The sequence below is a fragment of the Diadema antillarum genome, unplaced genomic scaffold, assembly GCF_040938485.1.
Source record: "Diadema antillarum isolate AM-2024a unplaced genomic scaffold, OU_Dant_1.0 seq00000822_RagTag, whole genome shotgun sequence".
Classification (NCBI taxonomy): domain Eukaryota; kingdom Metazoa; phylum Echinodermata; class Echinoidea; order Diadematoida; family Diadematidae; genus Diadema; species Diadema antillarum.
Window position 1 is genome coordinate 205,377 of NW_027271699.1, and position 144,179 is coordinate 349,555.

Here is a 144,179-nt window from a genome sequence, read left to right on the forward strand (position 1 = left end):
TCCTCTCTTTGTTTGCAAAGTACTTGTACACTGCACTGTAATGCAACTGTCAAAGTGAAAACATGCTTGTTACAATTTATTCAAATGGAATAGGAATATTTGATACTCAATGTATTTATATTTGGCATTATTTTCAACTAGGCACTGAAGTGATACATTTGATAATCAAACACTTAGTAAGTTAGTATTTAAAAGATATTTCAAATTAGACCGCTATTTAAGACATTTAACGTTTCTTACCTTCTGGTTGTTCTGCACTTTGTTGCAGGTAGAAAGAGCTCAGTCTTTACAATTAGATTTTGGCAAGTCAGGATAGGCCTATGTCTCTATCTCTGGTGAAGTTTGAAGACAAGACTCAGTCTGTCCACTTAATGTTGGTATATCTAGCTGAAAACAGAAATCAACATGACTCAAATAATTTTTTTCATCTTTAAAGCAGAGCATTAAGCTAACTGTGAACAAAAAATAAAATCAATTTGAAATTTGATTGTTTTGAAAAGGCATCTTGACATTGACATAATTTTCTTTGTTCCCTATGCAAATCAATTATAACTAGAAATATATCTCTTTTATTGAGATGATTTTTTTTAAGCTTTTTAAAAAGTTAAAGAAGAAGAAGGAAGATATTTTGGTTTCAGTGAGTCGGCATAAATGATCCATTAAAAATGTAATATTTACATTTTTTTTTCAAATGAACCTTTATTCTTTGAGACATTAACATAAGAACTTGGTACTTATGAGTAAAGACATTTCTAAATAGTTCCTCTTTGACTAGATCTATTTGAAAAGTTTGTTTGCAAAAACCGATAAGTCCATATTTGCCAAATAGAGATATTTGCGATTAAAGGTCAAGAAAAATAAAGAGAATAATAAGACAATTTTTGCTTCTTTTGACCATAACTTCAAAAATGTACCTTTATATGTAGTGACCAATGCATCATTTTAGTGACCAATGCATCATTAGAAGAGTACATGTAAATGATTCACAGATTAGGAGAGGTTGGCAGTCAGGACTGAACACTTTCTCTCTCTCTCTCTCTCTTTTGGGCATATTCGAATGGCAAGATCACTTGGTTGTAGACTCGCTTTTATATAAAACACCTAGGCCTAAATCCTAGACTCTTTTTCTGAACCCACAGGTCTACAAATACCAGAAAGAGTGGAATCAACCTTAGACCTCTGCTCTAGAGACTAATATTAGTCTAGCTAATTCACGTTCGAGCTAATGTTAGGATCTTCTAATGTTAGATCTAACATGAACTTTTTGATCAAAGTTAGCCTACATATATAGTATGATTATTATGCATAGATTTTAGAACCTCTAGATGTCTAAACTTAGGTCTAGCTAGGCCTAGTAAGCTGGGTCTTTACAACAAAACTGCCTAGATATGAGTAGCAGGTTACTACATACTAGAAACCTCTAACGTTAGGTAGAATCAGTGGCCCAGATCTTGACTAAGGTTAGACCTAGATCCTAATTCCAGACGCCAGCTATTTATGCTTCAGACCCCCGGCCCTAGATTTTATATTGTAGGTCTAGTATATTAGACTCTAAACGTTGGTAGATCTACATCTACACCTTCTGTATAGACTACAGGGCCAAAACCATTAAAAATGTACAATTCAGGTTTTGAAATTTTGAAAAAATAATGTTTTCTCAAAAACATTCCGACAACGAAAAATTGCTAGAGGATACACTGAATTTCAACTTAAACAAAAATGAGCAACAAATGTTGCAAACTTTTTATGTTCTGAAATTTGAAGCTGAACATGAAAATTTCACCACTGTAACTTACGTTACTGCGCTTATTTTTCTTTGACCATATTCATTCTGTTTAGGGATGGACAATGCAACTATCCTTCTATTGGTGGATAGTTTCAAAGATATGACCATTCTTATTTCAATGTGCCTGCTATATTTTTCATTCATTTGATGAGTTACTGTAACCGTGAATTAAGATATTGATAGATATGATGGAGGTTGTTAACTATGTAAAGTTAGATTGTTTCCTATATTCTTTTTATTCGTACACATAGAACTTGCAGAAAACTGCCAAATGATTTTAGATGGATTTGTCCTACACATATTCTCAAATAATCTCAATAACCATATGACAAATAAAAATGTGACTGTTTAAACCTTGGTAACGTTTGTTACGCATATGAGTCACGTATGTTACATAAATATATTAAACACTAAAAAAGAAGATAAATTTTAAGAGTTCTAATAAATATCAAGAGTACCAGCGTTGCAAGACCTTCAGTACTTCTGGAAGCAGATTTATTTAATTGCCGTCTGATGTTATCGTCCTTATAGTATAATCTACCATACATTTGGCCTAATATGAAAAATTGGAATAAGATATTTAAATTTCAAGAGTTTATTTTGTCTGAATATTATGAGTTTCACTGCAAAATTACCTGTTGAAGTGCCCTGTTTAAAACCAAAGGAATGCATTTATATAAGAGTCACTAAAGACATTGTCAAGAACCCCTTAAATGTATCAGTGTGTACTTTAAACAATTATTGTAACGTATGTTTCAAATGTTTCCAGATTGAAATATTTATCACTCGAAAGTGGAGATGCATTGGAAAGTGCATTAAAAAAGAATGATGCATCGCCAAACAACATTGCACAGTGTGAGTGCACAAGCTGGTCAGCACTTAACTGTTTAGCATATCAAAGTTTACATCAATAAGGTATCAGGCATAAGAGTGAACAATGTGAAATAAATCACAGCGAGCCCATGAAGTTTAAAATGCAAACACCAGTACTGCTTTATGATTAATAATGCATGATTATCACGAGTTTCATTAATGAACAAACCATGCATTAGTGTTGCTTAAAACGTACAGATTTCTTGGCACATTATTCAATAATGTGCCATGGTAAGTTTTAAGCAACAATAATGCATGGTTTTGGTAATAGTCACAAAAATACAGAATTATGAACAATTTAAGAGTGGTCACGTAAATAGACAGCTTTCTCACGGTTTTAGATTGAGAGTATAACTGACCTATGACACACTAGTCTATAAAGACAACAATGATAAACACAAAAAGGCGCACCTTTCATAATTTGGATGCCCCCTTGTTTTGTTCTTTTTTTGGGGGGGGGGTGGAAGAGGCAATGGAAAACACATAGAAATGTCAGAAGAACAAATTGCAATTCTTCTATTTCCATTACATAGAATAAAAGTTCGGTGACATATAAAATGTCTTCAATGTATATTACATCATTGTAAAAGACAACTGTAAACTCACAATCTGGTATTTTTCTGCAAAAGGCAACTTTCAATAAAAGGTATAATGGGTAAGCCAGTGTAGGAGAGAATAATGCAAAAGTGGCGAGTTGTATGAAAGTGAAATTATATAAAATTTGGTATAAGAGCGTTAATATGACGCTTTCTTCTATTTTCTTGGTTAAACATCATATTTTCATTAATATCTCGGAAGAGTTTAGATTGGGTAGAAACTTTTATGAATGATTTTGGGTGCATAAACAAGGAAATTTACATACATTTCATCCTTTCAATTTGATGTCTACAAGCCAACACTTTTATCCAGTACCTTTCATTGTAAAGCATACATAAGTATACATCACTAGCAAATTTTTAAATTTGTGAATCAATTTCCTTGTCAATCCTTGTCAATCAAGTCGACATTATCACCTTCATTCACCCTTTGCTGAGATCGGTTTAAGTCTTCTTTTATTTTCTTGCCGAAGGCTCTGTGCTTTTTAACTCTTTCATTTTTTTATCTGCGCTCTTGTTTTCCCAACTCTTAAAATTTTCCACAGGAACGTAATACTTTTGTACACGTTGTTTCTCGGATTTACTTTCTAAAAAAAGTCAAGTGAAAGTATTCACTCTTAACGGGGTGAATAAAAAAAAGAGTGAATTTAGAGTGAAAATGTTCATTTTCACTCTTTTTAGAGTGACCTCAGGGACCACTCCTAAATCTTCGAGTGATCCCTGAGCTCACCCCAAAATGAGTGAAAATGAACTTTTTTCACTCAAAATTCATTCCAATTTTACTCTAAATTCACTCTTTTTTGTATTCACTCCATGAAGAGTGAATATTTTCACTCAATTTTTTAAGAGAGTAAGGAAGGCTTCTTCTCCAATCTTTTCCTTTTTCCTTCTTCAGTAATCGGCCTGAATCTTGGCTCTTGATTTTCCCATTTTGACCTCTTGGAACCCAAGGAGTAATGATAAGATTCCCTTCACAGAGAAATAAGAAAATCTATACTGCAAATCAGTAATAAGATATTCTTACATAATTACGTAACCTACGTTACATCTAATTTCAAGGAATGAAGTGTCACATAATGAATTTGGTAGACTACAATCACTATAACTTTGAAGTAAATGATATGATAATTAAAATGAAAACCATTATTTTCATCATTCATATATCATTAACATACATATTGGATTGATTTTGATAGAGTGATTGAAACCTACGTTACCAGGGTATTCAGGGCCTCATTGACAATGATTATCGCCAAAAAGAATGGTTAGTTCGAGCCTAAAAGTGAAATATGTTTTTCATCTGTTTATTTATGGATATTAGTCTTTTTTAGGATAAAGCTTTGGTGAAAAGTACGACAGTGTACATGCAGATGTAAAATTGAAACCTACGTTACCTTAAGTGAAACCTACGTTACAACATTGACCCTATGTTTAGGTACCTTAATGTTGTATAAATATCTGAGTGAGATGTAAACTTGTTATTCTCCTCGACAAAGCAAACACCAAAGTACTTGCTTATGGTAAAAAAGTACCAATATTTGAACGTAATTACGCTAAACATGACTTTGAAAATATATATACCGTTCGCTCAGATACTGAGAAAGATCTCGTGCAGTCCATTCCCTGTGAGTCGTCAACGTGATGCGCCATTTTGTCGAAAGGACTGTTTCTAAGCAACTATGGAGTAAGATGATTCTAGATAGCACTTGTTATCGATGAATGGTTGCAATGTTAGTGAATCTAATTAAGATTATTTTTTTCGGGGGTAACGTATGTTTCAGTAACGTAAGTTAAATCTGACCTTCGATGTGACTTTTTCAAGCGATTAGTAATGGCTCATAATTGAAAACTCAGTGGAGAGATTGGGGTACCGTATGCCTATGTTTGGTATCTTCCTTGTAACATTTTCATTTTTAATTTTCCATAGCGGTGGTAACGTATGTTTCATTTCTTAACCATACGGTCTGAAACATGTTAGTGCTTAAAGCTTTTTCTCTGCAGCAGATAACCAGGTGGCACAACTATTGTTTACAGCATTGGACGAGACATTTTCTAAGTTTTTAGGACAGATAATTCACAATTTCAACCACAGGGAATGTTTTAAAGGAAAACTTAAAATCATGGTAACGTATGTTTCACAGGCCTTTGCGACAATTTTGACTTGTAAAATAATTCAACTGAATAGTTTTCAATTATATTTCTTTTCATTCTAACGTGTTGGCAAATGACTTAATTTGCCTTAGAACAAGTTTTAATGAAAAAAGATCATGCTTTCATTTGCATAATAGTAACATATCGGCAAAACTATTAATTTGCGACATGCTGTTTTTGGCGGGTTTACCATCTTTATGAATGCATAACTTCCGAAAGAATCATAACTGGATGTTCAAATTCTCGGCAGTTCTAGTTAACAATGTACTAACGGTAATTATTACCCGAAACTTATGACAATCGGTCGTTGCTTTATTTTTTCTTTGGTAAAACTATTGCGACAGGTATTTCACTAAATTGTACATATTTAGTGGTTTTGAACCTACAGCCCCTTGCCCTGGACCGGGCTCTAGCCCTACAAATACATCTAACCAGCGCAGTAACGTTAGTAGTAGTGGGCCTGTACTGTCCACGTTATACAACTGCTACTGTGCTAACGTTAGGTGTTAAGTTCATTGTGATTACACTATCATAGGGCCTAGCCCGATTGAATTGTTTTGGCATAATAACAGGCGTAGCCGTACATTCTAACACTAACACTATTAAACGTTAGAGTAACACTACCCCTACTAGCTAGAATGTCTAACTCTAACGTTAGTATTAACAGTTTAGAGAGAGTGTAACCGTTAGATAGATTAGACCTAACAGTAGACGAGGATTCAGTCCAACTGCATGTGATGAGGCCATAGATTACAAACCTAGATCGAACGAACAAGACACCTAAATCTAGACGTAGACCTAATGTTTGTTAGGCCTCTTTTCGCACCGTGTCAAGACGTGCTTTACGGAATAATCGGTGTTCCACTAACAAGCACCGCCGGCACGGTCGGGTGGCGGCCCGGGGGTTGGTAGGCATGCCCGCGCCCACGGGATCGGTGCGAAATACATTAATTAAAGACATCGGCCTAACGTAGTACTAGCGCTTGAACCTTGATATTAACCAAGTCTCAGATCAAAGTTGTATATCTGACTGTTAGATCAAAACAGATTTTTAAGTTCCGTTATGCAGTGCAATAAAGAACTATGTATTTATTTACTAAGTTACTTACATTCGAAGGAAATAGTCCATTTTTCAGTCACCACGTTTCCAACTCAACGACCGAAACATGCAGCTCTCGCGCGAGAGATTTTACCTGTAGCTAGCTCGTAGGGGTAGACGTACGCACACGTATTAAGTATTCGCGCACACACAAGCTGCGCGGGGCTACTGGAAAATGCTCGAAAATGCATTTTCTGAGTCCTGCAAGTTCAGAGTTTTGATTAAAAGTAAAGATTTCTTCAAGAAAACTAGAAATAATATTGACACATTCAATTAAAGAAGCACTTTTAGTTTCATAAAACATTAAATTACTTTTGGAAGATCATCTAATTAGCTTGGAAAAACAAACTTTGCAGAACGTTAATTAATCTGTGAATATTATTTCGAGAAAACAACACCCAAACATTTGAGAGCCCCATATATGGCTGTACAAAATGACTTTTTATATTGCTAAGGAAACACATTTAAATTGCAATTTCATTAAAAGGGACAATTGAAACTCATGATCTTTCAAATATCAATTGAATGCAAGCAAAAAATAAAAATCGTGATTTTTGACATGCTTCTGAATTTTGTGCTAAAAAATGACATTTTTCGGCAAAAACGCGTGTGACATCCGGCCGTACGCTATTCCTTAGTATTTTTGCAAGACTTTCAGTATGAGAACGGAGCATTAACAAAAAATGCCGTCGAATCCTTATCTAGAGCCTTTTTTGAGGTTTGGCTGGTCTACTAGGAGGCGTTGATGTTATTCCTTAACGTGTCACTCATATGAAGAGATCAAACAGCTTCTATACAATACGCGAAATTGTATAAAGCAAAACCACAGATTCAATTCCTTTGAGAAAAATGCTATCTCTTAGACTCGATATTAACAATTTGTCGACTATCCCTCACTGTGTTAGTCGTTATTTACTTTCCTATATATTTATTTTGTGGTCATAAATATGATGTTGGTGACTTTGACCATTTTGTTTATCACAAAGCTTACAAACTTGCCGTATTTTACATAGTTATTTACATAATCCTCAGTTATGTTTCGTGACGAAGAGCGAAGTAAGTTATACTTGTATATTACACAAAATTCAAATTCTTCATCGTCTATTAGATATTTCGATTTTTCGAAAGACATAAGTTCTGTCACATGAATGCATGTTAATCAACTAGATGGCATTGAAATCTGGCTAAAATACGCAACTTTCTGTTCTGTAAAATAACTGTTTCAAGTTAGAGGTACACTGAAATTTCGCAAAAACAACCAGGGGCAACCTAGCTCATACATTTTAAGTGAGGCTGTATACTTTATGGTAATACCACGTAACTGGAGAAAGCGAACCGCCTTCGAATATGATTTTCCAAATACATCACTTTACTCATGTACTTTTTCCAGAAAAAAAAGTAACAACGCTAGTCATTTCAAGAACAACAATCTCAAGTTGCATAGTTTTGCCTGTAAAAATGGCGATACCTCCCCCCCCCAAAAAAAAAAACCCCAAACAAACAGAAAAGAGAGAAAATTTTGAGTTTTACTTTAGAGAAATAACAAGATTTATCCGTAATACATGATATTTCGGACCCACTAAACGTAATGCTTTCAGGACATATTGACCCCCTTAAAAAATCCAACAAAAAATCCAAAAATTATGAAAATCGAGGTATGCAGTTCTGGCAGATCATGGCGGACTATTTGAAACGTTGTCATCATGGTCATTATTTCAGAAGCGAGATAAGTGAATATTTAAAGCAATAGTGAACTTTATTCGACCTAATCGGTTAGTCACAGGGGCCGCGGAATTCGGGAGGGGAAAGGGCGAGGAGCTCAACCTTTTCTTTAAGAAAAATGAATCAAACCACCCTATTGTTTCTTGATCCCTCTGGCCCTTAACCCCACTAAAAAACAAAACAAAACAAAACAAAACAAAAACAAAACAAAAAACAAACAACCTGATTCATCGGGTTTACCTTTTATGCGCAGTCCTGAAATGCTACTGTATGTCTGTTGCAAGTAAATATAATCTCGAAATGAGAAACTTGTTCGAACACATGAACATATCTCCCGCATTTGGCAACCCGAGCAGAAAGTATAAAACATGATCTATCCAGGATATCCGTCATCGACCGCAGCGTACTCACCGCTTATGATCTCGTTGATGGGAGGGTCCTCTGTCGCCAAGGCGTCATACCATCTCCACACCAAGTCGGCACTCTCGTTGTTGTCGTATCCACAGAAATCGAGACCCTGTTCGAAGGTGCAGACGGCCTCGGACGGGAAACCCTCGCAGGGCTGGGGGAGGAACTTTATGTCGTCGATGGCAATGTCACTGAGAAAACCCATGCCAGTTTTGCCAACAAATTTGATCTATGATGCAAACAAGCAAAAAGCAAACAAATAAAAGACATCAAATAAAAATAGAAAGAAAAGAATCCAATTTCTGTCGAGTACAACTTTTTACTTTCCTTTTGTTTCATTTTCTTTTTCGTTTTGTCATTTCTTTTTAAGCAAGGTAAGGGGAAAAAGAGGACAGCTGAGTGTGACAGTGAAAATCATTTAAAAATCGAGTCAAACTCATATAGCGAAGAAAATGCAAATTACAAATTTTAATTATGATACTGCAGTGAACATTGCTTATGCGTTCTTAAATCTAAGCTTGAACTTGTCCATATATAAAATTAATCATTTATAGTACTTATGACGATTAATGATTATAACAATGATAATAACAATGGCAATTACGCTCACACTAATGGTAATGTAAACAGTTCAAAATACTTTGTGCTACTACTGCTATTACTACTTCTTATTCCACTGTTACTACTAATGATAGTAGCACGGTGCACTCCCATTATAACAGAGTCCTCGGGACCGGCACTTTTCTGTCGTTATATCGAAATTTCAGTATAACAAAACAAATGTAGTATAATTACAACGACAACATGCAAACCATGCGTGAATTTTTTGTTTATTGAATACTCATTATAAGATAAAAAGCAATGTTAAACGCTATGCTATTTCATTAATTTCGTTTTAATTTCATATTTAAGATAGAGCATAAAGTTGTCTGTTATACTTTTAATCTAAATTGTTAAAAAAAAAGAAGAAGAACATGAATGAAAAGTGATGGCTTGGGATCTAATTACTCTTCTTTATTCCAAAGGTTCGTTGTTGAAGTTTTTTTTTTTCCCCAAAGATTCACTGCTTTGAAAATTTTAAAAAGTTCATTATTCCGAGGTTTCGTTGATGTGAAAAGTGAAATAAAGTTGATTATTCCGAAGGTTAGGTAATCCATAATTGAAAAGCTTCGCTATGTAGGGATTTCAATGTTCCGAAAACGATATAAGGTTTGTAATTCCACAGGTTTGTTTGCATATCCACTTTTTTTTTCACCTTCAAACTATAAGAAACCTTAAAATTTCATTTTTCTAATTAGCAAACTTCTGACCAACGAAGATTCCTCCTATTCTTTTAATAACGAGCCTTCGCAATAACGAAACTTATTTCTTTTTGATTCCTGAACATTATTATTAACGCACCTTAGGCATACCGCTACTAATGTTAGTCATAACGAACTCTATTTCATTTTCGAATTAACGAACATCAATGTATATATATATATATATGTATGTATATATATATATATATATATATATATATATATACTCAGTATATTATATACGATATTAGTAGGCTTCCGAGTAACGAACCTCGAAATTACAAATCTCATTTCATTCCGGATTAAGATAAAATAATGCAAGTTTTCCTTGGAAACAGTGACTGACACAGGAAAAGGACGCAGAGCGATTTCTATTTAAACACACTGAATATGAAGCATTAGCCCACACAGAGACGTTCTGTAACTGATTTTTCTGCAATGATATGCAATTTTGTGAGCGATAGACACTTCGTTATAACGGAGCGCATACCTTTTTTGTTTTTATTCTATGTCAATGGCGCTTGGAAATGACTTCCCTATAACGAGAATTTTGTTATGACCGTGTTCATTGTAACGGCAGAGCACTGTCATACCTATTATGATGATGGTTATGTTAATGATTATTATAATAATAATGATAATAATCAAAGAAGACATTGACATAAGTTATATTTATAGGTTACAACGAAGAAAATAAATGCTTCTTTCTTATGCAGCGTATTTAGAGGCCTTGTAAATGACCACAAAATACACTCAATATGAATGAACGACACCATACAAGACTGACTTGTAGACAATTAACACTGTTGTCATGGATTTGCCAAGGGATTTTCAAAATGAGAGTGGGTTCGAGGGATGGAGTAAGGGTTCGGGAGGCTGTTATGGAGAAGACCAAGAAAAAAACTAAGAGAGCAAAGGAGTTTACCTGAAAGTCAGCTCCACCAGTTATCTCAGAAGGAATGTTGACGTTAGCAGGAATCCATTCATCACCACGGTTACCGCTGACGCTGAATAGCAAGATTTCGTCTTCTGTTATGAATGACTGAAGTTTCACTGACAGAGCACCCGTGTCGTCCCCATAGGCGTGATAATAGAATCGGATGCATAGGTCGTCAAATTGGCTATTCATCAACGGCGATACTAGGATTGCATCCTTATCAGGGCGTTGTGGGATGGATGACTCAATATACATATAGTGACCTGGAAAGGGCAAGACGTGGGTTACAGATTGAATTATTGCAGGATATTCACCTCCCCGGTACACCGTCATTCGTGCTTGGGCCGCTATATTCGCCCGATTTATGCCCATCGCCACTGGCAACATTCGAAAATCATGAATAACACCGATTAGCGAAATGCGCGTAGAAGCATTGCCAAGTCATGATTATTAGAGGGTAGGTGTATTTACATAGAGATAAAGTTGCACATATGTCATTACAGGGATTTTTTAAAAGAAAAAATGAATCCAAGCCATTCCAGCCTTACCACTCCATGGTATATCCACGCTGCAGGGGCTTCATAACGCTTGCACTCAGGCTTATTGTACACAACTATTATCAGGTGATCATAGTTTTTACCAAGCAGCATGTCGTCATATTGGCCTATATGTAGGCTGTTTTCGCCATCGGATATAGTTCTTGATAAGATAAAGATTACTGCAATGAACCTCGTCATACTAATTCATGCTTACCACTACACTTTTAATGTACTGTGTCCACCTGACTTTGTGTGCTATTATCACATTTTTTAACATTGCTGTCTTTAATGCAAAAAGTAGACTTGACATTAACTATGAAAACAATTTGTGTGTGTACGTGGCTTGGATATTGTAGAATATCACCTCGGTTTATCGTTGATCAAAGTCATAGTCCCCTTTAAATGATATCATTCCCTAGCTGAAATTAGAAATAGACACTACTGGTACAAAATTACCTTTCTTGTATAGATAAATACAAAGAAAAAAAATGGCATCACAACGTTGCCGGTTTTTCTTCGTTGTAATTCAACTGCAACGCGCTGACCATACTTATTTGAATGTCGTGGCATGTTGCTTTACTATTTTAACCTGATCAGAATTTTTGCTCTGCTATGCGTAGTCACAATAAAGGCACCTAATACTATCAAATGCAGACTCTGTCTAAATGCCTAAGCCAACCTAAAAATGCTAATCGCGAAATGTAATGAGAAATTGATACACTGTCAGAACACCTTCTTGAGTTACCACGAGTTGTTACAACAGGTTAAGTGCAGACGTCAGTTTCTTATCGATTACTGAGTAATAAGACAGGTGGAATTTGGGGACCGGTCTGGTAAGTTGCACAAAGTAAATATTGAACTACAGAATGCATTTATGCAGTTCATATCCATGTATCTTAAAGATCTGTGGAAAATATGCATGGACTGCTTTCCTCTTGTCCATTGCACAAAATTGGCCTTTATCTGTTGTGCCATATTGACCATGTTATCTACTTTTCTCATCGACACCCGCCAAAAATTCGAAACAATACGACACAGTGGCAACCATGCACCTAAATATTATATATATACAATAAAGGGGTGAGTGGATAAATTGTTTTAGATCCAGGGAAGAGAGGGAACCAGCTCCTCTGTTAGGTTACTTGGCAACATCATCATCACCTTGTGTTGTACCACGGGTGTGGTCGAACCTTGGTCCCGTGTGGTCCGACGGCGTGCTTCCGGAGTGTCTGACCCAGTCGAAATCATCAGACGGATAGTTGATGTACCCGCATAACGTACCGTCTTGCTCGAAATCACAGTCGACTCCCCACGGAATGGGTTTCTCAGTAGCTGGGAAAATAATGATGTCGACAGTGGTAACGATAGTGGTAGTAATAACAAGAATAATGATAATAATAAAAACTACAGAAGCACTCTGAGAGCGCAGACCTCCTCCAAGCATGCAGCTCATTTCCACCCCCCTGATCCTGTTCTTCCACAGAGATCAGTGATATCCACCCATACGTACTTGCAGCATTGTGTGCTGAAAGCCGCCCGATTTCCTAACATAGAAGCCTTTGTTACGTCATAGACACTCAGCTGCACGGCGCGCCTCGCCCTAGCAGAAACTAGAGCACGCACTTTAGTGCGCGCATGCAAACCTCAAATACGCGCAGCCTGAACTCCCAAGTTCATTGACCCTACCTGCCAAAATGTCAAAAATCCTTCATTATTTCCCTAACAATTCTCGGATCACTACCAAAAGTTAATCGTTTGTTACTTGTGTCATTCTCAACCTTTCCTGCAAGTTTCATCCCAATCCGTTGACTACTTTTTGAGTTATTTTGCACACGGACAAACTAACAAACACACAAACACACAAACCAACGGTAACGAAAACATAACCTCCTCCCTTGGCGGAGGTAATAACAACAATAATGTCGACGATGATTACAATAAACGCAATTGCGTGATAAGAATAACAGAGTCGTGTAAGGAAAGAACATCTGTTTTGTTTTGTTTTGTAATGAAAAATAGACATACGTACGAACATGTACGGGAATATCGAAGTTTCACCTGTATGGGTTTTGGAAACGACCACATAATATGCAAATAAAATGAAGTGACGGAGACATCACCCAACAGCACTTTTGCAGATTCGAGCACAAATGTTTGCTGACAAATCATGATTTCTTTGTTAGAAATGCAGCGTATACGAACCCTTTCCCAAAAATGGTCATTATTGATATGATGTGATATGATGTAGGGACAATGGGTATCTTCTTCAATTTAATTTATTTGTGTAATTTATTTATTCATTCATGTTTTCTAATATATAGGGTAGGCACATTTAGTTTGCTAACTGCTTTGCAACTGCGCCCGCAGTATAATACACCCCCAAATGACAAATGATAATATGATTCACAAAAATGCAAAAACAGAGAAATAAATAAGAGAAATACACTTAACCACATTCATTGCCTGTTACATGTACCTCACAAAATTGGAAAAGGGAGAGTAACACTATGAAGAATGTACGAATGTATGAAGAATGTGACAATAAGAAAATGAAAAATACCAATTGTTGGACTGAAAGAAGAAAAATCAAAGCATGCACATCAATGTTAAACAATTTGTTTGTGATATATTCAGAGACGGAAGTCAGTTGCACTGCAATGGGGAGTCCGAAATGATTGTTTAAAAAAGATAGTGTGCATGTCAATTATGGTGAGACGATTACATCCAGGCATAAAACGTATTATAATTTGTTTTAAAATAAAGAATGATGATAATAATGATATCAATAATGATGTGGTCTCATTTACCCAGTATGGTCCCCTCAGTTTTGGCATTGCTCTCCCAAACAACCCTCCCATTACTATTTTAGCGCTGTCGGTTACCCATTCATCCACCCTGGTCAAGAGGTACAATGTGGGTGAAACATTCTTCTTAAAAGAAGTAATAAAATTCTGTTTACAAATTGAGAACTTCACGCACAAAATGAAAACGCCCAACTATTTTCAATAATAAATCAATTCAAAATCGAAGATATGACTATAAAGTAGAAATACTGCTTGAAGTCACAGGTTTGGATATTAGCCTTTATGTGATTTTGTGATCACCAAGCTATCCATATCTTTCAGTCACATAGTTTGATTCATAGATTGTTAAAGATATCAATAGTAACTTCACAGAGTGTAACATGAGATTAAGAAAAGAATAAACAGGCAATTATTTAAATCAACAAATATAGTCAAGGGAGGAATTTGGCTGTGATCCATAGGGATTAGAACATATTGTACAACATGTACCCTCTCTCACCAGTGAATTTGAAAGGCAATTTTTATTCCATTTGAGCAAAAACTCTCTGAGAGGCCTATTCACGTACCTGTACCACAATTCCCAGATATAATTTTAATGTCGTCTACAGCGATCTCTGAAGAATACCTGGACCGTCCACATATTGCCTCGAACAAGATCTGGCCAAGGAAATCCACAAACATATTTTTTTTTTCAAAAGTGTTCAACTGCATCTGTTCAGAAAGAAAGTACTAGAAACACTCGTGTCTAAGAAATTTGAAGTTGGAATCAAATCGGAGTGAGAAATGTCGAAATTATTACTTTTATTCTTATTGTTATTATATATAATTTGTATTATTATTATAATCATTATCATTTATTGATTATTAATATAATTATCATCATTACTAGTATTACTGTTATCATCATCATTATTATTATCATTAATATTATTATAATCGTTAATGTTATTATCATTATTATCAATGTTATCGTAGTAACTTTTTTTTTTTCAAAACTTGCGTTCATGCGTAAATATTTGCGTGATAACATTGCACTTGGTTGGTAAGGACACTAAGAGTGACCTGGGATGCTGCTATTTTTTTTTACTTTGTACTCTTTTACACTATTAGATTATGAGTTATTGATGCGTTACCTACACTCAGATCATACAACGGACAACAGAAACTGCAGATTGCGATTGATTTTCTATTAAAAAAAACACAATGAATACCAGTGTAGTAGTACATTTACGGATTAAAAACTATTACATTTAGGGTGGATGTTGCACATAGGGTTAACATGGGACTGCATGACATCTAGGGTGGTTATTACATTGTATTTTAAGGTTGACATGTAAGCCTATTACATTTAGGCTTGCCTTTAGTTATTACATTTAGCATTAAAATGTATTACACTTAGGGTTGTCATATCATCTACGGGTAAGGTGTATGATATTTACGGTCGTTATCATATTCGGCACACAGCATTAAAATGTTTTACATTTAGGGCCGTTATCACATTTCAGGATTACGATGTATTACATTTAGGGTGTAAATAATATACGATGTATTACATTTAGTGTTGTCTCCGGTTATTGCATTTAGGGTTAAAATTTATTACATTTAGGATTGACTCAATTATTACATTAAGCTTTAAAATGTATTCTAATCATTTAGGTTACTTATTACATCTAGGGTTAAGGTGTATTACATTTAGAGTTACTATTACATTTAGGGGTGATTCCCCTGTTTGATTACCTCGAACGATTCTGAGGAAGGTGGTAGATCCATTTGAATTTCGAACCACATCTTTCCCTTGTCTCCGTACGCAAAAGTGATTGGATCCATCCTGCGGGTGCCGCCCCATGGACGAGTGTAGATGCTTAGGAAATCCACAGCGTAACCGTACATGTACGCATAGAACGACAGGCAGCGGGTTTGGCCTGATGCCGCGAGAAGCGGGGATATCATGATGGCGTTGTCGCCTAAAGTTGCTCCATTTATGGGCCTGGGATCAAAACTCAGGTAGTACCCTTCAGAATAGACAACATAAAGATTTAACAACAATAACCACAACAACAATAACAACAACAAGTTTCTTCCCTGATTGGTCGAGATATCTTGCTATGTTCCCTCAGGATGAAACAGTCTTTCATCATTTCGTTATGGCTGTAAAAAGTTCCGATCATCCTATTATTAAGAAAGGATTACTGAATCTGGGGTGTTACATTCAGTTATGCCATTCTCGCGTATAATAATGTATATCATCAAGAAGTTTAGGTTAACAGTTATACTCTCAGTATTCCCAGCCAATAGTTCCTTAGCCTTGGTTGTGCCCCTTTCCTTCTTCCCTTGCTATTGTCTCTTCTGTGCTGACTTCATTTGCTAGCCGTTCAAAAAAAAAAAAAAAAGGTTTCGTGTAGTTAAGGGGAGGAGAGTGAAAAGAAAGGAGAATGCAAGAACTAAAAGAAGGAAAATGGAGGGCTAGTTTTCTTGTGTCTGATTCCACGTACGAACTTATTCTTGCATTCTTTCCTCATGAGAGGAAGGCATGGCATGAAACATTGAAATTGTTAGCCCGAGAAACTGAGCCTTCTCGAAGAGTAAAACGACGTCCCAAACCTAACTAAATTGTATTGGTAATAATTATGCACTCTTTGCATTGTCACCCGCTATTACTGTAACTGTTAGCTGAACAGTTTTGTTCTCCCTTTGTACAATGCATCGTATCTTTTCTTCCTAACACGACCCAACTTGACTATACGTGCTGTAATAAATCAAGAGATAGCTCGTCTTGCCTGTAGCAGTCCCCAACGTGTGGTCGGTTCCAGGTCCCGTGTAGGTTGAGGTGCTCGACCCTCTACCCTTGGCTCTGGACCAGTCCATATCATCATTATCTTTCATGTTTATGTAGCCACAATAGTCCATCTCAAAGTCACAGGAAATGTCGTTGACTGCGGGAGGCTTGGTAGTCGGAGGGGGCGCTGTTGTAACAACTGCAAGGATGACAACGGTGAGTATGTTTAAACATCTTTCTGTGTTTAATGATAAATGGTTTGTGATTAAGAAGTGGAGATGGAAGCTTAAAAGTGTTTTATGCTCCCAAAATATCGATATATCATTGATTTACATATTCCTTAGTAATAATGCTAATAATGCATGTGACTGTAAGTGCAACTTGAATACAGAAATAATTTCATTCCACAAAAATCTCCAGTTGTATTTATACGCAATATCAAGAATATGCTTTGGTCAGTGCTCTGTAGGAATTACGGATTTCATTCTTTACAAAGTCATTTATCATTGCTTATTCGCACGTATATAATTCATCAGTTACAGTGGAAAGCATTATTTTCATGCTCATATTAAGTAGCAGAGGGAAATGAATATCATGTAGTTATATTCAAACCTGCGAGGGGAACCTCTTTGCTCGAGTTGTCACACTCCAAAATATGTTATTTGTTACGTTTTTCAAGCCTTCCTTCAAATCCCCTTTCAATGTACGTTATCTTTACAGATGCCTTAGGTCGTTATTCCGTGAAGGGAATACCAATACTTTTCCAGGGCTACAAGCCCATTGACATGGCAAGTTCAGAAGAGTTTGCGTCTAATTCTCTTCATTAACACCACTTCTACATCCCTTCAAAAGCAATTTATGCAGCTATATCTATACATAAACTGCGCATGAGTAGGAAAACCTGTAACCTTGTCAACTTACAGGGTGGGCAGTCTTGACCCTCATACAACATGACGTCATCGATTGCGATATCGTCTCTGTTTTTGTCTCCTGGTGACGCTTCGAAAACAATCTAAAACGGTGGGACGAAAACAAAAGAATGTTATGATTATCATGGTATCGTAAACGAGCGAATAAAGCTTATAGTAAGCATTTCGTTATCAAAGCATCCAGCTTTATTCTTTCACGAGTAATTTGAATGATAAGTAATTGAATAGATTAGAAAGTAATTTGATATATGATATTCATAACAATTACATCTATGAACAAATAGACAAATGAATATCTAAAAAAAATGTATATATATAATGTATATGTATATATATATATATATATATATACATATATATCAAGAGCTACAGGTTAAAAAAATAAAGATGAAGCTGGTATCTACGGTGCCTATTTACAGGATAAAGACAAAAATGGATAAATAGATAGTAAAGAGGTCATGAAACAAATATCTACACTTCTGATACATATACATACATACGTACATACGTAATATGATAAGTATAATGAACAGTGACAGTAATGGTTACCATTAACAGAAAAAAAAAATTATGATGAAATAATGATCATGCCGGCAGTCATGATGTCAAAGATATCAAAGACGATAATTCAGAGCAGAAAAAAGACAAAGTCAACTTCGTAAACGTAGGCCAGCCTGGCCTGAAACTTTGTGCTTACTAACTCCTGTCTTGTATACTGGTTCACAATAAAGACCTTTACTACATTGCATTTGGAGCAACCGTAAATAAGTCTCGTACTAGAGCCTGCTGCAGCCGTCATATTTGAGATTCACAGAGTCCATTAAGCAATACAACTGTGTGTGTATGTATGTATGTATGTATCTATCTATCTATCAATCTATCTATCTATGTATTGTTTCTTGTTATTTAACGGATATTGTCCATGCAGCAATATTGATATTGACAGCTTATCCTAAGCTCGTATATTTTTACCCTTTAAGTACTGTATTGTCTAAAAAGGATCGAGTGAAAATGTTCACGCTTGAAGCAGTGAATAACAGAAAACAGTGACTTTAGAGTGAAATTGGAGCGAATTCTGAGTGAAAATGTTCATTTTCACTCGTTTTCGAGTGACCTCAGGGATCACTCCAAAATCTTCGAGTGATCCCCTGAGGTCACTCCAAATGAGTGAAAATGAGCAGTTTCACTTAAAATTCACTCCAAGTTCACTCTAAATTCACTTTTTTTTTTGTATTCACTCTTTCAAGAGTGAATATTTTCACTCGATTTTTTAGAGAGTATGCTTCTATCACAACAGCTAACAAATGCTTTTATTCAATGTAGATACATTTTTGGTGGATACGCAATGTGATTGTTTAGCGAGGGATCCACGCTGTGCATTTTAGTTGATCACCCTCTTCCATCACTCAATTTACTTCTTCATGTCATTCCTGCAAAGTATTGTTTTATACTATTATGCGTTCTTTTGCACATACATTAAATACTATTCTTTATAGTGCGTATACTTCTTTACTTTTTGCTTGTATACTTTTTGTTATGTGTCGTCTTTTGTTTGATGGAAATTAAGAAATTGATATCAATTAAACTGAATTAAAAACACACTCTCGATGAGGGTACTTTAGGGGTAATTTGTTGGAGATTATACAACCCGGAATGCGTTGATTTCTTCTGGCATTTTCAAAACATCTATTGCAAATTACATGTATAACCGGGGGCGGGGGGGGGGGGGGGCAGGAATACAAACAATCCCAACCAGATACTTAATAATGCAATTTGCATGAGTACTCAGTAATAATTATCTCACAACAAAACTATTCACTTTGTGAATAGTGGTTATTTGGATCACACATACCATGTGGTGTATAAGAGTGAGTTTTATGGCAGGAAAAGCAGTGCCACAGCTACTTTGTTTTTCTCTACTGCAACTCTATAACTGTTTTTACTACAATTATAACAAAAGCTACCGGTATTTCTAACATACCAACTTCTACGCACAACTCAACGTCTGAAAGTACTACAGACTGCTACTTGCGAACATAGTCAAACAGTCGTTTTAGAAGTAGTGACCGAAGTATGTAGTCAATCAGTAATTCGATACCGACAATAAATTTCTTTTGTTGTGGTTTAATGAACACAAAGGAAACTGAAGTAAAGACGTACCCTTTACCACGCTTACTCAAATTCATGTCAATGTAGTTGACCATGTCTATTTCCCTCTAACTTTAGAGCTTTGGAATAATCCAGCCCTCTAAACTTTCGTACCCTGACGTTGCCACTGTTTGCCGGAATTTTGAAGTTGGTGTAATGCCAGTAGTTCCCCTGGTCCGACGACTTCGTCCAGACCCGGTTGTTCCCCGGCGGTGTCCCACCATCGGGCATGATGTAGACGTTCATTGTCTCGATATCGTCACCAAACATGTGGTACCAAAATACAACGCACGATGACCTTGCGTTTGATTTTGCCACCGGAGAAATCAGACGAGCCTTGTCGGCCGAGTTTAGGGAATACGTGCTGGTAATGAAGACGAAGAACCCTGGTAAGAGACACAAACGAAAATGGTAAATTTAAAGCAGTCATCGCAGCCTCTGTAGGCATGCACAATTGACTCTCTTCAAAATGATATTGATGTCATTAAAACATTTTGAAGACTTTGCAAACACATACACACACAGACACAGACACATGCACACATAATATAATATGTTTATTTATATATGTATATATATTCGTGTGTTCGCAAGGTTGATAAATGAACAACGATCAATTAAATCAATAAATGTATTTGTATACATTCATAACTTTCAAATTACTCCGTCTTATCCAGAATAAACGTTGTAAAAACTTTTGAATAAAAACTATACCACCCCTTGAAGTAATTTGTGTTATTCCCTTTGTTTTCATACCTCAATTATTGTCAGTAATATTACGAAGTTATACGTCAAATCGATTGAATTCAGATGTTCTCCTTTTGACAGGGTCTCTGTGGATTTCACTTGCTTATCTTGAGGTGGGTTGGCGACCTTTGCCTTACCCAACTCATCCCCCCTCGTATGGTCGACGGATGGACCGGTGAAACCATCCTTGGTTCCTCGATTCCTCCAAGACCAGTTGAAATCATCCGTTTTATCCTGCTCGTAGTGGCAGAGAGTTGCCTGCTCGAAGTCGCATGATACACTCGTGACGTCATCCACGATGTCTTGCAAAAGCGTTGAGAAAAACAAAATAACAACAACATGATAATGTGCATTCAATATGATGATTGACACACATTTTAGAGAACACACACAATCTGCAACGTGCACACGTTGACTAAGCGGTTTGACTAATAGGTTTAATAGCCAGGAACCATCCTTTATTAAGGGTATTAAGGAAGACGGACATTGACCTTAACATTTCTTTTCCCAAAGTACAAGAACTGGCAACTCATTCATGGATGCTTATGTATAGGACTAATAATAAAGTTAATATTGGAAGCATGATATCAAATTAGATCTGTCATTATCTCATTTCATAATCATATGTTTTTCAAAGGGAAAAGAACCAAAATTAACTCTGTGTTCAAAATTGGCTTCGCAAGTCTGAAACACCGTGGTAACAAAAATACATAGGGACTCTCATTGCTTACGATGTCCGGGGCAGCCGTAGCTGGTAATCACGATGTCATCCAACGCGATGTCACTGGTATAACTCCGTCCCCTAATCGCCTCGAAATACAGCTGTGAGTTTAAACACACACACACACACAGAGACACACAATTGAATATAAGAAATATAAAAATCACATGAACACAGCATTGAGTAATAGGTTTAAAGTGTATCCAGTACGATGTACTTGCTGCAGATAACATCATGGCTATAGTGAGTACCATTTTCTTCGATTGTGTTACGTGCTAGGCCTTGGTCTTTAAGCTTGCAGGTCAAACATGTTGTTGCGCTTTTCTTCTGGATGGGGAGGGGTGGGATTAGACGTAAAGGGAAAAGAAAAAAAAAACTTATCTAGGACAGGTTTCAAGACATATTTGAATGAAGATACACAGTAGTATCGGCAGGATTTTCTCCCGTCCCTTCCCCCTTTCTTTTCCATCAACTCGTCAGCCTATGTCAATTATCATAAGAATATTCACGTTAAAATCCCTCGGTGTCTTTATCTCTGCTTCGGCGCCCCTCCAGATATCCCCTCTGTTTCCGCTGATCCACCAAATGGGATCGCCCAGTTGCGTGGAGCTGTCGTTGCGCAGGTAGACGCTCAACTCGCCTACAGTCTCGCCGTACATGTGATAGTAGAAGACCACGCAGAAGGTTTCCTTGTCGTTGCCTTGGACACCGCGAAAGAGCGGAGTAATGATGCGCGCCTTTTTATTGGCTGTTAGCCCAGACGCTTCGATGTAAACGTAATAGCCTGCAACGATTCAATATTGTCTTTAGAATCTATCGTATCATTACAAAGGTGTTTATGCATTATGTCATTATGTTCATGGTAGTGAGCCGGTAAGTGTTAACCGATGGGATAAATTCATACAGAACTGCACACTGAAAAAAAGAGTGTCCACTCCAACGTTACTGGTATTATCCCATGTTACCAGACCGTAACTGTGATTAGGAAATACATTTGCAGGAAATATTGCGAAAGTAAATAATCTTCAAGTTCATTTACATCACATTTGTAAACAAGAATTATTATTATTATTATTATTATTATATTCCACATACTAAGAATCTTGCCATAGGATTTGCCAAGAGCTGATCATGTGATAACGCGTAGTTTTGCCCATCACATCACCTGACAAGAAAAGTTCGTTACACTCTATGATGATAGTCATTTTGTTTCGCTGGTCTCTTAGTCCACACAGTCCTAACGACATGTGGTATAACTTACAATTTTGAGTACGCGCGAAATGAAAGTGCGTTGCACTGTGGTCTATCATTTGACCTGGGTCAAGTGATAGACTACAGTGCATTCTATTTCGGTGCCATCCCGCACGCGCGGGGCGCGGAGCAAATTTGTTGTTTTGTCATCTACGCGCATACGTTACAAAGTAAACTACGTACCATAAGCCCTGACGATACCCTAAGACAAACGGTTTCAGATGTGGAATAAAATGGGAATATCTAGGACCCTGGATGTGGAATATAAAGCAAATAATCAACTTTTAGTTTCAGGCAATAAGACAAACTATCACTTCCTCGGCGATCTGAATGTGTACGCTATCTTTCCTCAGCTGCGCTTCGGAAAGATAGCTACATCCAGATCGCCTCGGAAGTGATAGTTTGTCCCATCACCTTCACCAACGTTGATTATTTGCTTATCATTATTATCAATCTTGATATTATTAATATTATTGTTGTTATTATCATTATTATTATTATTATTATTATTATCATTATTATTAGGCCTATTTTGCATTTAGAACCAATAGTGAGTCTACCTCGGAGACCATGTTTATGCCAACGTTTGCTTGTTTGTGTTAAAGCAAAACTACTTTCAAAGTCCATGAAGTTCCGTCAAGGTAAAAGCACCAGGACTGGATGATGATACAGACACAACCAACTTTTCATGACTTTAGAAGCAATATGAATGTGCAGGGGTTTTTATTTCATTATATGTATAATCATTGAAATAAATTACATAATATGTATATAAGATATAACATCCAGGCGATTGCTTTTGCCTTAGCATTCGTGCACATTTAAAAATTCTCAGAAATATTCACCTTTTCCGCTGGTGTGATCAGAGCTGGGACCAGTGTCCGTCGAGCTTGTCGAACCTTTCTTTCGGACGAAGTTAAAGTTGTCCGTGGTATCCTGTTTTATACCGCACCAGCCGCTGTCAAAGTCGCATTGGAAGGACTCTGAAACGAAAAGTTGTAGAAGACTGGGCGTTGTGATGTGAGATGTCGGTAATATGATAAAAGTGATGATGACAGCGTTGAACAATGACGATGATGATGATGATAGTAGTAGTAGTAGTGATATTGATAACAACAACAACAACAACAACAACAACAACAATAGTAATGATAATAATGATGATAATAATAATAGTAATAATAATAATAACAATAATGATAATAATAATAATAATAATAATAACAATAATGATAATAATAACAATAATAATAATAATAATAATAATAATAATGATAATAATAATACTATACTAATGATACTGGTAATAATAAAAATGATAATAACAATAATAAAGTCTTTGAAGTGACCGAGTAGAATACCCAAAGAGCTCATAGAGACATCAATCCATTCAAACGTTCCATTCAAACTAGTGTTTTCTGGCACATCCTGAAAGACGTACTGGAAATATGAATTAGTTTGGATTTTTTTGTTAGGAAAAGTTCATTCCAGACACACGCTTGTACCTCTCCGTGAGATATCCTTTCTCTATATTCAAATGTATAATGGCGAGGGTTTTTGCCATGCATTAGCGACGTTCGAGAGAGCGAAGCAACGAAGCGAAGGTGAATGTCGAAGAGGGATGCCCCCACCCCCTTCCACGGCAAGGAGCTGTATACCATTATATTTCCGTTCTGTAGATCGACAAAATGTAATATTTGGGCTAATTCTCCTAGAGAGATATGGTGACAAAATATCACCTTCTGTGGTTCGGAATTCGTGTTTTTTGTTTGTTTTCATTTTTAGGGGCAGAGGTTATTATGTTTGAGAACAAAAGTTTGAGAAGCATGTGAGCGTGGGAAAGATTTATGGAACTCTAGACTTGGTAGATCTGTCATTAATATTTTTACTAAAGTAATTATAATACGCTTTCCCCTGTTGGATTAGGGCAGCAAACTTCATCACTGAAGCAACATTATGCCATTGATTATACCACTGACGACATGATTATGTTACCAGCAAATATCAGCAATTGTTGCATTGCAACTGCCATGATTACGATCTCAGTCAAAGTCTATTATGCTGACGACGCCGTCAAAAGCTCAAACAATGGAAAAAACAGCCTTGAAAATGAAGGTAACAATGGTGTCATTATCCATGTCATCAGTAGTTTGCTGAATTATCACAGATTTTATATTCTAAATTGATGGAGTTATATCACAGTATTTGCAGCAGATGTTTAACAACCTACCAAGAGGACAATCGCCGTTTGCGTTAATGACCTCAATGTCATCAATGGCAATGTCGGATCGTACGCCCGATCCGATCTCCGCCTCGAAGACGACCTGTATGCACAGGAAAAAACAACAACATCAACAAGCAATAAGGTGATATTTGAGTCAAATATATTGACATTTTACAATAACACATATATCACTACTACTGCTACTAGTATACTACTACTACTACTACTACTACTACTATTACAATAACTACAACTACTACTACTATATACAATTATTGCCACCACTCGTAATCATTACCGTTATCATTTTTGTTACTTTAAGAAAATCATAATTGTTATCATTATATAGATTTCTTTAAATTATTGGTATTATTTCTATAATCCCTTTTATCATTATAATCATTATGACCACATCTCGTAGTTCTACTCCTATACAGCTATCAACGCTTACAAGAATACTCCTATACCTGTCATGCCTGTACACTCCACTTCAAATGGGGAGGTGGTGCCGCTTTAAAGACTTGCATACATATTCGCAAACATACATGTCCATAATCATCATTATCTCACAGACACATATACACGCACACGCATATACACACATCCACACATAAATTGTACACATACACACACACCCCCGCGCGCACTAGCGACAGGAACGAAACTAAACAGGTCGCCAGTTACAACGTTACTATTCACAGCCAAAGATCATCCACATTAAAACTCAAATGCTGTCTCCGTGATGAATTTATTACCTCGGCGAATTGATCAGAACTCATCTTCGGAACCGTAGCAACTCCTCGGTACCACTGTTTGCCCTGTTCCCCCGATCTCTCCCACAAGGGGCTACCGAGCGTTGACGATGTGTTTGCCCTGGCATACACTCTGTAGTTGACGAACAGGAACACGAACGAATATCCATGGAAAACATAAATGGTGTTGTCAAGGGTGGTAAAGGAAAGGCATTGGGCTTACTATATAACTTTCTCCTTCTCGCCATCAAGTCGTTTTGGGGGAATATACGACAAACACAGCTGCCAGCGTAAAGAAATCGTTTATAAGCTACAACAGAACTCTTCACCAAGTCTTATATTTTGTCAAGAGCGTAATGATCATTTTTGTTTTTGTATACTTTAACTTGACTTCGACTGAACGAGAAGTGTGTTATATCGTGATCAATTCAGGGGATGTTATAATCATTCATGATGTGAAATACGACTGCAAAGAGAAGAACACTAAAAGTACTAGTAGACAGGGTAAAATAGCATTATTGTACTCAGTATGATATACTCGAGGGGCTGTCTATTCTTGAGGTTCCTAGTTAAAGTCCTCTAGCTGCAACCTCTGGTTGTGCCCCTAAGCAAAGTGCTTAATATTCCATGCCTAGGCTTTCGGAAGGAAGTTTCAAGCGGTCTCGTCGGTCCCGTGGTCGACGCTTGCTGACAAGCATTCATGACTTCGTTTAACAGCAGCAGGACATACAAGTCAATTCAGTCAATCAAATGCAAATACAACAACGAACGACGTCGGACTATTGTTGACTGTAAGGAATTGTCGCTGGCTCTTTTCAAAATATATCAGTTTGTTGTTGCTGTTATCATTTTTTTCTTTCAGTGTTAAAACAAAAATCGTTAGATACAAATAGGCCAACACGTAAGATAAAATTTCATGCGAAAACAAATCACGTCAGGTAGACCATCACCGGAAGTGAAAATGCCTATTACTTCCGGGTCTTTTGTCAAAATAGATAGTGAAGTGGAAAGAAATTGAAATTGCAGCACATAGGTCTATACGACATTGTGATTACATTAAATTAGAAGAAAAAAAATGTCAGTATAGCTAGGCTAACAGCAATGGCAAATATAAATGAAGGGAGGCGTTAGGGTTCTGTTCAACTTATTCAAAGGGACCCCAAAAAGGGATAGCTGACGTAAATCATCAAATATGCCATTATGTGATGATGCAGCTCTGTATATATGGATTTAGAGATGATTGTAAAATGCCCTCCCCTTATGCTTATATATATATATATATATATATATATATATATATATGTATATATGTATATATATATACATATATATACATATATATATATGTATATATATATACATATACATATATGTATATACATATATATATATATATATACATATATATAATTATATATATACACATATATATTTATAGATAAATACATACATACATACATACATACATATAAGGCATATTTCCAGGGAGGGGGGACAGAAACCCCACTGGCATTGTTTTTTATTTGGTTTCCAAAGTTGTCATGCTTGAAGTCTGAACAGAAACTCAAGAAGTATTGTGAAAATAATTGGAAATGACTGCACTTATTTGTCCTAAATATTTACATTATATAACGTGAACACAAATAGAAAATAAAGTGACACACAAATTGATATCAGAAATAGTTGGAAAGTAAAAAGAAAAAAAAATCCGAACCTTGATTTGTAACTACATTTGACGAATTCCTTGATACTTTATAGATAATCACGATTAGCTTCCTAGAATCTGAGAGTGTAGATCATTGTAGATCGACATCATTAGCACATCTCGACTAGGATAGTGGCTACAATATTGTGATGAGTATTAAGTCTGATAAGAGTGCGCATTATATGGTGTAAATGTTTAAACATACACGCTTGTGTGTGTGCATGCAAGTGTGTAAACTTTTCAAGTTAACTAATAGAATTTAGTGGAATTCGAAATTGACTTTTTTTCGCCTATTTAATACCTTATAGATCCCATGTGTTCGCCCAACATGAAGTAGTAGAACTGAACACACTGCGCCTTGGAGGCGGACTCAGCTGGGCTAATCATTCGCGCCTTGTGGCCATTCTGCTGGGGAAGTGAAGCTTCGGCGTACATGTAGAATCCTGCAGTGGTCAAAGGAAAAACAGACTTTCTTTTTCAGTACAGTTATAGAGGATTTAAGTTTTGTTTGATCTTTGTTATCTTTAAGCATGAGTAGCACAAACATTTTTTTCATACATATGGGAAAATATTATCCCAAAACGCTTGCATGTCGAACATGTCAAGGAAAAAGTCTATGCGAATTTGATACACCATTACTCGCACAGTAATCGCCATCACTGTAGGTAATGCTTGATCTTGGTAGAAGTCTTCTAGAACAAAATAATATAGGCAATAGAGATACTAGAGATACTATCTAGGCGTCTTAACGCAATGTCTACACATAAATCTTGTACTTTGTACATCCGTGAAGTCTGTTTCTGATGGCACTTTCAGGCACATCTCTACAAGTGCATGACGTTGAGTTGAACGTGCCATTACGCACACACATGATAATATACATGTGAACATAATGTAAACACAAGTATAATCATGCATGTTTGTGTGTGTGCATGCTTGTGCGTGCGTGCGTGCGTGCGTGCTGCTTGTGTTTAAAGCGATTTGAACTTCTCATGTAGGCCCTAACGTCGTACAGAGTTACATGGCTAAAAATCCCTGATTACGGACACAAATCTAAAATGTCTTTTAAGTCTATTTATATTTTGAAAATGGCAGACGCAAAGGAGGATGACAGATCTTTTTGATTCCCATGAGTTTAAAAGCACATTCATAGCACATTCGAGAGCGTGCACTTTTTCAGATTCTAACCACATCCATCTTAACATCTCAAACCAATCTTCCTCTAGGGGCCTATGCTGTGATTCCGCAAGAGTGTGAATCCATAAATAGTGGAGGAAAGTCAAAAGAACCGTAGTAATTGAATGCATCGCTACTGTCCTGGGTTTATTAGATATCTAATTCTTGCTTGTGAAAAAAAAAATCCGAAAGACAAACAGTGTCTTACCGATTTTTTATAGAAAACTTCGGGCTGAGCCTTCCATATTTCTTGTTTTAATGAGGAAAAAATAACAACCGAGCAATATTATATCATCTCGCCCATGGCCTTACGAATGTATATACGTTAAAAGACTTTCATTCCATATGATCAAATCTATTACTATAGTTTCTTAAAATTTCAGTTGTTCATAACTTTTACGATTTCAAATCTTATATAACAAAAACAAAAATTTGCAAATAACCTAACTTCACGCAACGATAGACATATTTGACATTACAATACATCAGAGAGTTTTGAATATGGCTCTCCACTCATTTATTCCGCAAGCGTTATTGGAAATAAGATGACGTTTGAGTACAGAGACGATATGATTGTTAGAACGCCTAACGTAGAAAAAAGGAAGAAACTTATCAAAGGCGAGCTCTAACTATATACGAATATATAATATATACTTTTTCATCTACAAAATTACTTTAATATTGCACATGGTATTTTAAACTCAAAAGTTCATGAAATAAATCTTACAAGAATTTCACTTTCTGTTAACTTGAAACCACAACTAGCCGTTTATGTAGGACACAAGGTGACTAAAATGAAGAATAGACGGTGGCCACTAACTAGAATCATATTAGCGTCTGTTAGTAATACCAAATGAACTTCAGGTCATGTGCATACCCCGTTTGAAAGATCGTAACAAAATTAAATATGAAATTGATTAGCGGAAGAAATAGTAATCCCTGCGCGTAATATATTTGTTGCTTCCATTTTGCCAGTATTAGCCAGTCTCCTTGGCCATTCACATTACAAATACGCTGAAAATGGAAATATTTCACATTATTATCATTGCATTAGCATGTGATTGCTTACTAATGTCTATACGTGGTCCTGATTATAGGCATGTGGGCCCCATTATCTACAAAGGCGTTTGAATTAGGGCCATTGTTTTTCCTAAAGGATTAATCTTAATTGTATGACATGATACATGTTCTCACTGAAAGAAAAGAAAAAATACTCCAGACATTGAGAGTGTAATTTTCAAAAGTTTCGTGTTTTATGGACTAGATGTGAGACGGTTTAGGTTTTATGAGAGCAATTCGGGGTCAATACTTTGAATTTTCCATGCCATCAACGTTGTTATCTTGGGGTTGGTTTCATGTGCCTTTTTTAGCATTAAAAGGATTGAACAATGATCTGTCGACGGATTTCGTGTTTCAAGTTACAAAGTAACTGCCTTAGTTCGATTTCATAGAAACTTTGCCAAGTATTCAATGTTTTTCTATTTCTTTATGATGAATAATAATCATTATTTATGTTGGAGTGATAAGTAATAATGTGAGAAATAAATCGAGTGAGAATTGGCGAGAAATAATCAAGTAGTCAAGAGGACTGAGTTTGTATTGTTGCCTTACATATGTTTTCCTTAAGATGTTGACCGTGCAAACGCCTTTTATTTCTCTTTTCTTAGTGTAGTGATCTTTCAACAACAAAAAAAGAATGTATAAGTCATGAAATCAGCCACTTGTTTTACAATAAGAGTACGCTTATTACGATACCGTGCAACCCACAGAACTCGATGAGTGTGATAGCCTTTTGTCAAGGCCCTCTCGCTGTATACGGACGAGCGAAGCGAGTCCAGCCGAGCGCGCAGCCCCACTTGCGCGACCCCATTTGGCTGGGCTCTCTTCACCTTCCTCTTCACCATACAGCGAGAGGGCCTTGTCAAAAGCTATGAGTGTGACGACTTTATACATAGGTAACCGTACACAGCCCTATACACGCCGGCCGGTGGCCGGTGGGAGATCGTCCAGTTGCCAAAAGGGCATCGCTCGGTGACTGATCAGTCTCTGCGCGAAAAAGATATCCATATTTCGCCTTTTTTTTTAAACCTAAAATCGACCGGTGAAGAACGGGAAATCGACAGGCCATCCGCTCGGGCATCGCTTGGGTTTTATAGCCTGCTTGACATCCCTATAAAATGCTGGGTATTGGCAAAATTTCAGCGGCGACCGAGCAGGCTGCAAATCGGTCGGTCGCCGCTCTGAGTTGCGACCATAGCCTAATACATATTGACCGATTCTGTGACGCGCTATGTGTATTTTTGGCATGGGCAGCGCCATACTGGGTGTATCATCCGACCCCCCCCCCCCCCCTCCGCACTCCCCCACCCCTCTCCCTACATTAGCACGCGCGCAGAATGAAAAACTGCTTTAGCCAATGGGCGTCTCGTACTGAGTGTGCTTGCTAGTGCGCGAACCTTTGTTACAAGTGCGTGATAAACATGTTGCCCGGGGGTGGGGGAGAGCAGGGGGGTCGGCTGATACACACCGATACACCCACTATGGCTGCGCCCTGTGCCGTAAAATGTCTGCTGCCCTCAACGAACCCGAATCGGTCAATAGGGAGAGTTCATAGGATTTGATTGGCCCAGCGCTGGTCACCTGACTTTATATAGCGCACGTCACCTGACTTAGCGCTGGTCACATGACGCCTCCAGAGACAATTCACCCCGCGAGCGTCTTCACAGACACCTTCGCGGGGTAGCCTCCGGCGGTTCGCTGGAGGCTATCTCAGGGTCAGATTTCTCTGGAGGCTTTCCGGAGGCTGTCCACTGTGTTACTTCTTAACAGACACAACATACATAATCTTCGCCGGAGGCTACCCCGAGGATACCCTGCGTTTTGTGGCCTTTTAAGACGAGGGTATTGACAGTAGTTTCCCGCAGTATTAAAGCGTGCAAACCATGTAGAAACACTGCATGCATACTTAGCGTATTGCATGCCACTTGGATGCCAATATGTGCGCAAAAGATGCTAATTCTTGTAGCCTCTTTTTGCTGAGTATACCGTCAAGCTGTACCGTAGGCCCTATAAGTCATGCAATCATGAGACTCTTCCACAAGCCGCTATGCACCGCAAATAAACATTAATTTTAAGCCCCATAATGTCAAAAGAAGAAGGTAGTACCGTCACTGGGGAATGGATCAAGTTAAATGTCTTTCATTTTGATATAAAGGTGCATTATTATACAATACCTGATTCTTCCATCTCATATCTTAATACGGAAGACATTAGGATGAGAAGACCATGATGAATGTTGTTAACTATTGATATTATACTATTGATAGATAATCATATGGACTAAAAACCTCTCTCAGAACATATTTCGAATACATCAATTTTGCTTTCAATACCAAAGATAGTGTAATAGTAACTTGAAATATAATCGTAAGCGTTTATTGGAAACGATGACAAAAACAAAAGTGTGGAATGGATTTTTATGTTGAAGGCATATCGATTGTTCGGCAATAAACACATGGATCACGGAGCACTGGAAACCGTGCCTTTCGCGTTCGTTCCATGGACAAAGGCTATGGAACGAATACCGTACTGGGGCTTTCTGTAGCTCAGTTGGTATAGAGTACCGGTCTATCAATGCTAGAAGGACTTGGGGTTCGAATCCAGATGGAAACCCATTCTTTTTGCCCAAAGTTTTCATTGTTTATCATCAACTTTTGCTTCTAGTCAGTTTCCCCTTTGTTTTCATTGCGCTTTGAGTAGTTTGTAACTGGACATAGCGCTTTATAAGAAATTACTTATATATATATTATATGAACACACACACACACACACACACACACACACACACACACATATATATATATATATATATATATATATATATATATATATATATATATATATATATATATATATATATATATATATATATTGCAACAAGGAAGGAAAAACTGACCAGAAACAATTGTAATAATAAATAGCGAAAACTTTGCTTTGCTCAAAGTTTTCGCTATATATATATATATATATATATATATACATACATCCATCCATAAATATATATATATATATAATTTTACACATACATAATTATAGTATTAAATATGTGATTGAAGTAGAAATGACGTGGAATACTGCATGCAGTCACGCCTTTTCTGCAGAGGAAGTCAACTTTTGAAACAGTAGGCCTACCGGCGGCATAGAAACATGAACAACATGACATCTTCTTAATAATTCTTGTTTAGAAATAAATCGACTCATTCAACCTCTTAATTCGTCCCAACAGCGAAAAAAAAAATGAATGACAAGATATAAACGCATTGTTTTTGCTACTAAAACTAAGGAAAAACAACGTTTCTCGACACCAAAGAGATTTTTTCCCACATATTTAAATGCATAAGAAGGAGGTAATTGGAACCTTGTTTTGGAATGAGTAGAATTAAAAGAAAACATTTCTTGGTAGATTTATCCTGAAGATTGTGTCATCACACCACTATGAAGTTTAGAAACAAGATGAAAATAAGTTTTCCGATAAGAACGAAGAAGCAATGGGATGTGTACTAGGAGGAAACTTGGCACTATTTGTCAGAAATCATGCAAATAGCGGCTTTGGAACTGGAAGTAGCTTTATAGGCCTTTCTAACTTTTTCCACTGATGACGACGAAGTACCAAAGCATGAAGTCATAGCCAGTTTATTTCCCTCATGTAAACTGATTCTTAACAACCTCCCCTTCATTATTGTTAACCACGCTGGCACCATCATAGGTTTAAACCTAGAGTATAAAGAAAAAAGAAATTGTGACATCATCATTTCTTACTCTAAAACGACTCTGGTGTCGATATTTTCCCGCTCTCTTACCGAGTGAAGTGCCGGTCGTGTGGTCGACATCTGGTCCGGTGTCATCTGTGAGGGTGGTTCCATTTTGTCTGACCCAGTCAAAGTCGTCCGTGGTTTCCTGCAAGTAGCCGCAGTCATCGCTTTCAAAGTCACACGCATAGCCAGCGTGTGATGTACGGGCTGGTTTTCAACGTGCATGGCCGCGGGAAAGAAAGTGAGTTGCATTTTGACTTATCTCAATTCCGTCACGTCTCATATACATTTACTGAGAAATACAAAGACATTTAACAAGAAGAGCAAGAGAGCAAAGCGGTATACTCCCGATGCCTGCTTTATTCTAATACCCCCACCCCACAAAGATTTTGTCTCATCGGTCACTCATTGGAAGCAAAGTTTGTTGCTTCTGGCCACCCACGGAAATGTATCGGATCGCAGTCTGATGAATCCGACTCGGTTGGTCAGGTGAGTGTCAGGCATCTCGCGCGTGATCCTCATCGGACGATCTTGCCTCATCGGATCACCGCCCGAAACGTCTGACACTGACTCGACAGTCGACTAACACAAGTCGGATTCAAAGGAATGCGATCCGATACATTTCGGTGGGTGGCTGGAAGCGATAAACTTTTCTTCCGATGAGTGACCGATGAGAGAAAATCTCAGTGGAATAGGGGTATAATAGAGTGAGCTGATAGCCAACACGACTGCGGATTGCATTCTACCCATAGGCGTATTTCATGTCTTGATCAGGGGGCATTTCATGAAGCATTTTGGTCAGATATTTTTCTGACAAACTGTTACAAGCTTCTGAAATCCTTGCATCTGATTGGCTGAGAGAAATTTGTTCGACAACTTTGTCGGACAAAATGCTTCATGAAATGCCCCGCAGAAGACAAGAAAATTTGTGGGGGAATGCAAAAACTTTGCAGATCAAGCGTATCAGTGGAAGGGTAGCCATAGACATGTAAGTGAACGGAAAGCATGTAGCACAAGAGCTTTACCAGTATACTGAGGTTTCATTTTTCATGGTTTGAAAGCCAATTACAACATCTATAAAATGTAATCACTTGGAGCATAACTGAAAAAACAAAAATTTTGTTTCAAAATCCATTTCATTCACTATGTCATCTTATTTTTCAACATGTGTCTTCATAGAGAGAAGAGTAATCTATATCAATAATAATGTATATACTATATACATATATGTATGTATGTATATATATATATATATATATATATATATATATATATTATATATATATATATATATATATATATATATATATATCATACACATATCATTTCCCTTGTCCCCGGGCATGAGTAGAATCCAGATGATTATAATTTCGACGCTTCTGGAAAAAGAGAGCAATGTTTATAATGAAGAGGCTACCCTCCTTCGCTGAAACCATATAGTGTTGTAATGCTACTTTATCGATGCTGAGATAAGTTTGTTCTCATAATCTAGCTGTAGTCCATTCTTTTGAGCATTAACATACACAAAAAAACTCAGAACATCAAAAATTCTCCAAGTTCAATCTGGAGTACTCCCTATTTTGGAAACTATGTCGAAATATCTGAATCCTGTCATCCTGTTCGTTAACGGTACGAAATTCAATCCCAAAGTGTCGTAGAGAATTCAACCACTAGCTTGTAAAAGCAAAACAAAATTACATTTCAAACATACAAGCAAACTTCAAAACTCGATGGCGACTTCACACCTCTGTATGACATGTTTCCATCTTAAGATGCGTCATCATGGATAAAACGTTTGTAATTCTATTGATACATTTTTTTTTTTTTTGCTTATAAGATTGATTGAATTCAAAAAGTGATTTCGAAACATGATAAAACAAGGAGGTGTAAACTCACCGAGTGACATGCATAATGCCAGCATCAACGCACGAGCGAAAGACGCCATTTTTGCTTGCACGTCTTCAGAAAATTGAGATACGGCCGCGGCGCAAGCACCCCAACGCAAGAAATGAAATCTGGTCTTGCTATAGCCATTTCAGAAGTATTGTTTTCTTTTTTTTATCGTGTTTTCCCTCCAGCTCAGTAGCAAAGGAAACGCCCCTTATTACGTGAACAAATTTAAGCAGACATAAATATTATTCCATAAATCTACTACACTATCGGAATTTACACACACAACCCACAAAGGGCAAGGGGCAAACTCTTTTTAGTGTGTGAGCAAGTTGGCGAAACTCACAAAGCAAACAGAAAATAACAACGAAATAATTAATAAAGACAGGCGTTGAACCCATCGTACCAACACTGTTACTTTCATGTAACGAGGGTTGACCCGGGCGTCGGCAAACTGAATATTTCATAATTATGACCTGCACAACAATAAATAAAACCACAAAAATCGGCAAACAAGGATAAAAAAATGCTATATGCTCGTTTCATATCCGTAGTTTATCGCAGAGTGATTTTCCCTCAGATAAGCTTTAAAAAAAATCAGCTATCAATATAATTTCAGTAAGGTTAAGTCTGTAATGCCTCGAAATTTGCATTTGCCTTGAACCTAAAGTGTCTCTGCAGCGTCTCGCCTTTAATACTTGGATTCATCACTTTCAAAGTTAAAGTTTCTTTCTTCTGCTGAGTTATGAGCTAAGTGTTCATGCACAATGTACCAGCCTCGTGTTTGATTTTCGTTAGTCAATACACCCTTCTCTAAACAATGCTAACGTGACACAACTTCAAACTGCAATGCACATAATAAACAGACACGACAGCCATTATCTTGTGTAAGAAACAAAAAACAAAACAGATTAAAAAGCATGGTAGAACTACTGATTATATCATTCATTTTTATTGCATGCCATTATTTCGAGCTTGAAAGCCGACTACAGTTCAGAGATCTTGTTGATTTTGGCACGATTACTGATTTCTTAAAGGTAGTTAGGGAGATTTTTGTGCAATATCAAAAATAGCCAAAGTCTTCACAGCAAACAATCAAACTCAATAATCGATATAAGAAAGTTTGGTAACCATCTCCTTTACCAAAGCAAAATCATCTCAAACATATGTAAGGTAACAATACAAACTCAGTCCTCTTGACTACTTGATTATTTCTCACTAATTCTCACTCGATTTATTTCTCACATTATTACTTATTACTCCAACATGAATTATTATTATTCATAAAGAAACAGAAAAGCATTGAATACCAGGCAAAGTTTCTATGAAATCGAACTAAGACAGTTATTTTGTAACTTGAAACACGAAATCCGTCGACTGATCATTGTTCAATCCTTTTAATGCTAAAAAAAGGGCACATGAATCCAACCCCAAGATAACAACGTTGATGGCATGGACAATTCAAAGTATTGACCCGGAATTGCTCTCATAAAGCCTAAACCGTCTCACATCTAGTCTTTTGAAAATTACACTCTCAATGTCTGGAGTATTCTTTCTTTTCTTTCAGTGAGAACATGTATTATGTCATACAATTAAGATTAATCCTTTTCCAGATTTTCCTCTTATAGAAATATACCTGAAGGCATGCTCATAACACTTTATTGAATGGCAATTTGCTTCAAACAGTTAAGCGAAAGATATCGTTGGTTTATTTACAAACACTCAAGTCTGTGATAAACTTTTAAAGGTTCTCTGAGCAAACATACAAGTTATGCTCAGTCGAGGGGAAGGTGCATTCCAATGTCTTTTGTTAGATACAATTGTATATCAGATAGATAATGATCCTTTTGATATTGTAGCTATTAGTGAAACTCATTGTGATGCAACAATTTCAGATACGGATTTATTTATAGACAATTTTACTGTCATACGTAAAGATCGATCAAGATATGGGGGAGGAGTCGCACTCTATGTAAGAAAAAGCCTAAATTTCTGTGAAATAGATATTTGTGGAAATGATTTGGAGGTCATCTGGATTAAAGTTAGATTAAAACGAATAAATCCAGTGTTTGTATGTGTAATATACCGACCTCCTAACTCATCCAATGATTTTTTTGTAACATTATCAAACATGCTTCACTGTATAAGCGAAAACGAAGGAGAAATCATAATAGTTGGTGATCTAAACTGTGATCTTCTTCCAGATAATCACAACTCACAGTCTCGCAGTCTTCTGTCAGTCATGAATACTAATCTCCTACATCAGCTTATTGATGTACCAACTCGCGTAACGCCCAACTCTAAGTCATTGATCGATCACATGTACTCATCCAACCCCGAAGAACATCAGCAGGTGACTGGGGTCTTTCAGACACACATAAGTGACCATTATTTGATTTTTACTGTTTTTGGTACTGCGAAGGTGGAGACTAAACAGTTTGATAATGTAATTGAGTATAGATGTTACAGACAATTTTCACACGAGAATTTTATCAATATGTTACGAAACTTACCTTTTTTAGATATTGTAGATGATACCGATCCGAATCACGCTATAAAAAGGTGGTATAAATTGTATATGACAGCTGTCAATGAACACGCTCCCCTGAAGAGGAAGCGCCTTAGGTCAAAGTTATGTCCGTGGGTGACTGGTGACTTAATAGACACCATGAATAAGCGTGACTGGTACTACAAGATGTCTAAAAAAGCAAGCAGCCCACAAAACTCTCATTTCTGGCTCATGTATAAATCCCTGAGGAATGAAATTTCCACTAAAATCAAGGAAGCCAAAAATGATTACATAAATGCTTTATTACGGGAAAATGGTGGTACTCCGAACGCCATGTGGAAAACATTAAAGCTTATTTCATCATCGAAGAATGAAAATCAAATAAAGCTTGAGTTAAATGGTGAAGAAGTGTCTGATGCAGAAGAAATAGCTCAGCAATTCAATGATTACTTTGTAAATTCTGTTGATATGTTGTTTAATCCAACAAACTTTGATATCCGTGAAAATAGCGGTGGTATTAATGAGTTTTGTAATGAAAGGGCTGTTGGTTATGTTCCCCCTGACATCTCATTTGATCTCCCTGATGTGACAGATGATTTTATTGTTAATGAAATCAACCGTATTCCAGTTAAAAAAGCCGCTGGTCCTGACGATGTTTCTACAAAATTATTGAAATATGCTTGCAATGCCCCGAATGTAATTCAAAGCTTAACGCATATTCTTAATTTATCTTTGGACCAGGGTGAATTTTTGGAAGATTGGAAAATTGCACGAGTCCAACCCATACACAAAGCCGGAAGTAAATCAAGTGTTGAAAATTATCGACCTGTTTCATTATTATCAATATTGTCTAAGATACTAGAAAAAATTGTTAATGTATCATTTCAAGATTATTTGATCGGAAACAAGGTATTATCAGATAGACAGTTCGGTTTCCGACCTAATCATTCGTGCGAAACCGCCTCTCTTTGTATGGTTGATCAGTGGTCTCGGAATGTAGATCACGGATACGTAAATGGTGTTGCATTTATTGACATGCGAAAAGCTTTTGATGCAGTAAACCACGAAATATTGTTACTGAAATTGAAGTCTGTAGGTTGCACAAATAGAAGTGTACGATGGTTTACTTCATATTTGAAAGGTAGAAGTCAATTTGTATCTGTAAAAGGGAAAAATCATCCACTAGAGCAATACAACACGGAGTTCCACAGGGTTCAGTGTTAGCGCCAATACTTTTCTCCATATTCATTAATGATTTACCCATGAGTATCCACAATGGAGAAATGTTTCTTTTCGCAGACGACGCGACTTTATCTGTGCGAGGTAGAAGCGTGGATGAAATTCAGTCAAAACTGAACCATGCTCTTGAGGAGGTTTACATATGGACCCAAAAAAATAAACTGCTTCTGAATATTAATAAAACTAAAGTAATGGTAATTGGGTCTAGGCAAAAAGTTCAAACTTTAAATGTCAGCAGATTATATGTACAGATAAGATCAACCCCAGTTGAATGTGTTTCTCAGTATAAATGTCTTGGAATTGTGATTGACGATAATTTGCAGTTCAACAAGCATGTTGATAGAGTCGCCCTGCAAGTAAAGCAAAAATTAGGTATTCTTAGAAGGCTCAAGGGAGCGTTCAACACTCACTATCTCAGCCTGTTATACTGGGGTTATATCCTTCCACATGCCTTGTATTGTTGCAATGTATGGACCAACAGGTCACAACAAAACTACGAAACCATCAACAGGTTACACAAGCGAGCCGCTTACATTATAGCTGGCTGTTCATGGGAAACCCCATCCGCGCAAGTGCTCAATCAGCTTAATTGGCCAACGTTACAAACATTGTATTCAAAAGCAATGGCATGCATGACATTTAAATGTGTGCACCATCTTGCACCCTTTTTACTCGCAAATAAGTTTGTTATGCATGATGCAGTAGCCCAACGCGTTACACGCAACTCGGGGCAGTGCAAACTTGAGATTCCGAGATGTAATACCGAATTTTACAGGAGATCATTTGTGTGCACAGCGGTATCTCATTGGAATAATTCGCCATTAGAGACACGATGTTCCCCCAACTTAGGTTTGTTCAAAAGCAGATTATGATATGTGTGAATCTTAAAGACACGATGTTCCCCCAAGTTAGAATTGTTCAAAAGGAGCCTAAGATATGTGTGTTTTATTATCGAGATTTTTTTTTTTTAAATCAATGACTAACACGGTCTTTCACAGTTTTATCGGTTGTTTGAATTGTGCAATAAATGTTATTGTTGTAGTTTTTCCCAATTCATTTTTGTTCATTTAGAAACGTTGTAGTATTTACATGTCTTTGAAATTGTTTTATAAGCGTTATATGTTTGATTTTGATTGTATTGAATGTATATAATATTTTTTCTATGTCTGTTAGTAAATGTAATTCTGGAATGTTTTATGTGTTGTGTTTTTAAAGGGCCCCGATGAAAACCAGCAAGTGCTGACTTGGGCTACCCTTTTTAAATATGTGAAATAAATAAAAAAATAAAATAAAAATCAGTACTTTAGCAATGATTGACAGATGAGGTCAGAACAGGAATATTGGTTTGGAAGAATTTTTTTTTTTTTTTTTTTGGGGGGGGGGTGTACCCAAGTAATCTGAAGAAAAAAAAGAAGAAGAAAAAGTAGTCAGATGGTATATTTCTAGATATTCGTTTCACCACAAAAGTGGTGTTGAGGGTATCATAAATCAACACAAATCAACATGCATGTTTATTTTACGGAACCTTTAAAGCGACTGAACAGCACTGGTTGAGGTAAGGATTCAGGTTTATAACATTTTTGGTGAGATAATGAGAAACTTCTTCATGAAATATGAAAGTGCATGTCATTTTAAGAAGGATTCAATTTCTATTTGATGAAAGTTTCCCTTGAAATGGCTGAGATATCCGAAAAAAACTATCACGGGTCATTTATGAATGCAAGTTTATCAGTCTTATGTCCGTAGTATTTGACACAATTGTTAAAGGCTCATGGACACGCCAGTACGCAGTACTATTATGTAAAGAGTAGACAAACATTCCAGTGTTTATCGCTGCACGATGATAAAAATGTCCTACCCCTATTCATTACTGTTTGCTGGTTGTTGATTTGGATGTCTGTAACGCCTCATATCATATACTTGTATATAGTGATTATTTGTCAAAGTTACCAATTATGGCTATAGCTGTAGTGATTTTATTTGTATGTCCGACTTGGGTTACGGACCATCTATGATGCCAAGTTGCTTTTGCATTGCATTTTGTGGTTGTAACATGCATGTATTGCATTGTAAGATTAAGTATGGTAAGTTCTCATTTTAATAACGATATAAGATTCGATGTTATAATGAAAATCACTGAAATAAAAGTCTTTTAACTCCTTTGCTGTGTTTTTATTTTAATCGAGTAAAGCTCGTTTAATAAACCGGACATCAGGGGAAATCAGAACTATGTTTACATAACTTCAGTAATTCTGTAAATTGTATCAACTCTCATTGCTTATTGTCAAAATCAGCTGAGAAGGTCCTCATCTGAGCATGTTATGTAATTTGTTCGCTTGTGATTGTTGAACCATTTGTAAGTGTGTGTTTTGTTTTTGTTTTTTGTCAATTAAGAATAATTACAATCAGTCACTACGTGTGGAAAAAAATTATTCATTTTTGTTTGTAATTACACTGCACGTACAACATGCCGATCAACGTGCACACACACACACACACACACACACACACACAAACACACATTTTTGTACATGTATGTTTAAATTCATATTTGTACGTGCGATACTTCTTAAAGGTAAATAATGGAGCATGCCCGGTTGGTAGTTCAAATTTCCTGAACCATTTCAATTTTACTAGTAAATGCCTGTGAAAGACATCGGAGGAAGTGAATGTAATTGGATAATTATAGATGTCAGAATATCATTCCAGTCTTTCTATACTGTGGACGAAGGTGATCCAGTTAATGAATGCATAGTGATTACACAAAGTGTAACATAATTAGATCTGATTGAAGAGACCATTGTAATGACACATTAACGTTAATACAGTACTACAGAATATACTCATTATCTAAAGATTAAAGTGGCAAAATGGAGAAAGAAATACCCTTAAAAATCAAAAAGTCAAAGTGAATACAGGAATATGACAAAGGAGCAGGCTGAAGTGAGGATGGGGTAAAGAGATCTTACTTGCTTGTTGTCTTGGGAAAGGCAAATTACCAGGTTACAACTGGACAATTGAATATATTATGTGCACCGATAAGCAAAAGAGAAGAAAGGGGAAAGAGAGCGAAAGAGAAGCAAGCACAAATGTCTATCATTATATATATATATATATATGTATATATATATATATATATATATATATATATACTTATAAAAATATATATAATCTATATTATCATGGTTTGTGAAACATATAGATATACATGTATATGCATATGTATAAATAGAGAGGGGGAAGTAGGCGAAGAAATCTCTATGGTATACACAATCAATGAAAAAAAAAAACTCGAAAATGCCACAAAGGTTCAGGCAAATTAAACCCAAAGCTTTTGCTGGCCATATCCAATGAATCCTCATAATTTCAAACACCACGTGCCCGTATTCATGATAAGAAATTTAAAAATTAGGAAAGATTTCTTGTCACATATACACACAGACGATGATAATAACCAAGAAATTGAAAGCACTAAAAACGCAATGTGCATAGTGTATGTACGACTTCAAAGTGCAATACATCTTTTGTCGTTTACAAATACAGAATACCATTCATGAACAATTTGTATACCTAACCTTGTCGTTAACAATCAACACTTAACCTTCAAAAGGGGAGTCACTCTCATACTCCCGTGATATTGTGACTTGCATAATATGTGACCGTGCATCACAAAACGAACAAAAAGTCGCACACACTGATTTTGCGTGAGGACTTGAAATATGTGAAATGGGTCAACCTTGACTTTTTCATATTTTCTGAAATAGCAAGTCTTCTTCTACATTATGCTAAAATATGGGATCATAAAACGGGCAAGAAAGTGTGTTTTTTAGCAGTTTATCTCGAACATTTTTGGTAGAATAGTGTGATTAGATGTGTCTTTAGAGTCCAATTTTCATTTCTGAGAAACCTTGTACACACTCTTCACTTTCAACTCCAATAACTTTTGAAAAGATGACGTTACTGCTCTGAAAGTTGGCATTGATTATGGACAGAGTGTGTTAATAAGGCATGCTTAATTTCAGTTCAATCTAATAATCTCTTCATTGTTGTTACTCTGGTGGTTTACTTCCTGTTTTTGTCCCATTCATCGAAGATTCATTCATTAAAGATTAAGCGCTTGAATAGACACTGTAACTTCGAGAACCTCTTTTTTTCAGTTCACACTTTCCAGAGTGTGTGCTTTCTTTCCAGTATTTATATAGGTTGTAAGAATCCATTTGATTTGAGTTATACATCATTTTAAAGCTTAAAGTCTGCTCTATTAGAATCTGCCCTTACCTGAAAATCCATGTGTGGCGACTTTTTGTGTGTTTTGTGGTGCAGGGTTACATATGATTCCCCAATAATTTTGTGTTATTCAAATGGCAGGAACTTGGTTCTTTTGTAATTTTTACCTTTCCCCCACTGGTCTAAAGCATTTTGCTCTTATTTTGCTTCCATTCTAACTAATTCCTTTGTTTTTCCCAACCTCCCAAACTCCTCATCACTGTCCAGCAAGTCACGTTCATTAATTATAACCATACAGAAATTCCCGATTGTTGCATATATCACATATTCAAAATATCGGATCTAAAGATGCATTAAAGGATACTGATTTTGACAATTTCGAAAATGGTTCACCTATGAAAACGCTCGTTTCAAACCACGAAATCTTTTACGGGGGTGGTTGTTATTCTCATTTAACACAGCAGGAATGATATTTTCTTCTCTAAAATTCATGGATGAAATGCCCATATTCATGTGTTTATACATGTATTTATTTCTACCTCTGTCGTATCTATACCAATTTCTTGATCATCCATCGATACAATAGTATATATATATATATATATATATATATATATATATATATATGTATATATATATATATATCATTATTGTTATTATTATTATTATTATAATTATTATTATTATTAACAACTCTTCATTGTCTGTTTATTCATTAGTACATCTAATCAATAGGGTCGTTGATGAACCATGCCACCTAACTTTCTATCTATCGATCGATAGATAATTGAGTTCACAAAACCTTTAGTTTTCAATATTGAAGGTGTGTATGAGGTAGTGTTGCATAAAAAGAGCTAACCGCATGAAAAAAAAAGATTTGTGAGAAGAAAACTAATAAATCAGACTGAAATGACATATTGATAAAACAAACGATCAAGCACAATATTCTCAGATATGAGTTTTGCAAACATGATAACATGGGTGACGACACTCAATCGATTCCAATTGAAACAAGATGAAACTTTCAACCAGTTGTACCACGATTTTTCCAGCAGTGAAGCAATTTACATTCTTTTAGGGAAAGATATAGTGCTCGGTGCAAGAGATCTCTTCTCGAGCAATGAACAGAAAAAAAAATACAAAGAAGAGACAATAACATACAGCTCCGGAATATTGTTTGTGCCAGTCTCAAAGAGAGAGAGCTTAGCTATGTAAATGATAATTCTATTATAATATCATCGACAACTATATGGTCCTATGGAATTTGACAGGATATGCCATGGATTTTACAGTCAATATTCAAATTTACCAAACAGCATTTCACATTATGCATCAAATGAATAACGGTGAACTATCTGAATAAGAGGATTTAAATTCATGCGGCATTCCAGAGTTTACAAAGGGTAGTGTCAGCCGATTTATTATTCTCCGCATATTCTACAGTTGTGTAGTGTATATAGTATTGTACATGTTAGTATTCTAATGTCACACGCTACCATGTACCTGGTGAAGCTTACGAGTCTGCAGATGCCAGTAGCCTTCGAACAACTTTGGTTTTTACTTAAAATCAATTCCTCTTTCTCATCCTTTGAATTAGTTTTGGCATGATTACTGATAATGGGTATTTTCCCTGTTTAATGGAGATCAACTAACATTCACAAAGCCCAGATAGCTCTAAGCGGTGCTTCCCTGTATAGTTGGAGTGCTGAAAACCACGGGGTTGGCGAAGCCGGTTTGAGTGGCCAAATTGCTTGGTTTCTCCTGGGAGAAGGGGATTTCGTCGACGTCCTTTTTGTAGGAGATGTTGAAGAGCCCCTTCCCGCTTAACGCCTCCTGGCGCTTGAAAACGAAGCACCCGATCAGCACACCGAAGACGATCGTCAAAACGGCTGCCAGCACGATACCGACAATCGCTCCCGTCGACATACCACTTGGATTCTCTCCCGTGTCATCTGTTGTCGATGCGTCTGGGAGTGACGTTGAGGGCGGGGTGACTCCTCGGGTTGTGGCCAGTGTTGTTTGTGGTTTCGTTGGCAAGGGAATGTCTAAAGCATGATATGCAACAGACCATAAGAATGTAAGTCTGAGCAGAAAAGCGCTGCAGTCTTCACACTCGTAAGAGCCTATAAAGCTGTATCTTATTAATGTTTGCTATATAATTTTCGTGTAGATGTCTAAATTTACATATTGCCAATTCAAACGCAGTGCCTCGGTGAATTACAACGTGAACAGAATGCACTTTATTTTTGTGAACTACATACCAATAAAAAGGTAGATCCCACGATATGTATGAAAAGTTTATTTGATAGCAATCTCATTGCTGTTATTATGGGGGTTTTTTATGACTTCTATGCACAAAAAATAACACACCATGCATTTGAAATGAGGGTCATCCACGAGACCAACGCCCAGGAGTTCGACATTAAAAACAGGTCCATGAATCGTACAGCTCACGAGTCATACAGCCCAGGGTTTTGACACAAGACAAATAAAGCCCATGAGTTCGACACTAGGTTGAAACTTCCCAAGGCTGCGACGGATATAACACGGGGCTTAATGTGTCAGTCTCGTGGGCCTTGTCTGCTCAGTGTCCAACTCAAATGGGCTGTACGACTCGTGAGCTGTATAACTCGTGGGATGTATAACTCATGGGCTGTATGACTCGTGGATGTCGGTCTTATGACGTGCACTCTTTGCAATGAATGGTGTTGTCTTGATCCAAAAAAAAAAATCTCCTTTTTCAGAGAGTCTCTTCAGGACGACACACACACACAAACACACAAACACACAAACACATATTAAACTTACACTGCGCACAGGAATCCAGCTGCTTAGTGATGATCGTGTTGTCGATAGCTATCACACCCCTGGAACCCGCTGTTGCCGTGAATTTCAGCTGGAACATGATAACAATGCGTGCCAGGATGTTGGGATCAATTCTTATCCAGGAACACATTACATGCACCACGTAATCTTAGGTACGTTTCTAGCGCTTCCACATCTACATGGCCACACACGACATACGCATTTGTCTTTCCATCTGTGACATTAGTACTATAAAAACAAATGTATACCAACGAACGTAAGAGTGCTCTTAACCTGTACTCATTCAGACGAATAAACACACACACACACACACACACACACACACGAATAGATATGAAAAGATCAAAGAACAGAAAGCATGATGAAATAGGGTAAACCTACCCGGAACGACGACTGAAAGATATCGAATCCCAAGGTCCAGTTTCCATGGTTCCAATTCTGTCCCATGTTGCCGGAAAGCGTCGCCAAGGTAACCACCTTCTCAGTCGAAACTTCCTGGGCCTCGATCACGAGTTGTTGTTGGCTGTCGTCACTGAGGATGAAGTCAGCAGTGAAGCAGTGCGTCATACCCAACAAATCGAACGGGTTCGAGAGAAGGACCGATCTCTTGTTCTCAGTCTGCGGTGAGCCCCGGATGTACACGAAAGAGGAAGGCACTGGGATGCCACACAAGGAAAGAAACTACACCAATGAAAAGTTGCTCAAGATTTTCGTTTACTGTTAGGCTGAAGATTTACTTCATGGACGCAGTTTAACATTTTGGCAACCCGAACAGAAAGTAAAACAAAATACATCCAGGATATCCTGTGTTCATCGGTAGCAGCGTACTTACCGCTTATGATCTCGTTGATGGGAGGGTCCTCTGTCGCCAAGACATCATACCATCGCCACACCGAGTCGGCGCTCTCGTCGTTGTCATATCCACAGAAATCGAGACCCTGTTCGAAGGTGCAGACGGCCTCGGACGGGAAACCCTCGCAGGGCTGGGGGAGGAACTTTATGTCGTCGATGGCAATGTCACTGAGAAAACCCATGCCAGTTTTGCCTACAAATGTTATCTTTGATGTAAGAATAAAATGAAATAAATGAAAGACAGAAAAATTAAAGAATTATCTCAATTATTGGCTATAATTTCTTGACCTGTTTTCCTTCCACTATCTGTTTTGTCTATAATTATTTTAACGAGGTAGACGACAGGAGACAGGAGGGAGGAAATGTGAGCTTATCAGCAATATCATTAAAAAATAAAGTCAAGCTGTTATGAAAAAGATCAAGAATATTTTAGATTGACAGCTAGGGGTTTACCTGAAAGTCAGCTCCACCAGCTATCGTGGAAGGAATGTTGATGTTAGCAGGAATCCATTCGTCGCCATGATTACCGCTGACGCTGAATAGCAAGACGTCGTTTTCTCGTACAACTGACCGAAGTTTCACTGACAGAGCGCCCGTGTCGTCCCCGTAGGCGTGGTAATAGAATCGGAGGCATAGATCTTCAAAATGACTATTTAACACCGGCGATATTAGGATTGCATCAGTATCAGGGCGTTGCGGGACGGATGACTCAATATACATATAGTGACCTGGAAAAGCGAGACATGGGTTACAAATCGAATTATCTTATGATCATTGTCGGCAATCATGAGTAGCACTATTCATCAGCTGACCACCGCAGAACATTCGAAAAACACCTATAGTACCGATCAGCGAATATGTGCGTCGAAGCCTAGACTGGTTCCAGTTTTTACGGAATTTTACATTATGGGGTCTATTTATCAAGTAGAGGAAATTACATTCTTTGAGAAAAACCTATTTGAAATAATTATCTATTTATTGGAAGCAGTAAAAAGTTTATCTAACAAAGAAACAAACAAACAAACAAGAATAAGATGTTTATTACGAAATTAATAAACATACATTTTGTAACAACTTCCCCCCTCTGCTGTTGGGGTATAGTTGTGAAAGCACGTGGGGTACTTTGTAACAATTTACAAAGTATGCATAAGAGCAGATCTTAATGGATTTTGTGTGCCTGTGGGTGTATATGCATGTTCGTGATGTGTATGTGTATTTTTGTCTTCTGTTTGTCTGTCTGCAGTGTCCATGCACACTTGTGCTTATGTACTCTAATGGGATGCTACCTATTAAACCATCGATGGATATGACGTACAATCAATTTTACGACATTGATCGCAAATAATGGGAAATTAGATTTGAGCGTGCTCTGCACTTCAATGCAAGGCTACTTCCCCATCGAAGTACAGTATATGAAATGTAATACCGAACAGCGACATTTACTATAGGAATTGAATCATGCAACCTGATAAGTTTTGATGGATCTTAATGCCTGAATGTAAGTCACCTTTCTAATTATTGATTAAAGAGTGTAGTTTCTAACATCTGGAATGATCTGGAATCTAACATCTCCCTGGAATGCTCCCCCAAGGAGTGGAGAGTGAGCACTGTCAGTGCTGGTTGGAAATAAGGTATCCAGACACCAGAGTTACAATAGTATGTATGCGCTTTGAGCACTCTTTAGAGTGGATTTAGCGCAATATAGTTTCATATTATTATCATTATTATTATTATTATTATTATTATTATTATTATTATTATCATCTTAATTTGCTTGATCAATATTTCTGCGGTTTTAGCTTAAGATACGAAATTCTACATGGAATTATAAATCAGACTTTCTATGAGCAACAAAATATAGCTGAAGTGAAAATTCACTAGGGTATAACAGTTCTTTTTTCTCTTTTTGCTGTATGCTTGGCGATGCAGCGCAGCTACTACAGTATGGCGACCACAGTAATTATTTTGAATGTCTTGGCATCGTTTGCTATTGTAGTCCTGCTATGTGTAATCAGCTTAGAGGCATGTGATACATATTAAAGGCTGTGTTTAAAAGACTAAACCAACCTTAACATACAAAATTGCAAAATGATTCTGTTCTGAGTAGGAACCTTAGTATTAAAAGTTCAGACTTTAATTTCTTATCGATTGATAATTAACAAAGTTACAAAAACACTTAAGTACATGCTCTACTACGGAAGACACTTATGCACTTTATATCCATGCACATTTCAAGACCTGTGGAAAGTATGTCCAAAAAGTGGTTTTATGTCGTGTTAACGATGTGCTCTCCTTTTCTCAACCCCACTGACCAAAAACTTGAATCAATAGGACACAGCTGCAACCCGCAGCTAGAAAATAGAGGTGGTAGGATTATGCCATGTTTAAGACACAGGAAAACGAGGAAAAGAAAACAGGGAGAATAATACACCCTCATTACAATTGCTTGGCGACATCATCATCACCTTGTGTTGTACCACGGGTGTGGTCAAACCTTGGTCCTGTGTGGTCCGACGGCGTGCTTCCTGAGTGTCTGACCCAGTCAAAGTCAGCATACTGATAGTTGGTGTACCCGCATAACGTACCGTCTTGCTCGAAATCACAGTCCACTCCCCACGGAATGGGCTGCACTGTACCTGTAAAGTTATGATGAGGATGATGATTACGAGAACATTAGTAATGATAAGAGCGATAGTAGTTACATATCAATAGTTATAAAACAATTGAAGTAGTAGTATAGTAACCATGATAATTATGTATAATGACAAGAAGAACATGAATATATCAGTGACCATTAAGATAATAACAATAGTGATATTAGCGAAAACTTGCGTACAGTGATCAAGTAATATGATTATTCATTCCATCAGTATCGCAATCGAATATGACCTTTTCCCATTATAATTGTAAAGTTATACACCGCCACACTCATGGTTATTATGATTCAGGGACAAAGGGTATCTTTTTTGAAATTATTTAATGATATGAGTATGGAAATGCACATAATTGTGAGATAGATTTATGTGTAGGCCAATAGGTAAAGTGATTTCATCGTAGCATATTTAAATGTGCATTTTTTTTTTTTTCGGTTTAACCTTCCTCGATGATTAAAAAGCATTTGCCTTTTGTGTTGCGTGTTCTTGTTATGTAATAAATCCACCAGTTTTGTGTAAACGTTCATTTTGACTGTTTCTGTTGAAAATGGAAAATGAATGAATAAATGTAATAACAATGATAGTAATACTAAGAATAACAACAATAATGACACAATTTATGGTCTTACTCAGTCAGTATAGCCTCTCCAGTGTTAGCACTGCTCTTTCAAAGGACTATGCCATTGTAATTACCCTAGCACTGTCGGGTAGCCATATTCTGTACACCTTGGTCAAGAGGGATAAAATGCGCCAAACTTCTCTTCCAAAAGTGAATGCACCCTTTAATATTTGAACCATAGACGTTCTTTTTACATATCTTACACACGGTATACACAACAATGAAAAGAAAAACACCTACAACAACAATAAATCAGTTTATTAAAGGGAAATCCAGTCCAAATACAAGTGGGGTTGATTAGAAAGATTGAAATATCACTAGTTCAACGGTAAAATTTAGATCGAATTCGGGTGAAAAATAAGGAAGTTACGACATTTTGAAGTTTTGCTAAATTTTCTGGAAACATTTCTTGAAGGGTCAATATGAATATGCAAATTACAAAGTGAGCATGTCATACCCTCACAGCTTGCCATATAGTTTGCACATTACATTTTGAAATGTCCAGTTTTTCATTCAAACGCAATTACGCCCCGAGGCTTAGTTCCTGGTATATCTAACTGATGACTATTCTGAAGTTATTCAATCAGGAATAACGTCATGTTTCCTTCTTCATTTACCATGTTGAGAGAAACATTGAATTTTCTTCATTTTTGTTTGCATGATCAATGGAAAATTGTGAGATTATGACATGTTATCTCACCCATTTGTATATTCATGGCCACTGTAAAAGAACTGTTTTGCAAAAATTAGCAAAACTTCAAAATGTCAGAACTTCCTTATTTTTCATCCGATTTCAGTCACATTTTTACCATCGAACTACTAAGTTTTACTTTTTTTAATCAGACTAACTTATATTTGGACTGGATTTCCCCTTTAATGTATCAAGCTAGAGATCGAAGATGTAACTACAAAGTTAACCATAACCATAACCTCAAATGTTTCAAGATTATGTTCTATATGTTTTGTGCTAATCAAGTTTTTAATGATCCTCCTCACATTCTAATCTTCATTTTGACGTTTTGAGATGATATCTCGACCTGCATGAATTGCACATTCTCTTTCAATGAAGAATTTTTCTTGTTTTTACTTGGAAGAAATCCTAATCACGGAACTTTACTAGTTAAAGTTATCAATGGTTACTTCACGATGCATAACTTAAAAAAAGAACAAGGCAATCAACTAATCAACTGATGCGTTTAACTGAGGAAACGACTGTAAATCACAGGGATTAGAAACGATCTATACGAACTTGTGCCCTCTCTGACCATTGAATCTGAAGGACACTTTTTATTCCAATTGAGAAATAAATCTATTAAGGCTTTTACGTACCTGTTTCACATCTCCCGGAGAGAAGTTTAATGTCGTCTACAGCGATCTCTGACGAGAACCTGGACCGTCCACATATTCCTTCAAGCAAGATCTATATACATATATATATATATATATATACATATATATATATATATATATATATATATATATATATATATGTATATATATCCACACGATCAACCGTATCCGATCATAACGCCGACACAGGAACAGCAAAAGGCAATGACCAAAAAAAAAAAAAAAAAAAAAAAAAAAAAAAAAAACATGGGTCGTTTGGTTGCAGGAAGGTGAAAAGTATACCTGAAAACTGGTATCTATAAGCAATAATTAGAGCTAGGAATCAAATTAACGCAGAAATTGTCTAAATCACTTCGACGGGTTGAATTGTAGAAAAACGATTTGTAAATTATGAATTTTTATTTTTTCGGAACTTAAGGTCACAGCTGGGTTTCTGTGAGCAAAAGTCTAATAATGATCCATGGTGTTGACAAGGATAACTAGAGTAATTTGCCATATTTGTATTTTCTCTTGTTCACATTAATTTTTCATCGCCATTGTTCATCGTCAGTTGTTGATACTTTCCTTACTCTGATGGTAGAACCGACAACACGACCTGCAGATTACACATGTCCGAAACTATCAACTTTATCCCCTCCGGCCCTCCTAAAAAAGCCCACACAAAACAAAGCAAAAAAAAAAAAAACCCACCAAAAACACCCAAAACAAAAAATCATTATCCATGCATCAAAAGAAATAATTGTCAATAGCAAATGAAACCCAAAAAAGAGTCAGTTGCATCGGTGCATGTGAATTCGAGGAAGACCCTTGAGTAGTAGAAAGAACTTCACACAACCGGACCTGTTTGACAGCATTACCTGAAAAGATTCTGAAGAAGGCGGTAGTTCCATTTGAACTTCAAACCACATCTGTCCCTTGTCGCCGTACACAAAAGTGTTCGCATCCAAGCTGCGGGTGGCGCCCCAAGGACGAGTGTAGATGTTAAGGAAGTCCACTCTGTAACCGTACATGTATGCATAGAGCGAAAGGCAGCGGGTTTGGCCTGATGCCGCGAGAAGCGGGGATATCATGATGGCATTGTCCTCCAACTCTGCTCCGAGGAAGGGCATGGGATCAAAAACCAGGTAGTACCCTATAGAATATAGACGAGAATAAGAAGATCCATCAGCAACAGAAGTTTCTCTGTCGCTAACTTGCAATCTCTTCTGGTTGCTCAAAATATAATTTCATGTTTCCTAATGCAGGATAAAGCGAGTAGTTAATAAGCCTTGTTTGTGTACAAGTCTACCACGCTTTTCCTCGACATTGTCTCTTGTGCGCTGATTTTATAGTTGTCGACTCGCGACCTGTTTCGTGCAGTTCACGGGAGAAGTAGAGACAAAAAAAAAAAGAAGAAATAAAAAAAAATAAAAGAAAAGGGGTACTTTCTCTCTTCCGATTTATTCTCGGGAAATTGCGTGTATCCTTCTAGTCCTTTCTCAAAAACAGAAACCACGACAGGAATCGCTGAGATCATAAACCAGAGAAACTGCGTGGAGTGGAAGAGCATAAAGCGACATCCCAATATGCACTCATGTCTAATTTGAACTGCTTGCTCTCTGCATATGTGGACACCGATGAGTATAGACTGTAACTGTCAGCAGAACACTTTCATGACTTTGCTTGCCCTCCATAGGGCTCACACCTGCATTCAAAATAAAATGGAATGTCCCGGACCCCTTCACGAATTCGTACCAAAGATGCAAAAATAAATGAAGAAAAATATTAATTACAAATCATTGATGCAGTTTGGCATAAAACTGAATAGCTGCGGATGTTGAGTATGCATTCCTCTACAAACTGCATTTTGGTTTAAAGATAACAGCTTTTCTCATGGAATTTGAAGGGACTATATTTCATTGGGTGCGTGTACGGAAAAATAGGTGATTTTTTTTTTTAGTGAAAAGAGCTCGTAGTCTGGCTTTGCGGACCATTAGACAGAGTTTGAGCCGAAGAACCTGCCTTGGAAATTAGATGGATGACAGGGTATAGCTCACTTATCCAGGTAAGTGAATATGAAACACCTCATTTCTTCCAGCTATTTTACAGAATAATTTTCTGAAATTTGAATTCTAACACACGTCTCTATGGGGAATTATTTACCCGTGTGAGCCCTATAGAGAATGCACGCAATGTATACACAAGTCAATTGGAAGTATTCATCCCATACAAACTCTGCTGGTTTATGATGATCTATTCCGTCAAATCAGTCCCTCCCCTCCCCTCCCCCCTCCTTTCCCCTTACCCCTCTACCCTCTACCCCCCCCCCCAACTCCGCTCAACTACAATTTGTTTTCTTATTAGGCTCTTGTGGTACTACAGCTGTAGATCTTGGTAGAAACTAGTCATCAGTATCACACAATTTTGAATGATTGTGTCATTTTAATGTATTTCTTTGTTTGGGCTACCATTGAAACAGCTCAAAATACATCAAGTTAATCTGTTTGATAAATAAAAGTGTTTTACAGTACTTTGTAGACAATAAGGTTATGATGACACCCCCTTAATCAATGACAACTACCTGCATCTACGTATTCATCTTATGAAAAACTAATCAAAATTGCAAGATTTATTTTTGAAAAAAAAAAACAAACTCCAAAGGGCATCATTTTCAAGTGTCTCTTTGAGAAGCTTTAAAACCCTTGAATGTGCAATTTCCCATATGATGTAGGGGCAAATATCATCAAAAACACATTTATGATGTTAAAAAGTGAAATAAGAAATATGACCTCCACTATAGGGCTCACACCTGTAAATAAAATGGAATGTCCCAGACCCCTTCACAAATTCGTACCAAAGATACCAAAATGAATGAAGAAAAATATTAATTAAAAATCATTAATGCAGTTTGGCATAAAATTGAATAGCTGCAGATGTTGAGTATAAATTCCTCTACAAACTGCATTTTGGTTTGAAGATAAAAAAAGAACTCGTAGTCTGGCTTTGCGGAACCTTGGACCGAGTTTGAGCCGAAGAATCTGTCTTGGAAATTTGATGGATGACAGGATATAGCCTACTTATCCAGGTTAGTGAAGATGAAACACCTCATTTCTCCCAGCTATTTCACAGAATTTTTTGAAATTTGAATTTTTAACACACGTCTCTATGGGGAATTATTTACCCGCATGAGCCCTAAACAATATCTCGGATCCTTACTTACAGACATGGCTACGTGGAATAGAAGAAAAAAAGAGAGAGAGCTTGTCTTGCCTGCAGCCGTCCCCAGCGTGTGGTCGGTTTCCGGTCCCGTGAAGATTGACGTACTCGACCCTGTTCCCTTGGCCCTAGACCAATCTAGGTCATCATCATCTTTCATGTTCGTGTAGCCACAATAGTCCTTCTCAAAATCACATGAAATATCGTTGACTGCTGGAGGTTTGGTAGTTGGAGGGGGCGCTAATGTAGTGACTGCAAGGATGACAACGGTGAGAATGTTTTAATCACTTTACGGTATTTGCTTCAAACAATTCTGTGTCTAATCTTTCATGGAAATTTATTCATTAAAGTGTCCTTATGCTCCAAAACTATCGATATCTCAATGACTTATTTCTTAGTAATAATGTATATGATTGTAAATGCAATTTAAATACGATTCATACTGATGTCATTACAAAAACATCTCGTTTGTGTTCATACACAATATTAACATTAAGTTTTGGTCAGTACTCTTTATTCACAGATTCCATCCTTGAAAAAAGGAACCTATCATTGCTTATCGTTACTTACATAGTTCATCAGCTAATGTGGGAAGAATCTCGTGCTCATAAAGGATTATTAAGAAATGGAAGGAAACGAATATAAATATGTTTTTATTCAAACAGAAGGAGCAGACCTGCGAGGCGACGATTGGTCTTTGGTCGAGTTTTCACACTCCAAATTGTGATACGCGTTCTTGTTTTCAAGCTCTATTTTCACACCCCTATCTAAATTACATTATCTGTACAGTGGCCGTAGGTCCTTATTCCCTACCAAGGGAATACCGATGTCATTCCAATGTTATAGGCTTATTGACATAATTTGCCAAGTACAGAAGGTTTTGTGTCTAATTCTCGTCATCAGCACCACTTTCTAGAAATAAAAAGAAAGATAGCTTCGTTTACATGAAAACTTTAAATGCAGCTATAATCCATACATGAACTGCGTATGAGTAGGAAAACTTTTTAATCTTGTCAACTTACAGAGTGGGCAGTCTTGACCCTCATACAGCATGACGTCATCAATTGCGATATCGTCCCTGACGTCATCCCCTGGTGACCCTTCGAAAACAACCTAAAACAATGGGATGAATACGAGAGAACATTATGATTACTATAGTATCTTAACAATAATAATGATGATAATAATAATAATAATAATAACAATAATAATAATGATAAGGTCTTATTTATCCAGGGTAGCCTCTTCAGTGTTAACACTGCTCTACCAGAGGGCCCTGCCATTATTATTACCCCAGCGTTGCCAGGTACACATTTAGACACCTGGGTCGAGAGGGACACGGTGGATAAAAACATCTTGTCCAAGGACTTAAGCACTGGGCGGGACTCGAACTCGGGTCCTCCGATTGGGAGGCGGGAGTCTTATCCACTATGCCACAGCGCCCCCGCTATGTCATTGTAGACGGACGAGTAAAGCTCTTTCCTTCATAAACATGTCGTTATCAAAGCAAACAGCTTCATCCATTCACGAGTAATTTCAGTGATAAGCTGGATAGATACATAGATAGAAACAAAGTAAGTATATTAATATATATATATATATATACACATACATTTCCAACGAAATTTATGAACGAATTTACAAATATATAGATGATATATAGCTATTGATACATATATGATAAATATGAAGTTGGTATCTAAACGGTGCCTTTTTACTTTATACAAACAAAATTGGCAAAGCAATAGTAAAGATCGAAGTGATGAAACGAATATCTGCATAGATACTTATGATGCATGCATTCATACATATAGGCCTACCTTATAGGAGAACTATACTGAATGGTGAAAGTAATGGTAACATTAACAGAAACAAAAGTTATGACGATAGTAACAATTACTGTAATCATGATGATAGCAAAGATATAAAAGACGGTATTGACAATCAAAAATTTTATTGCACTTCCTAGCGCTGAAATTCACTGCAGAAAAATATAGTCAATTTCGAAGGGTAGCCTAGCCTATTCATTATAAATTTGCACGTACTTGCTGGAACACGTACAGGTACATAGACCCTACATACTAGACCTTTGCCAATATGTTTAATTTGGAGCAACTGTAGATCAGTCTGGCACAAGAACCCATTGCTGTCCATATACAATACACTCTCGATGCATTGGGACTTTCGGAGATTATACATCCCACAAACAAAGCGTTTACTTTTTTTTCAATTTTAATTTCAGAGTTTATATCATTTTGGAAAAACATTTATTTTACTTCCTTTGATAACAGAGAATAAGGTCAAAAATGAAATACGAATAAGGACATTGTATACTGAAAAGACTATACAATATTTGAGGAACTTCTTAAGTGAAATGTTTATGTTCTTTTCGAAAAATGGAATAAAATTTTAATTGAATTTGAGTTATAGTAATTATACAATGTAGTAAAAAAAGAAACAGAAGTGATCGAAGTAAATTACAGGTATAATCTTCCGTAAAGTGCAAATAATGGAAGGACCCATTAAAAAGACAAGACAGAGCTTTAAAATGTGGGCCCCTCTGGAAGAGAGCATCAATGGAAAGATTAATTCTGGCGTCTTCAAAATATCTTTTACATAATATATATACGTACAACAGGCAGCAACTCGGCTACTTTGCAACTGCTTTTATTACAATAACAATTACTCCTACTACTTCTGCTACCATACCAACTTCTACGCACAACTCAACGTTTTAGGTCGATAGCAGGCTGCTACTTGTGAACGCAGTCAAAGAGTCGAATATTGATCAATTAATTATACGATATCGCCAATATTTTTGTGAACACGAAAGAAACTATAATTATAGAGTAGACGTGCCCTTGTAAAACTGACATTGATGTAGTCGACCATGTGTATCTATTCCTAACCCTTTAGCAATGATTTACGTACCTTAACGTTGCCACTGTTTGCCGGAATATTAAAGTTGGTGTAATGCCAGTAGTTCCCCTGGTTCGACGACTTCGTCCAGACCCGGTTGTTCCCCGGCGGTGTCCCACCATCGGGCATGATGTAGACATTCAGTGTCTCGACATCGTCACCAAACATGTGATACCAAAATACAACGCACGATGATTTCGCGTTTGAGTTTACCACTGGAGAAATCAGACGAGCCTTGTCGGCCGAGTTTAGGGCAAACGTACTGCTAATGAAGACAAAGAACCCTAGTAACAGACGCAAAAGAAGATAATAAAATGAGAGCAGTAGGTTAGCAGACTCTGCTACATCATGGACTTGCTTGGAAAAAGTATTGATGATTCCAAAAGTTTCCATGCGCTCGCAACCACACACAAGCACACACACAAATCGACCAACATCAAATATATTTTTATGATTACGAATGGTATATGGATGTGTGTAAAGATATGAATGAATAAATCAAATAATAGTATGCATATATTCATAGTCTTTTCTATTATGCAAGCAAACTATTCCGTCTCAACGATTGCTTTGAAATTATTGTTTAAAAAAAAAATTCATCAAGATAAATGTTGTGCCATTATTGTCAGTGATTCATATTTAGTCACTGTTACACTTGTAAATCACAATCTTGAATCGTAACCATTTAGAACAATTTCAGTGATAGATTGTTTTACAGTCACATTGAACAGTTTCGAAAAAAAAAACTTTTGCTTTGCACATCAGGCTTGAATTTGTATAGGGCTCTTCTGTTACTTATTCTATCTATCTACATTGTGCAATCTCTGAAAGAAAAATAAATTGACTGAAATATTGTTTGATAAGTAAGATTTCCCAAGCATTCTTTCGTGCAAACCTCTTGGCACCTGAATCAAGTGCAAGTGTCTGCAAGTGCGTGCGTGTGTGGGTGTGGAAGGGGTAATATGAATGGGTGTGTGTTTGAGTTTTCTGCTCTGACATCTTTCCATGAATATTCAACAGATGTCTTTACCTTCATGATTACAGGCTTGTGTTAACAAAATAGCTTAATGTGATAGACAAAACTTTGGGTAACGGATGTCATTTTATGTAATGTTTAGTGATGATGGTCAAGTTTCCTTTTTTCAGATATATGATTTGGTGTATATTCTATTCATTACTCGATGATATCATTGTTAATGTTTGTATGAAAACAAAATGGACTGCTCTGAATTGATTTCGGTCAAGTACTTTGCGTCAATCTCTATGTTATCATACATCAGTTATTGTCAGCAACGTCGAAGTGATTCATATTATATGTTCATCTTTCGACGTCGTCTATGTGGATTTTTACATGATGATTGTGATTTTGGTTGGCGATTTTTGTCTTTATACCCAACTCGTCTCCCCTCGTATGGTCGACGGATGGACCGGTGAAAGTATCCCTGGTTCCCCGATTCCTCCAAGACCAGTCAAAATTATCCGTTTTATCCTGCTCATAGTGACAGAGAGTTGCCTGCTCGAAGTCGCAGGATACACTCGCGACGTCATCCACGATATCTTGTAAAAGGGTTGACAAAAATAAAACAATAACAACATAAGATCTGGATTGTATCAATTGGAAATCGACACAAATTTGATATGGGACATTTTTCTCTTTGCAATGTGCACACGTTGACTAGGGGTGGCATTCTGCGTTATCACCGTAACGACCTTAAAGAATATGTTTAAGAGCCAGAAACCATCTTTTATCGAGGATATGAAGGAACATGGACCTGGACCTAAACATCCCTTTTCCCAAAGTACAATAAGTAACACAAGACATTCATGAATATAGATGTATATTAGTCTAAAAACTGGAGTTGGAAAATTACTGATTACAATATTTCAATGGATATGTCAATGTGTCATTTCATGACTGTTCATCAGAGGGAAAAGAACAAGAGTGAAATCAGTTGAATTTTCCAAACTGGAACACCTTGTCAACAAATTAGAATTACTGAAAATTGGGACGTTCATTGCTTACGATGTCCGGGACAGCCGTAGCTGGTGATCACGATGTCATCCAACGCGATGTCACTGGTATAACTCTGTCCCCTCATCGCCTCGAAATACAGCTGTACGGTTAAAAAAAACCCCACACAATTGCATAACTAGAACTGTCGCTATGGCAACTGGTATGCATCCGCCATTATGCGTGATTCTCTAGTGCATGTCTTGACAACGTGAGACCACAGCTTAACATAATTAGCAATAAACTGAATTATTTGTTTGTCACAAATGCGTTGAGCGTTTACTTTCATTGAATCAGGTTTCATTTGGACGGATGGCTAAATTGGTCAAGAGAGGAGGCCGGGTATGTGAGCATTTTTACTTGACCTTTGGCCCTTTACCTTTGACCTCATGGACCACATTTTTTTAATAATTACTAATTGGTAACATAAGTTTTCATGAAAACACTTTTCAAGATATTTTCGAGATATGGGACAAATTCGAAAATTTGAAAATTTCCCATGACCGTTGACCTTAAGGCAAAATCTTTCTTTACAGAAGCATTGTGCAGTAATGCATGGACAGTTTATATTATACATAGTTTTATTAAAGTTGATGCATTGAGTAATTTCCACTGTCTACTGTGTCTCTACTATCTACTAGGCTTCATGCTGATACCTTTGAGCCATTTCCGAGATATGGGGAACAAAATGTAAAATTCTATCACTATTGTGACCGTGCATCACAAAACGAACAAAGAGTCGATCCCCTTGATTTTACGTGAGGCAGGGTCACAATTGGTCTTTGACCTTCTAACCCATGACCCAAAACTTTCACAGAAAATCATTATCTGATACACTAAGTTTTAAGAAAATACCTTTAGGCATTGCATAGACATGGAGGAAACTGGGAAATGTTGAGAATTTTACCTTGAACTTTAACTCATAGGTCAAGGTCAGGTGCACACGCTAAAATTTCACATTTTTCTTTACATTTGGAATTGGCTCAAAGTATCCTCATGTATTGAAGGCTTACATATATGCATATTGTGCCTGACAGTGTTTCTCTTGGGACTTTTGGGTAATGGGTCAAAGGTCATTGGTATGGAGGAAACAATGAAATGCTGAGAATTTGCTCTTGACCTTTGACCCCATGACCCCAAATTCCATAGAAAATCACTGCTAGGCCCAATATGCATATGTAAGATTTTTAAATTACATGAGAATAACTTGAGCTACTTCCAAATATGGAGAAAAAAGTGACATTTCAGCATTTGCATTTGACTTATGACATTTGACCTTTGACCACACGGCTCAAAATTATTCCTAGGAAAAAAAAATCTTGTGAAACACTTATATACTACGAGTTTCGAGAAAATGACTTTGCAAACGACCTTGACTTCTAAACTTTGACCTTGAGCAGGAGGGCCTATGATAGGCGCAACTTTGCCAACTCGTACATACATATTATGCCAAGTTTCCTAAGGATACCCAAACAGTCTTTCAAGCTGTTCACACAATTGATTACGGACGGACGAAACGGAGGGAAACAAAATGCGTCCGGCGACACTTCGTGGCGGTATAGCATAAAAATCACACAAAGGCTGCGTAAACACAGACTTTAAATACTAGACATGTACTTGAGGCAAATGAACTCATTACCATGGTGAGCACAATTTTCTTCGATTGTATTGCTGAGACTTTTGTCTCTAAGCGTCCAGACCAGAGGATTTGTTGTGCACAATGTTTTGGATGGGGGGGGGGGGGGGGGGGGGGGGGGGGGGGTGCGGGGGTGTTAGAAGTGAAGGGAGAAGAAAAACTTAGCTATAACCAGTATCAAAACATATTCCGCACCCCTCCAGATATCCCCTCTGTTTCCGCTGATCCACCAAATGGGATCGCCCAGTTGCGTTGAGCTCTCGTTGCGCAAGAAGACACTTAATTCGCCTGTCGCCTCTCCGTACATGTGATAGAAGAAGACCACGCAAAAGTTGTCCTTGTCGTTGTCTTGGACACCGCGAAAGAGCGGAGTGATGATGCGCGCTTTTATATCGGCAATCAGTCCAGTCGCTTCGATGTAAACGTAATAGCCTGCAAAGATTCAATATCTTTAGAATCTATCCCATCTCATGGTGTTTGTACAGTATGTCATCGACATTGTAGGTGAGCTGGTAAGTGTTAACCGATCTTATTTGTACAGGACTGTAGAATAAAATATCTAACCAAATATAGGTTTACTGGTATTTTCTCGTTTTACCAGCCCCGACAACTTATGAGAAAATGTATTTAAAGTAAATAGTGTGTAATTGAATAATCTTCATGCCATGTTATATAGAAATTTGTGTAGAGGATTTTTTTTTTTGCACTTACAACCTGTACTTAGTTGCATACTAAAAAATCAATGATGATGTTACCTTAGCATTATACGTAGGCCTACAGTTACACCTACAAATAAGATTATCATGACGCAGTTTGAGATTACAGGAATCTCAAATGATTCTGAAATGACGTCCACCTGTTCCGGTGGTGTGATCAGTGGTGGGGCCTGTGTCCAGCGAGCTTGTCGAGCCCTTCTGCCGGACGAAGTTAAAGTCGTCCTGGGTATCCTGCGTTATGCCGCACCAGCCGCTTTCGAAGTCGCACTGGAAGGAGTCTGAAACGGAAAGTTGTGTTAGACTTGGCATTGTGACATGATAACGGTGATAACAATGATGATAACGATAATAATAAATGATAATAATAATAATGTTAATAATGATGATAATGATAATGATAAGAAGAAGAAGAATATCCTAGGGGGTAGCTAGTAACTGATCATTGGGAATCAGTGGGAATGCTGGGGGATGATTGTTCCAATCATTGTGGGATTCATTTAACAGTACATTATAATCATATCTATTGTTGTGTGAAAATTATTTGCTTTAGAATGGTCTCATATTCAAGCAATGTGCAGTTTAATGTTTCCAGGTTTACAGCATGCCTGTACAGTGACGGGGCGATCGTTAATGGGCCGTTAACGATCGTTCAACAACTTCCGTTCAACAACTTACCGTGGGGACAATCGCCGTTGGCGTTGATGATCTCAATGTCATCGATGGCCATGTCAGAACGTACCCCCGATCCGATCTCCGCCTCGAAGACGATCTGTATGTACAGAAAAACAAATAAAACCAACGAATGTCAATAGGTTGCCAGTTACAACGTTACTTTTCACCGCCAAAATCACTCACTTTAACACTCAAATTATGTCTCCATCATAATATTCTTTACCTCGGCAAATTGATCCGAGTTCATCTTCGGAACCGTTGCGACTCCTCGGTACCACTGTTTGCCCTGTTCTCCCGATCTCTCCCACAAAGGGCTACCAAGCGTTGACGACGTGTTTGCCCTGGCATACACTCTTTAGTTGACGAACAAAATGGACACACAAACAGAACATTAATGATGCTGTCAGCACTGGTGACGGGAAGACATTGATCTTACTATGCTTTTTCGTTATCGCCACCAAATCATTATTCTCTTTTCATGACGAAATTCGAAATAATTATATAGACACAGCAGTCAGTTTGAAGAAGCCATTGTTAAGATTTAACATAGCCCCTCCACCAACTCTTTATTCTGTCCAGAGCGTAATGATTACTTTTGTTTTTTTATACTTAAACTTGGCCTTGATTTAATCATATCAAGTGAATATCTGGTGGTCATAATGAGGGCTGTAGTATTCATTCACATTGTGAAATACTGTTGCGAGAGAAGAATACTGAAACTAGACAATCACATGGTAAAGAAGCAGTTGTGGTTCAGTTGATATTCGAAGTTCAGGAACTGTCAATTCGCAACTGAGATGCTCTTTCGTGATTTGATTTCTTCTCGCTTGGATTTTTCGAATTCCCTGCTTTGAAATCTTCCAAAGAAAACGTCACAAAACTTCAACGATTGCAAAATTCTGTCGCCCAGTTGTGAACTTTAACTAAAATGTTTTATTCCATATCACCATTCTCCGTTGTTTACATTGGATGCAGGTTGTAAAAATAAATAGATAAAGAAATGAATAAATGAATGAATGAATAAATAAATAAATGAATAAAAATTAATGATAAATGAATAAATAAATAAATAAATAAATAAATAAATAAATAAATAAGAACACATATTTTTCCAATTCTATAATAATAGTCCATCATTCAGTTCACTCTCTTTTCCTGCGAGACTCTTTTCCCAAATTCATCTCGGTACGAAGTCTACAGTCCTTCAAACACCCAGAAAAAGAAAAAAAAATGGATGGAGGGGATCGTGCTTTCTCAGTTACAGGGCCAAAACTGTTGAATCAATTATCTGTTCAATCACGTCAGCTCTCATTTAAATCTAACTGAAAATGTATTTGTTCCTCTCACATTAATGATTACATAACTGCATTATAAAATGTTCAGAAAACTGTGTTTTTTATTAGATACCAGATTCCTTTTCTTTTCTTCCCTGTTTTCTTATTATTATGTTATAAATTGAAAATAAAGTGACACTATACGTGGGAAGCAATAATATCTGAACTTTGATACTTAACTTCATTGCAATGGACAAATTCTTTACTTTAGATGTCACCATAATCTTTATAGCAACCCCCCTAAAAAAAAACAACAATAACAATACGAGATTGTAAATCGACATCGTAAGCGAAGCTCAACTACGGAAGTGGCTTTAAAAAAATCAAACAAAGAGAATGAACATGGATATAGTCCACTGACCTCTGTGAATGATATATATAGTCTGGTAAGAGTAAGAATAAAATTTATTGGAATTTGGAATTGAATTTCATTTCCGCTTTTACCGTATAGATCCCATGTGTTCGCCCAACATGAAGTAGTAGAACTGAACACACTGCTCCTTGGAGGCGGACTCAGCTGGGCTAATCATTCGCGCCTTGTGACCATCCAGCTGGGGAAGTGAAGCTTCGGCGTACATGTAGAATCCTGCAGCGGTCAAAAGGAAAAATGGATTATTTTTCTGCATACGATGCAGTTCATAAAGTCTTAAGTTTTGTTTGCCATTTATGGCCTTAAACCAACAGAAGCACAGACAACCTTTTATACATATGGACAAAATATAATCCTAAAAGTTTACATATTAAAGCAAAAGGTGCATGCAAATTTGGTACATAATGTTGTTTTAAGAAAACTGAGAATTCAGAGTTTCATATAAATCTTGTACTTTACTCATCTGTAAAGTCTTTTTCTGACAACCCATTCAGTCACATATCTGCCAACACGCACATACATCTTAATATCTGAAACAGATCCACAGAAATGTGAAACCCGAAATGGTGGTGGAAAGGGAATAGTACCACAGTAGATTTTGCATAATACCACCCTGGGTTCATACATAATCGTGCTTGTTTAAGAAAAAAGAATCCGAAAGACAAAGTGTTTGATAACTAATACAGATAACTTGCAACTGAGTCCTCTATCAGGTAATGATGAAAAACAACAAAGCCATTAATCATCTCCCTAACGGCTTTCCAAATGTAGATCAAAGGTGATTATACAATGGTATTTTCAAATCTATTACACTCGTAAAACTCGAGTTAACACCAACTTTTACGACTTGATTTAGAATAGAATGAACAAATACTTTCAAATGACGGAAATTCATGCTATGATAAGACCTCATTTTTTTGATACGGGTAAACGATTTGTCTATTCATTTTTCTTGAAAGAAGGGGGTACATACGTTGAGCGATGTAACACTGACTATTTGGCGGGTCCATAGTTCAGCGGTTTGCGTGGCAATACTGCTCTTACAAAATTGAGGTCTTAAGGGAAAAGAAATTAGTCTCTAAGAAAAGCTAAAATGGATTTCTTGAATCGACAAAATAATATAACATAATGGCTTCGGCATCTTAGCGCATCTTAGCTAAGTTCTATCAGAAACTATTACAATATACATCCGAGAGTTTTGAATTCGTTTTCAACGCAAGTATAGCGTTGTTTTAAGGCGTGTGAGCAAACAAGGTAAGACGAAAAAACAAAGATAAAAAAACCCAGAGACGACAGAAGTGTTGGAACGAGTGACAAGGAAAAATTGTTGTTAGCCAAGCTCGCACCAAGTCTCAACTCTGAAGCATTAACACAATTCGGTAGGCCTACCCTAAAACGACTCTGGTGTCGATATTTTCCCGCTGTCTTACCGAGTGAAGTGCCGGTCGTGTGGTCAACATCTGGTCCGGTGTCATCTGTGAGAGTGGTCCCATTCTGTCTGACCCAGTTGAAGTCGTCCGTGGATTCCTGCAAGTAACCGCAGTCGTCGCTTTCAAAGTCACACGCGTAGCCAGCGTGTGAAGGGCGGGCTGATTTCCAACATGGTGGCAGGAAAGGTGCACGGGAATCTTAGTTACATTTTAAACCATGCAAGTCCTTCATGTCTCAATAAGAGCAAAGACAAAAACAGTATTGCAGTAACACTCCCGGAGCTGGCACGTCATATAAACCGAGAGACTCTTGCACAACAGAATCAATGAGGGATGATAGCCTAGATGGCTGCCGCGCCTGAGGTATTTTGCATCAAGGATATTTAACAGTCTCCCTTTTTGATCCCATGCATGTTTAATGCGATCACACAAAAATATTTGAAATATGTGCTAAACTGGAGCCAACTTACAGATAGGAAGAAAATTGAAGTATTTTCCATTGCATCATCTGACTAGTCACTCTTTAAGGAAGATATATCTTTATCATGGTAATCACTCTTCGCCGTCCCTTCTTATGAAACATGAACGGTAAAATAATAGGCCTACAGGTCCAGAGACGGGGATGAGCGAATAAAGATAGCGCAAAATTTATGAAATAAAATCAGAATTTCTCGACTTTACATGATTTTACACTGATTTAACATAATGAATTACACTTCAAGATTACACCATATCAGTTTCATTTGTCGGAAGTTATAGGAAAGATGATAAAATAGGCTTTTCAATAAGGGTAAAGTTTTAAATATTTTCACGACATACAGCTCAGATCTACACTTTTGGATTTTTTTTTGAGGGGATTTACTTTTGTTTGATATGCTTTATTTGCTTTAGTGAGATTCCATTGTTCATTTCATAAATAAACAAACAAAATGCAGCTGACATCATGGCAGCGTTCAAAATAAATTTTCAGATCGAACCCCGGTCAACAAAAGCTGAGACGCAGCTGTGGAACTAGTATATTATGTACATCAACAGAAAACTGACAAGTGTTTGAATAATCACAACCGGTTGGAACTCACTCTTCTAAACCTCCTTACTTGCATTCTATGTATACTCACACATGTATTTAATGTTTTGATAAACACACACACACACACGACAAAATTCCCAACCGCATACTAGTAGTACAAGCTAACGATTGACGATCGAAGCGTATCTAGCACAAGCGCATTCTATTCCAGTGCGGTTTCACTTCTCATAACCTCTGCGGTATGATTCTACTGAAAGAGGATACCTTGTGTTTAAAACTGATTTTATTTACTGCGTTAGTTTTAGTTTTCGACATGAGTCTTCATAGACAGAAGGGTACTTCCCAATTGCAACGATATCATTTTCTTCGACACATCACAATTATAGTGATGCAGCACTGTAGTATAATGGATAAGACTCTTGGAATTTGAAACGGATGTCTCAAAGTTTGAGTGCTGCCTAGTGCTTTCGTCCCTGGACAAGATGTTTTACCCACAATGTCCCAAAAGTGAAAATGGGTGGAATCCAGACAATGATGATGTCACGGCATTCAAAAACAAAAGAAACAATGCTAATGCTGAAAAGGCTTCCCTTTGCAAATATGACCATAGTATTGTAATGTTACCTAATCGATGAACAGAAAAGTTTGTTCTCACTTGCAGCTATTTTTTCTTTTAGCCATGAACGCCAAAGAATAAATATGTGAATGAATAAACACTCCGCCAATTCAAGTCTGGCAGTACTCACTATTTTGACAACTATGTCGTAATAAATGACGGATTCTTTCATTCGTATACAATTTTCTATCCTAGGGTATCATACGGAAGTTAGTAATTAGAATGGACTCAAATACAGAAGACTTGATCCCTTGGTTGGATTTTTGCCCATTTGGAAAGTATTATAGAAGTAAGTAATATAAGTAAGTCATACATTACTTCGCTTAATTTATAAAAGTAAAATACAAAATTACATTGCAAACATACAAGCAAACTGAAATTCGATGACGACTATAAAGGCTCCGTACAGTGTGTCTCTATCCTAAGATGCGTCATGGATAAAGCGTTTGTAATTCTGTTGATTTGCGCTTATGAGATAGATTGCATTCAAAAAGTGATATAAAGCCGTAATAAGACAAGAGGGTGTAAACTCACCGAGTGTCATGCATAATGCCAGCATTAACGCACCAGCGAAACACGCCATTTTTGTTTGCATGTCTTCAGAAACATGCGATGCACTTGAGAGGAGAGGCAAAAAAGTAACCCAGCGCAAAAACTGAAATCTGGTCTTGCTAGCCATTCCTGCACCTCAGTGGATATTGTTTTCTTTTTATTGTGTTTGGCTTCCAGCCCAGTAGCAAAGGAAACGCCCCTTATTATAAAGTAGAGCTATTATATCATTCCATAAATTTACTATACACTGTCGAAATTTACACACACAACCAAGACCAGTAGTGAGGGCAAAGGGGCAAGTTTTTCAGCGTATCTTAGTGAATTTTGCAAGGCAAAGAGGATATTTTAGAATACAAGATTATAAATCATACAAGACGTTGAACCCGTCGTATCAACAAACTTTCCAGTAGCAGGTTTACTGACCAACTATTAGTATATTTCCTAAATATGACCTGCACCGTTCAACAATAAATGAAATCATAAAAATCTACAAGCAACTATGAAGGGAAAAATCAGGGATACATTCTTTATTTCATCTCATTATTTCCCAGATAAGCTTCAAACATACGTTATAAATCATCAAAATATCGGCAGGGCTAAGTCTTTAGTTCCTATACATTTGCCTTAAACATGTTAAACATACAGTGCCTCTGCAGCGCTTCTCTCGTATCGTGGATTTATTATAGTTTCTCTCTATACGGTTGGTTGATAGACTAAGTATTCAAGCGCGATGAGTTTAATGTTCCAGCCTCATGTTTCTTCATCGCTTGTCAAATGACCATTCTCTAAACCATGTTAAAGTGAAGCAACTTCAAACTAGAATACAAACACTATTTAAGAGGAAATTCAACCCAAAAGTCAATAAACTTATTCAAGCGCGATGAGTTTAATGTTCCAGCCTCATGTTTCTTCATCGCCTGTCAAATGACCATTCTCTAAACCATGTTAAAGTGAAGCAACTTCAAACTAGAATACAAACACTATTTAAGAGGAAATTCAACCCAAAAGTCAATAAACTTCAAAAGGAAGGAGAAAAATATGTTCTACAGAACGATACAAAAATGGCACAAAAGTCGGATAAGAAATAAGGGCGATTATGTCGTTTTGAATTTTCTTTTTTTTTTGGAAAAAAAAATCTTGACCAGTTCTCATGAGTATTCAAGTGAGTGTGTTGACGATGTCATAAGCTCAAAGGCATGGATGAAATATATGAAATTCCCAAAAATTGTACTTTTAAAGGCAAGTTCCCTCACCAAGATATATCAGAGTTAGCATCTGTTCTTTTTTGGGGCGGGATGGGGTGGTTATAAGGAAAGTTATACAGCTAAATATGAGATTTTTGTCATTTCTGTATACAAAATGAATAAGAAATTGTTTGTATACGAAATGAATAAGAAATCGTCAACTTGCTGAGTTGAATGTTCATAACAACTGGTCAAGAAATGTGGAAAAAATGTGAATTTTCGAAAAGATATAAGTTTCTTATTTTTTATACGATCTTTGTCATTTTTGTATTGTTCTGTAGGGAATATTTCTCTCCTTCTTTTGAAGTTTATTCATTTATGGAGTGGATTTCTTCTTTAAGTAGGTACTAGAGCAAACTGTTTTCTGATGGAAAAAGAAACAAGTAAGACTGGAGAACGACCGATTGCAGTCATTATTTCTTATTGGGTGCAATTATTTCGAGCTTGAAATGCAATTACAGTTCAGAGATCTTGTTGATCTTCGTACGTTATTTGCTCAAAGGCATTTAGGGAGATTGTGCGATATCAAACAGAGCCGAAGTTGTCTCCGTGTAAGCAATAAGATTCAAAGTCTCTGGCGTATTCCCAGGAAAATGTGGAAATTAAACCCTCTTGATTAAATAACTATTCCTGGTCCATTACTCCGTCACAGATATTTTAATAGTTTTGGATTCATCGTTATAGAAATAGATCAAAATTGACCTCTTGACGAAGTTTCTACGAATTCGAACTGAGACCGTTTCTTTGTCCGTTGACACATGAAATGAATCATAAGTCAATCATTTTCACGCTTAAACAAAGTTAAAAAGACAAATAGAAACCAACACCAAGATAACAACATTGATCACGTGGAATGCACAATACTTCAAATTCATTGTATTGAACCGATATTGCTCTTACGATACCCACATGGTCTCCTCCATAAAACAAGAAACTGTTGAAACCAACTTTTCAATAACTATCTTGGAGCACATTTTTTTTTCTCGATGAAAACATGTGTTATGACGTACATCTAAGAATAATCTTTTTTTTTAAATAGAAATAGATGTGGATAGGCATGCTGATAACACTTTATTTATTGGTAATTTATTTCAAATGGTTAAGCAAAGCATATCACCGCTTTATTCATAAAACTTTCCAGTCTGTGATAACCTTAGCAAGTTGATGAGAGAAGTTCAGGCTTTATTCAATGAGATCAAGAATTTCTATCTTTAGGCCATTTTTATTGATACACTATCTTGTTTAAGGCGCACGAACATACCAGTTTCCCATACACTGATGTATGAACAAACCTTTTTAACTATGCTTTATTTTTTTTAATTTTTTTTGTGTGTTTATACCAAGTGTATAATTCTAATGACTTCAGATTCGTAGCAGAACACTCCGACCACGCAGAACACGTCTTGACCACACAGGACATATAGCCAAATATATGTAAATACACAAATATTTTCAGTTAAGATAAATTGCAACTGTTGTATATGCATAGTGAGATCTTATTTGTACATCCTCAACTGTTGTACGATTATAAGAGGAATGTTGAGCGTGATTTTTTATGAGAAATGAGTCGATTTGTTTATATGAATGATATTTATATTGGTGTCTGATGGATTTTAAAATATGATTTCGTGATTTTTATATGATTATGTTTGATTGTATATGTAAAATAATATTTATTTTAATTTAGTGTTATATATTATAATATTTTGTTGACAGAATGTGAGCTCATTTCTGTGACGCGGGACATCACATCAAATCATACACTCCTCATCAGGTAAATTAACAGAATGTTATTGTTGTTAATATGATTTTATTTAAAAGTTGATATATTTTAGAAGATGTTTAGGCCACTGCATTTTGGTAATATATATATATATATATATATATATATATATATATATATGTGTGTGTGTTTGTGTGTGTACCCACTGCTTTGTGTGAGTTTAACGGCGTGTGTTGTTACTATAATTTCAATTCCAAAGCTTGTGTTATGATATATCTCATTTGAAGATTAAAGATATGAAAACTTGCATTTTGCGGTTTGTTTGCAGGGACCACAGGCATCAAAAAATCGATCACAGGGTATTATGGAGACGGCCAAGAAATTTTTTTTTTAACTTCCCTTGCGCTTCCTATAAAAAAACGACTCTTTTAACGTTTTTTTTTTTTAAATTTTAGTATAGACGTTAATGAATGACTATAAACCATGTGTATTAAGTCTGCAATCCATTATTTCTCACATGCCGTCGACGTCACGTGACCATTTCAGTTAGTTTGTCTGACAGACATATCAATGAAGGTTAAAGTCTAGGACTTGCTTTTATACTGAGTGGTAACGGTAATCAACACGTGGTATTATGTATTCGGTGTTTCCGTTTTAGACAAACATACATACATCCAAGCAAAATCAAAAGAATAACTAGTTCTTTGTAATAATTGTCTTCACTTCCTTAGTAATGATCTACATTTGAACTAGTTCTTAGAACTTCTTGCATAATAATCCACATGAACAGTCACAAATACAGAACAGACTCGGGGGAAAAATAATGAAACATTTCCTCATCGCCAAAGTGAGATGCCTGTTTATCTACAGTTTGAATTATTGGCATACTACTATAGATTTGATATTGATAGATAAGAAATAGCAACTTTTAGTAAGACGTGTGCGATAATTTCTTCGGCTTTTATTTCCCCAATTGATAACAACTAACAAATACATCCAACGTGCATGTGAAAAATTCTTGTAATTACCTAAAATCGGTCTCTACAGGGTGTTAGTAAATTATAGCAAAATTTTACGTACACGCAGTACCACTTTAAACCCATGTGAATGCTATGAGAAACAACATACGCCCTATCAATGACAGCAAACTGCCGCTATAATGTGCATGATACTCGATGACTCACCTTGAAATGATCATGAGGTTAATTATCCAAAAGGTTATTCGACTCACGGATGTTTGATCACAAAACAAAAACAAAAACATGAGGATTACATTGAGGATTCTAAAAGGTCAGCAACCAGATATAGTGAATTTGAATAATTTTTTTCCACATTTCGCAACAAACTACAATGCCTCACTTCTGGGAATATTAAAAAACAAAATGTTTAAATCATCAAAATACTGTCGAAAGAATAGAAAATACGAAATACAAGCATTGAGGCATAGGGGGAAAATAACACAAGGCCTATCTTTAGAAGAATAACAGAACCAAGTCCGATACGTCCGAAACCATGAAATAGAGGGGAATCAACTAAAAGCAATGGCTGTAAATACTAGTTCGTTTCTATTGTGAAGTGCGTCCTTCAAACATACCGAAAAAAAAAACAGAATCCTTGAAACATATACTAAAAGAATTTTTGAAACATTCATATTATTACTAATAAACAACAAGGAAAATTTAAATAAACTGTCAAAACGTGTCATGTATGCTTTACTCTAGAACACCAATACCTATATATCTGAAGGTTGATAAAGGACATAAACCTGTCAAACTGAATCTTAACCTACTTTACTGTAAATGGTGTTGCTGCTACATGGGATGTTGTTATCAACATGAAGCATGTTCACATGAAAGGGGCAGGATTGGTAAATTGTAACACTTTTTGACTGAACAGATTTTATTCTGTTCCTTAAAAAAAAGTGAAAGGGAAGTGCTAACCGTGACCTATCAGGGAAGGTTTTGTTTTTTGGGAAAAGATGTTATGGTAAATGGAAACTGAAAAGAAAAGATATGTTGGGTTTGATAAGCATAAGTTATTGTCGTTTGATTTAAACATAGTTAATAATACCCCGGGGAGATCATCTGTGAATGATTTATGCATATATATATATATATATATATATATATATATATAAATTAGTAACTTGTTCTGAATACTTTATTTGAAAAGATTAATTTGACTGCGTGACAGAGAAAAGGCTCATGATGAACTTTCTAATAGCACGTTTCTGGATGATATGAATCTTATAACCAGGAAATTATACACATTTTCCTCATGTGGAATACTGTATTACACGCACGAGGTAAGCAAAGTACCATAAAATATATGTATAGTATGTTGATGGAAAAGTGTCTTTAACGTCGTTAAGAATCTCAGTATTTTTACAAGGTAACTTTATGAATCATTGGTGCGGGATTTCCAGGGAAGAACATTATTGATACAAGACCCAAAAAAAAAGAACAACTCGTTTGCCATAGATTAACATCACCAACGCTACTATGACCAGGGAGGGGCTTTGTTTTGCTGTTTTGAACACAAAATTTTCATAATAATTTCAGGCGTTTAAAACAAAGTGCTTGCAAACTCTCAGAGCGACTTATCGTGGATATCAAATAGTCAAGACAATAGAATATAGGTAAAGGGAGTAGTTTCAAATGGACGAGCTGCCACGTACAAAATGCAATGGATGAGAATATCCCAACTCTTCAAAGTATTGCACTACCATGGAAGCAGATGTCTAAGCGGTAGTGCTTACTCCCGAGCTGTTATTCGTTACTGTATACGGGTTATCCGTGGAAAAATTTCCGTGCCCCTCCCCTCTTTCAGAAAAAGGAATCCCGTCTAGGTTCTTTTCCTTGTTATAGCTAATGCCGAAGGGTAACTTTCCAGTGCGAGAAGGGCGGGCGGCAAACCAGACACTTGTGATGACGGCAACGACGACGATCGCGAGCACGATCAGAATTATACCGACGATGAGCAGTGTGTTGTCACGCCCACCTGTCATAGGGCTGTTCGTGGGGTGGCCATTGACTGTTGTAATTGTGTCGGACGATGCTGCGGTTGACATCGTGTTGAGTGTGGTCGGGTTTGACTGCGGCTTCGTCGTCGTCGGCCTCCTTGTAGGCGTCCTGGTCGGTGGGTGAACGTCTATCAGACAGAAAGCAAACAAAAACAGTGGTTTAGTATGTTTATACGTATATACATGGCCTGATGCACATCATCTTATACTATTCCATATGTCATGTATGTCACAGATCGTAGAGATGGAATGCGCGAGAACTTGGAAGTAAGTGATGAATAAGAATTGAGTTAGCCATACCGAAAGAACGGATTTACAACAGAGCTGCAGGCGAAATATACTGCATAAGGTCTCAACTGCAAGGTCAGTGTATTACATATCAAAGGGCAGCAGCTGCTGTCTTTAATGCCACGCGGACTTGAGCTGAGATATTTCAGCTTCTCCAAGAATATTATATGGTCATCATGGTTCGTGATTAACCGTCGTGCTTTCTGAAAATTTCTCAAAAAAATCATGGTTGATAACAATCTTGATGATAATCATGAAGATAATCTGCTATCCCCTTTTGCACAGAACATTAGAAAATGTTCTCTTTGCCACGTCATATGAATGCGTATTTCACAACTTCAGTAATGCCATCAAGATCCGAAATATCTCTCTTTGGTTATCTACTTCCTAAAGTCACTGCTTATGCTTGCATGCACCCAGGTCTTGATGTAAATGATTTCGTGTGATTCCACATAAAATATGGGCAAAACAAATGATATGGAAGTAGAAATGGAAAAGGATATAACTACTGAAATAAGACAGGATGGAATCAAAGTACGATAAGTTATACAAAACTTTACCTGCATCAAATACACATATTTGAGTTAATGGAAAATGGAAAAGGTCACATTGATATCATATTTAGGAAAACTGCCCCGTTTTTTGTTTCAGTAGCACGATCATATGTCATTTATTATTATTACTATCATCATTTTCACTTGAAACCATGCTAATACTTCAAATAAATAGCCATTACAAAGGAACAACTTTGAGACTCTCAAATAAACGAATGGTTGGACATTCGATAAAATTTTTGTGTCCCCTTCCCCTTTCCCAATTCAATCACTATTCTTTGAAAATTCTTATTAAAAAGGGAAATGTCATTACACTGCGTGCACAACTCGAGCTGTGTTGAGATTGCCACATTATCGAGAGCAATAACACCGCCAATACTTGTTCCAAAGGTAGCGGTGTAAACGATCTGAAAGATGAAAGGATGAAATAATAACAATGCAGAGCTGACAAGCTGAGTCAGTTTAAATAGGTAGTTGGTTAGATACACACTTAGTTAGTTGGAAAAAAAGCTGACATCCTCCTTGATGCGCACCCCAAGCTTTGACTACCAACTATTAACAATACTCCTTTAACTGACCAAAAACCTACCACAACCCGATGGGAAAATGATAGATGGTGAATCTTTGGGCAATTTGCAATAAAAGCATAAACTAATGGACATAGTCATATTATGCCAATAAAAATAAAACTTTTCTTTTTCTTTCTTTTTCCTGGAAAAAAACCCCCTGAATAGTACCTATAATACAAGCACTGCTTTCACTTTAGGTGGTTCAATCATGTTTCACAATCTTATTTGGAATGGACCTAAGCATTTGTTCCGTCATTTATTCAAAAACAGTTTTATGTTCTCTACTTGCTCTTTTAATATTGTATTTACTTTTGTAGATATGCATTTCTTTGTTTCAAATCGTAAATCTATAATTTTGATGTCGTCTTTTTCCAGTGTTGGAATGGGCTTTGTCGTGAAACATGAGCAATAAGTTCAATCCAAATATACCTGAAATGAGTCGACAAGTTCATTTTCGGGCAGAGACCAGTTACCCCGGAACCATGTTTGCCCATGGTCGCCAGAGAAGGAACCGAGGGCGAATCGCTTCGACGTCGACTGTTCAATGATCTCCACTGTGATCTTCTGTGCCGTGTCGCCGTAGAGGACGAAATCGGTGATGACGCAGTGGTCGAGACCGCTGAGGGAATGGAGTTGGGAGTACAGAATGGCGGAATTGCCCCGCCCGACGGTTCCCGCATCAGCGTACATGAACGACGAAGTGGCTAGATTAAATCACATGACTGGATATTAGGATCAACGACATGTTGGTGTATTTACAATAAAAGGTTACCATTTCATTATAATGAAATACAATACAATACAATATAATACAATGCAATACAATACGATACAATACATCACATGCCACTGTAATGTTATTATGTTAAGTAATGTTACGTTGCCCTTCATCAAGTTCAACCTTAGCATGCTTGGTATCGTCGTTGTTGGTGAATTTATTCGTAAAAGAATAAACTTTCACTTGACCCTAATTCTGCATCGAAGCAAGGAGAATTTCCCCACTCTTCAGACAGATCACCCACCTGCCTTAGGTAGCGGCGGCGACTCCACGGCAAGGTCGTCGTACCACTGCCAAGCGCCTCCTCCGTTTTGCGGGTTGGTGAAGCCGCACGATTCTGGCCCCTGCTCGAAGGAACACTGCGATTCGGCCGGGTAACCGTCGCACGGCTGGCGGATGAATTTGATGTCGTCTATTGCGATGTCCCCATAGGAACCAGCCTTGGTCTTCTTTCCCTCGAAGAGAATCTACATCGAGTTGACATGTCGTCGTTATGACATTGAAAGATTATTTTTGCTTCTTTTTCTGCATAACTTTTTCTGCATTATTATTATTATTATTATTATTATTATAACTTAACGACAATTCTTTTAAAAGGTAATGCCTTTCTGTTTGCGATGCAAAAGGTTCTCAATAATAAATGCGACAAACAATGGAAACACTTGATCAATCTGACACATGACCGCGTCAGTAAAGTGATGACTATGTCTTATTCAAATAAGACATGAAATGGAACATCCACGCACACACACACTATATATACACACACACATATATATATATATATATATATATATATATATATGTATATATATATATATATATATATACATAAATTATGTATATTTATACAACACGTTAGAATGATGTCGAATTGTGAGTGGCCAAGAACATGTCACATGACATTCATTAGAAAATACCTATCAAACTCATTGAGAGTGACAGCCGTGCATTAGACCCCCTATTGCACGGCTCGCAGGTACTAATGCACGGTTTCGCGGGGGGCTACTAATGCACGGCCGCTCGACATCACAAGCAAAGTACATGTACTGTACGTGCTGGCTGCAGCGCTGCACTGGTTCATTCACAGGAAAGGCGCAGCGATTGAGTACACGCAACGTGTGCGCGCAGCTGCAGCTACAGTGTAGTTGCATGTACTGAGTATATCACTCATTGTATTGTATTGTATTGTATGGTATACTCTGTATACGGGTCTTTGTAAGGCATACGGCTGTGTTTTTACTTTTGACTCGGATCTGCTAAGTGGAGCACAGTGATCTCAAAATCAAGTTGAGAAGCCGTAATTTGATTTTTTTTCCTGTGGTTTTATACAAACTCATTGTCGGAAATAGACATAGTCTAGACCTACGATCTACTGACATCTCAGATCGGCTTAGACCTAACATTAGCGTTCTCGATCTAACGATAGTGTGATCAGTAAACGCCGTAACAGTTAGAATGGGTAGGTCCTAACGTTAGACCCTGCAGAGTTTGCGATTCCTGTGACTGTGGTCGAATTATTGCGAGTGTTTGGTTTAGAATTCTCGGCCTAATTGTTGCATTTATTTTTGGACCTTCCCGAGTTGCCGTTCACTGATTCAGTACTGTGATTATATACAAGGTGTTGTATAAAACGAATAATTTATGATTTTGTTCGTGCATTGGGGCACGTAATATCGCACTCGGTGCGAGGTTCGCCACTGGTCTATTCAACGCGGCGCTACGCGCCTTGTTGAATATAGACCAGTGGCTTATCTGGCGCCTCGTGCGATATTCGTGCCTAATGCACTCACAACTCATAAATTATTCGTATAAATAAAGCATTACATATCATGGCACATTATGCCTGTCAGATAACATCTTTGTTCTGTTGGTAGATCCTGATGAAGGCCTGATGACAGGGAGAACAAGATGGAGAGCAACGTCCGCCTCCAGTCTGATTATATATATGAAGGGTTTGTTTGCAAAAAGTCCATTTTTGAAGATTTTGAAGTATGATCTCTGTCATAAAGTACAAAATAATACCTTTTAAATGATATATTGGTCACTACATAAAAAGGTGTATTTTTGAAGTTATGGTCAAAAGAAGCAAAACTTTTCTTATTATTCTCTTTATTTTTCTTGACCTTTAATCGCAAATATCTCCATTTGGCAAATATGGACTTATTGGTTTTTGCAAACAAACTCTTCATATATACACACACAAAGCCTACCTTAGATGGACCTTGCATGCTTCGAAAACGTACACTGCGAGGTCTTTTACAATAGCACATACATTGTCCATCTAATTTTTAGACCAATTTTTTTTTCCAACACTGAGCAATTCAAACTGGGGCTGAATTTTATATATTTGAGAAGTGAAAAACAAAGTCCTCGTAATGGGCTTTTTAAAGCAAGTCCCCCTAATATTCATAAAGAAAGTTATGGAACCTCAATACTGAATCGGTTGACTAGAAAGGCGCATTCTAAACACTGCTAAACAGCTAAAACAGGCAACAGAGGTGTTGTGTCGATTCTCTGGTTCAAAAGGAGCACTAACTACAACGGACTAAGCTAAAACTGTGGAAACGGCTCCATATTCGTAAAACCATTAGCCATCTGCTTCGTACGTCTCCACCAACCTGAAAATCAAGTAATCCTGTCTGGGATGCGGCAACGTTGACATTGACGGGGATCCAGTTGTTGCCCTGGTTACCGACCAAGCTGAAAATTTGCCCGCTAAAGCTGTTGCCATCGGTCGATTCGATGTCCACGCTGAGTACACCGATGTCGACCCCGTAGGCGTGGTAATAGAAGCGGAAACAGAAATCTAGGCCCCCACTGTTGATGGTCGGTGATCGCAGAATGCCGTACTCGTTTGGACGGGCCGGCTGGGAAGCCTCCAAGTATACGTAATGACCTATGCATAATAATTTGATACAATGATATTGTCATTACATAAGATGCCAGTCAGGGATCATTATGTTCATGTGACAGCGAATTATTTGCATTGTTCTGTAACTTCTCCCATGGGCACGTGATGGGTGGGTAACATTTTCGTGTGAACAATAAAAAAAAAAGCGGGGAACAGCATCATTTTTAGATCAAGAGAATGTGCATGCTATAATCTGGCCTCTTTTCTAATCTAGTAAGCGTTTTTAAACATTGTTCGCATGAGTAAGGCGTGGGGGTACCTAAGAAGCACGCTTCCGACGCACTAAGCAAGATAGGGATCGCTCTAAATGCTCTGGCACGGTTCAGTTAGCACAAAACTGAAGATGGTGAAGGTGCTACGGTGTTCGTTCATGTTCGTTCAATGTACATAATTCACTGTAATTATATACAACCTTCCGTAGAGCCATGGGTGTGGTCATTCGTCGGCCCCGTGTTCTCCGAGTTCGTACTGCCGCTGTGCAGTATCCAGTCCATGGAGTTCCCAGCATCGTTCGTGTAGCCACAGATGGAGTCGCCGGTTTCAAAACTACAGTCGGCAGCCCAAGGCATTGGTTCCTCGGTAGCTATGGCAACAGAAAGAATATAGCAGCGCCGTATCAACTTTTAAAAGGGGTGGGGCTGAATTATTAAAATTACAGTCTCTTTCTCGATTTGTATTTATGTTATATCTTACTTTGTACATCATCTGCCACAATATTCAGTTCATCAACCAGGTCAGGTTGTTAATATTTTTCCATTGTTTCAGAAAAGTTTAATTCTTCAAATTCATGAAATTCTTCCGTCGAGATGCTTTCATCGCAACTGATTGACAAATTGCCCTACATCGACGTAAATAAGCACTGAATTGATCAGTGTTTTAGTAGTAGCCATGATAAAAAAAATCCTGGGCGTACATACTCGAGCAGGATACGAACCTACGACCTTCTGATCTCAGGACGGGCGTCAGCTCCACTTGACCACCAAGCTTGCGCCCGACAGCAAGTGTTGGTTCTAATCCTTATAGCATGCAGCGGGTACTGCGTAATTATTGAAATTCATGAAATTCTTCCGTCGAGATGATTTCATTACAACTGATTGACAAATTGCCCTATTACATCGACGTAAAAATTTACGTCGATCAATGTCGATGTAGGACAATTTGTCAATCTGTTGCAAAGTTTCATTCCTCATCAAGTGTGGCTATTACGATATCACGAATTATCTGATGACAGAAATGTCACGTCCATAGCTAAAATATACTATGTATTGATTAGCTTGCCTGACGTGTACTGGTATTTCAAGGTTAAAAGTTATTTTCATGGCAAAGGTTACTCTCAGCCCTTAAAACATTTTATATGAGGTTTCCTTCGACAGTAAATTTAGATATCACGTCATCAGTGCGGTACCTGTGGCGCAATGGCCGTTGTTTAACGATATGTCATCCATGGAGATTTGGGCTGAATAATATCCACCTGCAATGGCTTCGAATAATATCTGAAAAACAGAGAAATCATGAAGAGGACGGATAAATGATCCGTTTGCAGAAATAAGGAAAGAGTGATGTTGAACTCAGAAATCATCATGCTATAATACAGGCTCATGAGGATCACATGTAGCTTCAATATTTGCGTTGACAAGTTATTTTATTATTTTTTTTTTTTTGCTGTTTACCAATATCAAATCAGAGCCCAACCTTGTGCAGACTTTTCTAATCGTGGAGAGTTACAACAAGCAGAACGCATTTTCAAACGAGTATGATGCTCACTGTTGATTGGTGTATACATTTGTAGCCATTGTGAGAGATATTGTCGTAGTTGCAATGGGTGTGACATGGAACTCTAGGTCCTTGAGATACATCACCGACCTTACACGAACCTTGTCAGTTCGGTTATATTCGCATCTTATTGTTGCTGCATCATTTGATTCTCTCTCTTAATGTATTTTTCTTCTCACTTCCGACTCTACCTGGAAATCGACCGACGAACTTGGAATATCAACGTTATGTTCGATCCATTCTTTGCCTTGGTCACCGTAGGTGGCATACTGCGGGTCGATGGAACGCGTGCTGCCCCACTCTCTGACGTAGACGTTGAGATAGTCCACATTGTAGCCGTCCAAGTACGCGTAGAAGGTGAGGCAGCGCGACGACGGGTTTGCCGCGATGAGTGGCGACACTAAAATGGCGTTGTCTCCGTCGCTGATGCCAGTCATTTGGGCGTGATTAAAGGTCACGAAATATGCTGACAAAAAGAAGAGGCAAAGATCAAAATAGCAGGGTGAGCATTGGCATACCTTTCACGTTTATGTGATTTATACCTGTACCCATCATTGTCCTCAAGCTGGATTTTTTTAAGACAATGTTCAGACATGTTTAAGTGCGTTACTGGCAAAATTTCCAGCAAAGTTCAGCATTTTCAGGCTTGGGTGTGTCTACAAGAAATATATTCAGGAGTGGTTTCAAAGTTTCTGAGAAAGAACACCTACTAGTAATGGTCTTGAAATGCTTCCGCACCGGCGCAACCACAGCATAAAGCTTTTAAATATTCACTTTGAAATGAATTTAAAAAATAATGTAAAATGCGAAATTAGGTCGTTTTATAACATTCCGATACGGAAGCGCAGATCAGTCATGCAGTAACTGTTCTTCAGTTGTCTGTCCAAGCAGGTGCGGTTGAAAGAGAAACACACACACACACACACACACACACAAACACAAACACAAACAAACACACAATATGATAACTGGCAAGTATAGTACCACATTTTTTTACTACGCCAGTCGGCAACGCTTGTAATCACATGTAACTCATCTGTTGGAATCAATCCCTAGCAAACATCCGTACTTAACTCTCACGTACAACTTTGAAAAGATACCTTATAAACCTTTCCATCGGAGTTTTTTTTTTCTGAAATATCTCTCTGTTTAGTGTTGTCAAATAAACTTAAACTTTACGTTATAATTTGTAAGTTTACTTGTGTACATACTCTTGTACGAGTGAATATGTTATTAACTCTTTTACAAGTGAATATGTTATCATCATCAATCATGTCAGTGTGTATAATTACTCTAACGGTTATCACCATTATCGATATCATTATTATTATTATTATTATTATTATTATTATCATTATCATGATCATTTTGATCATCATTATCATGATCAAAGAAATATTAAGGATTGTTGATTTTGTTATTGTCATAGTAAATTTCATCACCTACAATGGATTTGATATGAAATCTACTGTACAAAAATAAAATCAGTGCAAAAGGGTAGCACCAACCACCAAATTTTTACCTGTGCTTGTTCCATAGGTGTGGTCAACCTTTGGACCTGTCGTTGACCACCAGCTGGCCTGGTTGCCACGATACCGGTTCCAGTCAGCCATATCGGAGGAGAAATCCTGCGTGTAGCCGCAAAAGCCCTCTTCGAAGTCGCAAGAGATGTCGTCCGTAGCTGGGGGCATCGTGGGCACCTCGGGGGCTAAGGTGGTAACTGGTTCGAGATGAGAACGGGGCATGATGATTTTGGGGCAAACAATTATGGATGAGGTTTTATTTTGTTATTTTCTTTGTAAGCAAAACACCCCTTTCTTATGGTGATTGGTGTTACGAGCCTCCCTTACGCTAGCATAGGATACTCTATACTATAATACAGCAGCTCTATCGGTAGGCTTCCATGCAAGAGGAAAGACAGATATAATATGCACGCGCTGTTGTGGGAGTAGAGGAACATAAGGTGTGACGTAGAAAGTGTTACTTACAGGCGGGACAGGCTTGATCCTGGTGAAGTGTGATATCATCCACTGCGATGTCGTCCCTGTCTTCGCTTCCTGGCATCCCCTCGATGACGAGCTACATATTTGTAAGAAAAAATGTGATAGCCTTATTAGACTTTACTTTCTTATTCATCTTCTGCAGGCTTTAATAAATGGTACCCTTTGAAGCAAACATTCTAAAGTCATTCCAGATAACAGTAACTGTCGTCGCTCCGCACAGGTACATAATTTGTGTACAAACATATAGGCTTTCAGGCTTAGACAAACATAAATCTTGTTTACATCGCTGCATCCGAAGAACGGTGAGTTCCCCAACGAACTACATGTATCTCGTAAAGAATGCCTGAGAGAATCGTTTAAGGCAATCATGGAAGTGACGTGTGTTTTGAGTGTAGGCTGTGTTAAGTGTGTTTGTGTGGTTGCGGGTGCGTGTGTGTGAAGATGTGTGTGTGCTCGAGTCATTTTGGGTGTGTGTTTTGATGAGTGCGCCGCAAAACGAAAAGTTTTATTTGCAAGTTTCTAGCAATTTGCATTGCCTAACCTGTCTCCTTATTTCCTTTTCTTTTGCCATGTTTAAAGCTCGGTACAGCCATCGCTGTACCTGTTAGTCTTTGTTTGTTTGTTTGTTTGTTTGTTTGTTTGTTTGTTTGTTTTGCTTTGGGTTTTTTTTTTGGGGGGGGGGGTAATTCTTGCTCAAAAGCAGCTTCAAACCTGATAGCAGGCTTTTTACCCTGTCGAAATAAATAAAAATCAAACAAATCAAATCAAACCAAATCGCTGAATAAAAGCACTACAACAATTCTTCATGTCACAGTAGGACAACAACATAAAGAAAATATTACGAAAATTCCACGAAATCGCACTTGTCATAGAGATACACATTCCTTTTACTTATCAATGACAACTTAAGTTTATTTCAGATTCATTTCTGTAATCCATTTTTTTTTTTTTTTTTGGTCAGCAAAGAATTAAGTGTACCAAAAACATTATGCAAAAAAAAAGTAATATAGTCCGACCTTCCTTATCCGGCCTCCCTTTATCGGGATCTCTGTTTTATCCGGATGCGATCTCGGCGTGATTTTTTTTTCAATCTGATAACTATTGGGAAAGGGGGGATTTCAAACTCAAACACAATTCCTACACAAACTCACTTGAATTACATATGATTCCCAATATAATTAACATACTTTCACACTACCGAATTTCGCATCAGATCCATTGATCGATATGGAAACTGGTTCTAAACAACCTCTCGTAACCCGAATATCTGTGAACACAAATAAAAGGTTCCTGACCATGCATGCTCGCACCAGTTCCAACCCACTTCCCGAAGCCTACTGCAAGAGTATTTTTATGTCTAACCAGCACTAACCTACAGTAAAAGGCTGTGACATCTCTTCTTCTGTACTTCTCGGACCAGAGATATCGAGAAGGCGAGATCTCACAACTCGCCTTATTCATCGCACTAGATCTTCCCCCTCCCCCATTTTTCAACAACTCACCCTGTAATCGCCATCACTCGCCACTGACACCTGAAAGGAAGCGCGGTGCCAGAAGTTCCCCTGGTCCCCGGTCATCATGAAAGAGAGTGTCCCCGGGTCCGACTGGTCGTCTTTCTTCACATACACATTCAGCCTGTTGACATCAGTCCCATACATGTGGTACCAGAACTCCACACACGACTCGGGTGTTTTCTTGGCGGCAAAGGAGGGCGATATGAGACGGGCCTTGTCCGTTGCAACAGACCAGGAGGAGCTATCGACCAGCATGTAGAACCCTGTATGCCCAAAATGTACATATCTAAATAGTCGACATATCGTCATCAAAATGACATGCAGCAACGCGTTGGAGTAAAGAGATAGACCTTACCTTTACCTAAAGATCTGGGCCCTGTTGCATAAAAGTTGAGATCAGACATAATTTAAAGTCAGAATAAAAGATATCCGGTATATGTCTCTTAATGCAGCAGGGCCATGGCTAGTCTCAGACAGACGTCGATTGATATACTAGTAGTCAAGGGTGATACTTTTTTCAGTTTGTTTGAATGGATATAAAAACATTATATGATGACAATAAAATCTCATACTCTGTGATGTGTCCATGTAAGATTTAGCGGCGGGATACTATAACCTAAAAGGCCAAAGACACATCATAATATGGGTTACCTAGTTCATCGCCTCGGGTGTGATCTGCATCGGGCCCAGAGTATGAGTCCGGCGTGGCTCTGTTTCTCCATTCCCAGTCAAAGTCGTCTGTCTGGTCTTGTGTGTAGTAGCACAGTTCGTACTCTTCGAAATCGCACGTCACGCTGCTCTCATTTTTTATGACGTCTTGAAGGAAAACAAAGAACGCGGGAAGATACAAAATAAAGTGTTATTTTGTCTTTTCCATCATTTTCTACTATGACAAACAACGAAACAAGCCCGAAATGTAGAAGATTGTGAGATTGCATGGATTGGATTTTTTTTTCTTTCGAGATAAAAAAAGGAAAAATATATATATATGTGTGTGTGTATGGGTGTGTGTGTGTGTGTGCCCGCGCGCGTGTGTATTTGTGTGTGTGCTATAATGTATATGTATATACATACGACCTTGCATCACAAAACCAGCAAAAAGTCGACAGACATGGTATTTTTAGTTAGATCAGATTCTGAAAGAGCAGACTATAAGCTAAAATGATATATAACACATACAGTTCAATTAAACTCTCCTAACCCATCTAAATATGGGAAAGAATACACACACTCTGGAAAGTGTGAACTTAGAAAAGAGCCCTGTGAAGTACAGGGTGTATTCAAGCACTTAATCTTTACCAAGCCGTGCTAGCTGTGCGATGAATGGAACTAAAAACAGGATGTTAACCACCGGAGCAACAACAAAGAAGCGATTATCAGATGAAGCTGAAATTGGACATGCTTTATCAACACATTCTCATAGATGAATACTGACAACTTTCAAAGCAGTTTCATAGTAATTAGAGTTGAATTGAAGAGTATGGACAGGGTTTTCAAGAAATTAAAAGGGGGCTCTTTAGACATCATTATTCTATCAAAAAGTGTTTGAGAAAATCTGCTAAAAACACAATTTCCTGTTCGTTTTTTGATCCCAGCCTTTAGAATAATGTAGAAAATCTAGAAAGGTGGGAGTTTAATAGAAATTAAGTTATTTACTTACGATATCCAGGACATGCGTAGTTAGTTATGACTATGTCATCCAAAGCAATGTCGCTTTCATAGCTAGGTCCTCGTATGGCCTCGAAAACGATCTGGCGAGATTAGAATGGGATTTTTTTTAATGATTCTTACATTGAAGGAAACTTAAGAGTTAGTTTTATTTCATTCATTAATTTGTGCACCATTCTCTTTTTTTCTCTTCCACAAAATGTGATGAAGGTCTTACACAACAGCAGAAGACGACAAGAATTAAGAGGTGGGGCATTGTTCGACCTATTATGCTATAGTGTAAATGAATTATAAATTATATGAATGATAGTGACATAAGAATGTATAAAGTTGTTCCTATCCATCCAAAACTCTTAAGACTCATGACATTCATGTTCTCCAAACGGCTATATCCATTATGTTCTTGTTTGTAATTGACGCCCCTTTTTAAAGACGTTTTGATTACTAACGAATACATTCATCTACACCCAACTTGTCATTCTCTAAATTTTCATTCACGTAACCCAAAGCTCTTGTTAGCTCAGAAAATAAAGTTTGACATCATGGTCCAAATACTGCAATGCCCCTTTCCTTTGTTACCAGGAAACAGCGACACTTTCTCATCCGTTCTACGTAAGTGTACGCATCAAATCAACCACACCCTGCATAGTAAACGACGAGAGGATAGTATCTTGACAGTCTACATTATAATAAAGCCTAAGATAAAGGGCCAAGATGGTGGAGTTCAGGTAGTTATACTTGCATTGAAATCATGCGGCGTGTTAATGACTGCCTCGGCGCCCCGCCACACGTCTCCGCGAGTGCCGGCGAGGGACCAGATGGGGCGGCCTAAATCAGGGGACGTGACGTTACGCAGGTAGACGTTGAGCTCGCCGATGTCATCGCCGTACATGTGGTAATAGAACACCACGCAGAAACTCTCTGCATCGTTCTCTTGAACGCCTTGGAAAAGAGGGGATATCAGGCGGGCCACCTCCGCAGCGTCCTGCACTGTACCCTCGATGTATACATAAAAACCTAGAAAAGTGAAAATTTGTAAACTACATTATCGATGTCGAGTGCAAGTCATGTTTATCTGTGCATTTTCTTTCTCAGATGGAAAACGTTATGTAACAGATGATTAGATCATAGAAACCTTTGTGAGGAAAAGTGAAGAATAGATTGATTGTAATTCATTGTCTGTTCCATGGTGACTAGGTGGAAATCGTGCCTTATGATAGGAAAATGCAGATGATTAATTTTTTATCTGTTGTATAAAAGTAGAGACATTAAAAAAAAACATTTAAAATTTACATCAATGTCGCCAAGTTCACCTTGTAGCATTTGTTTTCACGTGTAATCGCAAAGTTTCTATAATGGTGTAGACTCCACAGATTCGACAGAAAACAGATGGTATGATCAGGACGGTGCTGTGGAAATTGGCTCTTTTAGTGATGATGAAAATTACTATCACGACGAATATCTCCGAAGAGTGAGGTAATTCTATAACATCACAAATGGAGAAAAACAAGAATTACATAATTTCAGTGACGCTTACACGAAAAGATGTATTTTGAAGCGTCTATTTGTGCGATTTCACCTCCGTGAAAACCGTTTACATTTGCAAACGTGCATGTACTCGACCGTTTCTACTTGCATTCTTCTGAAGTTATAATCATTCCCTACACATAAAATATAGTATCATGCAAAACACTTCTTATACTTTGAATGAATTTACCTTATTCAGAACATTTGAAAATATGGTTAGTACAAGGCAACTTTTCTTCTTCGTGTATCTTCATAAATTCCTTGGGATTATGTACAATTACGAGAGAGTCTAAATCGTGTTCTTGTATATATACGATGAAACAAAGGAGATAATTATAATGAAATGATTAAATCATGCAGTTACATTGTTGGTTTAAATTTGCAATGACTCCTGTGACGCCCCCTACCAGCAGAAACGAACTATCAATATGTGTATATATATATATATATATATATTTGTGTGTGTGTGTGTGTGTGTGTGTTTGTGCGTGAGTGTTTATAACCTTGCAACAATATAAACAGATTTTCTGCACTTTGCACAGCGACCTGCATAACAGCCTCCTGGTCGATCGATGTTCGTTGGATAACACGAACAATGGGACATAAACCTCATGGGCGGATACTGATAAAGATGTAAAATATGATTGTAATCATAGAGTGGGAACACCTATTGCTGCCATTTTCAAATGTAAAAACTGGACAAGGGCTCCAATTTTGATTGTCAAAGAGCCACGTAACGAGTCGAAAAGGCAAACAGCAAGATCTCTCTGAAGAACTGAGTAAAAAAAATGGTAATGTGGACATTGACGGATATATAGGACCTTGGATGAAAATGCACAGTTTACCAATAGGGCAGAAGCAATGTATGTGCGATCATATAAAGTACACGTTAAATTGCTTTCTCTCTTTTGAAATAGTGCCACAGTAATACTGTGATTTAAAAAAACACACTCACACACACACACACACACACACACACACACACACACACAACGTGATCCCTATTCATTTGAGCGTGTTGCAATGTCTCCATTCGTACGCCATCAGCTCTTGGTGTTGGCAATGGTCAAGATGTGAAAAGACAAATTGAAAAACGCTATGTGACTTTCACACTGTTTAAGAAAAGGGCCCATGCACTCTCACTGGCTGGCTAGTGTGGAAATGGGTGAACGCTATGGTACGATTCCTTGTGAAACTGCATAATAAATAAATGAGTATATTTTATGTCGGATCTTGATATATCCTTGTCTCCCAGAGTAATTCACTAAAATTACAAGCTATGCTTTTCTTGTGAATTCCTCTTTTCCATATAAAGTTAAAAAATAAAATTGTATTTGCTGACTCATTTATTTGTCGAAATACAAAGTTGATTTATTGTAATTTACACAATGTTTTGTTGAAGCCAATGTGTTTCAAAATATCTTAAAATATTCGGTACTTCTGTGAGCGTTATGTAGGGGCCTATATCACTCTGTATTACTTCATATGGAAATAAAATTATTTGAATTTGAATGAGGCTTTGTTTTTAACTCCAAACTCCATCACATAGCGGGAAGCAGCTGGGAGCTCTTACCATCGTCTGTGCCTAGTGTGTGGTCGACGGTAGGTCCTGTGTCGTAGGAGAGAGTGGAACCTGCCTGGCGAATGAAGTCGAAATCATCCGTATCGTCCTGCTCGAAACCACACCAACCTGATTCAAAGGTGCAGTTCACGAAGTCTGGAGGGCAGACAACATCGGAAAAATTACTATGCTACCGGTAATGCTCATAAGCATTGCATGTGATAGTCTATCATATGATTATATATATAAATATATATATATATATATATATATATATATATATATATATATATATATATAATTGGACTGACGTTTCGGTCAAAGACCTTTATCAAAGGTCTTTGACCGAAACGTCAGTCTATTTTTTTATTTTTTATTTATTTATTTTTTTTTTTTTGGGGGGGGGGGGGGGGCTCCTGCGGTGTTTTTTAAACAACTGTTTTTACTCTTGATATCTATTTATTACACACCGACGCAGAAGTTTCATTTTTGATTTCGTACATATATATATATATATATATATATATATGTATATTCGTATACAGTTTGTATTTTCAAATCAGAAGTCATGCTGTGACATGCATGATAGATGATCATACTCACATGTAGAACTAAGGGGGGGGGGGAGCTGTGTACATGGGATTCTATTGATACCATAAATACCAGTTGAGAAATTGATATCGGTATAAACTGCAGAGGAGTGTATGCCTACTTATGATATTGTTCAGTACTGTGCCTGCCGACACCAGGCGTAGATCATACACATCAGCAAAGTGGGTTGACATTGGGCAGATTTATTTACCTTCTGTATATATACATCTGTGCCTTTTACAACATGTACAGAAGATAAGACTGCCTACTTTAGTCCTGGTAATTGCCCATCACCCTTGCCAAAAATCACGTCAGCCACATAGCATGAAGGGGGCCTATGATGAAACTTTGTTTTTGTGATGTAAGTTCCTTTCTGTGAAAGTGTCCTTGCGCTTTGTGAATAATCCTCGACGCTCTACAAGATGATCAACACACTCGTCCAAGACAAACCTATTAAGAAACCAATGTGGTAGTATAATGCAGCGCACTCTGGACTTTCAAACAATACATTACTATGTTATCATTCCCTTTATCTTTGTCTTTCATATCCACCATTTCTTTTGGGAGGAGGGGATGGGTATTTTTACAAATATGGTATGATGGTGTATTTTGTAATTATTTCTCTTTAACCATTTGTTTATTATCAACTGTTCGTATATCAAGTCATTACTTTGAATCAATTTTGTACTAGCTAAATCATTGGTGTGTGTGTTTTTCGTAAAAAGGTATAACGTTACTCCTTAATGCACTTTTGATATAATTAGATTTCCTTCTCTGCCATTTTCGTATTCAAGCTAATTCTGGTTCTCTTTCACAGTTGCGTATGTGCTCGTGTTGGCACGAGCGCGTGTGATACGTACGTATGAGGATGATGCATGCTGAATAGTTTTTCTTTCAGAACTCCAACGTGGAGACCTATATAATGAGCTCCGCTACGGAGACAGTTTAATGAGCTGCTATGTGGGGACCATTTCATAAGTGTCAGTTGTTATATATGAGCTTCTTTCATTTGGGTAATGAAAGAGACGAATGAAAACAGAAGAAGTGAGAGTTGATAATTTATGCGAAACGCAGTTACCTGATGCACAGAGCCCGTCAGAATAGGCGATGTCATCAATTGCGATGTCCGATCGCTCCCCGGAACCGATTTCGGCTTCGAAAATCATCTGAATGAAAACCCATCAGGTACACACAACTTGATGAGAACATAAGTATGTACGACCTATATCCTCTGCTTCATGCTATAACTTATGCTAATCACTAAATGAATAATCCGAAATCGAGAATGTTTAAATCACGTATTTTATCCTACAGTCCTGTGAAAAAAAAAATGCTTCATAGCCTGAATCATTACGAATCATAGTAATAAAAGATGTAAACTTCACTAATAAAGTCTGGTACAATTTAATACATAAGAGTTTTGGTTTACGACGTGAGGGTTTCCATTGTGACCCCTGAACGCAATTCCCCCCCCCCCCCCATACACACACACCTTGCATTATTATGTTCGTGTCTATAAACACTTTTTTTAAATACGAAAACAGACTATAATGCACTTTAAAGTATGGTGAACGAGAAAAAAACGACGATATTCATAAACAAGGTAATTTATACATTTCTGGAAAGCTTAAGTGTCCTAGGAACATAAATAATTAATTTTCAGAAGGTAAAAACGTCTCCAGAACGATGGAGATACGGTGTTTTGAGACCCTTTTTAGACCATCTGAACCCAATCTGACGGCGAAATTTTGGTGACCAAAATTATGACGTCGCGAAATGTGCGCTCTGCTATACGCACTCCATCCACACAGTGAGCTCCGTCTATGGAGGGCCGTTGCCGACGTGGTTCGTTTGGGGCATACATGTACGTATGGAGAGGCAGTTGCATACGTATGCCCGTTTCCATGTATGCCCCAAACGAGTTGTGTCCGCAGCGGCTTTCCATATCCGTCGCCTCTCCCTCGCTTCTTCTACCATCCCGACTTTGCCACTGTCACTAGCAGTGTCATTGTCACTGTCATCACTCAATTCACTCTCGATGTCAAACTCAAAGTCTTTCCGTACAATATAAGATAAAAATTTGACGTTTTAGTATCTCAGCCGAGAAAGCAGATGCGACTAAAGACAGGCCAGATATTGCATCCGCTCACCAAGAAATACGTGCTTTGTGAATGGCGTTCTCGATGTCCCGCTGCACTTGTAGAGGGTTTCGTTCATTTCATGACGTCATATTTTAGGGTTAGAAAAAGACGGCTGTTCCGGAGCGAATATCGGTGAAGCAAATCAGGTCAGTTTTAACTCGCGATTTCTCAGTGGCGCGAATATCTTTTATTAAGTCACATTAAAAAGCTGTTTTAGGAGACATTTCCCTCTGCTTTGACACCTTCTTTTATAGGATTTTCTTGATTTTAATGTCTCGTACACCATATTTTGATAGTACTCACCTCAACTGAGCCGGCTTGTTGCTGGATGCTGGCTCGTCCTTTGTACCACTGTCTCCCACTCTCCCCGTGAAATTCCCAAACGGGATCACCGAGTGTTGTCGAATCGCTATCTCTCACGTACACTCTTTTCAGGACAATATACCATAAATATTACACAACAAGTTATATAAAAAAGACTTGTAATTAAACAAAAAACAACAACAAAATATAGGAGCACTAAGTACAAAATATGAGAATATGTGCTTTCGATGAAGGGATCTGATTTAATTGTGCTTTTTTTTTTAACATAGTCGATGCATATCACAAGGAGATAAAAATACATAAGTACATCCACATGTTTATGGTTCATACCAACAAGTGTGTATGTTTACGTGTTCTGTCATGTATAAATCAAGACTTTGTGCCTCGAAATGTGAAATATAATTGACATTTATACCCTTCCCCCCGGGGGAGGGGGGGGGCATTGTATTTCATTCAGATACATGATGTATAATACAACAACAAAGAAATCACAGAAAGAAACGGAGATTTCATGCTTATTGGAACAAGTTAGTATCTAACAATCACCTACCTCAATGAGCCCATGTGATCCCCAAACATAAAGTAGAAGAACTCTACACACTTAGACTGCGTTGCATCTTCAGACGGACTGATAAGGCGGGCTACCGAGCCCTGCGTCTGCGGGCTGGACGCCTCGGCATACACGTAGTAACCTGTAGAGAATATCTTCAGATGACATCCCTTTCACTTTGAATTCTACAGGTCGCGATACTGTGGTTTCTGGCTATCAAAACAGGTGGGGTTCCTTACTCAGAATGTTACTTTATCCGAAAATGAAAAGAAGAATTTCTGGAAAAACAACAATCTTATTTCGTTTTCGGATCAACGACCCTCCGGAATAACAGCCTTTCTTCTTCTTTTTGTTTTATTCATTTTTGGATGAACGAACCTTCGGAAACACAAATCTTGTTTCACTTTCGGAATAATTTGATTGGATTTGATTGGATTTATTTCTGCATTTTTCACAAAGTATACACGACATAACAAACAATTTTCCAATATCATACATATTACATCCAACACAAGATGGTTAGAAATATAGTCATAATGTACCAATAAAAATATTGTATAGGTGAATTATAATCAGACAAAAACAATTGGAAAATCATTGATTCTTCAATCGAGTTAATACATACAAAATGCAGGAGACCGTCATCTTAAGCTGAAGCCTGAGTTTGATGGCGGCCTCTGGAAAAGCATATGGCTTATACTTCTTTACAAATTATCTAATACATATCAAATTGTATAAACGAAAAGGGTAGCTTCAAAATACATCAGTGCAACGGTGAGTTACGGTGCAAGTGCATATTATGTGCAGTTTTGTTACTTTATCATTGTTAATGCTATTTGAGAAACAAAAAATTGTGTAGATTAATTTTCTTATAGAAAAATGATATATTTGATCTGTATGTGTGCGAACGAACTGTAACCAGCTAAACAGGGGGTTATGAACACCGATTTTGTTGTACAGCATGAGCGGTGTTGTGGAAATTGCAATATCAATCCACCCATGGAGGGGGTGCAATGTTCGCTTTTTGTGTGTGTGTGTGTGAAATAGTCCGTTTCAGAAGTTTTCCAATAAGCCCGCGTTTCCTAACTTGAAGCCAAAGAACAGATTAATTTCACAAGGTCCCAGCAAAAGAAAGAAATAATTAAAAAGTGATCTTGTTATACGATTTGTAATCACTGCAGGTCATAATCATTAAGTATAGTTATCATGGATGACCGTCAATGCAGTCCTAATTATGCTTTATTTCCAATGATACAAAGATCCTTGCAAATCTGCAAAGCCAAAATAACTTTAAAGAAAAACATTAAAACACTCACCCAGAGAAGTACCATGTGTGTGGTCGACATCGGGTCCAGTGTCGCCTGTACTTGAAGAGCCACTCTTGCGGGTCCAGTCAAAATCGTCTGTTGAATCGTCTGTAAAGTTGCAGATGTCTATCTCGAAATCACAAGAGATGTCTCCAAAAGCGGGCACTGCTGGGTAGTGTAATATAGTTCAAAGAAACTCAATGGAATATATGTTGTGGTCTTACCTCCTAATGTGTATAATGTAAAACATATTATGTACTTACCCTCACAAAATTGTTTCTACATGCCTGCTGGATGAAACATTAGATGTCGGCATTAAATGCTTACAAGAAAGTAACCTCCGAGGGACTAGCAATGACGATAAAGTACCTTGCCTAGAGGCACAACTACTGTTGGCATTGGACTTGAACCAGTGACTTCTTTATTAAAAGCCCGTGGATTTATCCACTAAGCCACAACAGCTCCTCTCTGCAAATGATAACTTAGACATATAGAAGGACACCACCTTAAAAGCAAAATTTAACGCAATTGCAGCGCTTCTGTCTTCCGAAAAAAAAAATGTTTGGTACTTTTCATAATCGTTTTTTTCCCTTAAATCTAAGCGAAGACAAGACAAAAGGTGTAAAAGAACTTGTTATACCATAACTTTAAAATAAGACTCTTGTCTTCAGCGATCCAATACACTTACTTGTATAAATCGTTAGATATCCACACAAGGCGAGGAACGTAATTACAGCCTTGGCCCCCATTTCAATTCCAGCTAGATTTTATACCGTCTGCTGAAAGTGCTTCTTTAGATTTCCTCGTGTCTTCTTCAGATGATTGAAATTTCACCTACACGACTGACGGACGTCCCAGATCATGAGCGCACTATACATAAGAGCTAGTGTAAGAGTCTGTGTTCACCTTGACTTCGTTTGAATACATCTTCTACGCAGACTGTAGTGAAGAAATGCCCCTTTCAGCACTTAATTGGGGTGGGGAGGGGAGATTGAGTAGAGAGCTCCCGATTTATGTTGTCATATCTCGGGAGGCAAAACAAAGTCCCTGACCTAACTACACAAACCTAAAATGCATTGTGTCTTGTGCCTAAGATTTATAACTTAATGAAAGGGGTTGACGTGATGTAAACATGGTTAGCAATGGCGTTGCAGTTGTAAAATTATCCATACTAGACTTTGAATTGTGATTCAATTTGTCTATCTACTTTCTTGTTCCAATTACAGCGTTCAATAAAAACTTATCTGTCTCAGCAAGTTGCGTAGCAGTCCCGGCTCCTGGATCAATATTAGTATGCAAATTCGAGACAACATGCAGTTACTGACGCCATATTGTCCAAAATGTTCTCTACGGTGTCTCTCCACGGTACCAAGTTGAAAGGAATTAATCAGTACTAGAATGATTCACTATATTAGTATTCAAGTTGACAGAGGGTCTGAAAGCTAAGAGTATCTAGTTATTACGACAAGATTTTTCGAGAAGAAACGCCTGACTGCTGGAATATTAGGTCTGTGGTTAAAACCCTTAAATAGAATGTATCGTGTCTTGTCATCTGTTTTATTCAAGTGCCAATTTCTTTTATGACAAGCGTGACTTGAGTACTATTGACTATTTAGAAATTTACTATTATGTAATTATTGTTATCAGGTATCGAAATGAAAGAGGGAGGGAGGTTATCAACATGTTAGTTAGGATTACCTTCTCGTTAAAAAAAAAATGCATATTATGGTGTTTGTGCATCGAAAACATCTGTGTTTCATATAGACAAAAATCATGTTATTTTCTGGGTATTTGTATCATTTATCTACTATTCCATATATATGTCTTTAAAGACCTATGCGAGGCCTACAACAAGGGTGATAAATATATATATATAGTGTTCAATATATTTCATGTATTAATTGATTTGATTTATGGATTCCTGTATTATCATTGTATACATACATGTACATGTATATATACATACATTGTTGGAGCCATACATACACATAAACGTCAGTTGTTAACAAAATATGTTTTCTTCATTGCCTTCACACAATGTACAGCAAAAACGTATCAGCAACACAAGCGTACAATGAATAATACAGTAGGGCTACAGCTTAAAGTGAGGCAGTCCTCATGAATTTAAAAAAAATATATGTTGTTGTTGGTACCTCCAATGAACTACTTTCACCAAAAATAAACTTTCAAATCACCAAATAAGCTCGTTAATTTTGGTTGAAAAAGTGTGAATCTGCATGGTGAATATGCTAATGAGCAGATCCTGTCGGAGATTCAGACGTCACCGAGGCACAACTCTTCCCAGCCGTGTTCTGCTCGTTATCCGTACGCTCCCTAGTTACCCGGATGCATGAAGAAGTCGGTGGCTACTAGTATTTGACATTGTTTCTGCGTACTGTGTGTGTGTGTGTGTGTGTGTGTATCGTGTATTGTATATTCGCACAGTACACGTGTGGACGGTACAACTAGATCTACGGTAGATATACCCCGTACGCGGTTTGCCCTTCGCGCTTTTCCAGTCTTGCACAAGCGCAGCTGCAGCCCTGTCGCCGCGTATGCATGTTCTAGTACGTACAGATCGATTGTAGGTAGAAACGGTTCTACGTACACAGACCTACTAGTACACTAGAGGGGCGACCGCATTCAGCGTCGTCTGGTCAGGCTATCTTACATCAGTAGTTTTGCTCGAATCGTGCAGAAAATTTCCCAGGACAATCCTTTTTCCGTCCCAGACCCACAAAAGTATCTTGAAAGATGAGCTGTATGGCTGGGAAATCTCGGTACACCGAAGCCGAACATAAGAAACTTAGGGCCTACAAAATCTCGATATCGTGTTGTGACCTACCTGTGCGTGGACCATTTGAGAAGCAATGTTTTTACGTGGACCGGCAGGCTGTGGCCCTCGGTTATAATCCGAGAAAACTCCTGAAGCCAGATGCAATCCCGACCATTTACTCACATGAGTTATGAAACAGAAACACCTCGAGCATCGACTTCGAAGAGAACCGAGGGGAAAAAAATCGTAGAGAGGTAAGAAAAGCGGCTAGCTATGTTTCATTTACGGTGGGGCTGCAGCCGGGGTTGGACTGCAGTACAGTGCCAATGAGCTATAGCTGCTGCCAGTGCCGACTGGACAGGCACGGCAAAGTGAAGCGAAATCATATCCCTACGACCCCCTGCCCGGTAGACGTCATACTTTTTTCGAGGAAAGGCGATATCTGAGTACTTACAGAAATATCGAGATACAAACAATATTTTCTTTGAAGAATTCGACTCCCCTATGCACAGGTTATCTTCGGTTTTGAACGCCAAACTCAGCTAGACGGAGTACTGTGTACATTATGGCAAGAATTCGCGCGCGAGAGTGGTTTGTACGCTAAGAAGTATGCAACACGGACGGAAGCTAGAATAGGATCGTGTCTATTTGATGTGAAGTTCATGGTATATTTGATTTAAAAATACATATAGATTTATGTTAACAATATTAATTTTTCATGTATTATATATAACTAAGCATGAAATATTTTGTATGAAATAATAAAATCACATACTTTCACATTTTATGATAACATTACAACTGATCATTTGAACACTTAAACTGGTTTTTAGAGGCACGCCTGTCAACTTGGTGAGTAGGGCATGCATGACGTAGCATCTTTTTGCCGGCTCTTACACGATCGCTTGCAGGAAGTATTTTTCAAAAATCGCGTACGGAGACATTTTTTCATTTCCACGCGTATGAGAACTGGTGAAAGGTTATGTTTTTTACTCTTCTTAATTATAATTACAGTGAAAATCTCAGGACTGCCTCCCTTTAAGCCTGGCTTGATTTGCGTGCAGCCCTCGCAATGATATCAATGTTTCAATATCAAGGAGGAATTTAAATGACTTCTCACAACACAATTAAAACAGATAAAGTTCAGTTCAGTATCTTCCTGAAACATGAATTTCAGGGACTGTAATACGATGTCACATTACTCCAATCACCCGCAGTTCCTCTGTTTGAATAAGAAAAAAAAAAAGTAGTGCAGGCAATGGGCAGGCATGTAATGGGAAAATTGTTGGTCTGCTTCAGTTAGCTAATGTGAATAAGAGAAAGATGTCTGAACTTTATTCATTAAAACGGTCACGAAAAACTATTGTATGTTCGTTTGATTTTACTCTTCTTTTAATTCCAGCCACACAATGCGCATGTTGTATATTTCAAAGCATGAGTTGTCTACACAAGGGTAGCGTAGTATATCATGCATATAAATATACAAATAAAGACATGAGATAGACATATTTTTTTCTTTCTCTGACGCTTACACAATGTCTGACATATACCTAGATTTAATAGTCATAAAGAACTGCATTATCGAAAAATAGTCACGCAACAAAATGAAAAAGGAAAAAGCAGAAAATGAAATAATGACAGTAATGACAATGAAGTACATCGCACAAACAAAAATTACAGCATCGCTAAGACTAAGAAAAAAATAAGGAAGCGATAACTATACGTCAAAATGGGGGAAACTTTATATATATCTATATTACACTCTATTCTAAACACGCATATTATGTAAAAAGGTAAACTGTCTCATCAATAAATCTGTACATACAAACAATGCTCATCAAGTTAATAGTAGTAAGTGCATAGTGGTTGTATAACATAAAACATATATATAGGGCCTACGTCTACGTTGTATATGCCATAATGACGTTTCAGTCACTGATAAACATTGCTTAAATATGATTGAATGATTTATTCGTTTCATTTCTGCATTTGTCATACATAAATGTAACACAAAGTCAATTGAACAAACTAATTGAAAACAGTATTATTTGAATCTAACAGTTGAAGCAGGGAATTGATCAAGTTATAAGTATATGACATTATTCCATAATAACAAAAATGAAGATGTTATTTTATGCATATCCATCACATTTACCTGCCATTCAAAAGACAAATTAAACAACCATAAATATGACAGAAGTACCGTCAGGAGACCATCATCATTATGCAAACGCTTGACGAGAATAATGGTTTCAGAAATAGTTGTCTATACAGTACGTCAATACTCGAGTCAACACTCACTGAGAGGAAATAATTCTTTCCATATATATCGCTTGATTTAATGGGACAAAATCGATTGAGCTTGTCTATTTGCAGCCCTAATGACAATCTCAAACGTATGGCAATTGTGAAACAAAACGAGTTAGAAACAGACAGGGTTCAGCGAAACTGCCAGTTCATTTCACCGCCACCTTTGTTACTCTAAAAGCGCCAACACTTGTGGACGTGTTCGACAATGCGCATCCTGCTCTCGATGGTCTTTCACGACGTAACGCAGTGACCAGACCAATAATGAGCTGGATATTATCCTTTCTATCTTGATGTGTGTGTGTGTGCGTATGTATCTGTGTGTGTGTGTGTGTGTGTGTGTGTGTGTGTGTGTGTGTGTGTGTGTGTGTATACGTGTATACAGTGGAGCATTTGGATAGCGCAATTTGTATTTCGTAGTCAAATCATTTTTTTTTCAGAAGTTGCTAAATATATTTTGTTTGCTTTGTGTTTGCTTTAAATCTTACTGTTTGGTTGGCCATCCATTACAAGGGTAATAACATCAGAAAACGACAATACGTAGAAGAAAATCATACAGAAATTGTAATTTCAAAGAATCAAATGCAGGAAAAACAAGGTACTATTGTATTTTCTAAATGTTTTCATTATTGACCATGTGTGCGTCATTGCGCGTGCGTGAGTGCGCAGTTCTATGCGTAATAATTCATATAAATGCTGGGAATATTGCATGATTTTGATATTACGGACGTTTTATGCGCGTGCTCTGACCACACACAAGTAAATGAAGATGTTTGGAAAATAAACAACTAATGGGTTGCATGAGATTTTATAAGTCGAGATTTTGTACCGTCAGGATTCAAATTTGTCGTGCTGCGAAGGGCAACAGTTGTGAGGAGAGATTTCGATTTTCTCTACTCTACGACTGTTGTTTTTGAATGACGAAGGCAACTATGAATCGAACATCGCAAGTCTCGTCCCCAAGCGATTTTGAGGTTTACAAGATGATTCTGATCTGCTCCAGCTATGGAGTTCTCATTGGACTTACTGTGGTTGGAAATTTGTTGGTCATGCTAGCTTTTGCAAGAGACCCTCACATCCGCGAACACGCAGCTAACCACATTCTCTTACATCTCTCTGTCGCGGACTTTCTGGTCGGATCTGTTTCTTTGCCATTTGATTTAGTGCAGTACTTAAATGGACATCGCTGGATATTCGGCAAGTATAGCTGTGTCATTTGGATGTTCATTGACTACACCGCTACCACCCTCTCGGTTGCACTGATAGTATGTGCAAGCTTTGATCGGTATTGGATTGTTAGCAAGAGCATCAAGTACCGGGTGTTCCAATCCAGAAAGAGAGTTAATATCATGATTGTCTCGTCCTGGTTGATCGTCCTGTCACTTTTCTCGGTGGTCATTCTTGGGTTGGAGTTGGTCGGAGGGGCCAACGAACAACTGGGAGCCTGTGAGGCTAACTTTCACTCGTTCTCTATTCTGGCTTCGCTCGTATGGCAAGCCTTTTTTACATTTAAAGTTAATTTCTGATATCACAAATTCCATTTTGTGATATCATAAAATCAAATTTTTGATATCAAGAATTCAATTTATGATATCAAGAATCAAATTTGTGATATCACAAATTCCCATAAGTGTAGCACATGAACTTAATTTGTGATATCAAGAAATCGAATTTGTGATATCACAAAATTCATTCTTGATATCACAAATTCAATTTGTGATATCAGAAATTCGAATTAGTGATATCTAAAATTCAATTTGAGATATCACTAAATGAATTTGTGATATCAGAAATTCGAATTCTTGATATCAAAAATAGGTTTCACGTGAAAAACCAATGGTGATTCGTGATATCACAAAATTATTTTTTGATATCACAAATTCGAATTTGTGATATCACGAAATAAATTTCTGATATCACTAATTTGAATTTGTGATATCAACAATTCTTATTTGTGATATCACAAATGCGAATTTCTGATATCACAAATTCTATTTTGTGATATCACGAATTGAATTATTGATATCACAAAATCGAATTTGTGATATCAGTAATTCACAGGGAATTCGAGCGTTAGTTTTGCGCTGAAATTCAACTGTGAATTCGAGCGTTAGTTGAGCGCAGAAATACACGGGGAATTCGAGCGTTAGTTCAGTGCAGTAAATCCCTGTGAATTCGAGCGTTAGTTGAGCGCAGAAATACAAAGTGAATTCGAGCGTTAGTTTTGCGCTGAAAATCAACTGTGAATTCGAGCGTTAGTTGAGCGCAGAAACACAAAGTGAATTCGAGCATTAGTTTTGCGTTGAAATTCAACTGTGAATTCGAGCTTTAGTTGAGCGCAGAAATACACAGGGATTTCGAGCGTTAGTTCAGTGCAGTAAATCCCTGTGAATTCGAGCGTTAGTTGAGCGCAGAAATACAAAGTGAATTCGAGCGTTAGTTTTGCGCTGAAATTCAACTGTGAATTCGAGCGTTAGTTGAGCGCAGAAATACACAGGGATTTCGAGCGTTAGTTCAGTGCAGAAAATCGCTGTGAATTCGAGCATTAGTTTAGCGCAGAAATACAAAGTGAATTCGAGCGTTAGTTTTGCGCTGAAATTCACCTGTTAATTCGAGCGTTAGTTGAGCGCTGAAATACACAGGGAGTTCGAGCGTCAGTTCAGTGCAGAAAATCGCTGTGAATTCGAGCATTCGTTTAGCGCAGAAATACAAAAGGAATTCGATAGTTAGTTTTGCCCTGGAATTCAAATGTGAATTCGAGCGTTTTTTTTTTCTTTTTTAGCGCAGAGTACACAGGGAATTGGAACATTACTTTTGAGCTGATATTCAGATGGAAGGTATATTATACTGCTAACTTTTTTTTAGAACAATGTTCAAAATACAAACTATATATGAGAGATTTACACATCCATCATTCCCTAAATGATCATCAAGGTATATTCGCTGAATTATTGCTGCAAATCAATTATTGTTTTGCAACATGTTATCATGAATTCAATGATACTATGTTCACTTAGGGCCTACATTTAATTCATGGTTTTGGTCCTCAAATTGTCATCTATTACTACATTATTGTTAATCATTATACATCCCTCCCCATTTTTCATGTGGTAATCCCCTTTATGTACAGTAAGACTCTTCCACCAAATCGATGATAATTATGTGTGGTTGTATGTGTATGTGTGTTTTATAAAAGCATACCATGACACTTGTGTTTGTATTGCGGAAGACCGACCGAGGGCAATCACCCCTCTGGTCTGTGTATGTCAGCAGCGGAGAATAAGATAGAGAGACTGTGAGTCATGCAGGGTGCGAGAGGGAGTCGTAAACTTGTCAAATGTCCACCACTGGTGTCGGCTGGTGGTCACATAAAGCAACGTGTTTCTCCTAAAGACATTTTCTCACTCCTCAAAATCAGTCCTCCAGAACAAAGGGGTGTATCCATTAAGACCAATAGTGTTGGGTGTACAGTTTGCCTGCCCCAATATGTTTATGATTTTGTAAAATAATTTAAAGTGTAATTATATAGGCAAGTTTATTCAAGAACCAAAACCGGGGAGAACAAAACTGGAATGCACAAGCCCAAAAGTCTTCAGACCAGATCAAGAAGAGTGAAGATATCCAGATCTTATGAGGATTTTATGCAGCAGTATGCATGGCAAACAAACAGTTAGAATTTGTAGTAAGAAAAAAGCAGTGGTACGAAGGACTTCAATTTTGTTAATCTGCGCAATGAGAAATCTCTCTTATTAACTCGGAGGAGTAACAGGGGGAGGTCGGGAGAGAGTATCTTTCACATGACAGAGTAAAGAGAAACGCAAACAAAAGTTGTAAGTCAACCAGTCTCTGCCAAATCAGTGGCGAGAAATGGAGAAAAATAAGAATATAATAATGACTTTGAAGGAATTGACAACATATCAATAATGGCATTTTAGATATGTGGCTAAACGATTTATTTTCATCGATTCTTTTAAAACCAATTCCTAATCACTTTAAATGAAGACGAGTTGCCAAAACTCTTCATTTAGGGTTTTTTGTAACTATCGTTATATACTATGTAAAGATAACACCTGAAATTCCATAGGAATATCTGCGCTAAACTAATGCTCGAATTCACAGTGTATTTCTGCGCTCAACTAACGCTCGAATTCACAGTTGAATTTCAGCGCAAAACTAACGCTCGAATTCCTTGTGTATTTCTGCGCTCAACTAACGCTCGAATTCACAGTTGGATTTCAGCGCAAAACTAATGCTCGAATTCGCTGTGTATTTCTGCGCTCAACTAACGCTCGAATTCACAGTTGAATTTCAGCGCAAAACTAATGCTCGAATTCGCTGTGTGTTTCTGCACTCAACTAACGCTCGAATTCACAGCTGAATTTCAGCGCAAAACTAATGCTCGAATTCCCTGTGTATTTCTGCGCTCAACTAACGCTCGAATTCACAGTTGAATTTCAGCGCAAAACTAATGCTCGAATTCACTTTGTATTTCTGCGCTCAACTAACGCTCAAATTCAAGTTGGTTTTCTGCACTGAACTAAAGCTCGAATTCCCTGTGTATTTCTGCCCTCAACTAACGCTAGAATTTAAGGTTGAATTTCAGCGCAAAACTAATGCTCGAAATCAGATTATTTCTTTGCGAAAGATATGTGCTGAAATTCCATGTAAATTAATGATATCACAAATTGGAATTAGTGATATCACAAAATGTATTTCTTGATATCAAGAATGTGAATTCGTGATATCTCGAATTGAATTCGTGATATCACGAATTGAATTTGTGATATCACTAATTCGATTTCGTGATATCAAAAATTGGTTTTACGTGATAAACCAATGGGTATTTGTGATATCAAAAATTGAATTTGTGATATCAGAAATTCGAATTTTTGATATCACGAAAGTGAATTCGTGATATCAGAAAATCTTTTTTAAAAGTAATATGGCTTGCCATACGCTCGTGACAATAGTAGTGGGGTATCTTCCATTTATCGTCGTCACCGCTCTCAACATTCTCATGTATATTTCGCTATGGCGGCAGGCACAAAAGTTCGTTCGGGTTAGAATGCGGTCTTACATCATGTCCACAGAGGATGCAACGAAGAAGCGTTCTGGCAGACAGAGACTTTTTGGATTCCTCTTTCATCATCCAAAGGTGACGGTGGTTAAGGGGACGTCATGGAGTACAGACGTGGAAAGACCAGGCGTTTTTGTCCAGCATCTTAATTTTAGGAGGAACGCTCGCTCAGCAAGGAAACTATCACTGCTGGTGGGTCTATTTGCTCTCTGTTGGATGCCGTACGAATTCGTCGCTGCTTACGAGTCATTCTGCCACGATTACCATGTTTGCGTGAGTTCGTCGACTTGGCGAGTTGTCGCCCTTCTCCAGTGGGCCAATTCTGCACTTAACCCAATATTCTATGCCGTGAGCAATGCACGGTTTCGAGAAAACTTCAAACGCTTCTTCTTTCTCCGTTTTTGAAGACATTGATTGCATTCAACCAATCTAGTATCAGAAACCAGATTTTTTTTTTTCATGGTGAGGTATTTTTATGATATTTGAGTATTTATTGGTAGTATGTGAAGAGTCTCATTGCAAAACAAGTTAACTTCGTTCTCGTTCACTTGAGATATTGCGTTTAAATTTGCTAAAAAAGACGAAGAAATAATCATAGAAAAATATGTTGTATTGTTAATCATCACTTCAAGAACACTCCGATTATGTAACAAGTGAGGTATCACTGCAAATGGTTTATTTTGTTCTAATGATGGATTTACTTTAAAGTTTTTAAAAATGATGCTTATTTTTTGTTCGAGTTTTTTTAATTTTGAGTTCTGTTTTTGATCTTATTACCTTGTTTATCTCGGTTGAAGAATTATCAAAACACCACATCATACTAGTATATCTTAGAAGGTAAAAGACAATATTTCTCTTCTCAAATTTGTAATGTGTTTGTATCCTTATTTGTGATTTTGTGCAGATTTAATGACCTCAATACCTCCCATTCTCCAATACATGGCACGAATCTGAGTAGCTGAATGCATGAGACAAGGTGATATTTTCTGCAGCAAAATTACTTAAGGACGCATGGGCTTTAAAGACATAATTTTCCATTTGCAGATGAAATAAAAACCCAGCATTAGTGCTTTAAAATAGTTTTAAAATGTAAGTTAGGGATAGAAACAGCCACTGTAAAAATTTGAATCCATAGAATCGATGTTAAGTATTGTTAAATACACAAAATGTGAAGAAGAGCTATAATAAACATGTTTCCAGACTAAACCGTCTACAGTTATGGTTTATTGAGAAAAATACTGATATCTCCTTATATTGTAGGCTTTATTGTGAAAATTGCATAAAGTATGTGGATGTTTCGTGATACAACAGACTTACACATAAGCATCAAATGTGATCTTGAGCATTTTTAAATCATTTCTCCCAAAGGTAAACAGGACCTTTAATGAAAAGCAGAAATATATATATATATCAAAACAAGAGACACAATTATTAATTCGTTAAGCACAATATTGCTCAGTACTTCAAGGAGGTATAAGCCTTTGCTTTGAAATGCACGTACATGCTTGATGTCTTACCCTGGCCTCTTAGACTCACCTTATGTCTGAAGCATTTCCAAAACTACTTATAGATTAAACCAAAATTTACAATGACTGTTATTATACAAATATTCTTTTTTTACGTATCGTGCATATTGTTTAATTACACTGTTGGTCACAAAGGTGCATTATTTTTTTTTCAGTAAGTTTTCATAACACCAGTAAAATGAATGGTATTGAAAGTTTACGATATCCAGTAAATTTATTATGGTGTCAAGTACGCGTACGATAATCTAGTGTCAACGAAATATGACAATAACGACAATAGACTGTAAAGTAAAGGAACATAATCCATTTCTTGCTTTTCTCTGTAATTTTAATGATTTTTTTTCAAAGATTTTTATGTGTGGAAGTGGGTGTGTGCATATGTGTCTGATATTCCACGGATAAATTGTCAGTATAGCCGTCTTGTATGAATGAGTCACTGATGGGCAAGGAGACGCCGTGGCAGGCTGTCCACTAGCTTTGTTGACGACTACAACAGGCCTAACATTCCATGTTATCCTCGGAGCATAATTAAGTGAATTTCTGCAAAGCTGGATAAATAACAGTTCTATCATTGATGGCTAGGCACAGGGCATCCCATTCTCGTGGTCTACGGAGTTCACAACGTGCTAGCAAGCTGGCAATCGCAACTACTCTTCACCATCTACCAGGGAAAAAAAGAAAATGTCCCTTCTCTAGCGACTCGGATGTGCCGTCTAGGTCTAATATTGTCGTCCTGCAATAAAATATTGTATCCATAAATTCGTCTGGTAATAAGAAGGCAGAGGTACTTCCAAACATCCTGGTACATGACGGCGTTGACGTTTTCGTCCAGAACGCCACTGGTTTTTTTTTACCTCCCAGAATGGATGCACGTCCACATAGTCATTGGGTGAAAGGCGCCACCATTACTTTCAGTAGTCTTCTGAATTCGTTGTCTCCCATTCATTTGTTCATTCAAGGATGTAGCAGCTCTCGTCCGTGAAGACAAACATTGTGGCCGGTGTCCAGAAGGAGGACTTCTGGGGGGTGTTTCATCAACGTTTGTTAGCGCTGACAACTCGAATCACCATAGTAACAGTCAGTGACCAGAGCATCTCAGCCAATCTAAACCAAGGATTTTGCTGAAATCGTCAGCGCTGACAGTTGTCAGCGCTGACAAACGTTGATTAAACACTCCCCTGAAGACCAGTGACGACGAGGCAATCTGACGAATCGCCAGGAGTGGACATTTTGGTAATATAGTCTCGTATTAAACGGTCAACAAGGAAACATTGATATCATGATGTCTCCTCCACATGCAGATAAGACGATTTATATTCACAATTATTCACGATTCATCAAATAAATAAAAGATTAAAAAAAATCCTCACCTGATTTAACACGCCTTAACGCAATGTGTCTTGCGCTTAATATTTTATAGATTAATGTACATGGTAGACGTGATATAAACACACGTAGCAATGTTGTTGGAACTGTACAGGCCCGTAGCCAGGGGGGGGGGGGGGGGGGGGGTGCGTCGGGTGCGTACGCACCCCCCCCCCCCCCCAAATTCTGAAAGGTCCACTTTTTCATAATAACGGTTTTTAGCAATTCTCAAGATAACAATCCAAATAAATATAAAGACACATTATATTCTACGTAAATGTGGAAGAGTACGTTTAACAATGTTAAAAATAATTGTACGAAACCCTTTTGTTGTATGAACCATCGGATCGTCCCCATGCACACAAACACAAATGTTATGTATCAATTTTAGCGAGCTATTATTATATTGGCACTGCATGCCATGGCCCTTGGCGCGTGTGACCGGTGTTTTTTTTTTTCCACTGGCCGCCCGAGTACGTGCGATTCGTGGATGACATTGAGGTTGACACTTGCATTTTTTCACAGGTACAGAGGTAAGTGGATGAAAATCTAATAGCCTCAAGTTTACATATAATGTGACCCTGCACCTCAAAACAAACAAAAAGTCGCCAGACATGAATTTTTAGTTAAGACCATATTCTGAAAGAGCACACTTTAAGCTTTAAAATGATGTATAACTCAAATCAAATGGACTCTCCTAACCTATCTAAATATTGGAAAGAAAGCACAAACTCAGGAAAAGTGTGAACTGAGAAAAGAGGCTCTTATTAAAGTACAGTGTCTATTCAAGCCCTTAATCTTTACCAAACCGTGCTGGCTGTGCGATGAATGAGACAAAAAAAAAACAGGAAGTAAACCACCAGAGTAACAACAATGAAGGGATTATCAGATTAAACTGAAATTAAGCATGCCTCATTAACACATTCTGTCCATAATCAATGCCAACTTTCAAAGCGGTAACACTATCTTTTCAAAAGTTATCAGTTGAAAGTGAAGAGTGTGGACAAGGTTTTTCAGAAATGAAAAAGGGATTCTAAAGACACACCTAACCACACTATTCTACCAAAAAATGTTCGAGATAAACTGCTAAAAAACACAGTAATTCCTGCCCATTTTATGATACCAAATTTTAGCATAATGTAAAGGAAGACCCTCTCTTTCAGAAAATATGAAAAAGTCAAGTTCGGTTAGGTTGACCCACTTCACTTATTTTCAGTCCTCACGCAAAATCAGTGTGTGCGACTTTATGTTCGTTTTGAGGTGCACGGTCACATATGATAAAAATTAAAGAAATTCCTCGAAATTACTATAATCGAAAACCTGAGACATTTTATATCTACGTCTCACAAAGATATAGTACATGTACATATAAGTACATGTTGGCATGATAATGCCTGGGGATAGATTATTATGTCAACTATTTTCCATTATGAATGCATGCTCCAATCAAATTGTGAAAAGGTGGTCATGAATTAGCATTTCTTACGAACGATCAGGAGAGACGAAACAAAATGAAAGGCCTGTCTTACTCCAGTTCTCTATTAGTTATACATTTTCTCATGTTGTGACAGTTCGATTGGTTCTCATTTTGAAGTGAGCCAAAACCTAAGAACATTCTCACTTATAATTTCCAAAGAGTATTATGCAGGCACGCAAACTCAATTTAGTTGTATTTCATTTAAATGTAATGGGTAAGAGGGTATGAGAGAGAATGCTGAGCTATGAAGTAAAATGGTAAAGTAAAAAGTTTGTCAGATAGTATTACAAAAGCCTGAATATTGCAAGAGCTCCGGAGTAAAAACAGTCAGGGAAAAACCCTATGTATGATAACATTGTGAGAGCGTTAGACTGCATTGTGATGCGTCGTTATTTAATTTACATTCTTTATTCATCTTTTTCATAAAAAACACAGGTAATGAGCCGGATTGGGTTAAAATTCTTACTTACAGCTTTGTAGAAGTCTGAGTCAACAGTATCACACAGTACTTCAAGACGTATTAGTACAAACGATTTCTTGAGCCTGCACCGTTTCAGGCTCTGTTCTGGATACGGCGGTAGAAACTCATTCTTTTTTGTTGTTTATTTTATCATTATTTACTAATCTCTTTTCTAACTTACAGGTAGCGGATTTCTTTGCAGGCCAAATTCGGAAATGTACTGTTGATTATTACTTATACATTTTCTCATGTTGTGACAGTTCTATTGGTTCTCATTTTAAAGTGAGCCAAAACCTAAGAACATTCTCACTTATAATTTCCAAAGAGTATTATGCAGGCACGCAAACTCATTTTAGTTGTATTTCATTTAAATGTAATGGGTAAGAGGGTATGAGAGAGAATGGAAAGTGCTGAGCTATGAAGTAAAATGATAAAGTAAAAAGTTTGTCAGATAGTATTACAAAAGAAACTCATTCTTTTTTGTTTGTTTATTTTATCATTATTTACTTATCTCTCTTCTAACTTAAAGGTAGTGGATCTCTTTGCAGCCCAAATTCGAAAATGCTTAGAGACAGCTAGTAACCAAATATGCTACTATAATTACTTTAATGAATAAGAAATAACCATTCCAGTATGTATCTTAGTGTGCACAGTAAGACAGATCAAATCAAATAGGATAACATCTGAACACTAAGCCTGAGGTCTGAATTTGCACTCAACTTCTTCCAATGGCTAACGGATGTTTAATTTTTGAATTTCACTGACCTCCAAATTTCACAAAGAAAACCTTCTTAGCATGATGGTTAATATGACATTTGACTGATATTGGAGATGTTTGCGAATCGGATCTACTACCTTTAATATTATTAAATCTAAAATGATTATTTGAAAGTTCGGAAATGCTGGAAATATCCTACCACAAGGAGGCAAAATATAAATGGTTCACATTTACAATTCATTTTGTTTTAAAAAATTTTCTTATTTATTTTCGTTTTTGACAAACTCGCATACCAACGGCTGATATACTGTATAGTAAAGTGAATGTTTCATCTTCCAAACAGCATCCAATGGGATGGAAAACTCCAACTGAAAGGTGGACACCGTGACCATACTCGCTAAAGAAAACGCGTAATAGGGGTCGTTTTTTCTCACGGATTAGATGGAAAGTGTGATGTACGAGCGTATATAATCAAAGGGTATCAAAAAGGCCGAAATTTGGGAAAATGGTATATTGTTCAATCATGATGAAGTACTTCTTTAGGGTGCAGGAAACATTTAAGGAATACTTGTTTTTAAGGCCCAAAAAAATCATATGATCATTACTCGTTTAGGGGCCATTTTGAAAGTCCATGTATGAGCATGGTGTCCACCTTTTAATTGTCGCTACCCCTCCCGGGACAGTATAAAAGGACCGTTTTGTTAATTAACGCAATCCCCCCTTCCTTTAAAAATCCTGGCTTCAGGCCTGCTAACGCGGGTATACAATAGAAAAAATAAAAGTTAAAACAACACCAGGAAAATCACTATTCTCCATTTTGCGGCGCGCTACGCGCGCAGAGTCTCGAACACAATTAAACTTTGCAACTTCCTGGCAAAATGAGTTTTTACTATTTCCTAGATGAAATACCGTAACGCGATTGCATGCAACAGACAAAAATACAAATTTCCTCGATACTTTAAAACGTCATTAAAACAGTCAAAATTCACAATTTGCGGCGCGCTTCGCGCGCAAATTCTTATACAACTTTTGTAGTTCGGTCGTCCAAAGAATATATATATATATATATATATATATATATATATATATATATATAATTGTGTGTGTGTGTGTGTGTGTGTGTGTGTGTGTGTGTGTCATCATTGGTATTGGTACCGAAGGTCCATTTTTTTAGTGACCGCACCCCCCCTTGAAAAATCCTGGCTACGGGCCTGCTGTAGCATTATCAGCAGTATACTTTTCATCATGATTAAATTTGTCTATCTACTTTCTATTTCAAATTGCATCTGCCAATAAAAACTTTTCTGTCTGATCGAGTTTTGTAGAGTAGTCCTGACTTTTAAGTGGCGCATCGATGCATCTGTTTCGGAAACCCTAAAATAATGTATATCGTGTATAATAACTGCTTTATTTATTTTTTGCTGAGTAGAATCCTCATTTTTTAGTCAATTCTGAAATCAATCTTCTTTATGAATGTAGGAAGAGTCTCTAAATTCCTATTCTCAACTGTGGTGACAGTCGGCCTATCAGAATGAAAGTTACACCTTGTTTTTGATGTCCCCTTCAAATCTTCGTTCTTCTAATAACCGTTTCTAAAGTATCAGAGGTAATCTGGATGTGTTCTGATGAAGCAGGTATCATGAGAGAAAAATAGGACAGAGGTTATCTATAATTAGGAGTGACGAAGGAAAGCTATTTTCCTCACAATATCTGTATTTACTTATTGCGACATGATATACGTTGCAAGATCCTTCGGTAGTACTGATCTTTAAAGGCCGTGTCACACCTAACCGGGCAAGCTTCACGGGCTTGTTGCGAGTAGGGATTTTCCAGCACGCAGGAGAATTTTCCGCGGGCGGACAAGAATGTTTGGGAGTTTCGAACTTGTGTCTTACCTGCTAGACGCTTGCTACTTACCTTCTACTAGCGTGTATTCCGTGTGACCTGCGTGAGAGCTTTGAAACCGATCCGTTTTCTGTAACGAGCGACTTACGGGTACTGCGAAGTACCTGCGTTGGAGTTGCCTGCGAGGTGCTGCCGGTAAGGATCTTCTACTGGTGTTCTGCGTATATCTCTGCGAGCGAAACCCCACGACTCACTCGGAACAAGTTTGAGCATGCTCAAGGCCTTGTCATACCGTACCTGGGGAAGTTTGCGGGTTAATGACTTGCGGGGAAACAAATTTGCTATCCGGAGCTCTCAGCAGTTGGTCCACACCTGACAGTACCTAGCGCGTATCTCGCCTGTAGTTGCCCGGAGGTGCGCACGCAAGTCCGATTTACCCGCAGCGAAGTTTTGAGCATGACCAAAAACTTTTTCCGGGTGAGTCGCAGGGATTGCCCGCAGAGGTCCACGCAGAACGCCAATAGGATGCCCTTAGCGGCAGTACCTCGCAGGCAACTCCCGCCCAGGTACTTCGCAGTCCCCGTACGCGGCCAAGATAATGACATTCTGTGGGACTTCTGCCATTCCTTCAGAGGAATTCCTTCACTGAGTTGTCAGCCCCCGTGCGCCTGGCACACAGGTCACACAGTATACCCGCAAGTAGAACTTAAATATAACGCGTCCAGCAAGTAAGACACATGCACTGACTCGCCCAAATCCTTGTCCGCCCTCAGAAATTGTCTGGTATGCTGGAAAATCCCCACACGCAACAAGCCCGCGTAGCTTGCCCGGAAAGGTGTGACAGGGCCTAAACATGTTTGCATGTAAAAAGATTTGCGTGCGCACCTCCGGGCGAATACGGGTGAGATACGTGCTAGGTACTGTCATGTGAGGGTCATCTGCGGGGACCTCCTGGTGTGACACGGCCTATGGGTGCACTGTTAATATCAACACATCAATGTTATTCCATGCCTGACTTTCGTCTGTGCGTGCATTCCTCTATTGAAAGGCGTACGTTCAGTGTTCCCTTCTAAATCGTCGGATCCACCGTGTGGATAGTATTAAAGCTTTGGTCTCACGCAAGCACGTACAGTAAGTATCGATTCGCTATTTCATGATTCTCGCGGTTGTTGTGATTTGGTGCCTTCTGGGTCCGGGTGATGTTCGTAATTCAAAAAGTTCGTTAATCCAAAGATTAGTCACAGTGTTCGTTATTCCGACAAACACAAATTACCTGTAGCTGTTTGCTAATCCGAAAATAAATAGGGTTCGTTAATCCAAATATAATTTTGTGGCATTAAGGTCAAGGGTCGTTAATCCAAAAATGAAAAAAAAAGCGCATACTAACCTACCTTCGGATTATGAACCTTATTTTGTTTTCGGGTTAACAAACCCTATTTCATTTTCGGATTAACGAACCTCCATAATAACGAACCGTCACAGCAGGGGCCAGCAAAACAACCTTCCGCGTTGTAATACAAAAATTGCATCGAGTTGTATTTCGTTACAGCCCGACAAAAGATTGTTCACATGTTGTTCAAAAGTAGAGACAGGAGGAATGATTTCGATGGAAGTAGTTGTGATGTATTATTTTCATAAGTGGTTTGTATGACATAATTATGGAAAAACAACAAAATTGCCGAATGGGTTCTTTTCAGCTATTTTTCTTTCGTTACGACATAAAGCAATGACGTAGGCAATAATAGTCTTAGGCAATTATCCTTTTTATCTTCATTCTTGAAAATCTTTTCCATGCCAACACAGAATAAATGAGCCAAATCAAGCTTTACATAATCAAAGTTTCACTTTACAAATGATTTGACATTCTAAACGAATGAGTTTCGGTATAATATTTCTCTTGCTCTGAAATGAGCTGCTGAGTCGACTGAATACTTGATCTTGGTTATAGTCACTTTCCAGTGGCAGAGTAACACTTGCTTTTTGCCCTTTACAAGAGAAATATTTGAGCACTATGTCGGTGGCGATATCAAAATTTCACTCTATAATAGATACTTTTAACGATGGAGGCCTGATGGGTCATTCTGTAGAGGCACTGTGGCATAGTGGATACGAATCCCGACTCTCAATCGGATGACCTAAGTTCGATTCCTACCCAGCACTTACGTCTTTGGACAAGATGTTTTAACCCACCATGTCCCTCTCGACCCAGGTGTATAAATGGGTACCTGGAAACGCTAGGGTAATAATGATGGCAGGGCCCTCTGGTAGAGCAGTGTCAACACTAAAGAGTCTACCCTGGATAAAGAAGACATTATTTTTATTTACATATGGCTCAGGTTATGTTGTATCATATTGCCGCGCTCGCTACCAGAAAATATTCAATTATTTTGACCTGTTAATAGTTTGAGAGCGAAGATTTTCACTGGTTTTGTTCACTGCAAATGTATTTCGAAAAAACTTAGAATAAATTGTTCATTAAATATCATATAGTGTATCTTTTTCGTCTATCATTCTCGCTCCTGTATGTACATCCCTGTTTATCAATAACGATATACACAATTATTCAAATGTATATATATATATTGCATAAGAAAACTTACAAAACACACACGTATGCGTTATGTGTATGTGTGTACATGTGTGTACATGTGTGTACATGTGTGTACATGTGTGCATGCATATCCATTTTTTTTCATTCTCATTTTTCTTCCAAATAAGCATAACACAGAGTAAATAAGGAATTATATCATAAGTTTATCAGAATGTGCGAACTATGAACGATAGTTAACACACACACGCACACACACATTATATATATATATAGCTGATGAACATATATCAGTGTGTGTGTCAGGTGTGTGTGGTGTGTGTGTGTGTGTGTGTGTGTCAGGTGTGTGTTTGATGCATGCACGAGTTCATCAGCATGGTAGAAATTTTGCAATTAGGTAGGATTGAAAGTCTCCAGAAAAATTCTCCAGACTTCATTGATTTCTGCAACAATGTTTAAGTGGTATCCTCACGTATAAATCATTTCTTGAGAATCTGAAATAAAATGACAGAATCCTTTCAGATGATGTTGAGAACGTTATGTTGAATGTTTCCATTTATTGGAGTCTGTTTCGAAGGAAGAGTAGAAATTTCGCAATCAATTTCTGCAGATCCTGTTCACAAAACATATAATTGCTTGGAAGACTTTTTGATAGACACATCCGCACTCAATTCAATAAGGAGGAGATATGATTTGTGATCTAGCGTCCATTTGGAGACGATTTCAATAGAGCACTCAAACTCGTCCTTTTCTTGTGCTAAATGAACTCTGTATTGATCTGTTTGCAACTGCTACAGTTACTGAGTGAAGGGAAAAAAGAGCAAGCTTCAGACGTAAATCCACGTGGGTTCCCACGTGAAATCTAAGAAATGCAATGCGGTTGTCCCAATAAACCAGATTTGTCAAAGTGGGAGGAAAGTTTTGGCATACTTGGAATATAGTATTCAAGCAGAAACGTAGAAACGGACAATAGCCTTCTTTGAGCGATTTAGACCTATCCCCCCCCCCCCTCTCTCTCTCTCTCTTTATTGTGCCTTTCCTGTCTACATTCTAGCAAAATAATGATCCAATGATGTTTGTCTATCTTAAATCATAGTGCGTCAAGTGAGGTAAATATATGACAGTACCATCTGAACGAACACTATTTCGTTTTTGTGAGAGAAGAGGGTCGCATTGTATGGCCTATGCAGCAATTATTCCGTCTTACCATCTCTTGAGAACTTTATAAATTGAAACATACTTTGCTAGAAATTAAACAGTCATATAAAGCTACGGCATGCCTATACAGAAGCTTCAGTTATCTTATAATTTTTTGATAAACTACTAAATGAATACACCTAACTCAGTACTCTGCAGAAAAGATTAAAAGAGTTTCCAACGGTAAAATAATCTCAAAAACGGCAAGTGACGAATGATTGTAAAGTCATAAGACAGTGTTCTGTTGGAACCAGGAGGAAGAAAAACAAATCTGCCTGTAATTATTTTGAAGACTAGTTGAAAACGTTCAATTTAATTTCAATTTAGTTGTCTTGGTCTTCTATATCTCTATTTCTGGTCATCTATTCTTCTATTCTTTCCGTAGATTTTAACACTCATTAAACTAGGACCAATCTTTGATAGATCGCTTTCATTTATTTTCATTCATCATTTCAAGTAACAGCTTCTGATTTTCTTACATAGAATTTCATATCTGAACCTTATTTCAATTCAAATTGAGTTTTACATCAATGTCTATTATTAAACACGTTGAAAGTGCTCTTGAAATCGATTCAAAAGTATACATTTAACAATTAAGTGTTAAGCTGTCTTCGCTGCAGATGGATTGAATCTTTTATTGACTGCTGAAGAGTTTTGATTTTGGTTTGATTTGATTTCTTACCTAATGTATACGTGTTTCTTCAAGCATGTCAAATAATGTTTTTAGGTTACTTTAAACACTGAAATTGTTCTATTCAGACCCTCTGATGATATCTTTTTCATTTCTCTGCAGGCTTCTGATGTCTGAAGTAATTTTAATGTAATTTGAATGTAGATATTTCTGAAGTGATTTAACAAATATGGGACGAAATAAGCGTATATCATTATTTTTTTTACAATATAAAAACACGTCGAAACACCTCAAAATGAGTAGTTTGTGAAGTTTAACCAACCATAACATTCAAAGTAGTGACATTAGCACAACTTGTTATTTAGACTTTCTTTTTGTCGCTTCGACAATTCCATAGAAAAAAAAATGTTTCGGACAGAGATCTTTTTTAATATCAAACCATGATTCAATTCCATGTTCAACTTCATTAAGCCAACTGAATGATACCTTGAAAATCTTGAGAATGTCACTCAAATCATATAAAACTGAAAAAGGTGAAACTTAAGAGTTTCATGTCACGAAACAAAGAAAACAGTTGTATCCATCGTGTGGACGTTAGTCGTTAATTCAACAAACTTCTGCCAGTGAGAATATTGAAATCTAGCATTGATTTTGATGCGAAAAATACATAGTCTTCTTGATATCAGTTGTAACAAAGTTAAGGGAGATGAATAGATGATTTGTATCAAGGTCAGTATTGGGAGACTTATCATCTCATCCATTGATGTATTGTGTATTTGCGACCAATAGTATTGTTGTAGGACAAGTGAGATTCCCTATGCCGTTCTTATTCCATGATTAATGTCATGAAATCCCCATTCTCATTTTTCTAGCTCTATCATTCCATGAAAGTCAAGCGGAACATAATGTGGCATTGCTTTTTCACTGATTTTAAACAGTAGACATTCTATTTTTAGGTGTGATGGGACTTTTTATTTTTTTATATTTATATTTTGATTAACTCTTACCTTTGTATGCCTTTATTAATTTGTTTTTATCGACATTGCAACTCTTATACCAATTCAGCTGCACGTCATATCGTTTTACATCTCAACTTTTTTTTTTTTTAATCTGAATTGCTTCCCATTGTTTTAAAAGAATGGGTATGTAGCTGCCGGCTAGGACCTATCGTCAATCTACATTGAGTAAAGTTTGTATCAAGTTGAATGCTTGTGTGTGTGTGTATGTCTGTGTGTATGTTTGAGTGTGTGTCCAATATCTATATGTGTTTGGAAAGTATACAAAGTTTCTATTTGTGTGTGTGTATGTCTGCATGTGTACACATAATTAATTAGTGTGCATAATGATGTACGTAGAAATCATTCCCTAATTTCATTATGGGATTAATTGAAGAAAGTTGCTTGCGATATAGTTCCCTGAATACAAATTGTTGTCTCCGTTTATTAAAAGTACTTTGCTGACACACACGTATGATTTCTATTATCAGTGCTTGACATGCAGCTGTTTTGGAGTAGGTCATTTTTATATTGTAATATATGTACCTTGTTTTATATGTTGTGTTTATCAGGGACTTGGTGTAAGTCAGCATGCTGATCGAGTTATCCTGTACAAAGATATTTAAATAAATAGAGAAGTAAATACATAGATGAATGAATAAATAAATAAATATATGAATAAATAAACAAATAAAACTCACATAGACTTTTATCGTGTATTGTTGTTGGAATGGTGCATGCATTCCTACTACACAAAACATGCAAGAAGTATAGTAGAGAGTATATGGACTTTAAACGAATGTCATCCCAGTAGGAAATTGTAGGTATTAGATTGCCAACGATAATATGATAAAAGGGGTTTGGAAAATTTGGATTCTCAACTTAATTATAATTATGTTTCGCCACCATAATCTTGAAGAATCACATTGCCACACACACACACACACACACACACACACACACACACAAGTTCGAAAATGTTACTTCAATACGGCGTTTTTATTGATATCTCATGAGTAAACGTGTGGAGCTAAATAAAACTCTAACAGATAAAAAGAGGTGGTAAGCAAAGCAGCGTTTGGACTCTACCTAAAAAGTAACAAAAGTATACACCGCTCTATCATCCTCAACAAAAACACAAAGTGGCGTATATACAAAGACGTGTGAATTTGACACTTTCTTTATCTTACAGTGTAAACTGCAGTTGGGGAGCAAATATCATCGGATACGAGAAAATAAACATTTAAATATTGTGCTTTGTTAACCAACCTTCAGCCATCAATAATAATGGATTGAAATATAAGAATTTGAGTTCATACTGGTCAGTAGCCAACAAATACTACTCATGCTTGCTGACGAGCTCGCTCTTAAATTACCCGAGTTAAACTGTCCAATTTAACGCGTGCAGCATCTATAAGAAATATTGTTTCATTTCTTTTGCGGCTTTGCCTACAAAAAAAGAGAGAGAAAAACAGCAAGTGTTTCATGAGTGACATATCGTATATCAAACTCCTACATAAAAACAAGTGAGACCGCTAGCGTGTCTGTAATCCAGTGGAAAACACAGTGGGGAAATTCCATTTTCTTCACCGATGTGACATTGGCTCGCGAAAAGAAATAATTCAGTGTAACATAATATATATACTTATACATGTATTACATATACATATAGGGTATTACATATATTATACACTGTATATGTTTATATACATAGAGAGGGGGTATGTGGATACCACATTAAATCGCTGTTTTCAGAAATTACCAAAATTTTGATAATTCCGTATAAATTTGTTCTGTTGAGTTGGTATTCTATCAAGCGTTAAAAAATGAAAATTAATATGCATGTAAAAAACAAAAATACGCGTAGAATGGATACTATTGATATCATATTGGAATCTAGAGCAATTACCCCCTGGGCAATTACCCCGGACCCTACCCCTGGCCCTAATCCTAATCCTAATCCTAATCCTGAACCTAATCCTAACCCTAACCCAAACTCCTAACCCTAACCCTTACCCAAACTCCTAACCCTAAACCTAACCCTAACCCTAATCTGTCTAACTCTTCGACTCTAAAACCTTACCACTAACCAGTATTTAGGGGGGGGGGGGGGTAATTGCCTTTTGGGGTAATTGCCCGGATATTATATTAATCTAAAGGTAAGTGAAGTAAAGATAAGACACCGCCAAATTTTTTGCATTGTGTGTGTGATTTCGCGCGCGTGAGAGCGTGCGTGTGTGCGTGCGTAAATGCATACGTATTTTAACTCATGTATCAGTATACATCGTGCTGAGAATGTTCTTCTTTAAATTTCGACATGCGAACACTTTTGCGCGTACTCGGACAAGGAGATAAATGAAGATGAAAACAAAGATAACGCTGTGCATACGGGTATATAAATTAAAAACTTTGTACTGTCAGGATTCAAATTCGACCTGCACTAATGCTAGGGCATACATTTGCCGAGAGTGAAATTGGCTTTCTCTACTCTAGAACATGTTGTCTTTGATTTGATAGAAGCAACTGATATGAATCGATCATCACAAGTTTTGTCCCCGAGCGATTTTGAGGTTTACAAGATGATTCTGATCTGCTCCAGCTATGGAGTACTCATTGGACTTACTGTGGTTGGAAATGTGTTGGTCATGCTAGCTTTTGCAAGAGACCCTCACATCCGCGAACACGCAGCTAACCACATTCTCTTACATCTCTCGGTCGCGGACTTTCTGGTCGGATCTGTTTCTTTGCCATTTGATTTAGTGCAGTACTTAAATGGACATCGCTGGATATTCGGCAAGTATAGCTGTGTCATTTGGATGTTCATTGACTACACTGCTACCACCCTCTCGGTTGCACTAATAGTATGTGCAAGCTTTGATCGGTATTGGATTGTTAGCAAGAGCATCAAGTACCGGGTGTTCCAATCCAGAAAGAGAGTTAATATCATGATTGTCTCGTCCTGGTTGATCGTCCTGTCACTTTTCTCGGGGGTCATTCTTGGGTTGGAGTTGGCCACAGGGACCAACAAGCAGCACGGAGCCTGTGAAGCTAAATTTCTCACATTCCCTATTCTGGCCTCCCTAAGTACAATAGTAGTGGGGTATCTTCCATTTACCGTCGTCATCGTTCTCAACATTCTCATGTATATCTCTCTATGGCGGCAGGCACAAAAGTTCGTTCGGGTTACAATGCGGTCTTCCACCATATCCACAGAGGACGGAACGAAGACACGTCCTAGCAGACAGAGACTTTTCGGATTCCTCTCTCATCAGCCCAAGGTAACAGTGGTTAAGGGGAAGTCACGGACGACAGACGTGGACAGCTTCAGCGTTTTCGTCAAGCAGCTCAAATTTCGCAGGAACGTTCGCTCGGCAAGGAAATTGTCATTACTGGTCGGTCTGTTCGCCCTGTGTTGGATACCATACGAAGTCGTCGCCGCTTACAGCTCATCCTGCCCCAATCACCTCGTCTGCGTGAGTTTGTCGACATGGCAACTTGTCTCTGTCCTCCAGTGGGCCAATTCTTCGCTTAACCCAATTTTCTATGCTGTGAGCAATGCACGTTTCCGTAAAAACTTCAGAGGATTATTGCACAAAGCTTTTTACCTGAGAAAAACTCGGGTTGATTTTTAGCAAAGTTTTTTCTGTTAAAGTCAATTGGGTAAACTTATTCTAACCTGAGTTCTCAGTTCTTACGAGAGTTTTACGGTTAAACGTTTTATGCGAAAGGCCCCAGGGTTTTTCTTTTCTCTCTCTCTCCAGGATTGTAAACTCTAATATGTGTTCAACTCATTTGAGAATATCACCGAATAGTAGACAGAGTAACATTAATTCGGTGAGCACAATATTCAGTACCAGATGAACAATGTAGGGTACAATCACAGAATTCAAAACTAACATACATGCTGCATTACCTCACCCCCAGAATCTTGACATCATTTCAAAAAAGAGGAAAAATAACCACTTGAATCTTTGGTGTTCAATAATCAAATGCGCTTGATAAAAGTTAAAGGACTGGTGTGCACGTCCATCTTGAATACAAGGAGACCGACAGTTATTCTGATACGACCCACCTTATTGCTCTTTATAGCGCCTGGCAAAGCAGGCTTGATAAGATATTGTGAGAACACGATGAGTATATCCTTACAGACAAGAAGATTACCCGCTATATGTTCCTGAGTATACAGGTGTATATATGGATGTCTGGCAATTTATAGCTTACTATACAAAATTAATCTCTTCAGGGTGACCTTCTTACACTGGAGGGGCTGTCCTAGGTTGACACGGTAGATTCCTTGTTGTTACTTTCGAACTATCATTCGATTCTCGTACTCTGTTTTCACGGGTGGATCCTTGTGCTTTTTCCTCCACCAATGTGGTATTTTTTTTTTTGTCTGTCTGTTTGTTTGTTTGTTTGCTTCTTTGTTTGTTTGTTACTTTGTTTCTTTCTTTTTGTTATAATAAAATATGAAATATATAACCGGGAATTTTGTGAAGAAATTTTGAACTGTCAGGACAGGTCAGTCGTGCGTTGTAGAATGGCATTTGTCAAATGGAGCGGTTGAGGAAAATGCCTGAAGTTAGCATTATAGTACCTTTGAAAACCAGAACCTTGTAATTCAAGCGATCCTGAATTCTCTAACATTGAATGATCATAATATGATTGTCAAAACTGTGGAAGGGTTCGTTGGCTTTCATCGTTACTTTGAAGAGTGCTACACGCGAGAAGTTTCGTTAAAACGATTTGTTGTCATGTAATGTTGGTTGGAAACATAGATTTTTAGAAATCGAGACAGAGAGAAGTGTTAGCCATGTCTTCGAGCAACGATGGAACATGCATGAAACGCAAGGAACATCTAGTTCACGTAGATAGTGACTCGCTGAGCATGAAAAGGTAGAGTAAATACGACATCCTCGACATCGTGTACATTACATATCAATATACTTCGGTAGACCTTTTTAATCTTTTACGATAACTTGAGTGTGCCACTAAAGAATAACTCTCTTTTCTGTCCATTTTAGACTTTCTCTCTTGCTTTCCACTCCACATAATGTGTTTATTTTGAATTGTTTGATCGAAGCGATGTTCCGGTCATGTTTATTCTCGCTGATAACGTTGACCCATCAGTACAGAGATTCTGAAATTCTCGTCATTTTGCCAAAAACGGAGAGGTCGACGTATGCACTGGGTCAACAGCCGTCATCTGATTCGTTTGTCTCGTTTTTATTTGTAATAATCAGTGCAATAGAATGTGGTTATTAATAAGAATATTTGGAAGATACATGCGTATTATGACGGTTGCATTTTTAAGAAATATGTATACTCATTCATTCATTCAGTCATTCATGCATCCATTCATTTTTACCCATTTCCAACAGAAACATAATTTTTTACAGAACGCTTAAATCAACGTTCCAATGTACGTTAACGAAACATAAGTTGGCAAAGAGTCAGAGTAATTCATGAAAGTGCTGGAAATGGGGAGAAATGCTATAAAAAACCCAGAAAAAACTTGAAGGATACATTCCCCTAGACTTAATAATACAGGTTACATAATTGATATACTTTTATACATAGAAAACAGAGTTACAAAACACTATTACGTAACTAATTAAAACAAAGAACGCCGCCAGACCTTAACAAACACCCTGGAAAAATCCAACTCTAACAGTCTAAGTCGCTGTCACGTAGAAGAGGAATAGAGAGAGAGAGAGAGAGAGAGAGAGAGGGAGAGTGATAAGAGATGGAAGGAGCGAAAAGATACCTTCTTGTACATGAATATATTTTTTCTTTAAATTACATCTCTAAGATTTTAAACTTGGGGCCGTTTTTAGACTATCGCAGAGACTATTCCAGAATTTGGGTTCAGCAAAAGTGAATGTAGATTGGGTCAAAATGGTCCTAGTTAGTGGCTAATGAAATTCATTGCTTTTCGCAAACATGGTAGAGAAAATGGAAGTAATAAGTTATCTCTCAGTTTGTGCATAAATTGGCGGAGATGATAATAATGAAGATTAGTTATCTTTAATATCTTATTTTCAAAGAATAAAAAATCGGTGTGAGATCTCCGAGATTCCTTTTTCTTCTGTAGACGTGACAGTCTGTTAAAAATAAGTTCAATGTTTCCCCAAGCTATAATACCATGATTAAGATATAGGGCGGAATCAGAATTAAAAACAACATCAGGAGGGTGGGACTTGGGAGATAGCATTTAATTTTGCTGATAACAGTAGAGGCTACTATGTAATCCCGTGAGATTTTTGTGCCAAAATTGATTTTTTTGACCACCTTTGTCAATTTGGGGGTGCTGAATCCAAAAAATTTTGATTCCATTTTTTCTGACCACGTCTTCAGCCGCCATTTTGAATTTCAAAATGGCCGCCATAGCAAACTGTATTTTTATCCATATCTCATTAAGTGAGCATTGTAGAAGCTTCAAATTTGGTGCAAAATGCATGGTTGTGATGTCAGACACTCTGGTATATCTTTTTCTGATATTGTGGATTTTTTTTGATGCGATTTGTAGGCTGCCATCTTGAATTTCAAAATGGCCACCATAGCAAACAGTATTTGAACCATATCTCATACAATGAGCATTGTAGAAGCTTCATATTTGGTGCAAAATGCATCGTTGTGAAGTCAGACACTCTGATATATCATTTTCTGATATTGTGGATTGTTTTGATACAATTACTAGGCTGCCATCTTGAAATTCAAAATGGCCGCCGTAGCGTTTTTACGCATATCTCATGTTGCAATTATTGTAGGAGCATCAAATTTTCAGTAATGCACATGCTTGTGGTATCTAACGTTCCAGTACAGCTGTTTCCTATTGTAGATCATTAGATAGGCCACCATCTTGAAACTCAAGATGGTGGCCAAAGAAAAACATATAAATGTAATACTGTGGTAAGAGCTTGCCAAAATTGTCCTAGTTAGACCGAATTCATTTTCAGGTCACGCAGAACGACAGCCATCTCTTAATTCAAAATTGCCGCCATAAATTCAGACTGTAAGGACGAGGTTCCAATGACGTCATCAAGCCATCCTGAGGGGCAAAGACTGCGTAAGGGGGGAGGGGAAGGGTCCCATACCACTTCCCATAAGTGTGGGCAAGCGTGTAAGCGTTACATCCCACATCCCATAATAGCCAAGCGGGTATGTGGTTCGCGTACACGTGATTTGTTTTAACTCCCAGACAAGACATTATTTGTTGTCATGGAACCTCGTTAATAGTTATTTTTAATCCCAGTCATTATAAAAGCAAGCATTGATGCGATTAAAGGTGAGGCTCAAAAACTTGATACTGCCTCGAGAGAATAAAGACAAACAAGGAAAAATCTCGCAATGGCAAAAAATGCCGTAGTCACCCTACCAGGCATCCCATTCACAGGCGTGTTTGTTGACCACAAAGTGAAACAACTCATCAGGGAGCTCATAATTGCTGGATATATTTCTGGAATAACACAGAATGAATAAGGAATGCCAATGAGTAGATTTTACCTGATTGCCCTTGTGTGGGTCATCCTTAATTATCAAGACTTCCAAGATGATTACTGATGTACCGCCATTGATTAAAAAATTGCCACTGCATTGAAACTTGTGAATATGGTGCTTGGCAATCAGATATCGGAAACGTTCAAGGAGGATATTCTAGAAAGGGATGACAAAGAAAGTTTTCATGTTCTGTACTAAGAATTTGTATCTGAAAGAATTTAAACCAAAAAAAAAAAAAAAAAAACCTGTCTGGGATAATATGAGAAAGGCCAGACATTCAGCTCTTGCAATTGAAATATACTGTGTAAGATTGAATCAAAAGTCGTAAGCTTAAGAGGGCCACAACCTTCTTATAACGCTTCTACCAGTACAACAATCTGATAGACTTGTCATTATCCAGTCATTACTGGACGATACAATTATCGGAAGTTATATAAGTTCTACTGTTCTAAGTAATTCCACAATCACTCTTCATCTCACAATGTTATGGCCTTCTCTTCCACCTGACACAGAACAGGGAAAAAAGAAACAAAGGGTTCATCAAAGATGCCATGGGAGCTGTCACCTGTCACAACGAGGAAGCTGATATCCTCATTCCATTGCATGTATTAGATGCTACTTCAAGAGCAACAGAGAATTTCAGAGGTATTGATGATTATTACGTATAGACACTGACATTTTCATTCTCCTAATGGATCTTTACTTTACTTTTGCAACCTCATCACACCTTGTCTTCTCCATCACTGGAAAAAAAGATGATAAAGTACAATTGACACTGTTGAGAGATTATGTTCTGCAAATTGTTGAGAAAAACAAAGGTCTGCTTTGAGAATTTGAGGATGTCTCAAAGAGCAGATGGATCAAGAATTCTCTAAGCCTTGAATCAAGCAGAATGTGCAATGAGACAGTCCATGCCTTCCAGAAGTTGGGCGTAGATGACTTCAACCTGGACAATTTGCTCTCGTAGAATCTTGATACAACACATCCAGAGAACAAACCTTGTAAACCTTCACAACCTAATTTGTGCCTCTACTTCAGGGGAATATAATATGGTACATTGTCGTTATTTCCAGCGGATATACATAAACTGTGCAATTAAATGCTTTGAGCTCCCTACACCAATGGTAGCCACAGAATTCATTATCATGTTCATATGGCAAGAAATGCAAAAGTCATTGTTTCTGGAAGAATTTAGAACCAATGCTCCACTGTGTACAGCCCTATACAAGTGCTGTGACTTCAAAAACACATGCAGGGAACGAGCCTAGAAGACATTAACTAAGTAAATTTCCGATAAATTTTCGAGTATACCCACATGGCTAATATTGTTTATTTAAACTCCACAACCAAATCGTGTAAATGGGAGCATTTAGTCACTCAGACACAGTTATTTAGGCACTTTTGAAAGTCATTTGCTTTGACACCAGAATCACATGATTTCCCATTCACAAGTTTTGCCCAAATGCAATGCTCTTGAAGGATTGTTTCCCATGGAAGCCATTTTGCATTTCAATGTGGCAGTGTACCTACAGGAAACAGTCCCGTCTATGCAATGATAATACTATTTATTGAAGTGATTGACTTCCACATATTTGTAGGTCCTACATGAAAGTGCTCCGGCATGCTTGAGTTTGCAAAGTAAAGATCTTACAGCACCAAATATGAGTCGAAATCCACATCTTGAATTTCAAGAGTGGCAGCCAATGCGAATAATCCATTATTACAGAATGTATGATTATGTGCGTGTATGTTTGTAAAAGAATGTACAATGTACACCTCCATAAACATTGATATGCCTTAAAGTTGCTTGTAACCATAGATATTAGCTGAAAAGCAGTCATTTTGAATGATAAAATGGCAGCCTCAAAAACGATCTGCAATTTTACGGAGGGGATCAAAGTGCATCTGAATGTTCAACATCATGAGCCCGGTTTATGCTCGGAATGTGAACTTTCTGTATTGTTTACAACATGAAATATTGGTCAAAATATGCATTCTGGTATGGCGGCCATTTTCAATTTCAAGATGGCCACCTACTAGTATAATATCAAAATGGACAGAAAAAGATGTTTCAGAAAGTCTGATAGCATACGCATGCTCTTTGCCCCTAGTTAGAACCTTACACACTGCATACGACTCCAGATATAGGCCCAACTACATATGCTATGGTGGCCATTTTGAATTTCAAGATGGCCGCTAACCAAAATGATCCATCATTTAAAACAAAACTGTATATATTAGCATGTCACATCATGTCACATGTCACTTGTCACATCATAAGCATGCTTTTTGCCTCAAATTCATACTTTCCATAATGCTTACAACCTGAGATACATGTGGAAACACAGTTAATTATGGCGGCCATTTTGAATTTCAAGATGGCAGCCCTCAAATTGTATCAAAACACTCTACAATATCAGGAAATGGTGTATCAGAATGTCTGACATCATAAACATGCTTTTTGCATAAAATTTGAACCTTCATTGATGCTCACATTATGAGAACTGGGTGAAAAAATACAGTTTACTATGACGGCCATTTTGAAATTCAAAATGGAGGCTGAAGACGTGGTCGAAAAAAATGGAACCAAAGTTTTTTGGATTTAGCACCCCAAAATTGACAAAGTTAGCTTAAAAAATCAATTTTGGCACGAAAATCTCACGGGATCCAATATTTCGACATAGCAGACCGTACTATAACATCAATATCGAGAGATATCGTATGACAAACACTGTCAATATTCTGCTTTCACAAAAGCTCTTATCGATTATCACATTTAAGAACTTAACTAATGCAATTTCATATATAACTTAATGATTTAATTATATAGGTTTTCCCATTCGTTTTCAAACTTTTTTCAGTCAATTTCAAAAAAGGTGACTTCAATTTCGTCGCGCGATGTCGGTAACAGGTCAATGTTACTTTCAAATTCGTCTTTCGTCGTTCATTTTCAAATAAAGTCCATCCAATTTAGTTATTTGGCATACATTTTCGTCATTTACAGTTCAAATTCGTCAGTCTCACTCGCAGCACACAAGACAGCAGGATCGATTTCGTCTTTTGTCAATCATTTTCGTTAAATTTTCATTCATATTCGTCTCCTATCTCTGTCCGGTGTGATTTCCCAGTCATTCATGTATTTTTTTCTGTAACCGTTCACATTGTACATTCAGGAGTTAACATACACACAAGTGTCCCCCCCCCCCCACACACACACACAGAACCACAGATACAGACACACACACAAACAATCCGAGTACACACTGATACAAACAGACGTACCGTCTCGCAAACGAAAACACTGACAAACGATTTCTAGGCAAACATGATTAAAAACAAAATTTAAGTTTAGAATTGTAACCTGTTTAATGTCAAAGAATGGATAACACGATTATATTTGCTGCTTTCCAGGGAACAAAATTTAAAGTTTGCTTCATGCATTATGATGCGAAAACCTGAACATTACGAGTTAAAGTTCAAATGTTACACTGACATACTGTCCTGGGGTATGACTTTTGACTGTCGTTTATCCTTCAATCAATTTTGGTTGGCAGTCATGTTTTTGGTGTGTATTGTTTAATGGTTAGGGAATAATGGATAACGATACAATTTAAGAGAGAGAGTAAAAATATGTCGGCTTTAAGTTGGTTCACCATCAAAATAAAGAGTCGACAACATCAGACTAATTTGAATGAAAAAATCGTGAAATTGTGTGAAAAAAAACCACGAATTTGATCTTCACATTCTGCGATCCGTCAGCGGGAGGGATGAATTTGAATGACAATTGACTATTCTGAATGCTATGTCTTCGAAAATGTTTGGCGAAAAACGAATAACAATGACAGTTGACGAAGTTGAAGTTAGGATTTGCGTTCAACGTGCTTCTCGGGAAGAAATTGAATAATAAATCTTTGAAATTGAATGACAAAAGCGTGAAAATGGATGGGAAAACCTATACATTCTTTGAAAGACTATAAATTCTTTATAACGTCGCATACATTTATTTTTACGTATTGTTAAAAACACTTTGTCTGATCATATCCAGTGAAGCATTTTTTTTTTTTCACGTTCAGAATTTAAAGTGTCACCTAAAGTGTGAGGATTTGGATGCGAACAAAAAAACCTTTGAGCCGTCTGCAATCAGTAGAAAATATAAAAAATAACAACATTTTTAATATAATTTCGTACGTAATGAACACAAGAGGGACCAGTAAACTGCCGTGAGAAACGCACCGCAACTGACAGATTGTTTACTACAGTTCTAACCAGACAAGGAACATATTGTTTGAGATCGGTTAATTACTCCACAGCTTTGCCACGGATACCATGGTGACACAATTTATAAGTAATATCTTATGATTAGTAGTATTGAAGGAATTGGAGAGTACAGGAAAGAATCCTCTGTACGACGAAACCATCTGCGTCATAAAATTTACCTATCTACAACATAAAAATGTATCGAAAACGTCAAGGAAAACAAGAGGCCTCGTGAGTCTTCTGCTGGTCTTATTCATTTTAATCTGCACCGTTTCTTTCGAGCTGAATTTCAACCCAAGTTAAGACATTTGAATGTTACAATGAATCGGACAATGAGGGCGTAAAATGTCATGTATTTATATGATGAACTGCCAATTTTGGGCAACTATAACGAACTGCACAGCCTAAAGACATCACCTGTATAATTTGTCATTGAACCGAGTAATTGATTATTTATTGCGCCGATAGAAAGCAGACATTTACCAGTCGGCAGCGCCATGTCATAGCTAGCATACACAAACAAGTATACAGCTGACGTGAGAACAATCATGACCAGCCCTTCTACCTTTCAAGAAGAAAACAGTCAGGAATTGTTTCCGGTGATTTTGATCTTATCAGCGTATGTCATTCTCATTGTAATGACTGTGTTCGGTAACCTTATGGTCATACTGGTTTTTGTTAGAGACCGACTGATACGCAAGCATGCTGCCAATCTTATTATTCTCCATCTAGCCATAGCAGACTTATTGGTGGGGTGCGTATCCTTGCCACTTGATCTCCTGTATTACTTGCACGGCTTCAGATGGACTTTCGGGAAGCACTCCTGCGCTGTTTGGATTTTCGTGGACTACACCGCCACCAGTCTCTCCGTGGCGATGATAATGTGCATTAGTATTGATCGCTACCACCTGGTCACGAAGAATATAAAGTACTATGCCTTTCAGACAAGAAGGAGGGTAAAAATCATGGTTGTGGTCTCCTGGCTAGCTATTCTATCTATTTGTAGCATCCTGGTTCTGGCTTTCGAAACACTGACGGGAATACCGAATTATACAGCCAGTTCTTGTGATCCAGGGTTTCTGAAAACCACTGCTGTCGGCTTGCTGGTAAATATGACAGGGTACATTCCAGTCACGGTCATTGTTGGGCTCAATGTCCTCATTTACATCTCCCTGTGGAGGCAGTCACGAAGGTTCGTCATGTTCACGGTGAAGGTCCCAAGTGAATCCAGTGAGGAGACCAAGCCTCCTAGAAGCTCCTGTCGCTCTGCGTCCTTTTCTCGCAGCAAACCAGTACACATAATCAACACCGTCTCTGTTGCGATGTCTGTTGGAGGCTCTGAGGCGCCCGTCAAGGAATTTTGCTTTCGGCAGAATACCCGCGCCGCATGCCACCTGTCAGCCCTCGTAGGTTGCTTTATGATCTGTTGGATGCCTTATGGAATAGCCATCTCTTACCACTTGTCATCCCCACAGTATAATTTGGTTGGAGATTCCGTATGGCAACTGGTGTCCCTTCTCCAGTGGGCCAACTCCGCACTCAACCCTGTCCTGTATACCGTCACCAACGTACGATTCCGTAAAATCATTAAGAACTTTTTATCGTGCCAGAGGCGAAATGATACACCTTCATATCCATGGTAGAGTGTTATTATTGTAAATATTGTCCTTGAAGGCATCAACGCAAGGAAAGATACACTTGCCCATAGATTTCAGGTGAAGCATTTAGTGAGGAAATGTGTCGCTAGCTCAACAGATTAGTAGCATCAATGAAATTCAGCTTATTTTTTCATCATGCGAATTATTCCTCAAAATCTAGTAGATAAATCTAAAACGTGGTTGGCTTACTAAGATTTTCAGCGCTTACTATGATCAGCTGACCGAAACGCCGTCGATACCAACTGAGTTTTTAATGCTAAGTTTTAGCTATTCCATTCATGGTATCAAACTGAAACAGAACCATAAGCTGCATTTCTGATGACAGAGTTCTATTTCTGTATTCATATCAGATAGAATATTCTCATCTACAAATTGACGGGATGCTGAGTTGTTTTGGATTGTTTGCATTATAGTTACTGTATGTGCGTTAATAAAAGTATTTTTATGGGGGTCGCACAACTTTGTTAATTTTGATGCTACCGTAGAATAAGGTGGCAATTTTGAATCTTTATACTGTTTAGAATGTATCAGAATTTGTTAGAAATATAATATGACCAACATCCCATGGTGAGCACTCTCTTTTATCTACTCTTACCTCTTTTTTATCTATCTCTCTTTCTTGCCCTTTGTATCTTCTTATTTCTCAAGCTCCCATATCTCCTTTGTTACCGATGGCGTTTCCCCTGTCTCTTCTAGTGAGCAGGAATGCGATTCTAAAGTTTCACTGGGAAATTATAATGTATAGTGTGTGTACTTACAATACATGTTTTGTACAAATCTGTGTGTGTATATATGTACATGTATATGATTTTGAAATATGGTCAACCTGCTTGCGTATAGTTGTATCCATGTATATGTACAAGTATACATGTATTCATTTCGAAATGGTGTTCACTAGGTTTCATAGATATTTTTTGCAATATGATATCTGCATAGTTTCACGTTTTGATTGAAGTATGATTATAAGAGAATTATGTAATCCAGTGGAAAGTACAAAATTCTGCAAATTAGCTATCTTGCTGCAATTGAAATTTCGATAAGCCATTACTATTAATGAATGTAAAAATTAGTCACTTTTATAGAACTGATTTCAGTAAAAATCCTCTTCCAACTTAAAAGTTTTGATCCATGAACAATGATGTAGAATCGATATAACACTGTTGTTTGGAAAAAAGTAACGTTAAATCTTGTCATTTGTGACCTTTGTTATAGCGTTGCTGGATGTTGTGAACACGTTAGGGCTGTTGATTTGTTGGGTTTTATTTTTCCCTATCACTTCAACTGATTTGCTGCTTCGTAAGGTGTATTTTATTCAGAACGAGTCTGTCTTAAAAGAAAATGCTGCTACTGCTGTATAGTAATAGTAATAATGTACTAATAAATGGTAGTAAAGTAATAAATAGCAATATTGATAACGAAAACAATAACAGAGGGCCTGTCAATAGTACCCTAGCATTGCCACGTACCGATTTATACACCTGGGTCGAGAGGGTTAAAAAAAACTTGCTCAAAGACGTTGGCACTTGACGGGATTGGAACTCCGACTGAAAGTCTAAAGTCTTATCCACTATGCCATAGTGCCCCAAATCTTTGTTTGATTGTTTTTTTTTTTCGATTTGCCTTAATCATTACTTATTCATCTTCATCACTTATCAACGTCACCACATGATTCAATATCATACCAATATCCACTCCAAAGTTCCGCATGGGATTTATGATTTGAATCGTTTGCGCTCTGTCATTTTCTGATTGTCACATGATTTCGAAAAAGTGCAATATTTGTTAAGATTTTATAGGTAAATAAAGTGCAGTATAAGAAGTGAATCGACATGAATGTAATATCATATCCTGGGTAAATGTGGATATGTACACACAAGCAGTCAATAGCACATTAGCATGCTTGAGTGAGCATGAGCTTGTGTATTTTTCTTTCTTATGAATGTGTATAAACTCTTTCACTATGACAAAGCAGCATGAAGGAGTGGAATTCTAGCTATCATTTGCATGTGTCTGTGTGTGTGTGTGTGTGTGTGTGTGTCTATTTGTTTATTCGTGAATATGATTTTTATATTTTCAAAGAGTACTCGACTAAAGAATGCAAAGCGAAGTCTTTGAAAGTTTGTGAGCGTTTAGTGTCGGAAAAGGTTCATACATATGACTGCGAATTAATTGCGATCCTTTGTAATACCATTGGGAATTTAATCATTTTCATGGCAATGGGGGGGGGGGCTGGGTATAAACATAAACGTGTATCTATGAAGGACGGTAAGCAAACATCACGGGCAAGATCACGCAGTACACAAACACACACCTACATATATATATATATATATATATATATATATATATATATATATATATATATATGTAAACACACGAACACCCCATCACCAGACACATGACGCACCGCGCCATTGCCACGAAACGGAAACGAATACGAGACAAACGATGCATCATGCCATACCAATGACATGCTCATTATTTAAATTCTCTTGATTTGCACATAAACCTCTTTGAGCAGATGCTGTCTTTTTTGTCAAAATGTAAAATATAATCAAGGGGGATGGGTATCCTACATGTATCATTTCAAATACTGGGTAACATCTAACTGATATTACAGTTTCTCGATTAGTTGGTACTAGCCATGCTACATTTGGGTGTTTTATCGTTCATCTGTGTCTCTCATACATCAGATTGAAAAAAAAAATACATAACAAACGGTTATCAATTGAAATGGGTCAAAATTCTGGGTGCGGTTTATACACATCATAGTCAAAACCGGCTGCATGCCTGCATGTAGTAGGCAAACAGTGTTCATTAATGTGTACAATCATTCTCAACTTTCCTGTGGATGGCCAGAATTTTATGAATTAATGGCGCAGCACGGAATTGACGTTAAAGGAGACCTCCGGATGATTTTCAGATTTTTTTTTTTTTTTACATTCGAACAACTATGAATTAGTTATACTGAGGACAGAGTTTCAGAATTTATGATAATCGGGATAAAGAATAAGAATGTTTTCAAAATTTATAACAAATTGCAATGAACAAGGATGATGACATGGCAGGGTCATCATAAGAATGTGTGAGTTGGGGCTCAAGGAAGCAGAACAAAAGAAGAAGGCATGCATAGATAATACACAAGTGAACTAGCAAGCAAGCGGTATTGTAATGGAATTACACTGCTACATTTCTGAAATATGTGAACCTCCAATGTCATCATCTTTGTTCAGTGTAATTTGTTTTTGGTTTTTCAAAGTATTGTTTCTCTGCTCAAGAACCACAATATATAATTCACAAATCTATACATGGAGCTGTTTATCTATGTACTACATGATGTGATATGAAAATCGTCTGGAATGCCCGTTTAACAATACCGCTTGGAGCACCCATAGCAAGTCCTCTGTCTATGTAGAGCTAATGAAAGAAAGGACGGTTTTTTTTTCCGTACTCCCTACCCTAACTAGAGTCTGGATATAATCTTATATACCGAATGTATTATCGCTCATTCATAACTACCAGGTAGGGGCCTACTCATCTCTTTGTTAAAACGTTTTGGGCCTCCGTCGTGTCCGTAGTGACAAAAGTCGGGAGTATTTTTGCAATACCCGTACGTGTGCAACCTCACGTTTCTGAGACGACGCCTCTAACCACTCGGCCATACGTTTCGTCAGCTGCCTGCAGGTGAGTGGTTATCTCAGTGCGTGTGTGCTCCATGTGAAGAGCACAGTGACCAATTCAGAAAGAGAAGCAGTCAAGACAAGGAAGTGAACACCAACTTGACCAAAACAAAACAAAGCAAAAAAAGCCCATGATGGCGACGTGCCGCCAGACTTGGGGAAGGGGATGTAGTCCATGGGCCAAGACCCGAAAAATGGGTTATTGGTACCACCTGAGGTGGCAAAACCTTTTTGGTGTCATTTTGTTTGTCGGACATAGATATGCCTGTCAAGCTATGATAGCATTTCCAAATGAGTAGCTCAGTCATAATAAATGAATTTTTAACCAATTTGGTCTCGTTTTTATATCCCTATACTTCTGAATCGAAACTAACCGCTATACAAAGAAGAGCGCTATCTTCCGTATGTCCACAGGTGTTCCGTTGTAAACGCAGTGCGCTTAGTCTTCATTCAAGGCAGCGAAGGGATGTCCACAGCTGTCACGCGGTGCGCTTAGTCTTTATCTAGAACAATGCATCATATCTAAAGTTTCTAATAAAAGGGATTATCTATACTGTTTTTAATACTACCCTCTCAGCAAATACATCAGTTTTAAACAAAAATCACTTTGTTCATTTACAATATTATTTATCATTATCCATACAGAGGATTTTTAGAGCTCAAATACAAGTGTTATTTCGTCGACGCACCTCATAACCTCCGACCCATTTAGAAAGTTTGTTGAACTTGACCAATATTTTTTTTTGCCGAGGCGACCAATATTTAAAATATTGGACGGCAAGAGGGGGATTCCCCAAAGATTTTTTTAGAAACTGCACCGTGATTGGTTGAGATATACGACATGACCCGAAATATGAATTAAAAACGTCTGTGATCGGTCAATCACGAATTAACTAAAATATTGTTTTTTCTAAAATTCTGTGTTCATACAGACAAATTTCATATATTAATCAGTTAGAATTGTACATCATAATACATAGATCACTGTTTTATCTGGGTATGAAGTGGATTAACTTGCACTGAAGAGTGTACCATACCCCATGTCAGAATCAAGTACGAGTACACTAGGAGACCATGTACCGCACTCAGAAGCAGAAAGGGTAAGAGAAAATATTCTTTGCTAAAACCCTCTGTAGGATGATAATGATAATATAGGATGTCTTATTTGCGGTTAATACAAGGAAATATTGGACTCGCTAAAAAAAAATGGACTCGTTTTCGACTCGTCCAATATTTCCTTGTATTAACCTCAAGGCCAACCAATATTATATGATTGTCGTGTACCAGTACATTGTTTATTGCACTATCTTTTATTGTTGGATGGAAATAAAGCGACATTGGCCTGATATTAGCGTTTTCACCGTAGCGTTTTCACCCAGAAAATGATACATGATTGAAAAATACGGTAAAATTCACGAGTAATTGCTTTATTTTGTTGCTGTTTTAGATAAAGGGATATACACTGTATTATAAGTTTTGAATATTCCCTTCGCCGTCTTGAATAAAGACTAAGCGCTGTGGATATCATAACCTTTGGATATTCGCTTCGCTGCCTTGAATAAAGACTAAGCGCGCCGCGTTTACAAAAGAACACCTGTGAACATACAGAAGACAGTGCTCTTCCTTATGTAGCGGTTAGTCTCGATTCAGAAGTATAGGGATATAACAACGAGACCAAATTGGTTAAAAATTCATTTATTATGACTTAGGCTGCGTTTATCAACTTTTCCCTGTTTAAACGGCTTTCCAAAGCCCTTTCCATAGCCCTTTCCAAAGCCCTTTCCAAAGGCCTGTACTATTAATATGCCATTGTTTTCTAAGAAGGGACGGCGAAAAGCAATTACCATCATAAAGACATATCTTCCTTTGAGAGTGACGAGTCATGATGCAATGCCACATGAATCAAATGTCTTCCTATCTGTGAGGCAGCTCCAGTTTAGCACATACTTCAAATATTTCTGAGTGGCGGCATGACACTTTGGCTGCGTGTATCAACTTTCCCCTGTTTAAACGGCTTTCAAAATCCCTTTCCAAAGCCCTTTAGAAACGGCTTCCAAAATAGTTGCGTTTATCAACTCTCTTCGCGAACACGATAACTGGCCTGTCACTGCACAGCTGCATTGCGCAATTCGACCCGAGGAGAAGAGGTCATATAAGGCGTGCATTGTTCGTAACTGCAGTACAATACGACAAAGCCGTTTCAAAACAGCTTTGCGTTTATCATCTTCAAAGGGCTTTTACAAACAGGTTTCTGAAAACCTGTTTAGGAAACCTGTTTGGAAAGCCACAAATTTGCGGCTTTCGAAAAGGCTTCCGAAAGGGCTTTCAAAACAGCTTTGCGTTTATCAACTCGTAAAAATTCCTTAAAAGTTGTTTGGAAAACCTGTTTCTGCCGAGAAAAGGAGAGTTGATAAACGCACCCTTTCGAACAGGCTTTCCGAAAGGGCTTTCAAAACAGCTTTGCGTTTATCAACTCGTAAAAATTCCTTGAAAGCTGTTTTGAAAACCTGTTTCTGCCGAGAAAAGGAGTTGATAAACGCACCCTAAGCTACCCATTTGGAAATGCCATCATAGCTTGATAAGCATATCTATGCCCGACAAACAAAATGACACCAAAAAGGCTTTGCCACCTCAGGTGGTACCAATATCTGGCCTGGCCCATGGACTAATGGGGGTAGAGTAGAGACGATTCAACAAAAGAAACCGCTCGCACTGGCACATTCCTGGAGGTTATAGGCTGCGTTTATCATCTTTCCCCTGTTTAAACCGCTTTCTAAAGCCTTTTCCAAAGCCCTTTAGAAACGGCTTCCAAAAAAGTGGCGTTAATCAACTCTTCGCGAACACGACAACTGGCCTGTCACTGCACAGCATGCATTGCGCAATTCGACCACAGGAGAAGAGGTTGCATGCTTCGTAACTGCAGTAGAAAACAGTTTCAAAACAGCTTTGCGTTTATGGCTGCATTTATCAACTTTTCCCTGTTTAAACGGCTTTCAAAAGCCCTTTCCAAAGCCCTTTCCAAAGCCCTTTCCCAAGCCCTTCAGAAACGGCTTCCAAAATAGTTGCGTTTATCAACTCTTCGCGAACACGATAACTGGCCTGTCACTGCACAGCTGCATTGCGCAATTCGACCCGAAGAGAAGAGGTCATAAAAGGCGTGCATTGTTCGTAACTGCAGTACAATACTACATAGCCGTTTCAAAACAGCTTTGCGTTTATCAACTTCAAAAGGCTTTTACAAACAGGTTTCTGAAAACCTGTTTAGGAAACCTATTTGGAAAGCCACAAATTTGCGGCTTTCGAAAAGGCTTTCCGAAAGGGCTTTCAAAACAGCTTTGCGTTTATCAACTCGTAAAAATTCCTTGAAAGCTGTTTGGAAAACCTGTTTCTGCCGAGAAAAAGAGTTGATAAACGCACCCTATCTCGCTTCAAAAGGCTTTTACAAACAGGTTTCTGAAATCCTGTTTAGGAAACCTGTTTCGGATAGCACAAATTTGCTGCTTTCGAAAAGGCTTTCCGAAAGGGCTTTCAAAACAGCTTTGCGTTTATCAACTCGTTAAAATTCCTTGAAAGCTGTTTGGAAAACATGTTTCTGCCGAGAAAAAGAGTTGATAAACGCACCCTTTGACAGTCTGGGGACTGGGGGGAATGGATAGGGAAAGAATGTCTTGAAGCTAGCTCGTCTTAACTTTCCCATTTTCAAAGTTGTACGCGGTTCAATACCCACAATCGAAACGCGTTTCTCAAATTGTTGCGTTTAATAAACTCTGTCTTTAGTAGATTAACTTTGTAGGCCTTATCGCTGCGCAGCTCCATTGTACAGTTTGACATGAGGAACGGAAGTCTCTAGTTTGGCAGTGGTTGGCGTGATGGGCAAAACGAATTTACGTTTGTCAACTCCGCAAAACTCACTGAAAGCTGTTTGGAATCATTAATTCTGAAACACCAAACACTTGCCAAAAGGGATTTGATGAACACAGCCAAAGCCCACCGTCATAATTTCAAACGTGTACATAATTGACCTGAAATAAAAACAAATCAAGATATGTACTAAGGCAAACATTTTCCCCCCCGATAGCCAAATAAGGTACAGTATGCGGTCAATACATGGTATGTTACGGTATGTATTTTATAGGACTTCTATCGATACTTCTGTCAGTGTTGGAGTGGAAAACACAGTCTTCACGGTTTCGGTACAATACGTTTTGAGGGAGAGAAGAGGAGAGACTGTCACAATCGATTATTCGTTTCATTTGATGTGATTCGATAGCGGGAAGCAGGTCACATGATGCGGGCGTCAAACGTCCAGCAGTGAGCGCCGCTGCCAACCAGGCGTATGGCTGACTGAGCAGGAGGACAGAAGACTGGATGACGACTAGGTGGCGCCAAAAGAGACTCGCGGGCTGTGGAATCACGTGATTGCTGAAGATGGTCAATCAGATGTAAGGGGTGAATCGTAGGACATCTGTTCGTTTTGTGTCACCAAAACACATAATCCGAGGCACTAACACACACATACCTCCATTCATATTTACATCTGCCTTCACACACATCCCTCCACACAAACACCATACACACAGACTCTCTCACACACACACACACACACATATTCAGACATCCATCACGCACACCTATTTACACGCATACACATGCGCGCGAGCCCACACACACACATATTTCTCTTACACTCACCCATCATCCACCCACTCCACACACACACACACATATTTACACCCATCCCTCAAACCCACACCTCATCCATCCACTCATATCCTCTTCGCGCGCACCCCACACATACATACATACACACACACACTCACACACGCACAAACGGACGTTCAATTATCATGTGCACTTCCTCACATTTTGCATTTTGCATGGTTTGTTTGCATGGATGCAGCCATGTAATTTATGTTTTGGTATATACCAAGCGCCTATGTCAAGAATGATTTTACCCCCAAATGTGCTTCGAGGGCGGGAGACAATTTGTGCCGTCAGCCCTCTCCACAAATTGTGGCAAATTGTGCAGGGTGACAATTTGTGCCGCAACATCCCCCAAGAGAAAAGTCATGTTATAAACCCTGTGTATAGCAGCCACCTATCTAACGCGTCCAGAGGCCACAAATTTTGCCCCCGGTGATAGACTTTAACTTGTCATAGCGGCCACGGAACCATACAGAGCCGTAGCCGAGCTGATAATTCAGCATTGTTGTTTTTTTCGCTTTTCCTGTCATTCATGGCTAGCGTTCAGTCATGGCCACCGCTACATTCACCCGCCATTCAGTCATAGTCATACACTTAATAATTAAAATCTTAATGTTGCGTGAAGTAGGACTATACCCATGCAACAGCTCGATCAATATTGGCATTGTTCAAAAGATGAACGAAACACATGTGTGCGCACGTGTACGCATACAATACATACATAGGCAATGCACATAAAATGTCCTATAACCTGTCTTTAGCGGCCCCATGTCTATAACGGCCACTCTTTTCGTCTCCCTTGGTTGGCCGCTATAGACAGGTTTGACTGTAATAGAAGTGAAATTGCAATATAAAGCACCGTAATGTTATCATTCCATTGCGTTGTACCTCAATCTTGTTTGTTCTGTTCTCTTTTTTCAAACAATGGGGTAGATGCACCTTAATCGGTGCATGTATCAGTGTTTTTGCGATGTAATATCTAGCTTATTCGTCTTCCATTCATGAAGTACAAATAATGCCATAGGCCGTAATGTCTTTTACCTCTGATATTTCAGAATTAACTTTCAACACTTCCATGCAGCCTGGTATATCCCTAATAAGATAGATCGATCAATGCTCCTGCCAGTTTTGAAGTGGAAAACACACAGTCGTCATGTTTCGGACGCATGAAATTATGAGGGGAAATGGAGGAGAGAGGGTACAGGATTGCAATTATTTGTTCATTTCAATAACGGCTACAATTTCGTGAAAGTTAAAGTTCACGATGGTCACATTACGGGTCGAAATTGCCTTTATGATCTTTAATTCAGAAGTAGCCGAACACAATCAAGTCAAGACCAAAATGCCATGCTATACTAATTAAAAAACACAAAACTGTCAATTCTATTAGATTGTATGATGCCCTAAAATCATCAAGCTTGCAGGAGGAATTGACGCTTTAACTGGATTTTAAACATGTCAAGTGAAAAGTGCAAACACATGGCGAACACACACATTGCTATGGCAAAACGAAACATGAGGAGACACAATATTGTACTGTTAAATTCATGTCAAGAATATGATAAGAGAGAGGAGAATGGAAAACTCATCGGAGAATTCCACCGTCACCTGACTGAAATTCCTGCAGTGGGAGTGTGGGGTTTGGAGCGGGAAAGAATGTAATTATGCTCAACGTTGAGGGCATTATTTAGTAAGTCTTTCTGGCAAATTTAGAGAAAGTAATTCTCTGTGTATTAGTATATGAAGAAAGTCATTTATAAACGTCTGTCGTTAGGCATCAGATGTTATTAAGACGTTCGCTGAAGGCGGCTACGGATGTGAGATACGTCTGTCCATTCGTCTACATTTTGATAAGAGCGTACTTTTGCTGCGACCCACTGCCATGAATACGACTTTGCAAATCTCTCCTCGACCTGACTCTGATGAGCTGTATCAAGTGATTTTGAGCTTTGCCGGTTTCGTTGTTCTAATAATCATCACCGTTGTTGGAAACTTCATGGTAATGCTTGCTTACGCCACCGATTATCAGATCCGCAGACATGCCGCCAATCTCATCATATTGCATCTTTCCATCGCAGATTTCCTCGTTGGATGCGTGTCTGTGCCCTTTGAGGTGGTGGAATACTGGCACGACTACCGCTGGGTCCTCGGACCCTTCTTCTGCAGGATTTGGCTGTTCGTAGACTATACTGCCACCACACTGTCAGTGGCCATGATTATCTGCATTAGTTTGGACCGGTACTGGCTCGTCAGCAAGAATATCAAGTACGGATTGTTCCAGACGAAGAGGCGAGTCAGGATTATGATCATTACCTCCTGGTTAATCATCCTCCTCGGTTTTGGGATCCTGATCCTGGGATGGGAGGGTATCACGGGGCAAGCACATCACACCGATCACTGTGAGGTGGATTTCCAAGCCTCGGATTTGGCCGCCGTACTCGTGAGTACGGCCATTGGATATGTGCCCTTCTGTGTGATCGCAATCTTAAACATTCTCATTTACTTATGTATCTGGAGGCAATCACAAAAGTTTGTGAAGCTAAAGCTGCAAGATTCTAGCCTGGACAGCAAGGGACACGTGGTTATCCCAACCGGTAGAGGAATGGTTGCTACCGATGCTCGTATGTTGGAGTCGCGCTTGAGACAAAACACCCGCGCCGCCTGTAAGCTTTCACTGCTCGTTGGTTTCTTCACGGTGTGTTGGATGCCGTACGAGCTTGTCGCGGCCTACGCCTCGACTTGTTCCGACCACAATGTCTGCGTCAGCCTGTCGGTTTGGCAGATCGTCACTGTCCTCCAGTGGGCCAACTCGGGCGTCAATCCGATTTTGTATGCCGTTACAAATGCGCGCTTCAGACGCAATTTTAAACGTTACCTTCACTTTCATCGATAGTACATCTTCCTGTATATAGCACTGCATATCAACTTCCCGTTTACGATCACACTGTATCATGATAATTAGTTAAGGGGCTAGACTATTACATTTTACATATCTCATTAGGATTTGACGGCCAAGAAAAAAAACACATCACAGGGGCCGTCTTTCACGTATATCATGCAACATAGATAGTCAGCAGTTATAACTAGCTACATCAACTGTTACCCCCATTTTAAGGTGGCAGAAAACGTGCCCTTGTCTTGTGTGACATAGCAACCGGTAGAGATGCATCGCACACTGGAACAGGTGGCGCAGTATATCTTGGTTGCAGCGATGAAAAGAGTAAACCTATATGATGTAGCTGGCTGGCTCTCCTGTAGGCATGACTTGCAATGTCGTTAACGATTCTCCACAGCAAGACTTAGTGTGTCCAATCACCACCTATTGAGATACGATAGATCTATGTATTTATAGTTTCTAATTGAAGAGCCTCGGGTCTTCAGGAGATATTGGTGTCCCCATGTAATCTTGCGCATCGTCCTGTCTACTCCTTCGTGTTGGGTTTAAAACCGCTCCGGCCCCTTAGTTACCTGGTTATAAGCATAGTTTTATTGCTTCCTCAATGACTTCGACACATTCAACTATTCAAGGATAGCCACACGGAACAGCACCGATCTTGATTCGTAGTGTCTCGACAGTCGTCACGAGACACCGCGATTTCGTAGACGTCACAAAAATGATTTTGGAATATCCTGGATGACAGAGGGAGACGGAAAAAGCCAGATGATTTCCACAGTATGGGAAAGAAAATTATAAGTTGTTTTCCACTTTAATACAACGAAAACAAAATTAGCTGTGTTTGATTTCAGACAATGTGAAATAATGGACACGACTATTTTCTGTTTTAGAATCCACGGGAAAAGCCGACATGGAAAGAGAAGGAACATAAACACAGCAATAGTTATAAGAAAATGTAAACAAAATGTCGAATAGAGTTATGATTTTTTGATAATTAGATGTAGCGGGACAGCAAAATAATCTCATTTATAACGTTAAATCGTTTCATGTGCTTCTCAGTGTTCTTAAAGGTCACCGTTCGAAACAGCATTATTATTCCATCATGATTGTGTATCCGGGCTCATCGCATGCAGTAGACAGGCCTCCCATTGATGATAGAAAGTGTGAGATATCTCCAGGATAAGGCTATGGGAGAAAGCGAAATCAACCCATGATTACAGACTTCACTCCGTGAAAGTTAATCATGTTAAAAAAAAATCATGTTAAAATTAGAGGGAGTATACGATGTAGCATGCTCGAACAGATTTCTGGGATTTTGTGGTGGGCATCCTGGCAAGAATGCTGAGCACGGAACAAGTAGTTTGTAAAAAGAATAGATAAATAAATAAAAAATAAACAAATAAACAAAAGTTCTGGAGAGGTTTATGTGCTGTATTAACTCAATTTGTATTACATAAAGCATTTTTAGAATTGACTTTCAAGTCAATGAAAATATTTTAATGTAGGTTCTAGCATTTGCATGATTTACAACTAGTCGCATTGGTTAACTATCAATTTGGTATAAGAAACGTGTTTCCAAATGGACATTGCATATACTTATGAAATTTCTGTGGCTGAGGATAGATAAACGCTGAAAGTATCCAGTAAAACCAAGTTACTGGCGGAAGAGGTCTGAGGCAAGCTCACGCACATATTTACGCTCCATGGTGCTCATTCATAAATCACATCTACATACGCACAAGAGCCAATTAGAATATTGCATATAGCATAATATGCATCGAGCAGAAGCACATATCAATTTATTATATCTTAATTGAGCAACGTTTCTGTGCTGTTGGGTATATTGCTTTTAATTTGTAGTTTCCATGACAACCGTGGAAAGAACACAATGTCTCTAATGTGTTCACATAGTAGACTATGTGAAAATAACGCTCGAATTTAATGGTGTGAAAATGATTTGACAATATGATGTGGATTTTCACAGAGAGTTCACATTGTATTTCAAATGCTGGACATTGTGTTCTCTCCAGAATAGGGAATGTGTATGAATTATTTAAACTATGTAATATGGTACCGTAATTTCAAAGTGAAGTGAGGTGGAATTCGAGCGATTATATGGATTGAAGTGAATTTTGAATTGTAGCATAGAACAATTTGCTACAGGTTTTACATGTTGTCATTTTTTATGCTTTATTTTAAGCTTGAACCAGCCTTTCTCGACATCGCAATAAGTAGTGCATGCAAAGTAGGTTCTAAGTGATAAAGAATGCAGTAAGTAGACAGGGATGGATAAACTAGCTTATTGCTATGTCCTCAAAGTAAAATCGTTCATGAATTGGAATACTCTAGTAAGTTGTGTATTATCTCTGCACCGTTAAACGCCACTGCTCGTTATGGCTACGAGAGACGAT

The 144,179-nt window shown here is 37.8% G+C and overlaps 4 protein-coding genes across 4 annotated transcripts; 1 reads left to right on the forward strand and 3 right to left on the reverse strand.

The window, feature by feature from the left end:
• Positions 1-8,600: 8,600 nt before the first annotated feature.
• LOC139739957 (MAM and LDL-receptor class A domain-containing protein 1-like) lies at positions 8,601-27,880 on the reverse strand. Its single transcript, XM_071650555.1, has 15 exons — positions 27,771-27,880; positions 25,768-25,897; positions 25,019-25,112; positions 23,634-23,771; positions 22,047-22,321; positions 21,548-21,638; positions 20,954-21,118; positions 20,184-20,455; positions 17,914-18,004; positions 16,994-17,191; positions 15,954-16,228; positions 14,783-14,873; positions 12,574-12,744; positions 10,862-11,136; positions 8,601-8,864 (listed from the first exon to the last, which is right to left on the reverse strand). The coding sequence occupies exons 1-15, from the start codon at positions 27,854-27,856 to the stop codon at positions 8,601-8,603; spliced, it is 2,616 nt and encodes an 871-aa protein (XP_071506656.1). The 5' UTR covers positions 27,857-27,880.
• Positions 27,881-44,995: 17,115 nt separating this feature from the next.
• Positions 44,996-68,134, reverse strand: LOC139739958 (MAM and LDL-receptor class A domain-containing protein 1-like). The gene is made up of 18 exons (XM_071650556.1): positions 68,119-68,134; positions 65,906-66,064; positions 64,550-64,691; positions 62,995-63,124; positions 62,775-62,868; positions 62,240-62,377; positions 61,579-61,815; positions 59,129-59,293; positions 57,749-58,020; positions 55,840-55,930; positions 54,872-55,069; positions 52,458-52,754; positions 49,465-49,635; positions 47,453-47,727; positions 46,980-47,205; positions 46,529-46,803; positions 46,130-46,217; positions 44,996-45,366 (listed from the first exon to the last, which is right to left on the reverse strand). The coding sequence occupies exons 1-18, from the start codon at positions 68,132-68,134 to the stop codon at positions 44,996-44,998; spliced, it is 3,345 nt and encodes a 1,114-aa protein (XP_071506657.1).
• Positions 68,135-73,810: 5,676 nt separating this feature from the next.
• On the reverse strand, positions 73,811-94,903 carry LOC139739959 (MAM and LDL-receptor class A domain-containing protein 1-like). Its single transcript, XM_071650557.1, has 20 exons — positions 94,843-94,903; positions 94,164-94,322; positions 92,848-92,989; positions 92,277-92,400; positions 90,911-90,998; positions 89,254-89,397; positions 86,896-87,170; positions 86,146-86,236; positions 85,137-85,301; positions 84,474-84,748; positions 82,957-83,047; positions 82,491-82,688; positions 81,148-81,434; positions 80,601-80,688; positions 79,608-79,778; positions 78,903-79,180; positions 76,526-76,748; positions 75,933-76,207; positions 75,248-75,341; positions 73,811-74,220 (listed from the first exon to the last, which is right to left on the reverse strand). Exons 1-20 carry the CDS (start codon positions 94,901-94,903, stop codon positions 73,811-73,813), a joined length of 3,639 nt encoding a protein of 1,212 aa, XP_071506658.1.
• A 5,266-nt stretch (positions 94,904-100,169) lies between these two features.
• On the forward strand, positions 100,170-104,719 carry LOC139739960 (D(1C) dopamine receptor-like). Its single transcript, XM_071650558.1, has 2 exons — positions 100,170-100,724; positions 104,393-104,719. The coding sequence occupies exons 1-2, from the start codon at positions 100,170-100,172 to the stop codon at positions 104,717-104,719; spliced, it is 882 nt and encodes a 293-aa protein (XP_071506659.1).
• The last annotated feature ends 39,460 nt before the right edge of the window (positions 104,720-144,179 follow it).

What these genes read in the sequence shown, in the direction of transcription:
- LOC139739957 (XM_071650555.1), bottom strand. Translation starts at nt 27,856, where the DNA reads ATGATTAGCCCAGCTGAGTCCGCCTCCAAGGCGCAGTGTGTTCAGTTC. An exon ending in TGATCACACCAGCGGAAAAG is followed by an intron (nt 22,322 to 23,633) that starts GTGAATATTTCT and finishes GAATCGTTGCAG; the next exon opens with GCTATTACGTTTACATCGAA. An exon ending in TACGAGGGGGGATGAGTTGG is followed by an intron (nt 20,456 to 20,953) that starts GTAAGGCAAAGG and finishes GTCTCTTACCAG; the next exon opens with GGTTCTTCGTCTTCATTACC.
- LOC139739960 (XM_071650558.1), top strand. Translation starts at nt 100,170, where the DNA reads ATGAATCGAACATCGCAAGTCTCGTCCCCAAGCGATTTTGAGGTTTAC. An exon ending in TCTCTATTCTGGCTTCGCTC is followed by an intron (nt 100,725 to 104,392) that starts GTATGGCAAGCC and finishes CATCATCCAAAG; the next exon opens with GTGACGGTGGTTAAGGGGAC.
- LOC139739959 (XM_071650557.1), bottom strand. Translation starts at nt 94,903, where the DNA reads ATGGGGGCCAAGGCTGTAATTACGTTCCTCGCCTTGTGTGGATATCTA. An exon ending in CACACATGGTACTTCTCTGG is followed by an intron (nt 92,990 to 94,163) that starts GTGAGTGTTTTA and finishes TATTCTCTACAG; the next exon opens with GTTACTACGTGTATGCCGAG. An exon ending in GATCACATGGGCTCATTGAG is followed by an intron (nt 92,401 to 92,847) that starts GTAGGTGATTGT and finishes TGTCCTGAAAAG; the next exon opens with AGTGTACGTGAGAGATAGCG.
- LOC139739958 (XM_071650556.1), bottom strand. An exon ending in CACCCGTGGTACAACACAAG is followed by an intron (nt 47,728 to 49,464) that starts GTGATGATGATG and finishes TCGCTTTTCCAG; the next exon opens with GTCACTATATGTATATTGAG. An exon ending in CATCAACGAGATCATAAGCG is followed by an intron (nt 46,804 to 46,979) that starts GTAAGTACGCTG and finishes GTGGCATCCCAG; the next exon opens with TGCCTTCCTCTTTCGTGTAC.